General features: G+C 40.1%; 3 protein-coding genes across 4 annotated transcripts; 2 read left to right on the top strand and 1 right to left on the bottom strand.

The window, feature by feature from the left end:
- Positions 1-17,978: 17,978 nt before the first annotated feature.
- LOC131351568 (NACHT, LRR and PYD domains-containing protein 3-like) lies at positions 17,979-83,512 on the bottom strand. Its single transcript, XM_058386986.1, has 18 exons — positions 83,422-83,512; positions 75,455-75,565; positions 62,652-62,762; positions 61,490-61,600; positions 60,688-60,798; positions 57,902-57,968; positions 57,407-57,617; positions 55,377-57,138; positions 54,365-54,565; positions 53,883-54,050; positions 53,323-53,487; positions 53,044-53,220; positions 52,454-52,642; positions 35,381-35,551; positions 28,437-28,607; positions 25,723-25,893; positions 25,053-25,214; positions 17,979-18,130 (listed from the first exon to the last, which is right to left on the bottom strand). The coding sequence occupies exons 2-18, from the start codon at positions 75,487-75,489 to the stop codon at positions 18,106-18,108; spliced, it is 4,008 nt and encodes a 1,335-aa protein (XP_058242969.1). The 5' UTR covers positions 75,490-75,565; positions 83,422-83,512; the 3' UTR covers positions 17,979-18,105.
- On the top strand, positions 41,373-50,968 carry LOC131351826 (uncharacterized). The gene is made up of 4 exons (XM_058387451.1): positions 41,373-44,495; positions 44,574-44,618; positions 44,694-44,741; positions 44,833-50,968. The coding sequence occupies exons 1-4, from the start codon at positions 44,483-44,485 to the stop codon at positions 45,561-45,563; spliced, it is 837 nt and encodes a 278-aa protein (XP_058243434.1). The 5' UTR covers positions 41,373-44,482; the 3' UTR covers positions 45,564-50,968.
- A 5,359-nt stretch (positions 83,513-88,871) lies between the features above and the next one.
- On the top strand, positions 88,872-95,651 carry leo1 (LEO1 homolog, Paf1/RNA polymerase II complex component). Of its 2 annotated transcripts, none has more exons than XM_058387447.1 (12): positions 88,872-88,973; positions 90,565-90,877; positions 90,959-91,395; positions 91,697-91,801; positions 92,087-92,181; positions 92,258-92,406; positions 92,640-92,819; positions 93,042-93,176; positions 93,473-93,608; positions 94,736-94,925; positions 95,029-95,126; positions 95,414-95,651. In XM_058387447.1, the coding sequence occupies exons 1-12, from the start codon at positions 88,916-88,918 to the stop codon at positions 95,525-95,527; spliced, it is 2,010 nt and encodes a 669-aa protein (XP_058243430.1). In that variant the 5' UTR covers positions 88,872-88,915; the 3' UTR covers positions 95,528-95,651. The 2 variants fall into 2 exon arrangements, with proteins under 2 accessions (XP_058243430.1, XP_058243429.1); XM_058387446.1 differs by having other exon boundaries at positions 90,953-91,395.
- Positions 95,652-104,791: the final 9,140 nt, after the last annotated feature.

Genomic DNA, 104,791 nt, shown 5'->3' with positions numbered 1-104,791 from the left:
TTCTAGTGCTGAGAATTCCTTTATCAATAGACAGAACAGCTGAATGATGGAGTCTGTTCTGGTCCATTGTTCACCTAAGTCATGTCTGTATTTTAACTTAAATACTGCATTAGGTGAATAATAGAAAGTCATGACGTTCAGACTGTAATGTCTTAGCGCATTAAAAGTTTATATTTTATTTAGATCTATCTTTAGACTTATTTAATTTAAGGCTTTTGTACGTCTTGGGTATGGAATAATCCTTGCCGACAAATCCCATGTAGTTAATTACTTTATTTTTATATGTATATTGTACATTCCTGTATAGTGGGTTTCGGTTAAGTTATTAACTGAACTTTAGTTTTGTTTATTTCTTGTTAATTTATTTTGGGATGGACAACCAAGTGTCATCCACCAGCTGTAATTGTGTTGATTTTCTTTGTTTTAATTTGTATCTCTTGTGTTGGCAGGAACCACGGCTCTATGGTGCAGTGCTTCCTACACGGGTGTGGTGCTCCTTGGGAGGTGGTTGTGAGTGCACTAGGTGTGTGTGTATTAATAATAGAAATTGAATTGTTCTATCTTACTTGAGAACAAGAGCCTGTCCTTGTTTAACTGTCATTAAGAGATGCAGTTTTAGATGTTTGGGTGTGAAATGAATGAATGAATGATTGAATAAATGAACTTGGTTTTATTTTCTTACATTGTATTTTCTCGGGTTAAATAAAATATATTTTTGTATGGAACCCTACTGCTTCTGACCCTGTAGGACATTAAAGTATCACGAGAGCGGTTCTAGAGCATATTCGAGCGCACACTCTCGTGGTATTTTTTTTGTGTGTGTCTGTCAAAATCGCGTACAGTAAACTGCAATGGTGCTCAACTAAACCGATCAACATTTACTACACTCCAGTGGCAAAATTCGGGATAAAATCATTCGGGGCTCGAGCCCTAGCGATGCCCCTGGCTGACATCACCGAAAAGTTTTTCTTTTGCGGTCAGCTGAAATGTTTCTCAAGAATAAACAGACTGTAACACATAAATGTCATTTAGCTCCTGAATATAGCACAAACTGTGAACAAAAGTCTGTCTTATGTTAGATTTAGTTTTGTTGACGGGCGCTCAGTCTCTGCCTCACGGCGCCATCTTGACCCCATTGCCAGGTGTTTTTTATATTATTATACCAAAATTATATACAGATTTGCACAGGCATAAAACACTCGCAACAAGTACAAATGACCAAAAACACATTTAAAGAGTATCAAGTGAGAAATATAGAAGAGAAAGAAAAAGAAGAAAATAAAACAAAAAAGAACCTTTCAAGCCAGGGGTTAAAATTACAACAATTTAACGTGACGAAACGCTTCATAGGTCTTTCTTGCTTTTTTGCTCTTAATCTTGTCTAATGTGGTTCCATATTGTTTAATCTCTTTTATAAAATGATTAAAGTTTGGCTTAGCGTTAGTCCATTTTTTCACATGAATGTGATGCTTCCCAAGGAAAATAAAGAGTTGTATAATAAAACAAATCGTACTTTTGGAATTAACATCATTCTGTACAAAGAAAAAAACATCATACAAATAAATTTTTATACATGTTCCAAACAAGATAGAAATGAAATTAGAAACATCCACCCAAAACATTTGTGAGTATGCACAGTCAAAAGATGAGTGACAGATTCTTAGTTTGTTTTTAAAATATTTCTAATATATTTGTTACTACATCTATCTATTAATATCCCCAATAAATATAGCATCACAACAAAAACTGATCTGAAGATCAGCATCCACAGGAGAAAATCCAGGATTTCGTAACAAAGATATGACTTTGCCAGGAATTGCATCAAAAATAATAGAATATTCTTTTGGTCTCACAGGAATCATAAATTTATTGAGAAATTCAGAATATATTAAAAGTAGACCCTGTTCATTAAGCAACTAACTATAAACAGACCTTGAGATCCCTTCTGCTTTTGAGAGTAGAACACGTCCATATAGGGACAAATCTCTCATAAGCCACATATTGAACCTGTTACCAATTTTCTCAACAATAGGGTCAAAATTTAACCGGCTTCTCTGATTCAAATCTTTACACACCTTTATCCCAATGTATGTGACATTGTCTTTAATTGGAATCCCACAAATTTCTTTCAGGAGACAATCTTTAAGAGAGAATAATGTGGACTTATTCTTGTTCATCTTCAATCTAGAGATTTCAGAAAATTCTTCAGTACATTTAATAACTATCCATTTCATCACTATTTTTGACAAAAATTGTGGTATCATCTGCTAATTGGCTAATTGTTTAATTTCTTTACCAAACACTGAAATTCCATGAAAACCCGCTTTTTTGATATGAGCAGCCATGACCTGAGTAACCAGTATACAGAGAAAAGGTGATATAGGACATCCTTGTCTTATCCCATGGCCCATATCAAATCTCTGACAGGTACCGTAAGACAACTGGACTGAGCTGTTGGCACCATTATAAAGCGTACGAATTGCTTTTTGAAAAAATTTACCAAAACCAAAAAAGTAAATAACTTTGAACATAAATGAATGTTCAATTAGTGTCAAATGCTTTATAGAACTCAATAAATAATATAAAAGAATCATCTGAAATAAGGTGTCTATAATCAATTAAGTCCAAAATTAATCTTATATTATTTCCAATATAACGGCCTTTCAGAAAACCTGACTGCTCTTCATCAATTATTGAGTTTAAATTTTTCTCAAGTTTTGCAAAAATTAATGAAAAGATTTTAGTGTCATTATTTAACAAACTAATTGGTCTCCAATTTTCCAAGAGCAATTTGTCTTTGTTAGGTTTGGGTATAAGTGTAATTACCCCTTGTTTTAGTGATGTGGGCATTTCTCCCAAACCAGTTGCTTCTTCAAAGACTGCCAATAAAAAGGGTGCAAGGTCGTTACAAAAAGTTTCATAAAACTCCCGTCAGGCCATCATTTATAGGAGATGTACTTCCTTTAAGACTATTTATACAGTTAGTGATTTCCTGAATATTTCATTCTTTATCGCATAAATCTTTGTAATCTTTGTGATCTTATTAATATTGGTTGATAAATTTTTAAGAAAAAAGTCTGCATCATTTAGTAGATTATTTGAATTATACAATTTACTATAAAATTGATTAACAAAATGAGATATATCCTTGGGATTATCATTGGTCCATTTATTATTAATTTGTTTACAGAAGTTGTTTCTCTATTTCTTTTTTTTAAACCGAAGAAATATTTAGTATTTTTTTCTCCTGCTTCCATCCATTTTTGTCTTGACCTAACAAACGCACCCCTAGCTTTCTCTTCATAAATATCATCCAGCTCATCCTGCAGTGTAGCAAGTTCTAATAATTCAGTGCTTGAAATATTTTGGTTATTTTTACAGGTGATAGATATTATTTCATTAATTATTTTGTTTTCATTTTATTTCTTTTTCTTAGTAAATATTCATACAATATTGCATAGTCCCTTATTTCAAAGTTTCTTTGTTCCCATAACTTCCCATAAGTTTGAATCAAAGAAGCCTGTTGCCAATACTTAACAATTATATTCTTAATTTGGTCACAAAATTTATCATGTTTCAATAGACTATTATTTTACTTCCAATATCCTCTTTTAACTCTACCTGATTGACAAACTAATACATTAATTTTAATAAATATGCCTTTGTGATCTGTTAAAACTGATGTTTCAATAGTAACAAATTCAACTTTTTCTTTTATATGTTCTGAAATGAGCCAAAAATCAATACGTGATTGTTGAGACCTGTCCCTATTACTCCATGTATACGAAAGCAATTGTGGATTTTTACATCTCCATATGTCAATTATGTTCAGTCGTAAACAAACATTGTTTAATTCACATGCCGTATTGTCAGTTCAAGGTGGCCATCGATCTAGTTTTCCATCAAACACTGTATTAAAGTCACCACCCAAATCACTTCAGCAGTGGGAAAATTTGAATGTAAATGATTAATATGCCCTTCAATATCTTGAAAGATTAACTCATTTGTTTTTGTATTACTGGTGGCATATATATTTATTATAATAATTTTATCTTGGTTTATATCAATAAGTAGAGCGATCCAATGACCTTGATTATCTGCTTTGTGATTTAGAACTTTCCCTGAAAACCTGTCCTTTAAAATGGCGACACCTGCTGTTCTATTTGAGGCACCAAAAGAGAACCAAATGTCAGAACCCCATTGATTCTTCCAGAAAAGCATATCATATTTGCAGGCATGAGTTTCTTGAATGAAACAAAAATAAGCTTGTTTTCCTTTACAAAACAAAAACAGAGCTTTTCTTTTTAGCATGTTTCGTAGACCCCTGGCATTAACTTATAAAATACTTACTGACATGAACTTGAAAGAGAAATAAAAAAAAAAAAAACCTTGATAGAACATTGAATTGAACAATGAATATAAAGGAATGTAAGTGTTGAGAGTATAAAGGGTACTCTTATTTCCAACTTTTCATACACCAGTCACACTTCAGATTCAAATGCTGAGATCCTGTTTGCTTGATTGTAACAAAAACAAATTAAGTGACATTGTTATATAGTCCCAGTATCACAAAAAACAAAGTCAAGTAACATCCTATAAACAATAACATCCGTATAAGTTACATTAGAAATAGAAAAAAATAATAATATCCTAATTATGTATTACTGCAGCAAACAGATCTGTTGTATCAGATCGTACTATGATTCTAGACCAATGACATATAGAAGCATAATTAGTGTGATTATGTCAGCAATCACTCTCTTGTTATCGTCACTATTTATTATTATTATTATTATTATTATTATTATTATTAGTGTGATTGCATCAGCAATCACACTCTTATCGTCACTATTTATTATTATTATTATTATTATTATTATTATTATTGTTTCCTGGGTGCGCTACTAGTCCTAAATGGTAATAGCTAAAATTCTGGTTCCAACGCTAAAATGTTCATCATGTGTTTCTTAAGTGTGCTATTATTTTTCATGCTGATAAGTATTATAGTTTTTTTTTAGATGGATTTTTAAATGGATTTTTCAGGGACTTCAGACCGCTGCTGTGTGTGTGTGTGTGACATCAGCTAGAGTGAGGGAAGAAGGTTTTTTAAATTATTTGAGCTTGTCTTGCAATAGTTTAAGCAACATATTCGCAATCACACTCGCATTTTCTTCTGGAAATGCAGCATTCTAGTTTAATGTTTGATTTCTTTACCATCCACTATTGCCTTGACTCCCACATAGAAGGCCCTCTTGGCTTCTTTACATGCTTGCTCAATCTTAGGCCAGAGGAGACTACGAGTCTACGTAGCTCTATCTTTGACCGTGACAACTTCTTTGAAGAAAATCTTGTTTGAGAAATTCATTTCTCTTTGGTCCTTTACATGTACGGTCTTGAACTGTTCTGGAAGCAAATCTTATTATTATTATTGGCCTCGGTTTCTTTCCCTTGCCGCCATCTGCACTATGTCTTCCAACGCGATGAGCAATGTCCACATTGTTCCCCACGAAGTTACGCTCCTCCTCAACAACCACCGCTCTACAGATCTCAATCACCCGAGACTTGACATTATCCTCGGTACGTTCAGTCAGCCCCTCCAAACGAAGATTCCATCTCCGACACTATCGATCTTGATCATTCAATTTATCCTCCAACTCAGAGACCCGCTTCACAATCTCTTCATTTTTGTTTTTCAAGTCTTTGTTTTCTTTCCGAATGTCAAATATTTCAGAATGTACAACTTCCAGTGCTTCTTTCAAGAGGTTGATGCGGGTCGAGTTTTCTTTCACCATTACTTTTATTTCCTCGGACGACTGTTTGACTATTTGAATGATGCTGTGCTGTACCTGACTTAAGGTCAAGTCGTCTGATGCATCTCCCATTGCAAGCTTCATGGGCGGATGTGCTTTGGATGGTGTGTTTGGAAAAGAGTCACAGTCACCTCCTTTTTTGCTTCGGCAAGTGTAGGAGTGTGTGTCATCAATAAGTCTTTTTTTCATCATCTTTTGAACCTCCATGTCCATCACTTCAGGAACTGTCAAATTCATGGTAAATTAACTCAAACTCTTCTGTAGAATTAAGTAAACCCCAGAAATAGCAGTAAACAGCGCAAATTTATCCTAGAATCTCAGTAACACATAAGACTTGTGACTTATTTCTTATGTCAAAATTAGTAAGATATAGCCGAAGTTTATTTTACGTAGCCATATAAATACAACTAGCCATGCCGCCATCTTGAATCGACCACCCCATCGCCAGGTGAATCAGGTGTATCTAACCAGGAAATTACGTTGTATTTGTATTTATTGCAGCTTTTTGTTTTTGTTTGAGAGAGCGAGAGATAGTGGACAGTTTAATGTTTATATTTATGTACTGTATATTCAGTGCTCTTTCATATAAAGTCAGTTACAAATATCAAGGTTTATTTTGTATTAATACGCATAAGTACTCTGTCAAATGTCTCTCCGTCTTTTCAGCGTTTCAAACTAAAATGGCTCCGTGTGTGTGAGTGTGTGTGTGGAATCTAACCACTGCTGCTTTATTACTGCGTTTTTAGAGCGAGAGAGTGGACATGTGTCAGGAATTATTATACTGAATATTAATCTTATTCTCTCTGTAATAAACAGCTGTAATCTTTCCCCGTATGTAATAAAGCCCGCATGGAGCACAGGTCTGTTCACTTCCCTCAGGATAAGATGCTGCGTTACACCGCGATATCCGATAAACACAACAATAAACTGTGGAACACAGAAATGTTCTTCTTTTACTAAATAATCCTAACAGTCACAGATTACAGCTTTATATTCATGTACTCACTGTGATTTTATTCCACAAAGAACTTCATGTTTTTACTCTTCACTAAAACAACCTGCTGATTTTCATTTTACTTTTGTCACAAACACCAGGGACAAATGGAGTAGTTAAAACCCAGAAGGGGTATGTTTATTGTGGAATGCGGAAAGTGGGTGGAAAAGGAAAGAGAGGAATACTCAGCTTGGCACCCACGGCGACGGGAGGATTGAGGCAGATGGAGCCAAGATGAGATGCCCTCGCGGAGGAAGGAGGTAAGTGGCGATGGGGAACTGAACGGAGAGGGCAGGAATGACGGAGTTAAAGAGATACTTAGGTTATAGCTAATGCTACTACTAATGAGTCAGCGTCTTCGTGTGAGACCAGACGAAAAAGGGGTGAGAAAGTGGTGAATAAATAGGGGAGTGTGTGCACAGAGAACAAGGTGCAGGTGAACTCAGTTAAAATTCTGGTGAGTGAGTGTGCTGGCGAGAGGTGGGGTCCAGTGCGCCCATGACAACTTTGAACTGATATGAAGAGGAGAAAAGGAGGAGTTTCAACTACAACATGGATCTCACTCACACACACACACACACACACACAAAACAGATCTGAAGTGAAATACTGGGAGCATTTCTGATGTTCAACCATCAAAATCAGCTCATGCTTCATGCCATAGAGCTACTGACTGTTTAGCAGTGTGTGTTTGGGGTAGACAAAATACAAGCATACACTACAGATATTACACACACTGTATATTAATAGCATTATGCAGTAAATATTGTTTGTTATTTACACAATACTCTTCCTCCTGCTGCCTACACAGACTCTACAGCATAAACACCATTGTGATACTGTATCTATTAGCTAATCTCTCATGTTCCTACACAACACTGCTGACCTTATTGTGGGACCACATGAGACCATGAAAAGCCATTAGAGTTGCTTTTCTTTTAGGTGACAGAAAATTGGAGCAATGTATGTACAGCATCTCATTGGGCAATATTATAAATAACAAAATAAACCTAACCAAACATACGTCTGCAAACAAAAATGTAAAAAATAATCTGTTTACATTACAAGGATAATGCACACTTAAAATATTTACATAACTATGCAGAGCCATAGACTATCAAAGTGATGGGAAGAAAACTGGAAAAAGTGAACATAAAGTAAACAGATCACTGTCCAGAAATGGGCAGAATTTCTGCTCAGAATTTTTTTCATTTCTTTATTTTTAAACAAAAGATCTTTAAAATCTACTTTATTGTACAATGGTGTCAGAATGTCAATAATATGTAGAATAGAATGATTATAGTGTAGAAATAGTATAATAGTATAGTGTAAAATCACACTTCCTATACAGTAAACATACTGAAGGAGAGTTGAGTGAACACTGAGATGCATATTTTTCTCCTGTAGAGTTATTATGATAGATTTGACAGGTGAATATGTCTATGTTAATGATGCAGGTATATACAGTAAAACACATTTACAAGTAAGAAATGCTACTTTGTTTACTTTTGATTACTTTTGATTCTTTGAAATCACTCCATGAACTCAGATGGAACTTGTAGTTGGGAAGAATACTCCAAGTTGTACTCGAAACATGCCTTGTGTAAAATCTCGACACACTTCTAAATCCCAGACGTCGACTAATTATCTTAATTAGCAACAGGTGAGTAACATGAGTATAAAAAGAGTATCTTAGAGCAGCAGAGTCTCTCAGAAGTGAAGATGGACAGAGGTTCACCAATCTGCCAAAACCTTTTTGTGAAACAATTTTAGAATAATGTTCCTCAATGTAAACTTGCGAAAATTTGAATATCATCTTCAGTACAAAATATCATCAATAGTTCAGAGAATTTGGAGAAATCTCTGCAAGGGACAAGGGTAAAAATCAGTATTAGATGCCCGTGATCTTCTGGCTCTCAAGTGGCATTGCATTAAAAACAGTAATGGATTCTGTAATGGAAATCACTGCATGGGCTCAGAAACACCTCCAGAAATCACTGTCTGTGAACACAGCTTACTGTACCATCCACCAATGCAGGTTAAAGAGCTATCATGCAAAGAAGAAGCCATATGTGAACATGATCCAGATGTGGCCCCATCTTCTCTGAGCCAAAGCTCAATTAAAAAAGTACTTAGGCAAAGTGAAAAACAGTTCTGTGATCAGACAAATCCACCAGCTGGCTTGTTATCAGTGCTCCAGTGAAAAGCCTGCATCTCTGATGGTATGGGGTGCATTAGTGCCTATGGAATGGGAAGCTTAAAGACCTGGAAAGGAATCAGTGTTGTAAGTTATGTACAGGTTTTAGAGCAACATATACTTTCAGATGACATCTTTCTCAGGGAAGGCCTTACACGTTTCAGCAAGACAATGCTAAATCACATACTGCATCTACTATTCAACTCAATTCAATTCAATTTTATTTGTATAGCGCTTTTAACAAAGAGCATTGTCTCAAAGCAACTTTACATGGGAAACGACATAAAAAAACAACAAACAAACAGAGAGACAGTCCTAGATGTTATCCCAAGTGAGCAAGCCTGAGGTGACTGAGGCAACTGGGGCAAGGAAAAACTCCCTTAGATGGTATGAGGAAGAAACCTTGAGAGGAACCAGACTCAAAAGGGAACCCATCCTCATTTGGGTGACAATTGTGTGATGCAGATACAGCATGTGTACAGTGTTATGTAAATCAATAAGGAGGTTGTTGTCCATGGCTCCAATCCTCCTCCAATCCTCACAAGCAGAACCTGGCTGGAGCTGGTCCATCTCCGGATGCCACTGGAGCCGGCACAGTCTCTGTATGCCTCGGGATGGGTAGAAGAAGGGAAACAATGGAACAGCATTAGCGTAGCTGCTGTTAACAATATTAGCAGTACTAGCTGAATGTGCATTTAATCAGATGTACTAGAGCACAAGGTTATGGGATGTGTTAGATGTATGCCTGGCTAAAGAGATAAGTCTTTAGTCTACATTTAAACTGGGAGACTGTGTCTGAGCCCCGAACACTGTCAGGAAGACTATTCCAAAATTTTGGAGCTAAATACGAAAACGCTCTACCCCCTTTTGTGGACTTTGATATTCTGGGAACTACTAGAAGTCTGGAATTTTGCGATCTTAAAGATTGTGGTGGATTGTAACGTGTTAGAAGACTGGAGAGATAGGTGGGAGCTAAACCAATTAGAGCCTTGTATGTGAGTAGAGCTAGTTTATAGTCAATTCTAAACTTCACAGGTAGCCAGTGCAGGGATGATAATATTGGGGTTATATGATCAAATTTTCTTGATCTGGTAAGAACTCTGGCGGCTGCATTCTGGACTAACTGTAGCTTGTTTATTGAAGATGCAGGACAACCACCTAGTAATGCATTACAATAGTCCAGTCTGGAGGTCAGGAATGCATGAACTAGTTTTTCTGCATCAGATACAGATAAAATGTTCCTAAGCTTGGCAATATTTCTAAGATGGAAGAAGGCTGTTTTTGTGATATTGGAAATATGGTTTTCAAAGGATAAGTTGCTGTCTAATATTACACCCAGGTCTTTCACTGTTGAGCTAGTAGTAACAGTACATCCTCCTAGATGCAAGCTGAATTGTGAGAGCTTCTGTGTACTGGTTTTTGGGCCAATGAGTAATATCTCTGTCTTGTCAGAATTTAATAATAGGAAATTATCGGTCATCCAATCTCTAATATCTTTGACACACTCAGTTAGTCTAGACAAATTAGATATTTCATCTGGTTTTGATGAAATATATAACTGGGTATCATCGGCATAACAATGGAAACTAATCCCATGCCTTCTAATGATGTTACCCAATGGAAGCATGTATACTGAGAAAAGCAGAGGTCCTAAAACTGACCCTTGTGGGACCCCGTATTTCACTGGCACTACACTGGACAGTTCTCCATTTAAATCTACAAAGTGGTATGGATCAGACAGGTAGGATCTAAACCACTTTAATGCCTGTCCCTGCATACCTGTGTGATTTTGTAAGCGATCTATGAGAATATTATGATCTATAGTGTCGAATGCAGCACTAAGATCAAGCAGGACTAAAATCAAGATGCAGTCTTGGTCCGAAGGTAAAAGCCAGTCATTAGTGATTTTAACTAGTGCAGTTTCTGTACTATGATGGGGCCTAAAACCTGACTGAAATTCTTCAAGGATATCGTTTTCCTGTAGGAAGGAGCATAATTGAGCTGACACCTTTTCTAATATTTTAGATATAAACAGAAGGTTTGAAATCGGTCTGTAATTTGATATTTCATCAGGGTCCAGTTTTGGTTTCTTAAGAAGAGGCTTAATAACTGCTAACTTAAGAGATTTTGGGACATGACCTAGAAATGACAAAGAGTTAATAATATTAAGAAGAGGCTGGAATTGGATCTAGCAAACACGTTGTTGGTTTAGCCGTGGCGATAAGTTTAACTAGCTCTTCCTGCCCTATGCTGGTAAAGCATTGTAGCTTTAAGTGTGGAGCTATAGGGTGGTCTGGATCACCGGATACTGTCAATGGTTGAACATCCAATATTTTGTTCCTGATACTATCAATTTTTTAGTGAAGAAATTCATAAAGTCCTCACTACTAAACTGTGCTGAAATACTCTCTCCAGAAATATGATGCTTTGTTAGTTTAGCTACTGTACTAAATAAGAATCTGGGATTGTTCTGGTTTATTTCAATCAGATTGCTCAGATGCTCAGACCTAGCAGCTTTTAGAGCCTGTCTATAGTTGGACAGACTGTCTTTATACGCAATTCTAAAAACTTCTAATTTGGTTTTTCTCCACGTTGGCTCGAGGTTACGGGTTGCTCTCTTGAGGGCGTGAGTATGACTATTGCACCGTGGTGCAGGTGTTTTATCTCTGACCTTTTTTGGTCGGATGGGGGCAACAGTGTCTAGTGTGCTGGTAAAAATATTGTCTATGCTGTTGGTTACTTCATCTAGTGCATCTGCATTTAGGGGTCTAGTAAGAAGTTGAGACAGATCTGGCAGATTGTTTGTAAATCTGTCTTTACTACAACAGCATGGCTTCATAGTAGAAGAGTCTGACTGCTGAACTGGCCTGCCTGCAGTCCAGACCTTTCACCATTTCAAAACATTTGTGGTATCATGAAACTAAAAATATGACAAAGAAGGCCCATGTAAGGACGCACTCGAGGCAGGCGTAGTAGAATCCATATGCAGATCTTTATTCACAAAACGGCAGGCAAGAATCGGAATCGATATGGCTAAGCGAAAGGGTCAAAAACCGGAAAATCAAGAACTAGCGAACAGAAACCAAAACCGCAAAACCGAGACTCGTAGAAAACAGAAACAGGCAAAGATCATACACGTAGCAGGCAATCAGGAACAAACAAGGCTTGGTAAGTAATCCACTAGAGAGAACAATGCTTCGCAGGGAACAATAGGCAGCGTGCTGCTTAAATACCTGAGTAAGACAGGAAGTGAGTTTGCAAATGTCAATATTCGGGTGATGGCTCCCTCTGGTGCTCTGGTTCTGCAAGCATCGTTACAGAACCCCCCTCTCTAGGAACACCTCCAGGTGTTCGTCGACGCGGGCGCCCCCATGGACGAGGAGCAGGTCGATTCGGGAAGCTCAGATGGAATTCCTCAGTGAGCGAGGGGTCGAGAATATCCTGTGCATTAACCCAACAACGCTCCTCTGGGCCATAAGCCTCCCAATCCACCAGATACTGAAGGCGGCCACCTCGACGATGGGAATTCAGGATGGTGCGCACCTGGTAGGCAAGGGAGCCATCAATGTCCAGTGGTGGGGGAGGTTCAGTGATAGCGGGGCCGGTGGTTTGAGGCTCGTGGAAGGGCTTGAGTAAAGACACATGGAAGGTAGGCGAGATACGATACGATGCTGGAAGCTCGAGGCGGAAAGAAACTGGATTAACTTGGTGTAGAATTTTAAACGGGCCAATAAACTTGGGGCTTAACTTATGACAAGGAAGTTTTAGTTTTATATTCCTAGTAGAATAGCCACTTCTGACCCACTCGGTAACCTGGGTGGGGGCGCCGACGCCGGTTAGCTTGGAGCTCTTGTCGTTGGATCGCTCTCTGGAGACGAACATGGGCTCTTTCCCAGACCTCCTGACTACGTCTTGCCCAGTCTTCAACTGTGGGCACATCCGAGGGTTCCCCGGACCAAGGAAAGAGCGGAGGTTGATAGCCCAATACACATTGGAAGGGAGTTAAGCCGGTCGAGGAGTGGCGCAACGAGTTTTGGGCATACTCAGCCCAGGGGAGAAACTCACTCCAACGGTGTTGCTCATGGCTGCAGTATGTTCTTAGGAACCTCCCAATTTCTTGATTAAGCCGTTCCGCTTGGCCATTGGACTGGGGGTGATACCCTGAGCTGAGGCTGACATTGATCCCGAGTTGTTTGCAAAACTCCGACGACACACGAGATGTGAACTGTGGGCCGCGATCAGAAACAATGTCCTCGGGTAAACCATAGTGACGGAAGATGTTTTGGAAAATGGCTGTGGCTGTTTCCATGGCAGTAGGCAGACCTTTCATGGGGATTAACTTGCAGGACTTGGAAAAGCAGTCGATTACAACCATGACTGTGGTGAAACCTCGAGAGACAGGGAGGTCTGTGAGAAAGTCTACTGAGATGTGAGACCAGGGTCGGCGTGGAACTGGCAGTGGTTGAAGTAGACCTTCTGGTAGCTGACGGCTCGTTCGGGACTGTGCGCAGACCGAGCAGGAACGGATAAACTCCTCGACATCGTGGTTGAGCGATGGCCACCAGAATCTTTGTCGTACCAGCTGAATGGTTCTACGGGTGCCGGGGTGTCCTGAACTCAGGCTCTCATGGGTCCATCGTAACACTTGTTGGCGGAAACCTGTGGGTACATAAACTTTGGTCGGTGGACACGTTGGGGGAGGAGCCTCTGTTGATTGAGCCCGTTCAATTTCACTCATCAGGTCCCACTGCACAGGAGCTACTTGGACAGATGGTGGAAGGATAGGCTCGGGGCTGGATGGTGGCTCCAGGGTTTCATGGATTCGCGACAGGGCATCTGCTTTCCCATTCTTAGACCCGGGGCGGTAGGAGACTGAAAACTTGAATCGTGTAAAGAATAGCGCCCACCTAGCTTGCCGTGGGTTGAGACGCTTGGCTTCCCGAAGATAGGCCAGATTTCTGTGATCGGTAAGGACCAGGAACGGGTGGCGGGCCCCTTCGAGCCAGTGCCTCCACTCTTCCAGGGCAGCCTTTATCGATAGTAGTTCCCTACGTCATAATTCATTTCAGCCGGTGTGAGCTTTCGGGAGAAAAAGGCACAAGGATGCAGTTTTCCGGACTCTGGTTGACGTTGAGAAAGCACAGCCCCTATCCCACAGCTCGAAGCGTCCACCTCCACTACGAATGGCCGCTCAGGGTTAGGATGACGGAGTATCGGAGCGGAAGAAAAACTTTTCTTAAGTTTCTGAAAAGCAGCTCTGGCATGATCAGTCCACTTTAATTTCTTGGGCTTGTCTTTCAGCAGTGAAGTCATTGGGCTAGCAATGGTACTGTAGTTCCTGATGAATCTCCTGTAAAAGTTCGCAAATCCAAGGAAGCGTTGCAAACCCTTGATGGAGGTAGGTTCGGGCCAGGATGTAATGGCGGACACTTTCGATTGATCCATTTCTACTCCTTCATGCGAGATTACATATCCTAGAAATGTTACTGTGGAACGGTGAAACTCACATTTCTCCAGTTTCACATAGAGATTGTGGTTGGTGAGGCATTGGAGGACAGCACGAACATGAGAAATGTGTTGATCTAGGCTGGCGGAATATATGAGGATGTCATCTATGTAAGCAATGACGAATTTGTTTAGCATATCCCTGAACACTTCATTGATAAGTGACTGGAAGACGGCGGGGGCGTTCGTGAGTCCATATGGCATGACCAGATACTTGTAATGTCCATGTGTTGTGTGAAACGCTGTCTTCCATTCGTCGCCCTCCTTTATCTGGATGAGATTGTAGGCGCTGCGCAGGTCAAGCTTGGTGAAGATTTTGGCTCCTTGTAACTGTTCGAGGGCTGCGGGAACCAGGGGAAGAGGGTAAGGATACGGGACTGTGATAGCGTTCAGGCCTCGGAAGTCAATGCAGGGTCGAAGGCCGCCGTCCTTCTTTTCTACGAAGAAGAACCCTGCTGCCGCTGGTGAGGTAGACGGGCGGATGTATCCAGCTGCAAGTGCTTCCTCAATATATTCCTCCATAGCAAGCTTTTCAGGAAGTGACAGGGGGTAAATGCGATTCTTAGGTGGCGTGGTGTTCGGAAGAAGGTCAATGGCACAGTCCCAGGGTTGATGTGTGGGTAATCTGGCGGCCTTTTCTTTACTGAAGACCTCTTGGAAATCTTGGTATTCTTTAGGGAGTGTGATTTGGAGCGATGATTCGGGGCTTTCGATAGACGTGGAAAGGCATGGACGGGTTATCGGGCTGCAAAAACAGTTCTCTAGGCAGAAGGTAGACCACCTTTTTAATTCCCCCTCCTTCCATGAAATGTCCGGGTCATGAAGTTGAAGCCAGGGAAGGCCTAGGACCACAGGGTTTGATGGTGAGGAAATAACGAAAAATCTCAGTCTTTCTCTGTGAAATAATCCGATCTGAACCACCATGAGAGGTGTGTGGTGAGTAAGAAGGCCCTCCCCAATGGGTTGATCATTTATGGCAGTGACTTTTAACGGCGGAGCGCATGGGATAGTTGATAGACAGCAACCTGGTCAGTGAGCTCGGCCTATCAGGTTCACTGCTGATCCAGAGTCAACCAGCGCTGTGACGAAAAAACGAGCGTCATTGTGAAGGACGAAGGCAGGAAGAGAAACCTTCGAAACCAGCTTCACGACTTCTCTCTGGGATGTGGCAGGCTTCTCTGGGCATTGGAAGACTCTGTGACCTGGTTGTCCACAGTAGAAGCACAGCTGCATCTGCACACGGCGTTCACGCTCAACCTCAGAAACACGAGACCTCCCCAGTTGCATAGGCTCGGTGACTTCCTCCTTCTGGCTGTGGTATTCCATAGTGCCACGTGGTGAGGAACGAGGTGTGGGGGTGCGAGTACGATGCTGGCGCCGTAGGTTGTCAAGGCAAATAGCAGTGGATATGTACTGGGAGAGAGTAACATCAGTGTCTCTGCACGCCATTTCCGCCTTCAGCTCTCTAGTAAGTCCTTCCCGAAACACCGCTATTAATGCCGCCTCATTCCAGCCTGACTGAGCAGCAAGCGTGCGGAACTTAATAGCAAAATCAGCAGCTGTGTCCGTTCCTTGGCGTAATTCCAGTAATAGGACAGAAATGTCTTTACCTCCTGCCGGATACTCAAACACTTCCCTGATCAGATTCGCGAAGTAATCAGCTGAGGTCTTGACCTGAGGATCCGAATCCCACACAGCCGAAGCCCAATCCAGCGCCTTGCCCGTCAGCAGAGATAAAAGGAATGCGCATCTGACGCTATCGCTGCAGTATACCTCCGGCTGTTGAGAGAAAAAGTTGTCACACTGGCGCAGGAAACCCCGGCATCGATCCGCGGCACCATCAAACTTTTCTGGCAGCGCGAAGCGTGGAATTTCACTGCGCGGAGGCGGAACTGGAGCTGCGGCGGGAGATTGTCGTTGTCGTAGCAGCGCGTTGGTGGCTTTTAACGCCTCCACCTGGTCCTGGTAGAACCGGATCATATGTCTTTGGCGAACTAAGGTTGCACGAGGATCCGCTGGATTCTCTGAAGGCGAAGTATTCCGTAAGGACGCGCTCGAGGCAGGCGTAGTAGAATCCATATGCAGATCTTTATTCACAAAACGGCAGGCAAGAATCGGAATCGATATGGCTAAGCGAAAGGGTCAAAAACTGGAAAATCAAGAACTAGCGAACAGAAACCAAAACCGCAAAACCGAGACTCGTAGAAAACAGAAACAGGCAAAGATCATACACGTAGCAGGCAATCAGGAACAACAAACAAGGCTTGGTACGTAATCCACTAGAGAGAACAATGCTTCGCAGTGAACAATAGGCAGCGTGCTGCTTAAATACCCGAGTAAGACAGGAAGTGAGTTTGCAAATGTCAATATTCGGGTGATGGCTCCCTCTGGTGCTCTGGTTCTGCAAGCATCGTTACAGCCCAGGACCGTTGAGCAGCTAGAATCCTGTTTCAGACCCAAAAAGGACAACATTCCTCTCCCAAAACTCCAGCAGGTGGTGTCCTTAATTCCCAGATACAGACTGTTGTTAAAAGAAGAGGGGATGCTACATAGTGGTAAAAATGTCTCTGTCCCAACTTTTCAAAATGACCTTATTTTTCCTTAAAATTATATAATTCCTTAGTGTAAACATTGTTTTTTTGTGAATAAAATATGAGTTTATGAGATTTGCAAATCATTGCATTTTGTTTTCATTTATATTTTACACAGCGTTCCAACTTTTTTGAAATTGGGGTTGTATTACCAGCTGTATAGTTGGAAACTGTGGCAATTGCAAAAACTTATCTACCTTGTTAAACCTCTACATAACCAGCACAAATTTCTGCCACTCTGGGAGAATTTTTACATTTTCAGGTCATTTTCCTTCATACGGATTAGTGAGAAAACAGTGCAGCCGAGTGAATGGCCTTTATTTAACTTCGTTAATCCACGGACAAATATCATTGTTTGTGTGTTTTACAAACTCTCACAGGAGCTTTTATACAAAATGCATAATGATTATGAGGTCTGATTATATAATGAGCGATAAACCTGACAGGATACAGAGGCAGTATAATTTTTTGTAGAGATGAGAATATAATGATACTGCAGAAATCTACTGAGTAATAAAAATGAAGGTTCATACATATGCAGGTAAAAGTTATGGCTTATTTTCTTAGAAAACCTCTTTATCTAGAAATTTTATAATAATTTAAAACATTGCTGTAGTTCTTGGGTCATTTATCCTGTTGAAAAATTTATTTTAGTAACTGGTTTTAATTCTCATTTACATGTAGGCTGTAGAATGCTTACAGATGTTTACACAGATTGTTTCTGCAATGCACATTATACCAGATGCTTTGTTTTGACCATCTGATCTTTAATAATAACATCACTTATCTCGTAATTGGTTTTAATATAATATTATAATTAGAAGAGCTTCTTAATTCTAGATTTGCTTCTTTAGATGTTAACTCAGTTTTTTCTATATTCTCTATTTTGTTTAGACTGCAGTATAACAGAGGAAGGATACACTGCTCTGGCTGAAGCTCTGAAATCATCTCACCTGATAGAGCTGGATCTCAGAGGGAACGACCCTGGAGCATCAGGAGTGAAGCTGCTCACTGATGTACAAAAGAATCTAAGCTGCAAATTAAAGACACTGAAGTGATTCTAAAGTGACCACAATTAATTTAATAGCAAACATAAATTAATACTATGCAACAAACCTTCATAGTTTCTTTGGGAAAGAATGAGTTAAAATTAAGTATATAATTGACTGCAGTTAACAGTTTATTTATCATTTTTTCAGTGTGTTACATACAACAGGTCATTTCATTTAAATTTAAAGAAAAGTAATCACAAAATAAGTAAGAGCAGCCATACTGTTCTCATCAATATGTGTCATTATTCTGGAAACACCAAATAAAACATTTCCTTTCTGCAGGTTGTTGAAAAGTTCTGCTGCACAGGATGCCTGTATTTGACTAAATTCAGTTTTAACTACACACCATTTACTCCTAAAAGAGCTGGATCTGAGCAGGAAGAAACCAGGAGACTCTGGAGTGAAGCAGCTCTCTGCTCTAATGAAAGACTCAGACTGTAAATTTCAGAAAAAAGTAACTATTATTATTTATGCTTTACTATCAGTTGAGTTTTACTAACAAAAGTAAGTAGTGAGACCTGCCATTATTTATGCACCAAGCAGTGGCAATTGGTGCTAAAATTATTTTATTTTTATTTTTATTTATTTTAATTTATAAACAAATTTAGAATCAAACTGTTATTAATGCAGGACTGTAAATAACCATTTATCAGGTGATTAAGTATCATTACTGTACAAAAGGCCACACTTAAATGACATTGGCTCCCTCTGCCAGACATTTTATGCTACTGTGTTTGAATGTATATTGTATCATCCGTGAACCACGTGACTTATTCTTGTAATTTCATTGGTGCAAGTCAGCCAAACTAGCTATCACTTATATCATTTACATGTACCAAGGCTAATAAGTTTCGCAGAAGTTAGGTTGATCGTCGCTAGTATCTGGTCCAATTCTAATAGTTTTGTTCATATCGTGTGCGTACATATAAAAAGTAAGTAGCTAAATACTTCCTTAATCTTGTAGTTGTTAGATTTGATACCTGTGTTATTTTGCACTACTAAATGTTTGTTTATCCTCTAAAGTATCATTCAGTGAGCACAGAATCTCAACTGCAATATCAATATACAAACACACCAGTGCGGATTGGGACGAAGCCGAAAAACTGCAGTTCATTCATAAATGCTGTGTTCAATAATGATCATAAATGCCGGGATATAAAAAAGAAAAATCCATCATTTGAGTAGACTTATTAAAGAAATATTACACCATTAAATCACTTATCACATATTAATTTACATATAATTATTTAAACTTTCTGTACTAATATTTTACATTAAGTTGTTTCACTTCTTTAACCAATTTTTGTTTTATTTTACTTAATGACTGAAAATTCAGATGGTGAGTTCAAAATCTCCACCAAATTCAAGACTTTTAACCTCTAAGCTAAAGAAACCTTACAAAGGAAAACTCCGCTCTCAAACAAACAGAAGATGATTTACAAACACAAAGAGCAATGTGAGAGAAAACACAGAGGTCTGACAAATAAATGTACAGTGGTAGACTGTCAGGGTCAGCAAGGCCTTCTCTGCTGGCCTAAACAGCAGTGATCTGAATCACTGACTTTCATTTTAATATATTTAATATATTTTTCCATGAATGTGTATTAAATTATTCCGAATAGTCTATTGTCTACATTTCATAGCTTTTCTCTCGGTTGCGCTGCTTCCAGTAGTGTGTATTTATGATAAGTAGATGAGTATTTATCCAATCATATTTCAGCTAGTGGCTGACATCATGTGTTGCCCGGCTCTAAGACCTTCAGAATTAATAGTACAGGTGCTCCTAGCTTAAAATAAGTGGCAATGAAACTGTTTCATTAACCAATCAGATTTCGAGTTGGCATCACTGGGGCCATCTAGCAGGCATACGATTACGTCAGCAATTTCACGTCTTTTGATTGGATAATTGGAGTAGTCAGAGGCACAAACTAAATAAAAAAAAAAAATATATATATATATATATATATATATATATATATATATATATATATATATATACACTATATTGCCAAAAGTATTCGCTCATCCATCCAAATAATCAGAATCAGGTGTTCCAATCACTTCCATGGCCACAGGTGTATAAAATCAAGCACCTAGGCATGCAGACTGTTTTTACAAACATTTGTGAAAGAATGGGTCGCTCTCAGGAGCTCAGTGAATTCCAGCGTGGAACTGTGATAGGATGCCACCTGTGCAACAAATCCAGTCGTGAAATTTCCTCACTCCTAAATATTCCACAGTCAACTGTCAGCTGTATTATAAGAACGTGGAAGTGTTTGGGAATGACAGCAACTCAGCCACGAAGTGGTAGGCCACGTAAACTGACGGAGCGGGGTCAGCGGATGCTGAGGCGCATAGTGCGAAGAGGTCGCCAACTTTCTGCAGAGTCAATCGCTACAGACCTCCAAACTTCATGTGGCCTTCAGATTAGCTCAAGAACAGTGCGCAGAGAGCTTCATGGAATGGGTTTCCATGGCCGAGCAGCTGCATCCAAGCCATACATCACCAAGTGCAATGCAAAGCGTCGGATGCAGTGGTGTAAAGCACGCCGCCACTGGACTCTAGAGCAGTGGAGACGCGTTCTCTGGAGTGACGAATCGCGCTTCTCCATCTGGCAATCTGATGGACGAGTCTGGGTTTGGCGGTTGCCAGGAGAACGGTACTTGTCTGACTGCATTGTGCCAAGTGTAAAGTTTGGTGGAGGGGGGATTATGGTGTGGGGTTGTTTTTCAGGAGCTGGGCTTGGCCCCTTAGTTCCAGTGAAAGGAACTCTGAATGCTTCAGCATACCAAGACATTTTGGACAATTCCATGCTCCCAACTTTGTGGGAACAGTTTGGAGCTGGCCCCTTCCTCTTCCAACATGACTGTGCACCAGTGACCAAAGCAAGGTCCATAAAGACATGGATGACAGAGTCTGGTGTGGAGGAACTTGACTGGCCTGCACAGAGTCCTGACCTCAACCCGATAGAACACCTTTGGGATGAATTAGAGCGGAGACTGAGAGCCAGGCCTTCTCGTCCAACATCAGTGTGTGACCTCACAAATGCGCTTCTGGAAGAATGGTCAAAAATTCCCATAAACACACTCCTAAACCTTGTGGACAGCCTTCCCAGAAGAGTTGAAGCTGTTATAGCTGTAAAGGGTGGACTGACGTCATAATGAACCCTATGGATTAGGAATGGGATGTCACTTAAGTTCATATGCGAGTCAAGGCAGGTGAGCGAATACTTTTGGCAATATAGTGTATATAAAATGTCATAATGATGGTATAGAAGTGGATTAATTCAGGAAGGACACCAGTGAAGGCCTAGGTGTGAAATACACGGCCCATCATTGTAAATGTATTATGTAAAATTTGAACCTTCATCATATTTCACATATAAAATCCAATCCAGTCTATCAATATTAACAAATACAAAATTTAATGTATACTTCTTTGTTTGTGAGATATGCAGGCTTTGTTTTTGTTTATTTAGATTTTCTCTCAAATGTGATTTATCCCAATGACTTGAATCTTTTGTTTTTGTTTCCCAGAAAGATCCATTCAGATTCATTCACTGATTTGTTCAGTCATCCTTGTAGCTGTTGTTGTTGTTGTTGTTGTTATTGTTATTGTAATAAAATGTGCATTTACAAAAGTATTGGGGCTTAAAAGCTTTTCAACACATCAGTATTTTGTATAGAATAATAAAGATTTAGTTAGTCAGCTGATTAATGAGCAGGGTTTACTTTTACTCAGAATTCCTCAAAAACTCTAAGATTCCTGTGAAACTAAAAGACTCTGCTATTATCACTGACACAATCCCAAGTCAAAGTGTTTCACTGTTAGGAAATTCTGGAAGCTTCTCTCTTACTGTAGACCAGCAGCTTATCCCTTGCAGTGATCTGATATTTATTGGTGATGATAATATTTTAAAGGATAAATGCAGTAATAGAAATATTAGAAATGTTCTAGAGAGAAATGATCTGCCTGCTCCACAGTGTTCTGGTCGTCTAAATATTGTAGTGGAAATTTTAACAAGTAACATAGATGAATAAGTAACCCTTTAGGAACTTGTGTGTGTGTGGCAAGGAAGATGTTAACCAGGTGGCTGTCAGTACCAGGAGCGACTCTACTCGTGGAATGCAAGAACATCGTATATCTTGTCTTTCTATATGCTATAGCTCCTTTTATGGAAGTGAGATGTACCATTCTACAAGAGTTTCGTGCTGTTGGTCACGTATACATTTGGTTTAGGATGCACCTAAAAATTCTATATAAGGAGGACCCGTGAAAGAGGGCTTTGCCTCTCCGCTGTGTAATTTTATTGCACTGTGTTTGAGATGCCTTTTGTCACGTCAAAATAAAAATTCCTTTCTTATCTCTTTGCTTTAACTTGCACCATTGTGTCCGTGTGTAATTTGTTAATTATTTCAAGTCAGAGTGCAGACTTGCCACCACAATATGAAAACACTAAGTGAATAAAGTATGGTTAATAACAAATAAGTTCTTTATTAACAATAAAGTTAGGGAGGTGTCCTTTAAAATATTCCACAGAATTTTTACCCTGTTAAGGAATTATGTGAACGTTTCTAACTGGATATGGAGAACTCGTGTGAATTTTGTGGAGTAAAGAATCTGAGACTCGTCTTTTCCTTCACTGTGTTTATTAGAGAATATTTTGGACGGATGTTTCTAACTACATTTCCAGGTTGTTTGGAACAGAAACACAAACTGAACTGGAAGATGTCACATACCATCAATTCCAAAATACTACTGATTTTCTTACACAGCTTTTTATTTTGTTCAGTAAATCTCACATTCATATGAGGAAATGAGCTGAAGCTAAGCTAAATTCTGAACAATTTATAAAAGAAGTCAAACAATATGGTGCTAATTTAAATTACATTAAAAACAAAACAGCCAAAAAAAACAACTTATGAGTCACTGTGTCACTTTAATTTTCTCACTTAATATAATGTAAATGAAGTAAAGATGTAAAATGAGATTCTTTACTCCTGGTATAATTTGTTAAATTATGTGTATTATTACTTGTAGTGATCTCTAAATGTTCTAACAATTCAAAATAAATGTTTCAGCCTTTGTTTGTATCTAAACATGAGGAAGATGGCAGCATGCTGGACGGAATTGTGCCTTATAGCTGTCTTTAAACGGAGTGCAGCAGTGGTCCAGGGTCCTTTCACCCCTCTGGTAGGGCAGGTGATGTGCTGGTGAAGTTTAGCACTGTGCATTTGAGGGTGGTGCTGTTTAAAGTCCCCCACCACAATGAGCACAGTATTGTAGCGTCTCCAGGTCGGCTCACTTGCTCATGGGGTCAGTTGCATCCTTCTCAAAAACTCAATTAACCATTATGCAGCTCACAACTGAACTATTTCGCTTATAGTTATTTCATTTTGACTCAACCGACATCCTGTAACTCATGTTACTGTAACTCTAAAACTATCGTTGCTCTGCTCAGCTCGGGCCAACCCCCTCTGCGGTCGGGGGCGTGCGTCTTTTCTTCCCGGCACGACCTCTTCTATCGTCGCCCGACTCGACTCCGATCTTTCTTCGGGACAAGACTTTCACTTTCTTCTGAGACTTTACCGGCAGCTTCAATCGAAAGCTGAAGTCAAAGAACTTTTGTTTGCACCACCGAAACCTTTTTCGTTCCAGCAGAATCTCTTGCTTTCTCCGAGGACGTCGAATCTCCGAACCTCCTTGGTCCACTACATCAGGACTCTTATCAATGAACCAATGCAAGTAAAAGTTACTAATTATTTTAGATCCGCAATTTTAAGCTGAAGCCCCTTTATTAAGGCGAATCCTAATTACCCTGACGATTCTCACACAGTTGTAATCAAAACTCGACTTGAAAGTTGCCATATTTGTTCTCTTCTCTATTTCTTTATCTCTCTCTCTCTCTCTCTCGTTCTGATTTCCTCTGTATTCCCTTCCTTACTCTCTATCTCTCTTTGCCTCCTTATTCTCTCTCTATAGGTCTTATTCTGTCTTTTATGTTATGTGTGTCGTAGTTAGTATGTGTTGTGTGTTTCTGTTTTATTAAATGCATTTTATTCACGAGTGATTGTCTCTGTGCTTTGCTCACAGTTTCGGGGTCCCTGAACATTGCTCTTGCTACGTGCTAAATTACAGCTAGTACTTTATAAAGTAGTTATTCTTTCTTGGCCAGGAAGATAACTTTCCCTGGAATTAATACATAATTAAACTGTCTGTTTGCTGGATGAACAAATCAAATAATTGTGTTATTGATTCTCTGACAGTTAGTTCTAAAACCCCCATTTGAATATTTATAATTAATTATAACCAGTTATAATTACACTTAAATATTTCAATCATTTGCATGTACAGTCATGTACAGTCATTTGGTCTCATTTAGTTCACATAAGGAAGTGTCCTTGTCCACCTGAGGTGGAATATAAATTCCATTGACTGTGAAGCAGTACACACTGAGAGAGCTGTTTATCAGGTCAGTTATCACCAGTGAAGAAATGGATCAGCGTGTGGATTTATTAATATCTGTAAAATCAAACCAGAAAAATGTTCAACACTGTACCCTGTGTCATTTCTCTTATCCATTTATTTGATCACATTTAGTTTAACTGAATAAACACAAGAAATATGAGATAAAAGTAGAATAATCATGAATGATCAGATTAGTGCAGTGGTTTTTCTGTAGAACAGAAACAGATCAGGTCAAAGTTCACTTCTGTTAAATCTGATCCACAAGAAGTTATTAACATGCAGTGATGAGTTACTGTTGGGGTTTAATTCTGATCCTATATTCTGAGGTTATATTCTATGTGTTTCTGTCAATACGATTACCAACATGCTGCTGATTTGATCATTTACATTACTCTCACACTGCACTCTAACACTCTGTGTGTTCAGGTTACTTACATTAGCTCTCCTCCTGAACGATTCAGTATCTCCTCCAGATCACTGACTGAATTTCCCAGTTTATTCCAGCTCAGATTCAGCTCTTTCAGATGTGAGGAGTTTATCTTCAGAGCCTCAGTCAGAGCAGCACAGCCTCTATCTGTTATTCTGCAGTTTATTAACCTGCAGAGAGAAAAGATTTTAGTTTCTTTACTTCACAGAACTAAATGATGAAGGCATGTGTGTAAAATGAGAAGCATAAATATAATAGTAAAGTATTTATCTACATTGTTATTGTGTATTAGAAAAGATGTGTGTATGGTCTGTGAAAAACAACTCTAAAGTGTAATCCTGCATCATTACAAAGATTATTTAAGTTTCATCACATCACTGAGTTCAAATAAATCTCACACTTGATTCACTTCCTACTGAAATCCACTTCCCAGTAGAGCAAAGCACCTCACTGCTATAACTACTGTATACCTCTCACTACTTGTTCCTAATCCCACATCCTCCTCATCACCAGAGTTCAAATAAATCTTTATTTAATCTTTATTACTGATAATAAATCTAATCTAGAGAGCAAGTTAGACACGTTAGTTAGACATTACTAGCTAGGACTGGGAAGAGCTTTGTTCTGGTTAGTGATTTTTATTAGAAAGCTGTTTCATCACATCACTGAGTTACTCACAGCAGTTTCTCCAGTTTACACTCGTGTTTCTTCAGTAGATCACAGAGCTTCTTCACTCCTGAGTCTCCCAGTTCACAATAACTCAGATCCAGCTCTCTGATGTGTGATGGATTTGTACAGAGAGCTGAAGACAAATCAGCACAGGATTTCCCTCTTACACTGTCCCATAGTCTGCAGAAAAGGAAACAGAGTTTAGTCCAACATTAGAGAAAGAAAGGATGTAGAAATGACTGAAGTAAGAACACTAACACATTTCTAATCTCTGCTATTGTTGCTAGCTGCTGTTGAGTTTATTTGTTAGATGTAAGTATGAAGGCTGTGAGGCAGAAGTAAATAGAAATGAAATGTAAAATTGGTGTCAGTCACTGCAGAGAGGTGATTATCAGTTCAGTTAATGTATGATACTGATAGAAGACTTGTTGGCTTGTGGTTAGTTTTCTGGTTTAAACATGAGTGTAGATTTGATATAAACACTGGGTGGGGTGAAATGTGAAAGGGTATGCTCCTCAGTTCCAGTCTGCCTGGTTTAGACTCTGTCTGTTCCTGAAGCTGACTTCTGCTCTGTTCCTGCCTGCTTTGTCTCTGCCTTGATTCTGTTACTGATTCTGGATTATTGGACTGGATTCTGTTACTGATTCTGGATTATTGGACTGGATTCTGTTACTGATTCTGGACTATTGGACTGGATTCTGTTACTGATTCTGCCCAGCCTGCTTTACCTTGGTTTTCGGTTGTTCTATGGTTGTTATCTCTGATCTCTGCCATTTCCAGTGCTTGCCTTTATTAAAGACTCTTATTTTGAACTTTGACTGTGTTCTGCATTTGGCTATGATGTAGGAATGAAGATGGTGATTAAAGTAATATAAGTTTGGATTCTGTCATTTACACACAGCTCAGAAACCAGAATAAAGCTGTGATAAAATATTACTGATGTTCCCTAAAACTCTTTCTGATAACAGATTTCTTGTGATTGAGGTGATTCACTCTGTAACTGGGATGCAGTCCGTTACTCGTGTATCACTCCTCTCCACACCTGGAAGGTAAGAGTGCTCTGGGTTCAACAACTAGGTCTAGAAGCGAAGTGACTTAAGGCCCTTGTACTAATAACTGCAGATCAGAGTCTCTGAGTAAAACAACTTTAGAGAATCGAGTGGAAGAACAAATATCATTTCATTTTATTATCAGTGAATTTTCTATAGAAATGAAATGGTGTATAAAGTAAATTACTATTAGAATATAAGAATAAACAAACAAGAGTGAAGGAGTGTCAACTGTATGGATAAACAACTTAAGAAAATAAATCCCACACTCCAACAGGAATTAAAGAAATGAAGTTGTTATTGAAAATTCACAGAACTAAACATATCAGAATTCAGTCACAAAGTACTGAGTCAAATAAAATAAAAATCTAATAGTAATCAATTGGAGCTAAGCCAAGTTCATTCAAGTCCTCATCATAGTCATTAGTATAAACTGGGACCAGACACTTATAGGTATGTACGTAGACCACACTGAACAGTACTACTAAGGTAAACAAATAAATAAACAAACAAACAAAAACAGAGAGAAAAAAACATTGCAGGCCTGAGTGATGCCTGTGAGCGTTGTGGTGTGAAGCTACCTCACCCCTACTGCTAAACTGAGATAAACAAAAACTGTCCTCACAGTCACTACACAGTCCTGATACCACAATCAAACCCTGGACGATCCGTAAAGGTTAACTGGACATATACTCGGTGATCCACCAACAAATATGACCCTTTCTCCTTGCCTCTAAAGCACAAAATATTCAGCTTGTTCCTCCCTTGTGCTTTCTCACACCAGTAATATCTGACACAAGTCCCGCCCCCCAACCAATCACAATATCAGAAACAAACTAAACAGATAATTTCCTTTCCTCAAACAAAACTGAAGCCATATAATTCTCAGAACAACATTGACAATTTCAAAGTCAAGTGCTTTTACATACCTAAGAAAAAATTCATACACACACAAAAAAAAAAAAAAAACAACAACACAATGTTGTGATGTTCCCTCATGTCCAAATGGTCTACACTCTGTAAATGTGGTGATGTGGTCAGAAGAACACGCTGCTTGACCTTGTGTAATAATCTAATAAAAAGTCCATGTGACATTTTGTCCTGTGTTTCGTTGTTCCTCACGCTCCTCTACAATAATTACAACTTAATGCTCCTGTTTACGTGATCAGTTCAGACTCTTAGACACAGAAAAACAGAAGAGAACATCTTCCTTATTCAGAGGAGGAAGTGTAGAGCTGATTAAGTTGAAATGTTTATTACACTCACATGTGTAATGTACTGATTATGTGTCAGTCACTGCAGATAGGTGATTATCAGTTCAGTACAGAGACAATGTATGTTACTGTTAGAAGTCTTGTTGTCTTGTGCTTTGTTTTCTGGTTTAAACCCCGATATAAAGCACTGAGAATGAAATGAAATCCACTTCCCAGTAGAGCAAAGCACCTCACTGCTATAACTACTGTATACCTCTCACTACTTGTTCCTAATCCCACATCTCCTCATCACCAGAGTTCAAATAAATCTTTATTTAATCTTTATTACTGATAATAAATCTAATCTAGAGAGCAAGTTAGACACGTTAGTTAGACATTACTAGCTAGGACTGGGAAGAGCTTTGTTCTGGTTAGTGATTTTTATTAGAAAGCTGTTTCATCACATCACTGAGTTACTCACCGCAGTTTCTCCAGTTTACACTCGTGTTTCTTCAGTAGATCACAGAGCTTCTTCACTCCTGAGTCTCCCAGTTCACACTCTCTCAGATCCAGCTCTCTGATGTGTGATGGATTTGTACAGAGAGCTGAAGACAAATCAGCACAGGATTTCCCTCTTACACTCCTCCATAGTCTGCAGAAAAGGAAACAGAGTTTAGTCCAACATTAGAGAAAGAAAGGATGTAGAAATGACTGAAGTAAGAACATTAACACATTTCTAAACTCTGCTATTGTTGCTAGCTGCTGTGGTGTTTATTTGTTATTTGTTAGATCTGCTTATCTAGCTTTTTATCTCCCTAACCCTCCATTTCTCCCTTTACTCATCTATCTATCTATCTATCTATCTATCTATCTATCTATCTATCTATCTATCTATCTATCTATCTATCTATCTATCTATCTATCTTTTTTTATTGTTAATATATGAACATTACAGAACCAACAGTACACAAAACTTCTTTAGCTAGTCACATTATAAGTTATAGTCTTTTAGGAAAGGATAATCGTTTACATTAAATCTCTTACATAATTGCTAATCCAAATGAATAAAACAATAACTAAATATTAGCTAAATTTACATAGATTGATATGCACATGTGTACAATAAAAAAAATAAAAATAAATATAGTTGCAAGCAACAATCAGGCCCAAGCAATGGCGCCATTGCCACCCAGGTGCACCAGACACATCGGGCACAATGGGTACATGCATTTAAAGGGGAAATACCAAAAGGACAAAAGTGACAATTTGGGTCTAATGAAAGTGATCACAGCAATGTCCACTCATGGTAAAAAAAAACTGACTCTCCCTCTAAACTATATAAGGAAAAAAGTGACAGTTTGGGTGTAATGAAACAGATCATAGCGATGTCCAGTGATGTCAAAAAGGACAATGACTCTCCCTCTAATCTACAGTATCTCACAAAAGTGATTACACCTCTCACATTTCAACAACCATTTTATTATATGTTCTCAAGGGACAATACTATAGCAAAGAAAATTGGATATATTTTAGAGTAGTCAATGTGCAGCTTGTATAGCAGTACAGATTTACTGTCCTTTAATAATAATTCAACATGAAGACTTTATTGTCTAAATAACTGGCAACGAAAATGAGTACACCCTAAGTGAACATGTCAAAGCTGTGTCCAAAGTGTCAATATTTTATGTGAGCAGCATTGTTATCTAGCACAGCCTCAATCCTCCTGGCCATGGAATTCATCAGAGCCACACATGTTGTTGCTGGGATCCTCTTCCACTCCTCCATAATGATATAACAGAGCTGCTGGATGTTAGACACATGGTACTTCTCCCCCTTCTTCGTGAGGATGCCCCACAGGTGCTCAATAGGGTTCAGGTCTGGAGACATACTTGGCCACTCCATCACCTTCACTTTCAGCTTCCTCAGCATGGTAGTTGTCATCTTGGCGGTGTGTTTGGGCTCGTTATCATGGTGGAAAATTGCTGTTTGGCCCAGTTTTTGAAGGGAGGCCATCATGTTCTGCTTCAGAATGCTGGAATCTATGTCTCCCTCAATGAACCGCAGCCCCCCAGTACCAGCAGCTCACATGCAGCCCCAGACCATGATGCTACCATCACCATGCTTAACTGTAGGCAAGAGACAATTTTCTTGGTACTCCTCACCAGGGCATCACCACACATGCTGGACACCATCTGACCCCAACAAGTTTATCTTGGTCTCATCAGACCACAGGACATGGTTCCAGTAATTCATGTTCTTGGACAAGTTGTCTTCAGCAAACTGTTTGTGGGCTTTCTTGTGAGCCAGCTTCAGAAGAGGCTTTCTTCTGGGATGACAGCCATGGAAACCAACTTGTTGCAGTGTGCGGCGTATGGTCTGAGCACTGACGAGCTGACCTCTCGCTTCTGCAACCTCTGAAGCAATGCTGGCCGCACTTATGCATTTATTTTTCAAAGGCAGCTTCTGCACCTGACGCATAGCACGAGGACTCAACTTCATTGATTGACCCTTGCGAGGTCTGTTCCGAGTGGAACCTGTCTTGGAAAACCCTCTGTAATGACCCTGGCCACTGTACTGTAACTCAGTTTCAGGGTGTTACACATCATCTTGTAGCCTAACCCATCTTTGTGGAGAGTAACAATTCTAATTCTCAAATCCTCTGAGAGTTCTTTACCATGAGGTGCCATGTTGATCATCCAGTGGTCAGTATGAGTGAATTGTTCTCAAAGCACCATATTTTAAATGCTCTATAAGATACACAAATTTGTATGGTCCTATCAAGCTGACAAACACATGAACATGATTAATAGGACATGTGACTTTGCACTGTTAAATGATATACAGCTTTTATCACTTAGGGTGTACTCACTTTTGTTGCCAGCTATTTTGACAATAATGGCTGTATGTTGAGTTATTTTCAGAGGACAGTAAATCTATACTGCTATACAAGCTGCACATTGACTACTCTAAAATATTTCCAAGTTTCATTTTCATAGTATTGTCCCTTGAGAAGATATAATAAAATGTTCGTATGTATAGTAACTGTATATTACTATATCAGTTTTATATATATATATATATATATATATATATATATATATATATATACATATATATATATATACACAGTATATATCTATGTAGAGTCACCCAGAAAAATGTCTACACATTTCAGGAAAAGAAAAATTTGTATAAATATTTTATTACTAAATATATTGCTATACGTTATAGATTGATTTATATGATGATATTATGATAATATTATGATAATATTATTAATATTATACTAATATAATTTACATTATTATTGTTCTTTTCCTAAAGTGTATATACATTTTTGGTTGACTCTGTATATATAAATTGTGAACATGAAGCCATATTTTAAAAAAATAATAATAATAATAATAATAAAGGGGAAAGAGCCTCTAGTGGACATAGTCTAGTACTGCAGGAGTCAGGCCAAAACCATGTCTAGTCAATGGACTGAGAAATGTAAAAATTTGTTGTGAGCCATTTGAGCATCACAAAATCATGAAACTAAGCAGAATTACTCACAACCAGTTGTTCTTTCTATGTAAAATGTTTTGAAACATTAGGCCTTTCCACTGTTAAGATATAAGAACATTAATTTTCTTCTATTATGTCCTCACAATAGCAACAACATTCACAATATCACAAATTCCTTCACAGTTTCACATCAGCCATGTCCTGACATTATTCTGACCGATTTTCAACCAAATCAGGTGAAAGGAAGGGAAAACATTAGAGATTTCTAAAAGTGACACACTTCCTGCTGCCAGTTGGTGGCGCTATGACTGACACTCACAGTAGTCATGTCCCTGTGATCAGCTTTCTTCTCTTAACATAAAGTTGAGGTTTGATGTACATCATTCAATATACACCGAAGTTATTAGCCACTTCCTGTTTCCTTTTTTTCGCCATAAGTTTAAGGGCTCCTCACGGCTGAACCGTTTGAGATATCAGAAATCCCTCATCAATTTTAGATCCTCAATGTCTTCAGATCATATTGGACCCTGTTTGGTCAAAATCATACAAATCCCCTAGGAGGAGTATATCAAATTCTAATGGGTGCATTTTTCAAACATCCCAAAATAACTGACTTCCTGTTAAGCAGATCCCATGACAGGTGGATGAACGTCATTTTGCTCAATGAGATCTAAATGTATACCGGCTCTCATGCATATGTGCGAAAGTGAATATGAGCTGTGCAGCTATATTTCTGACAAAGTTCCAGGGGGCGCTGTGACAGCCCTGTGCCACGCCCGGGGACCAGCCACACTGGACTTTCTCATAAACATTTACACTCTCTATGGGAAATATTTTGGAACATTAGGCCTTTCCACTCGTAAGATATGAGAAGATTCATTTTCTTCTATTATGTTCTCATGTAAATCATCGCCATAGTAACACAATTCAAGGTATCAAAAATGCCTTCACAGTTTCACATCAGCCATGTCTTGTCATTATTCTGACTGATTTTGAACCAAATCAGGTGAAAGTAAGGGACAAAATATTAGAGATTTCAAAAAGTGACACACTTCCTGCTGCCAGTTGGTGGCGCTATGACCGAGACTCACAGTTGTCATATCAGTGTGATCAGCTTTCAATGCTTAACATAATCCTAAGGTTTCATGTAGATCACTTAATGTACACAGAAGTTATTAGCCACTTCCTGTTTTTTTTTTTATTCGCCATAAGTTTAAGGTCTTCTCACGGCTGAACCGTTTGAGATCAAAAATCCCTCATCAATTTTGCATTATCAATGTCTTGAGATCATATTAGCCTGGGTTTGGTGGCGGTTGTATCAATGTCTTGAGATCATTTTAGCCTGGGTTTGGTGGCGGTTGTATCAATGTCTTGAGATCATATTAGCCTGGGTTTGGTGGCGGTTGTATCAATGTCTTGAGATCATATTAGCCTGGGTTTGGTGGCGGTTGTATCAATTCCCTAGGAGGAGTATTTCAAATTCCATTGGGTGCGTTTTGCAAACAACTCAAAATAACTGACTTCCTGTGGATTAGACTTAATGACATGCAGTGTGAAAATTGTTCAGTTCAGTGAGATCTAATTGTGTACCAAGTTTTACATTGATACGTGCAAGTGTGTATCAGCTATGCAGCAAGATTTTCCAGGGGGCACTGTGACGGGTGTGTGCCACGCCCATGGCCGAGCCACGGTGACGTCCTAATGGCCGCAGATTCCAACCTGTCTGCTGATTTTCAAGAGTTTTTGAGCACATTAAGACCCCCAAAAGTGCCCGGATGATTGAAAAAAGAAAATTAAAAATAATAAAAAATTTAAGAAATTAAAAAAAAAAAAGAAATATAGTTGCAAGCAATGATGATTGGGCCCAAGCAACACCACCGAGGCGCACCAGACACAGTGGGCACAGTGGGAGCTAGTGCTTGGGCCCTAACAATAATTATAATAAATAAAAAAGTAATATTAAAAATAATAAATGATTAGACAAAAAAATCACAATAATAAAATAAAATAAAATAAAATAAGATAAAACACTAGGGGATTACATAGAGCATAGGTTATATTCAGTTAACAGATTATCAAGTTTTTGTGCCTGGGGGCTTTTAATAAATTTCAGGCAAGTTATGAACAAAAGGATATCATTTTTCAGTCCTATCCACACTGGGGGTGATCTGGAAAATCTGCATTTGTGTATGTAATATTTAGTAATTAGCATGAAATTATTAACAATAAATTATATATTTTTGTTGCCCATTATTAAACCCTGCTGAATTCCTTGGAAGGAGAAAGAGTCCACATGTATGTGTTTTGATCTTAACCACTGATTTAGTGACTTCCATATTTTCTTGACTGTCTTACACTCATAAAACAAATGTTCAGTGGTTCCTAACATGGTGTTACATATATAGCATGTATTGACTGTCAGTTTAAATCTTTTTCTAAGCAGTTTGTTGGATGGATAGATGCCATTGAACACTTTAAAATGTACTTCTTTATATTTTGGGGGAATTGGACATTTTAAATACTTGGTTCTGATATATGACAAATCACATTTGGGAAGGTCTTTAAACATGAGAGTAGTTCTTGTCAAACAGAGATAAAGAATATTGGTCAAAGTATTTCTAAGAAAAATATTATTGCATTCTCTGTCTCTACACCATTAATGTACAATTTTGGAAGCCTAGGGTTCGGAGTATTTTCCCAGTCATTTGTAATTAGATGGAAAAGTGCACCTTTGAGTTAGTCTGGTGTAATCTTTTAGAGAGAGATCAACATTGTATGTACTAATAAAATCTTCATGATGTAACAGCTTCCCATTTCCATCGAGCAGGTGCACAATCCACCATATTTTTTTTCCATAAATTCCTCCATAAATATTGATTTCCTTCTCCACAGTACAAGTCTATTATTCCAAAGTGGAAAATTGTGAGGGCTGAAATTATGTTTGAAAATGATTTTCCAGTATAATAAGATCTGTTTGTGGAAAGCCGAGAGTTTAACAGGCAGCTTGGATATATCGAAGTCACATTTCAATAGAAATTCAATACCACCTAGAGTATCAAACACCATAGTGGGCAGGGAGAACCATGGTTGGTTGCCTTTCCTCAAACAAAACTGAAGCCATTTAATTCTCAGAACAATATTGACAATTTCAAAGTCAAGTGCTTTTACATACCTAAGAAAAAATTCATACACACAAAAAAGAAACAAAAAAACAACAACACAATGTTGTGATGTTCCCTCATGTCCAAATGGTCTACACTCTGTAAATGTGGTGATGTGGTCAGAAGAACACGCTGCTTGACCTTGTGTAATAATCTAATAAAAAGTCCATGTGACATTTTGTCCTGTGTTTCGTTGTTCCTCACGCTCCTCTACAATAATTACAACTTAATGCTCCTGTTTACGTGATCAGTTCAGACTCTTAGACACAGAAAAACAGAAGAGAACATCTTCCTTATTCAGAGGAGGAAGTGTAGAGCTGATTAAGTTGAAATGTTTATTACACTCACATGTGTAATGTACTGATTATGTGTCAGTCACTGCAGATAGGTGATTATCAGTTCAGTACAGAGACAATGTATGTTACTGTTAGAAGACTTGTTGTCTTGTGCTTTGTTTTCTGGTTTAAACCCCGATATAAAGCACTGAGAATGAAATGAAATCCACTTCCCAGTAGAGCAAAGCACCTCACTGCTATAACTACTGTATACCTCTCACTACTTGTTCCTAATCCCACATCCTCCTCATCACCAGAGTTCAAATAAATCTTTATTTAATCTTTATTACTGATAATAAATCTAATCTAGAGAGCAAGTTAGACACGTTAGTTAGACATTACTAGCTAGGACTGGGAAGAGCTTTGTTCTGGTTAGTGATTTTTATTAGAAAGCTGTTTCATCACATCACTGAGTTACTCACCGCAGTTTCTCCAGTTTACACTCGTGTTTCTTCAGTAGATCACAGAGCTTCTCCACTCCTGAGTCTCCCAGTTCACACCATCTCAGATCCAGCTCTCTGATGTGTGATGGATTTGTACAGAGAGCTGAAGACAAATCAGCACAGGATTTCCCTCTTACACTCCTCCATAGTCTGTAGAAAAGGAAACAGAGTTTAGTCCAACATTAGAGAAAGAAAGGATGTAGAAATGACTGAAGTAAGAACACTAACACATTTCTAATCTCTGCTATTGTTGCTAGCTGCTGTGGTGTTTATTTGTTATTTGTTAGAACCAACAGTAAACGAAACTTCTTTAGCTAGTCACATTATAAGTTGTAGTCTTTCAGGAAAGCTAGATAAACTTTTACATTAAATCTTACATAACTGCTAATCCAAATGAAAAAAACAACTAAATATAAGCAAAATGTAAATAGACCGATATGCACATGTGTATAATAAAAAAAAAAACAATAATTATAATAAATAAAGAAGTAATATTAAAAATAATAAATGATTAGACAGATAAAAAATCACTATAAATAACTAATTAAAATAAAATAAAATAAAATAAAATAAAATAAAATAAAATAAAATAAAATAAAATAAAAAACACTGGGGGATTACATAGAGCATAGGTTATATTCAGTTAACAGATTATCAAGTTTTTGTGCCTGAGGGCTTTTAATAAATTTCAGGCAAGTTATGAACAAAAGGATATCATTTTTCAGTCCTATCCACACTGGGGGTGATCTGGAAAATCTGCATTTGTGTATGTAATATTTAGTAATTAGTATGAAATTATTAACAATAAATTATATATTTTTGTTGCCCATTATTAAACCCTGCTGAATTCCTTGGAAGGAGAAAGAGTCCACATGTATGTGTTTTGATCTTAACCACTGATTTAGTGACTTCCATATTTTCTTGACTGTCTTACACTCATAAAACAAATGTTCAGTGGTTCCTAACATGGTGTTACATATATAGCATGTATTGACTGTCAGTTTAAATCTTTTTCTAAGCAGTTTGTTGGATGGATAGATGCCATTGAACACTTTAAAATGTACTTCTTTATATTTTGGGGGAATTGGACATTTTTAATACTTGGTTCTGATATATGACAAATCACATTTGGGAAAAAATTGTAGCGTCTCCACGTCGGATTACTTGCTCATGGGGTCAGTTGCATCCTTCTCAAAACTCAATTAACCATTATGCAGCTCACAACTGGGCCTCACTACTTATAGTTGCTTCATTATACCTCAGCCGACATGCTGTAACTCATGGGAGCCAGGCTCCGGGATGTCTGATGGCTGTGAATAACCCCTGACCCCCCCAAAGTTCTGACTGAAGACACACACACACACACCTAAAGCAGCTGGAAACGCTCATCCTGACCCCCCCCCACACACACACATAAGGAGAGTTCCTTTATTCAAGTTTCAATAAAACAATAGTAAAACCCTACCTGACCCATGTCTAACACACCTGTATATGTATTCCCCTTTTGCCTTTATATTTTTATTATTGAATTGCCACTCATGTCCTGTCTGTTCTGTGTTTTTCATGAAACAGAACATGTTTTATAAGATAAGATTATATGTTTAATTGCCTATATCCAGTTTCCTCTCCTCTCATACTGTCTCTTTCCAGTCTACTATTAAAATGATCCTCTTTTACTTTTATAAGCAATAGTGTATGCCGTGTGGTCATTCAAGTACATAATATGAGCCTACTATATGTTAATATAAACTTTATCTATTCCCCGACTTCACCATAAAGTATGCAAATGAGTGCCCGAGCGGAGACAAAGAAACTTTTTCCCTCCAAAAGTTTCAGGTATTGGATTGGTCACTCTGAAAAACTGGGCACGACCAAGGGATCAATAAAACCCTAAGCACCCATCTATCGTGGCCCGGCTCAGCTCCAATTTTTCTCCAGGACAAGACTTTCACTTTCTTCTGAGACTTTACCGGCAGCTTCAATCAAAGAACTTTTGTTTGCATCACCGAAACCTTTTTCGTCTCCAGCGGAATCTCTTGCTTTCTCCGAGGACTTCGAATCTCCGAACCTCCTTGATCCACTACATCAGGACTCTTATCAACGAACCAATGCAAGTAAAAGTTACTAATTATTTTAGATCCGCAATTTTAAGCTGAAGCCCCTTTATTAAGGCGAATCCTAATTACCCTGACGATTCTCACACAGTTGTAATCAAAACTCGACTTGAAAGTTGCCATATATGTTCTCTTCTCTATTTCTTTATCTCTCTCTCTCTCTCTCGTTCTGATTTCCTCCGTATTCCCTTCCTTACTCTCTATCTCTCTTTGCCTCCTTATTCTCTCTCTATAGGTCTTATTCTGTCTTTTATGTTATGTGTGTCGTAGTTAGTATGTGTTGTGTGTTTCTGTTTTATTAAATGCATTTTATTCACGAGTGATTGTCTCTGTGCTTTGCTCACAGTTTCGGGGTCCCTGAACATTGCTCTTGCTACGTGCTAAATTACAGCTAGTACTTTATAAAGTAGTTATTCTTTCTTGGCCAGGAAGATAACTTTTCCTGGAATTAATACATAATTATACGGTCTGTTTGCTGGACGAACAAATCAAATAATTGTGTTATTGATTCTCTGACAGTTAGTTCTAAAACCCCCATTTGAATATTTATAATTAATTATAACCAGTTATAATTACACTTAAATATTTCAATTTTGAGCATGGTTAGTTGCCCTTCCTTAAAAAAGACTGAAGCCATTTATTTTTCAGAACACCATTGACAATTTCAAAGTCAAGTGCTTTTAATCCTCCTTCTTCATACCGTTTCAACAGGTCACTCTTTCTGGTGTAATGATGTTTATTTTTCCAATTAAAGTTAAAAATTAGCTGGTTTATTTCTTTAATCATTTTAGGTGATAGGGCTAATAAGTGTGCAGGGTAGATAATCCTGGATAGAAGTTCAATTTTTGTGAGAATCGTCCTTCCAAACACTGTAATATCTCTTTGTAACCAGCTGTTTAGAATTCCTTTACATTTGCTCACAACCTTCTGGACGTTATTTCTCTCGTTTGTTTCAGAGCAATTGCTTAACCAAATTCGAAGGTATTTAACCTCTATCTAAACGGGTTTGTTATAAAGAGATGTTGAAGGACAATCTTTTATGCACATTCACATTTATCTAGATTTAATTTTAATCCTGATGCCTTGGAGAAGCACTCTGTTGTTTGTATGGCTAAAGGTATTTGTTCTCTATTTCTTAAAAACAAGGTTGTGTCATCAGCTAGCTGACTAATGACTACCTGATGACTATTTACAGTTGTTCCTTCAATCTTCGAATTTTTAACAAGAATTGACAATAATTCTGTGACTAAGATTAATAAGAGAGGTGATAGACTGCATCCTTGTCCAATTCCTCTCTTAATTTTGAATCTGGGGCACATACCTTCAGGGAAATACTACTATTAATATCGGTATATAGCATAACAATGATGTCTAAGAATTTTCTACCAAATCTAAAGTGTTTTAGAGTTTCAAAAATAAAATCATGTTCTACTGAATCAAAAGCTTTGTAAAAGTTCAAGAAAAGCATAAAACCCTCATCCTGAATCAAGTGGGGATAATCAATAAGGTCTAAAGCCAAGCGGATATTATCATGAAAGGATCTTCCTTTGAGAAATCCTGATTGTGTTAAGCTTATAATCTTTCCTAGATCTAATTTTAATCTTGAAGTTAAGACTAAGGTTAAAATTCTGTAATCAATATTCAGTAGAGTTATAGGTCTGAGTTTATTTAACAGTCTTTTATCTTTTCCTGGCTTAGGTAACAGTGTGATTATACCTTGCTTCATTGTTGTCATGAGTTCTTTCTTTACTATGCATTCCTGAAGTGCATGGAAGAGTTGAAATTTAATTTCTTCCCAAAAACATTTATAAAAATTAGTCATAAGTCCATCTGGGCCAGGTGACTTGTTGGATGCCATTTTTTAATACATCTGTCAAATTCTTCTATTCTTAGGTCTTCTTCACAACAATTTTAAAAAGAATCATCAACATGGAGAATTAAGTTTTCCAAATTTAAAAAAATATATATGTATATATATATATATATATATATATATATATATATATATATACAGTATCTCACAAAAGTGAGTACACCCCTGACATTTGTGTAAATATTTTATTATATCTTTTCATGTGACAACACTGAAGAAATGACCCTCTGCTCCAATGTAGAGTAGTGAGTGTCCAGCCTGTATAACAGTATAAATTTGCTGTCCCCTCAAAATAACTCAACACACAGACATTAATGTCTAAACCATTGGGAACAAAAGTGACTACACCCCAAAGTGGAAATGTCCAAATTGGGCCAAATTAGCCATTTCCCCTCCCCGGTGTCATGTGACTCATTAGTGTTACAAGGTCTCAGGTGTGAATAGGGAGCAAGTGTGTTAAATTTGGTGTTATCGCTCTCACACTCTCTCATACTGGTCACTGGAAGTTCAACATGGCACCTCATGGCAAAGAACTCTCTGAGGATCTGAAAAAAGAATTGTTGCTCTACATAAAGATGGCCTGGGCTATAAGAAGATTGCCAAGACCCTGAAACTGAGCTGCAGCACGGTGGGAAAGACCATACAGCGGTTTTACAGGACAGGTTCCACTCAGAACAGGCCTTGCTATGGTCCACCAAAGAAGTTGAGTGCACATGCTCAGTGTCATATCCGGAGGTTGTCTTTGGGAAATAGACGTATGAGTGCTGCCAGCATTGAGGTTTAAGGGGTGGGGGGTCAGCCTGTCAGTGCTCAGACCATACACACACACAATCAAATTGGTCTGCATGGCTGTCGTCCCGGAAGGAAGCCTCTACTAAAGATGATGCACAAGAAAGCTCGCATACAGTTTGCTGAAAACAAGCAGACTAAGAACATGGATTACTAGAACCATGTCCTGTGGTCCGATGAGACCAAGATAAGCTTATTTGGTTCAGATGGTGTCAAGCGTGTGTGGCGGCAACCAGGTGAGGATTACAAAGACAAGTGTGCCTTGTCTACAGTCAAGCATGGTGGTGGGAGTGTCATGGTCTGGGCCTGCATGAGTGCTGCCGGCACTGGGTTGCTACAGTTCACTGAGGGAACCATGAATGCCAACATGTACTGTGACATACTGAAGCAGAGCATGATCCCCTCCCTTCAGAGACTGGGCCGCAGGGCAGTATTCCAACATGATAAAGACCCCAAACACACCTCCAAGACCACCACTGCCTTGCTAAAGAAGCTCGGGGTAAAGGTGATGGACTGGCCAAGCATGTCTCCAGACCTAAACCCTATTGAGCATCTGTGGGGCATTCTAAAACGCAAGGTGGGGGAGTGCAAGGTCTCTAACATCCACCAGCTCTGTGATGTCGTCATGGAGGAGTGGAAGAAGACTCCAGTGGACTCCAGTCCAACCTGTGAAGCTCTGGTGAACTCCATGCCCAAGAGGGTTAAGGCAGTGCTGGAAAATAATGGTAGCCACACAAAATATTGACACTTTGATCCCAATTTGGAGATTTCCACTTTCCAACGGTTTAGACATTAATGTCTGTGTGTTGAGTTATTTTGAGGGGACAGCAAATTTACACTGTTATACAGGCTGGACACTCACTACTTTACATTGTAGCAGAGTGTCATTTTTTCAGTGTTGTCACATGAAAAGATATAATAAAATATTTACACAAATGTCAGGGGTGTACTCACTTTTGTGAGAACTGTATATACAGAATCAGATTTTTAATAAGAAGAGGTATAGAGGTTTTGATAGAACTGGAAGGTTTCTTTTCTTATTATATCTTGGTTAGTGCATTCTTTTCCATTTATAATAAGACTGCAGATTTTTTTTCTTGTCTGTGTTTTCCTAAGTTGCTGAAGTAGGCAGTATTTTTTTTCTCCTTCCTCTATTCACTTTGCTCTGGACCTTACATAAGCACCATGTGCCTTTTTGGTGTATAACTCATCCAGTTGAGGTTGTAAGTAATTTATTTTTGTTTTGTCTTCTGTATTCCACTCTGTCTTTTGATAGAGCCTTAATAGTTCTCTCACTAAATTTGCTTCATATGCCTTTCTTTGATCATTTAACATTCTACTAAAAGTGATTGAAAGTTTTCTTATTTCAATTTTCAAATATTCCATTTTTTTATTGAAGTTAGCAGCTTGTTGTCTTTTTTGATAGTCTAAATCATTTTTTTTTACCTGATTGCAGTAGTCCTCATTATGTAGTAGACTTGCATTAAACTTCCAGTACCCTTTGGATTTGTTAGAATTATCTTTTTTAGCTAACTTTAAATAGATTAGACAATGATCACTGAATGGTCCATTGGAAATCCTTGTTCCTCTAGTATGTTCTAAACTCAGGGTTGATCCTAACCACAGGTCAATTCTAGATTTTGCTCTACCATTAGGTTTGAACCAGGTGAACCGTTGATCATTTCCATTGAATACTCTCCATATATCCATTAGGACATGATCACTGATAAAGCTCTCAAAGCTTGTTGTGATGTTGTGAGGTTCTTGCTGGCCATCTATCCATTACTTCATTTGGAACCATATTAAAGTCACCACCCACTACAACATACTCAGTAGAGTAGTTCCTTTTCAGTTCCTCTACAGTTACTGTTATTTGGTGCAATAACGCTTTGTTTTTAACATCATTATTATAACCATAAACATTTACTAAAATAAAAGGCACATTTTCAATATCCAGTACCACTGCTAGCCAGTGTCCTTCATTATCTGCTCTCACAGTTAGAAGTTTACCTGGGCATCTATTGAGGCCAATAGCCACCCCTGCTGCCCGATTTGTACCTTGACTAAAAATGATTTTATCTCCCCATTGCTGAGACCAATATTTGACATCTGATATATCAGAATGTGTCTCTCCTGGACACACAGTTTGCTTTTGTGATTTACAAAATAAAAAATACTGCTTTATGCTTGATTAGGGTTGCAAAGGGACGGAAGAATTCCACGGAATTTACAGAAATGTACGGGAATTTATGGGAATTTTTGTGAATTAATGGGAATTTATTTAAATTATTTAGAAATTTGGGGAAATTTATATAAACTGTATATACACACATAAATATAAACATTTAGTTTGGTCAGAAGCTGATAAGCAAGCAAAATAATGCATGAATGAGATTTTTGACTTTGATTTAATTGTAAGTAAAACTTACAATTAATTCTTTCATTGAACAACACAAAAGCATAAATATTGAATGCAAAAAAAACAAACATATTTCCTCATGTTTGCTGTAAAATGAAAGCAAGCCTCACTCTTTCCCATTCCAAAAAAGTCCCATTCAAATCTGTAATCGTCAGGTTCATATGCAGAACTGTGGCTTCAATATTCTTGTGTTGGTCAGAGCCTGGAGAATTAGGAGGAATTCCCCCCTTAAGTGAATGAGGGGGATTCTGTATGTGTGTCTGTGTGTGTGTGTGTGTGTGTGTGTGTGTAAAGTTTGAGGTCCTAGGGTCTTTTTTCTTTTGACATCATTGAACTGTGGTGAAATAAAGTCCAGTTGGTTTTCCAGTTTAAAAAACAAACAAACCTTTAATTTGGGACTCGTTTCTCTATCGTTCAGAAACTTTCTTCTGCCTAACTCACCATCTTACTGGAAGCCCATTTACTCATCTATCTGTCAGGCATGCATTCCCAGATCCACGACGCCACTTCCTGTTTCCTCCATTTTATGCTGGTCAGCCCTATATAATCCAGCGGGCTGCACATGCTCCTTGTCAGATGGTCTCTTCAGCCTGCCTTGTGAGAGAGTAGTACTAACCACTTTTCGTCAAAGTGTATTTTGACAGGTCTTGGTGAAAGGTCGTCCAATCAGAACACACCACGTCATGAAGTCCCGCCCCCCTTTCATCCAATCAGAACGCATTGTGATAGGAAGTCCCGCCTCCTTGTGACCAATGAGATTCTTCTATTTTTTTTTATTATTCTTCTTCCCAATTTTTTGAATATCCGTTCACGCGCACAAGGGTTCCGTTCGCGCGCTTCAGGGTGTGTGCAAAAGTTTTCGGACAGTGCGCGAGGCTGGCCGCGGGAATGCGAGGCCGAAAGTTTTCGGACAGTGCGCGAGGGTGCGTTTCATGCGGCTGTGTCTTTAACTTATGTTGTGATTTTAAACATTTTATTAATAACCTTTATTTTTTTTATTTGTGAAATGTAAACGGTTATATGCAAAAAGAGGATTAATGGCGTATCACGGGAGTTCTATTATCAACGAAACCCTTATATCGATTTATCAAGATTCTGGCAAAGAGGGTCCGTGGAAAAGCAGCGCGTGTCTTCGTTGTACTCAGGCACCGCCATCGGATCCGTTGTGCAAGGAATGGCCTTTGGATTCCGGGGGCCGATGGGGTTATGTGTTTAGATACAAAATAGGGGAATTGCACCTTTATCAGTTGAACTGTGGAGAGACGGTCCCGAGGCGTCCGGCTTCGTTATCCTCTAACGACTGGGGTGTGTTAAAGAAGGTCTTCCTTGAGAATTTTAGTGATAGGAAGTCCCACCCCCCTTTGGACCGCCCCGTGCAAATGTCAGGCTGAAAGTTTTCGGACGGTGCGCAAAGCCGGCCGTGCCCTCTCCCCCCCTTCACCCCCTTGGCGCACGAGATGGGGTTTCAGGCAGCTGTGCCTTGAACTTATGGTGTGATTTTAAATCTTTTATTAATAACCTTTATTTTTTATTTGTGAAACGTAAACGGTTATATGCAAAACAAAAATATTTTTAAATCATGCATCACATTTTATTATATCCTCATACTCTCTTTTGCAACCTGAAAATTATATTTTAATTTAAGTACCAGGATTCATTCTGATTCTCGCGGCCGCAGACCGCGTGTTGGTGTCGGATGGTACTCTTCTACCTTCTGAAATGATGATATGAAGTGATAGATGTATATGGTCAAGAACTTGTGGCAGGTGTGTTGGGGGAAAAATGCTCAAGAACTTTTGGGTATATAAGAAAGGAAACGCTCCGACATTTTCCAGGAAGAAATCCAAGGGATCAACATTTTCCAGGAAGAAATCCAGGGGGTCAACATGATGGTTCATGGTAACACATGTTGAAATTATAAGGCATTTCTTTTCTCTTAAAAAACATTGTTTCAATAAAAACTTTATGTATTCTCAGCTATAAAAGTTCAAGCCGACGTTCACAGGGTACCCGACTTTCAGGGTAAGCTTTTTCTATTCATTTCTCTTTAATTTTAACTCTTCTGTACTTTTTTAAATGTTTTTCCCTTTAATAAAGTTACCGCGGAAGAACTAGAGGGTATTAGCCTCAGTCAGACTGAACCAGGTACCATATCTCTCTCTCTCTCTCTCTGTGTATTTTGCCATCTGTTATATATAGCTCTGGTAAAAAACTTTTTTTTTCCTACGCGCGGCAGATTTTACACGCGGCATAAATCCTGATGAGTTTTACAGGGAGCCGGGGAACGACAGCCTCGTGGAGGATCTGGATTTAATTCTAACAGGGGCTTCACCTGTGAGGACATCGCCAGCGATCTCACGAGATCGACGTGTTCAGCACGCTCCTCCGAGAAGCGGAGACCCCGTGATCGAAATATTACCGACTCCGACACCGCGAGTCGCAAGCGTGATGCCCATCTTAAAAGCCTGCGACACGCCCCGGCGAGCGAAGGGACTGAAATTCGTCAGTAAGAGCCCGTCGATAGTGAAGAGGTTGTTTACAGGTATGTCTTTTTTTATCTTGGATATTTTATATATAAAACCTGAAACGTTTTTCAACTATCTGTTTTCCGGTAAATATGTGGTTGAGTATTTTGATATTCTGGATGATTGGAGAGCGTTGATCAGGTGGAGATACGGCGAGCGTTGCGTTCAGTCTCCGGGTAAAAGGAGTAACGTCTTCATAGTGGCGTTCACAACAGCGTACACGCGTCTCAAGATGTATGACTACATGGAAAGGTTGAGGGAGAGGGTTCTGTACACCGACACAGACAGTCTGATTTATGTGGTGAAGGAGGGGGAGATGCCTTTAGAATTGGGAAATTACCTAGGCGAGCTGACCGACGAATTGGACGGGGATAGCATACAAGAGCTTGTGTCCACGGGGCCCAAGACCTTACGCCTATCAAAGGATAAAAAAAAGTGGTGATGCACGTCAAAGGCATCACGCAGACCCTAGAATGCTGTGAGAGGGTCAACTTTGACAGCGTCAGAGATCTGGTGGAGGATTACTTAAGGATCTCTGGGGAAGCGGGGGTTATCGAGATTCCTCAGCAGGGGATAACTCGTGATAAAAAGGGCTTCTCGTTAAAAAACTCGTCATTTCAGAAAAAGCTTCGGGTTGTATGCGACAACAGACAACTCTTTCCAGACAATACTACTCTACTGTTCGGATATTAACCGAATATAATTTATAGAGGGGCAAATAAATAAAATGTCGCATCTCGATGTTATAGAAAAAACAGATTTCGAACACAGGTTCGTCTGTCCTTTCTCTTGTATGATAGCGGGCCCTAGTGGGTGTGGGAAAACCTATTTTGTGAAAAGTGTATTGGAAAATTGTGAGAGTGTCATGAACGTAGTCCCCGAAAACATTGTGTGGCTCTACACTTCTTACCAGCCTATGTACGATGAATTGCAAAAGATGAATAAAAAGATTAAATTTGTCAAAGGGCTTCCTGATTCTTTCGAAGATGAAAGCCTGTTTCCTCACGACTTAAACCATTTGATCATTCTGGACGACGTCATCTTTCAAGCGTCTGAGCATCCTGAAGTGGTTAAAATTTTCACTCAGTACAGACATCACAGAAACATGAGCGTCATGATGCTGACTCAGAACGTGTTTCAGCGAGGTAAGCACAACCGTACCATCAGTCTGAACTGTAATTATCTGGTAATGTTTAAAAGCCCTCGGGATAAACTACAGGCGAGCGTATTAGCCCATCAGATCTTTCCCTCACAAAACGGTTATTTCCTGGAAAGCCTCGAAGATGCTACAAGAGGTCCTCACGACTATTTAATCGTCGATCCTCACCCCGACGTACCCAGATCGCTACAGGCTGAGGACTGGGCTGCTTCCTCATCAGAGATCTCTTTAAACCTTCTCAAGGGTAACATCCCCTTAACCCCTTCGCAATACAAAAAACTCAAAAAGTGAAGAAAAATTATCAGGCTGTTGGCGGATGAAAAAACCTGTTTAAAGAGCAAACGCAGGGTTCTGAAGAAACAGACGGGCGGGTTTCTTTTACCTTTGCTCTTGACCATCATACCCCTGATCAGGAATCTTATCAGAGGACTCTCTAGTAGACAGTAAAAAAAAAAAAAAAAAAGACTTTGAAGAAAGCTCAGAAAATATTTCTCGTCTCTCCCCGTCGATTAAACGGTATGACACGACCTACGGTCAGAGAAACGCCCAAAGACGATTTGGACGGTAAAATGAGGGAGGTATTAAACGAACAAGGGTTGAGTTCTTATGAAAAAATAAAAAAATACGACGCTTTGCTGCGGAGATATTTGACATTGCTGAAGCAGGATCAACGAGACGAGCGTAGGGTTACTCTGACGTTATGGGGGAGAAACGTGGATGGAGAGGAGGAGGAGGAGGAGGGGGATGCACTTTCCTATAAGAAAGAAAATCACCCCCTCCCACAGGTTGGTCGCAATTTTTAAATACTCTATCGGAGCTGAACATCCCTTTATCTTGGGTGAATAACCCACATTCTCATGATCAATACCGCTCCCTGAAGGAGGGATTAAAAACACATCGTGAAAGGACCTCGGAGAAGAAGAATCCGTCGTCATCCCCGCCTTGGATCACGCCCTCGGAGCCTCGCACTTCTAAGAAGCTCAGGAGCAGAAAACGAATCATTCTGTCCCCTCGGTGGATCGAGTATTTACAATAATAATAGACAGAGACAATTATTTCATCAATAAAGAGGTTTATTAGACAAATCATTATGTGTACGGTCTTTCATTTTCACAACTTGTTTTCATAAGTCGATAAAGAACAACAACGCTGCCCCCCTCTTTTATTTTTAACCCCACATTTTTTCACAAAATCACGCACCATAATATCATTTTTTACAACGTCCTCCTCGTACAGAGACAATACTTGTTCGAAAGATAAGCCTCTGGCTCGGTGGTAAAGATAATAGATGCAGTGCTGACTGCATATGGTAGACAGTCGATGTTGCAATTGTCCCGTGTGATACTTGATGTTTTCAGAGCATTTTTCCAAAAACTCCAGGATGGTCGAGGGGAAGTACAAGAATTCAGGAGATGATCCGTAAGAGTTGAGAAAGGTAGCTTCCCCATCTTTTTCCAGGGTTAAAGCCAGCCAGTGTTCCCCGGGCATGTGAGAAGGATGTGTGTTGACCACGAAATACGTGGGGCGTGTGAAGGAAGCGCTCAGAGAGGGTAAGTGGTCGGAAGCCCACACGCCGCAAAACACTTTTCCTGGAAGACGACGTAAAAGACTTTCCAACTGAAGATTATCCATGATTTCTTAACGTTTTAGTAATAATCCACCAGCACTTGCTTTTTAGTGTCTATTTCTAGAATAGAATCGTAACAAGCGTAGACGATAAGAGTGGTCGTGTTCGGTAGAGGCACTCTGAATCTCATCTCCAGTCTCAAATTACCGTTTGATACGACCAACAACGCGTCGTTATCGTCGGCGGGGTTGAGATTAAAAGCGAGTGTAGCCGGTGTTAAAATCCTCGCAATTAATACACAGAGGTAAATGTGGGAAATTTCTGAAACTTATACTTGTCTTATACCTAATCATTAATTACGTTTGATTTTAATCAGTAAGGAAAGGTTAATGCTATTTTTAATTCTAATTTTAATGATGATACTTACTTTCATTGTTAATCACCGATATGTTGCCTGTCTAATTAGCGTCTCTAATTTATTGATTATTTGATAATAATCATAGTTATTTGATTATTTGGTTATTTAATAATTCTTTCACTGTTAAGCACCTGCCATAATCATTAGCGGGTAAGCTTATGATAAATAGATAAAATTAGCATAAACTTAAACGTAGAAGTTATAGGACAAAAAAAATATATAAAATCATAAAAATAGAGATGAGCAAAACTGGCTGAATCATCGTTAGTGGGTTATTATTCTCACACTTTCTGGCTTTGGCGTAAACATCACAAGGACATAGGCTAGCACATCGTACCATATCACAGTGTTGGCTCCATTGAGACTGAAAAAACATGTTGACGAAGTTCAGAATCCTTGGGCTTAAGGGCAAGAACACCATAACAGTCTTATTTGACCCAATTCTGACTAGAGTGTTTATTTAAGAAAAATTAAAGTTAAAACTACGTTTATATAATGTACAGGCGTTATATCACATCTTATTACCTTATGAAAATAAAAAGCATCTTACCTTAGCAAGTGGAAAGTTGGTAAAACTCCTTGTGGCATAAGTAAGAACTAAACAATAGGCACCGAGACGGGAGGGGGTTTGGAGAAGATGTTATTGAAGCACCAGCAAAATGCTATTGCAGTGGCGGATGTTAATGTAAACATAGGGACACAACACACCGAATACGTGTAATGGAAAAGCACAGACTTTAATAGAAAGGATTTAGGAATTTAAATTAAATTAAATTAAATTAAAGTAAACTGACTACTCCTAACCTAAATAAATCATTAATAAACAAACTCAAATGTAAACCAACCTAAACTGCACGCAGAGCTATTTTGCCCTTTTATTTTTACCTTATTAGCAGTATTACTTGGGTAACCTGATGTAAATTAAGGATAGTGCTCGCGGCCTAAATAGTGGGAATACATAGAATGGTGTAAATGTAAATGTGATAATAAAAATAGTGGTAAAGTCCTCAGATTTCTAATAAATGTCAGACAGTCACCTTCAACTACACAGGAACAACCACAACGAATACATGGAACATGTGGGTGAATGTTGAATTAAAGGTGTAAAGGGTATAATGACATAAATGTGTTTTTTTGGGCTAAATAAGGTTCAATAGAAGTTAGATAGAACAACAATATGTGTCAATATTAAAACTTGTGACCCATAGAGTGTATGAAGGCCACAGAAAGGTGGGGCTGTTTTTCAGGGGGAATAATGGGTAAACGTCAAAACAATCCATAGAAACATAGAATCCAGCATGGTTAGGCAGCTGGGCTAAAGGTATATATACTAGCAGATTTGTGAAGGGGGGTGTGCTTGACTGCATCGATTCATGAATCCGTGTATTTGAGTGCCAGTTTCGGTGATATTTTTCTAAATAAAACTTTTTGCTTTTTCTCATCCAAGCCTGGAGGAGTACTTTATTTCTTTGTTTTCTGCAAATTTCTAATTGGAACTACACAACTATTGGATTATATTGGTAACTGGAGAAGGCTCTAGGACCACCCTGTGGTGTCCACCTGGAGAGAGGCTCTGGGTTCCGACATAAATCTTTAAGATGTCTCCTGGTAGACATGAACATGTTGTAAAACTGTCTGACGGATTGTTGGTTGTTAAATTGCGGCTGGAAAGCCTTGGAGGGGATCTGTCAGCCATCCTGACACAGAGCCAAGTATTCCACATCGTTATGTACAAAGTTAAAAGGGGACAGGTCTCTTCTCCCCGTGAAGGCTTCGTGATGCACCATACCTAAAACCACATATTTAGGAGTGGTTCCGAGAAATAGAGTCTCCTGGTTGCATATCCTAGAGTTTGCCGGTACAGAGTATGTTTTCACAATGACGCGTGAGAGGGGTTAGAGAGCGTTGGCTTTCATCAGGCCCGCGGCGTGCCCCAGCCGCACGGCGGGGGCTACGGTTGTTTTTTTCACAAAAAGAGACGCTCCCAGCACGTTTAGTCGGAATCCGGAGTCACACGCTCCCATGAGACAGAACGCGTCATCCCCATCTTAAAACGGCAGTGAAAGCTGTCGCGAGGACTGAGGGGTCGCGGGAGGGGTTGGTGGTAAAGGAACAGCGTAACTGTCCTCCGGAGATGAAGGAGGATCGGGCATCTCTTCCTCTACATCTTCTGACACCTTCGGTATGAGCCAGGTAGGCCTGATTCTCTTAAGCACGCGCTCACAGCCGAGGTCCATTTTTCTCTTTCTATCTCTCTTTCACTCTTCTCCTTCCTTTGTTCAAGTCTTCTTTTATACTAAAGTACTCTTGGGGTTTTTCACATACCCCTTCTCTCTCCACACTGTAACTAGCCCTGTAGAACCAGCGCGCGGTGCCTGAAGCTCTACTCAACCAGCCAAGAACTTGACTTTTCGCTCTGAAACCTCCAAGGTACTGGGAAAATTCTCCGGGAGAGAGAACCTCCCACTGCCTCTCCAATTTCCTTCATCCTCATCAAAATTCTCAAGGAAGACCTTCTTTAACACACCCCAGTCGTTAGAGGATAACGAAGCCGGACGCCTCAGGACCGTCTCCCCACAGTTCAACTGATAAAGCTGCAATTCCCCTATTTCGTATCTAAACACATAACCCCATCGGCCCCCGGAATCTGAAGGCCATTCCTCGCACAACGGATCCGACGGCAGTGCCTGAGTACGACGAAGACACGCGATGCTTTTCCATGGACCCTCTTTGTCAGAATCTTGAAAAATCGATATAAGGGTCTCGTTGATAATAGAACTCCCGTGATACGCCATTAATCCTCTTTTTGCATATAACCGTTTCACAAATAAAAAAAATAAAGGTTATTAATAAAATGTTTAAAATCACACCATAAGTTCAAAACACAGCCGCATGAAACGCACCCTCGCGCACTGTCCGAAAACTTTCGGCCTCGCATTCCCGTGGCCGGCCTCGCGCACTGTCCAAAAACTTTTGCACACACCCTGAAGCGCGCGAACGGAACCCTGGTGCGCATGAACGGATATTCAAAAAATTGGGAGGGGGAATCGGGGCGGGATATCCGGAAAATAGAAGAATCTCATTGGTCCAAAGGGGGCGGGACTTCCTATCACAATGCGGTCTGATTGGATGAAAGGGGGCGGGACTTCATGACGTGGCGCATTCAGATTAGACGACCTTTCACCTAGAACTGTCAAAATACACTTTGACGAAAGGTGGTTAGTACTACTCTCTCTTGTGCTCCTGATTAGTCCTCCTGCCTTTTCTTCAGTTCCAGTCTGCCTGGTTTAGACTCTGTCTGTTCCTGAAGCTGACTTCTGATCTGTTCCTGCCTGCTTTGTCTCTGCCTTGATTCTGTTACTGATTCTGGATTATTGGACTGGATTCTGTTACTGATTCTGGATTATTGGACTGGATTCTGTTACAGATTCTGGATTATTGGACTGGATTCTGTTACTGATTCTGGATTATTGGACTGGATTCTGTTACAGATTCTGGATTATTGGACTGGATTCTGTTACTGATTCTGGATTATTGGACTGGATTCTGTTACAGATTCTGGATTATTGGACTGGATTCTGTTACAGATTCTGGATTATTGGACTGGATTCTGTTACTGATTCTGGATTATTGGACTGGATTCTGTTACAGATTCTGGATTATTGGACTGGATTCTGTTACTGATTCTGGATTATTGGACTGGATTCTGTTACTGATTCTGGATTATTGGACTGGATTCTGTTACTGATTCTGGATTATTGGACTGGATTCTGTTACTGATTCTGTCCAGCCTGCTTTACCCTGGTTTTCGGTTATTCTGTGGTTGTTATCTGAGAACTCTGCCATTTCCAGTGCTTGCCTTTATTAAAGACTCTTATTTTGAACTTTGACTGTGTTCTGCATTTGGGTCCTCACCTGCCTACCCTGACACTATCTCTCTAAACCAGGGGTCTCCAACTGTTTCTTCCTCTGAGAGCTTGTGTTATATTATTAGTAATATTTATTTACACAGCTTATTACCATAAACTAAACCAGCTGAATCTGCTATTTTTGTTTGAACTTGTCAATATGGAACATCATATTTTGTAATAAATTATTTTAAATTGACATAAACAGCATGTTAACTGTTGAGTCGAGTTAATTGATTTAACACAGAAAGCTGTTTCATCACATCACTGAGTTACTCACAGCAGTTTCTCCAGTTTACACTCGTGTTTCTTCAGTAGATCACAGAGCTTCTTCACTCCTGAGTCTCCCAGTTCACACTCACTCAGATCCAGCTCTCTGATGTGTGATGGATTTGTACAGAGAGCTGAAGACAAATCAGCACAGGATTTCCCTCTTACACTCCTCCATAGTCTGCAGAGGGAGATAGAGCTTTATGAAAAATGAAATATAAATGTATAATGTGTGTGTTCTGTTTAAGTCTGAGAAAAAATATAAATTCATAATGAAATCTAATTCAATAAACTGTACAGAGTTTTAAAGGAATATTATCTAAACCCACTGCAAATACCTAATACACAGTAGTGTTATAATAACAGATACCACTAATAATACAATTATAATAATAATAATAATTATTATTATTATTATTATTATTATTATTATTATTTAAATATTATGTATATGCACATATTAATAAATATTTGGAAAGTATTTCTAAATTAGTTATAAAGGACTGAAGAATATTAAACTGCTTAAAGATTATTAGTGTTATAATAAAACTGGACTATTTGTAGATTGATAGCTTTAAAATGTAAAGGTTCATTTCTCACTTTAGTGTCTGGAGTTTACATTTAGGATTCTTCAGGAAATCACACAGATTTCTCAGTCCAGACTCTCCTGGTTTATTCCTGTTCAGATTCAGATCTCTCAGGTGTGAAGGGTTTAAAACCAGAGCAGAAATCACATGTGAACAGTCATCTTCTGTCATACTGTCTCCTTTATACAACCTGGAGAGAGAGAGAGAGAGAGAGAGAGAGAGAGATAATCACACCTGATAATTACACTAATGCAGGAAAACAGAGATCTGTGTGTTTCTAGCTGTTTCTTACCTAAGTTTCTGCAGTCTGTAATGTGGATCCTGCAGCAGAGCTGAAAGCTGCTTCACTTTGACGTCTTCAGGTGTTTTGTTGTTCAGATCCAGCTCCGTGTGCAGTAAGGGGTTTTTACTGAACATTTCAGTGTAGGCTTCCTCTGCATCAGGACTTTTCCACAACCTGTAGAGAAAAATGATATGGAGACGTTAATAACTGTGTACTGAGAGCAATAAGGAGCTGATGGTGATGTGCTTTAGCTTCAGTTTCAGCTTCAGTTTCTGTTTTCAGTGAGTTTCCTTATCCTTTATCCAGCTATATCTGTTACAGAATCAGTGCACATTCATCCTCATGTCTTAATAAAATGGATAATTATCAGTCTTTACTGTTACTATTTATAACTGTTCATGAAAAAACTCTATCCAGAAATGTTTCCTGATTCATCAGAAAACTGAACATTACAATGTGACATAGTGACATCAGATCATTCAAATTAAACCATTAAGCAGAATGAAGTCATTTTCAAAACCTCAAATACTAAAGTGGTAGAAAGATAAAGTTCTTTCATTTTTCCTCACCTCAGTGTGTTCAGTGTACAGTCTGGATCCTGTAGTAAATCAGTGAGCAGCTTCACTCCTGATGCTCCAGGGTCGTTCCCTCTGAGATCCAGCTCTATCAGGTGAGATGATTTCAGAGCTTCAGCCAGAGCAGTGTATCCTTCCTCTGTTATACTGCAGTCTGAAAGTCTGAACAAAGGACAAAATCATTGTACCAGTAGAGATGTATCACTGTATTTTTAGTGGTGGCTACAAGAACATATGTCTACTCAAGAATCAGATCACATTTATCAGTTAATCAATAGCAATTTATAAAGTAAAAATATACTGGATACTTAGATTGTTGTTTATAAATCCATATATTTTCTTTAGCTTTTCTAAAAAATACTTTTAGTTAAAATCCTGCTTAAATTTCCATGTACAGGTGTTATACCCCTATACAGATCAGAAAATAAACATGTCATTATCAATCTGTAATTATTTTCCTCTTTATTCTCTGTGTATTAGTTTCATAGGAGAGATGAACTGACCTGAGTTTCTCCAGTTTACAGTTTGGACTCTTCAGTCCAGCACAAAGCAGCTTCACTCCTGAGTCCTCCAGAGGATTACTGCTCAGATCCACCTCAGTCAGCTTGGAGGATTCTGAGCTGAGAACTGTGTGTAAAGCCGAGCAGCTTCTCTCTGTCAGGTTACACTCACTGAGACTGAAAGGAGAACATTTCAGAGGAACTCAGAAAACATTCAACCCTTTGTGAACACAGACATAAAAATAAGATAGAAACTCAGTGATATACAGTTTATTCACAGAATTACCAAAATGACCAGTGTTATGAGTGTGATAAGAGGTTGGGTCAGTATTACTGATGCACTGTAATATGTATAATATAACTGACTTCATCAGTGTTTATTATTAATCAATCAGGGAACATTTTATTTCACTCTCTTTCATCTGGATGCTGCCACGTGTCGTTAATGATGAACACCAAATGTTTTATGAGTAAACTGTATATTTAATAGATACAATGAGGGAGGATTGGACCATGAGTCTCTAGGAAAGTATTAACCTGGCAGAACTAAGTGCTCTTTCTCTCTTCCTCTCTCTCTTACACACACACAAACACACACACACACAAACAAACAAACAAAAACAAATAAAACACACGTAAAGTTGTTTTATTGGGTTATTTGTAGTGTAAAATGACACTCTAGTTCCTCTTGACATTGAATATTCATATCTCTGCTATTTCCCATTCATCTGTTCATTAGTGCTACAAAATAAACTACATCACATGGTATCACCTGGTATCAGATGTTGGTATCAGACAATGTTTTCTGAATACATGTAGAAGTGCACAGTATCAGACTGACACCTGACACCAGTACCAGTAACAATGCCTCTGTATTTAGGATGAATAAATTATCCAGAGTATTTAGGAATATTGTTGTAAAATCCAATCAGAACAGCTCCTTTAATTCCTAAAAACTGAGTTTAACAGAGAAACAGGTTTTACTTACAGAACTGTTGTAGCTTGCTGGACGACTGGTAACAGTCTCTTAAAGCATTCATCTGATCTTATAAACTTCTGTAGGTCAAACACTTCCAGATCCTCCTCTGAGGTCAGCAACACAAAGACCAGAGCAGACCACTGAGCAGGTGAGACTTCAGCTTCAGAGAGACGACCTGAGTTTGTGTAGCTTTGGATCTCTTTCACCAGTGAATCATCATTTAACTCGTTCAGACAGTAGAACAGATTGATTGATCTCTCTGGAGATGGATTTTGATCAAATTTTAACTTGATGTATTTAACTATGTCCTTTCGGCAGTCAGAGCTGCTTCCTGTGTGTGTCAGTAGACCTCGAATGAGCTTCTGATTAGACTCCACTGAGAGGCCCAGAAGGAAGCGGAGGAAAAGATCTAAGTGTCCATTGTCACTCTGTAAGGCCTGGTCCACTGCACCCTTGAGGAAGTCGGACATTTCTGATGTGGTGAAAAGACCAGACAGATCAGTGGTTTGTTCTTTTGTTTGTTTTTTATCATTGAAGCAGAGAAACGCATATAATGCAGCCAAAAACTCCTGAACACTCAGATGTACAAAGCTGAAGATCTTCCCCAGGTGGAGTCCAGACTCTGCTCTGAAGATTTGGGTACACACTCCTGAGTACACTGCCACTTCTCTGACATCAATTCCACAATCTCTCAGGTCTTCCTCATAGAACATCAGGTTTCCTTTATCCAGCTGTTGGAAAGCCAGTTTTCCCAAAGCCAGGATACTCTCTCTGATCTTCTGTGGATCAGGGTCATATTTCTGACTGTACTTTTGCTCCTTGTGTTTGATCTGAAAGATCAGGAAGTGTGTGAACATTTGAGTCAGAGTCTTGGGGATCTCTCCACTCTCTGCTTCACCCAACATTCTCTCTAGAACAGTAGCTGAGATCCAGCAGAAGACTGGGATGTGGCACATGATGTAGAGGCTTCTTGAAGACTTCATGTGTGTGATGATTTTATTCGCCAGGATCTCATCACTGAGCCTCTTCCTGAAGTACTCCTCTTTCTGAGGATCACTGAACCCTCGTACCTCCGTTACCTGGTCTACACACTCAGGAGGGATCTGACTGGCTGCTCCTGGTCGAGTGGTTATCCAGAGGAGAGCAGAGGGAAGCAGATTCCCCTTGATGAGGTTTGTTAGCAGAACATCCAGTGAGGCTGACTCTGTCACATCACTCAACATCTCATTGTTCTGGAAATTTAGAGGAAGTCGACACTCATCCAGACCATCAAAGATGAACAGGACTTTGTAGTCATTACTGTCTATTACTTCCAGGTCCTTAATTTCTGGGAAAAACTGATGAATAAGGCTCATCAGAGTGAAGTTTTCCTGCTTCACCAAATTCAGCTCTCTAAAGGGAAGTGGAAACAGGAAGATGATGTTCTGATTTGCTTTTCCTTCAGTCCAGTCCAGAATGAACTTCTGCACAGAGACTGTTTTTCCAATTCCAGCTACTCCTTTAGTCAGTACACTTCTGATGGACTTGTCTTTAAAGAGCTCATTACATTTGATGGGTGTCTCCTCTGTGGCTGGTCTCCTGGACACTGTCTCAATCTGTCTCACCTCATGTTCATTATTGACGTCTCCACTCCGACTCTCTGTGATGTAGAGCTCTGTGTAGATCTGATTCAGAAGTGTAGATGTCCCATGCTGTGAGATTCCTTCATTAATTCTTTTACATTTATTTAGAAGTCCAGATTTGAGCTTTCTCTGATACACAGAGGCCATCTCTAACAAACAGAACAATGTCATGGTCATAATTTTAATGTATGAACAATATACTCAATGTGAAATTTAATACAGGTCAAAAACTGGATTATATTCCTAATAAATACATCAGAAAGATGTAAAAGAACCAGAACACTAGGATTATCCTGAGTCATGTGTTTGTTGTAAAACTGTATTCATTAGGATTATAATCAGTAGGATAATATGGACCAGTGGTCCAGTGTGTTTCCATTAAAGTGATAAAATGTTGTAATAATCAGAAGCTCTTACTGATCTGCAGTGTGTGAGCGAGATCTTTCTGCTCCATGTTCTTCAGGATGTACAGTGTGATCTTCAGCACACCCTCTCTAACACAGTGCAGATCCTCTTCCTCCACCTCCTCCTCCCCCCTCTCAGAGCATGCTGGGTTATCAGCACTAAGTAGCTTCTTGAATCTGTTCAGCTCCTTCTTCAATACAGTGATGAATTTGTGCTCCAGCTCCTGATTAAAAAATATAATAAAATAAAATGGCAAAAACTCTTGAGTTCTGAATTGTGATTGGTCAGAAGGAATCAGGATAGAGGCATTTCCACTTTGATGTAGAAGCCATGATTTACCACAGTTTTGTTGATTACTCATAAATGTCTGTAGACCTATAAACAACTTCTAATTTATTTTTTTGTAAAAATGTACTATAACTAATATGTAACTAATTAATCAAGGAAAGTAAATGTACCTAATGTATTATTTAAGTACAATCTTCAACAACATACACATATACACACCTTGAATATGGACTCCATTTTATTTATATGGAATTTCTTCTTCTTTTTTGATCTTTTTTTTGAGGTTCTGTGGATGACCAAAACATCAGAAATTTTTTTTTACTTATTTTTAGAATCTCACATTATATAGCTCAGATTCACTCAGCTGTTCTTGCTGTTCATATATAATATAAAAAAAATATTAGAATCTAGTAAATACAACATTATCACACTTGGGACTCATTTCTAATCATTTGGGGAGATGAAATTAAAAAGCATGTGGTTAACATTCTCTTGTTTCACTAACATGTGAATGAACAGGTTTAAAGCAAGTAGTAAAAGTGCTAGCTCAGTGGTTAATATGTTGAACTACTGCTCAGAATGTTGTGATTTCAAATCTCAGGTCCAACAAGCTGCCCCCTGCTGGGTCCTTGAGGAATGCTCTTAACCCTAGGGTGACTATATATCAGTTTTCAAAAAAGAGGACAGTGGGGCAGGAGATAGACGGACACCCACTGTGGGTGGAAGAATCAGGATGGGGTTGGAAGGGTGTAAATACTTGACAAATTCGTTCACAACCATGAAACTATGTTACTAAACTTTAATACATAAAGTATTTACATCCTTTCCATTCAACTTTTGACCCTCAGCAATAGAATAATAACAAACAAATAAAAAATTGTTTAGCATTTAACACCTTTTTCATGACACTGTTTCTATTCTTTTCAAGGCCATAGGTTAAAGTAAAAAATAATTAAGTTGAAATTTTAAAAAAATAATAATAAAAAAATCCACTATTTCAGTCTAAAATAATTTCAGTCCTCCTGAAGTTCTCTGGTATACTTTCCCAAAGAACGAATCTTTGCCAATAGTCCCTGATTACCAATCAAGTAGGCATGAAAGTCTTTGCAAGGCATGTGTTGAAAGTTGTGTGCACAAAAGCCCCTTCAGTGACTCAACAGACAAGTGATTCCTTTCGTTTGTCCACTGGCTTTGCATCAGTGAAAAAACTCTCTCGACATTTGCATTGTGAGAAGGAATAGCAAATAAAAACTGTGCAATCTTCAGTAACTCTGAATGAAAATCTATGCTTTTGGACCTTTCAAAATATTTTGTCCACTTCTTGTGTGCTTGCAGATCACTGAAATCTCCATCATTGTTACACCTTTCTGTGAATTTCTTCAGGTTGGTGACCTGATCAAAGCGCTTTGCATCATCAATTAGCACCCCCTTTCCTCCCAGGTATTTGGTACAAGCTTCTATGTCATTCCAGTCAGGCGTCTCATTCAAATCCATCCACATGAACCAGGAGAACTCCTCCATGGGTGCCATGCATTTCTCAAGATACTCCAGGCATGAAGTGTACAGACCCTGTATTTGAGCACAAAAATGGTCACACCTCTTACCAAGTCCATCCTTGTGCCTTGTGCCAGTAGTCCCTTGACTTTAAGGGACATAAGGTAATTGGTCTTGCATTCAAGAAGCATGGTGCAGACTTTGTTCAAATGTTCTTCACTTTCACAACTAAATTGCTCTCCCTTTCCATCCCCTGAGACTACTGAGCATTTACTAAGATTGTCTAGATATTTTGTGTACGATCCCTGCCTGTTCTATTGTAACTACGTCTTTTGATCTTGTGATTCGGTTTTGGTTTCTAAGTGTTTGCTTTCCGGCTTTTGACCCTTTTTGCTTCCCATATCTACTATGAGTATTTGCCTGCTTTCATTAATAAAATTCTGCAAATGGATTCAGACCAACTCGACGTGTGTGTGTCCTTACAAATAAACACCACAATAAGGTATGTCTTCCAGTGCTTTCAGAGCTATGTCGACCGAATGTGGCGCTATCACAACGTTAACAATTGCTTCAGTCTTCGTACGAGTGCTTGAAAATTTTTGCGCTGTCTCGGAATCAGAGAAAGCCTTTTTTAACAAGGCAGTCCATTGATCTATTATGATGCTTCGTGGTGTGGAATGCAAAAACTTCCTCTGCAGCAGTAATTTACCTGAAGAGCTCTCTGCTTTAGCTGCGATTTTGTGTTTTGCAGCGCTTATGTGGGCTTCTAGGTTGCTAGCACCTTTATTTGACACTGACACGTACGGGCTACCTTTGCAGGTCATGCATTCTGCTTCAAACGGATCCCGACCGAGACAAAAACATGGGAATTTTCTTTGTAAATCATCTGTGAATTTGGGTTTGGGCATATTTTACACTATTCGGGAGCCATCTCTCTCTTGGCTGTTGCCGTGATGCTGCGGGATTGAGACGCACTGGCCAATGTTTGCATTGTACATGACCGAGCAATGTTGGCATGCAACAAGGTGTGGCCTAAAGAGAAAGGTAAAAGTAATGCAAAAACATACAATTAATGAGTACTGTAGAAAGCAAAAGCTGAATCAGGGACATTTTAGGAGATTTAGAAATCCCGGCCGGAAATCCCGGCTGCATTTTTAGTCCCAAAAAGAGGACATGTCTGGGAAAAAGAGGATGTATGGTCACCCTACTTAACCCTCAGCTGCTCAGATGTATAAATGAAATACATGTAAGTTGCTCTGGATAAGAGCGTCTGCCAAGTGCTATAAACATGTAAGTGTAAAATGTCCTACAACCAGACATGAGGGGACACATTTTGTCTTATTAACCTATCAGGATGTATCTCCTCTGCAGGTGATTTGATTCAGCATTATTACTGCACTGGGTGGTAAAGGGAAGTTTTTTTAATTATAACATAGACATTAATTTTCATAGCCATTAATTTTCATGAGTCTAACAAGATATTTAAAAACAAGACAAAGACAATACATTACCTTTTTTTAGAGACTGTTCCATCTTTAAAGTCGATAGATAGTGGCTTTGACTGGTCACTCTTAAAGGACACACAGCTGGGTACAGGAGAATTGGGCCTTTTCTCAGTTCTACTAAAGAGTAGAGAGAAATGTCTTTCAATAAGTTCAGTTTCTAAATGATGTAATTACACCAATCCCACAGAGAAAAAAATGTTTTGGCATTTTTTGTAGTAAAATCTCAGGATGCCTTCTAAATCTCTTACACTGTTAAACTTCCCCAGAAAATTAAAGTTTTATGTACCTTTCCCTTGGTGCTGAAAACACCAACAAGCCATTTGGGTTTCTGCATTAATTACTCTCATTTATAGACAATTCTCTGTCTATACTCTCTTTAGTCTCAGTTTGACTAACCCAATAAAAACACATACAGTAGTAGTTCCCAAGACTTTATCAAAGCGTACTAAGTAATTACAGTGCTGGCTGGAAAAATTGAGTCTATGTTCTGACGTCTCCAAAAGCTATTTTGGGTGTTTACATTAAGGAGAGGAATGTATCAAGATGTTTTACAGGATTTTATAGGGTTTTACCGACTGTTGGGGCAACAGAACATGACCATAAACTTCCTAAATTTAATTCAACTGTGATGCTGGGGTAAGGAGATCAGCAGATATTTCTAAAGGCAAACAAGGCTTTTACACATAATATTAAGTAATTAAATAACTTATTACTAAACACAGATCCCCTGCAAGATGTAAATTCAGAATAAAACTGGATTATCAAAACTATTAACAAGAGTACAGTGATTCAGAGGAAGAGATAATACCTTTTCTGAGAGATTGTTCCATCTTTAAAGTCGATAGATAGTGGCTTTGACTGGTCACTCTTAAAGGACACACAGCTGGGTACAGGAGAATTAGGCCTTCTCTCAGTTCCACTAAAGAGCAGAGAGAAATGTCTTTCAGCATTTTTATCATGTAAGTCTAACAATTTAAAATACATTGTGAATTTTTCACAATGTTAAAAATACACAATACAGCCAAAAGTATATGGACACATGACCATCACAGCCTTATGTGTTCTTCCTTAAACTGCTGTCACAGCCTCAGAAGCACACAGTTAAATGTCTCCATGTGCTGTAATATTCCAACCTTCTTTCATTGGAAATAAGAGTCCAAGCCCATGGCAATGCCCCTGAGCACAAAGCAGCACCATGGTGGCATGCTGTGGAGAAGAAGGTTGGAATGGAAGGATTCGACTGTCCTGCACAGAGCCCTGACTCTAACTCAACCCCACTGAGCACCTTTAGGATGAACTGGAACTGGAGTCTCCTCAATATCACAACATCAGAGTCTGATCTCACTAATGCTCTTGTAGCTGACTGATCACAAATCCCCACAGCCACAATCCAACATCCAGTGGAAAACCTTCCAGAAATGCGGAGCTAATTATTAACAGCAAAGTGGGAATAAGTCTAGAATGATATGTCCAACAAGTAAATATGAGTGTGATGGTTAGGGAGTGACAAATGTTTGACCGTTAAACCAAGTATGAGAAAGCTTAACCTGGACATCCTTGAGAATGTCTGAGAAGATATTAACAAACAGATTTTCTCTACTTTATATCAAAACACTTCACTTCCGTGCTGTGAGGTTAGCCTAGGCTCTTCTCTATTACTAATACTCCCTCTCCAGGTGATTTTATTCAGTATTTTGACAGCACTAAGTGATGTACAGAGATTATTAGAACTTTTTAAATGCTAACATAGCCTTTAATAGTTAATATTAATTAATATTTTACATTAAACAATAATATTTCATATTTTACACATTTGTATTAGTAGAATCATTCATATTATTACAAACCACAGCTCTGATGCAAAACATGAAGATGATGATGGAATTTTAAATTCAGTATAAAATTGGAATTTTCATGAGTCTAACAACTAACAAGATCATTTAAAAAACAAGACAAAGACACTACATTACCTTTTTTCAGAGACTGTTCCATCTTTAAAGTCAATAGATAGCGGCTTTGACTGGTCACTCTTAAAGGACACACAGCTGGGTACAGGAGAATTGGGCCTTTTTTCAGTTCCACTAAAAAGAAGAATGAAATGTCTTTCAATAAGTTCAGTTTCTAAATTATGTAATTACACCAATCCCACAGAGAGAGAAATGTTTTTTTATAGTAAAATTGTAGGATGCCTTCAGAAAATGAAAGTTTTCTGTACCTTTCCCTTGGTGCTGTAAACACCAACAAGCCATTTGGGTTTTTGCATTTAATTACTCTGTTATAGACAACCTCAGTTTTACTAAACCAATAAAAACACATACAGTAGTAGTTACCAGGTCTTTATCAAAGCATACTGAGTAATTACAGTGCTGGCTGGAAAAGTGAATCTGTGTTCTACTGTCTCCAAAAGCTAATTGAAATGTTTACATTAAGGAGAGGAAGTGGGTGGTACAAGTGGATTCAACACTGTATCAAGATATTTTACAGGATTTTATAGGATTTTACCGACTGTTGGAGCAACAAAAAACACGACCATAAACTTCCTAAATTGAATTCAACTGTGATGCTGGGGTAAGAAGATCAGCAGACATTTCTAAAGGCAAACAAGGCTTTTACACATAATTTTAAGTAATGAAATAACTTATTATTAAACACAGATCCCCTGCAAGATGTGAATTCAAAATAAAACCCCGTTCCGTGTCCGACAAGTCATTACAGGATACTTTGCCAGACATGAATGATCCGTAAGCAGCCACCATCGCACCAGCACATGCTCCTCGCAGTGAGTTACCACGCTTTGCTCTACCAGAAAAGTTTGATGGTTCTGCTGACCGATGCTGAGGGTTTCTGCGTCAATGCAATAACTTCTTCATGCAACAACCAGAAGCGTACAGCAGCGAGACCACCAGGTGTGCCTTTATGTTATCTCTTCTCATGGGCAAATCGTTGGATTGAGCTTTGGCTGTGTGGGACTCGAATCCCCAATCTTTGAAGTTCCAATCTTCTGCAAACTATTTTGCTAATCTGATCAAGGAAGTGTTTGAGTACCCAGCTGGGGGCAAGGACATTTCCGTACAGTTGCTGCGCCAGGGGAGAGACACGGCTGCGAATTATGCGATAAAATTCTGCACGCTGGCAGCTCAATTGGGGTGGTACTGCACTAATGGCAGTGTTTCGCGAAGGACTCAACGTAGACCTGAAAGCTGACATGGCCTGCAGAGAAACCGTTACCCTATCGCAGTATATCTCCACCGCCATCCGCCTCGATAACCTGCGTTTCCAACATCAACCTCCAGCTGCCACTCCAGCAGCAGGTTTCTTTTTTGTTGAAAAGAAAGATGGAGGCCTCAGACCTTGTATTGATTATCAGGGGTTGAACTCTATCACTGTGCCCTACCCATACTCTTTACCCTTAGTGCCAGCAACTCTTGAATAGCTCCAAGGGGCCAAAGTTTTCACCAAGCTTGATCTATGAAGCACCTATAATTTAATAAGGATACGAGAGGGGGATGAGTGGAAGATGGCATTCACATGGACACTGTGAGTACCTCGTATGCCATATGTCACCAACGCTCCGGCAGTGTTTCAATCCCTCATAAACGAGGTGTTCCGGGACATGCTTCACCGCTTTGTCATAGCATAGATTGACGATATCCTTATCTACCCCCCCAACCAAGAACAGCACATCACCCATGATCGAGCTGTCCTCCGTCGTCTTGCAGAACATAATCTCTTTGTTAAACTGGAGAAATGCGAGTTCCACCATCTCTCCATGACTTTTCAAGGGTACATGATATCTCAGAACGGAGTAGAGATGGATCAAGCCAATGTTTCTGCGATCACTTCCTGGCCTGAACTTACTAACATCAAGGGATTGCAGCAATTCTTGGGCTTCACTAACTTCTACCGCAGATTCATCCGCAACTACAGCACCATCGCCAGTCCTCTTACCTCGCTGCTCAAGGGGAAGCCACAAGCACTAAGGTGGACTGATCAGGCCAGGAGAGCATTCCAGAGCCTGAAACAAAGTTTCTCCTCCGCCCCCATCCTCTATCGTCCAAGACCTGACCTACCCTTCACAGTGGAGGTGGATGCCTCCAGTAGTGGAATAGGTGCAGTCCTGTCTCAACATCAGGCAAGTTCTGGAAAATTGCACCCATGTGCATTCTTTTCCTGGACGCTCACACCGGCGAGGTGAATTATGATGTGGGCAACCGCGAGTTACTGTCCATGAAAGCCACTCTGGAGAAATGGAGACACTGGTTGGAGGGAGCCAGCCACCTGTTCTTGATTCTCACAGACCACCGTAATCTAGCGTATCTCCGTGAGGCCAAATGCCTCAACCCCCATCAAGCCAGGAGGGCGCTGTTCTTCTCCCGATTCAATTTCTCAGTCTCATATCATCCCGGCTCAAAGAATGGTAAGGCTGACGCCTTCTCAAGAATTCACGAGACCACAGAACCTCCGTCATACCCTGAGCCCATCCTTCTTCCATCTGTCCTTATAGCCCCGATCCAATGGGACATTCTAAGGGAGATTGAACAGGCCCACACTGCTGAAGCTCCTCCTCCAAACTGTCCACCTACAAAGGTTTATGTCCCCACTACACTTCATCAACGAGTGTTACAGTGGACGCACGAAAGCCCAAGCACCAGTCACCCAGGCATCCAGAGAACAGTTCAGTTGCTGCACCAAAGGTTCTGGTGGCCATCCCTCCACCGACATATAGAGGATTTTGTCCAGTCCTGTACTGTCTCCGCCCAATCTCGAAAAAGCTGTAATCTCCCGGAAGGCCTGCCGGAACCCTTACTGATTCTTCAACGATCCTGGTCCCATATATCCATAGACTTTCTGACAGATCTTCCAGAATCTCAAGGGTTCACCACAGTGATGGTCATAATCGTTCGGTTTTCCAAAGCCTGCAAGCTGGTCCCTATATGAAGGGCCTAGTCACGTCCATGGAAACCACTCAAGCAGTGTTCCAGCATGTATTCAGAAACTTTGGCCTCCCAGAAGACATAGTGTCTGATCGAGGCACAGAATTCACCTCCAGGGTGTGGCTAGACCTCTGCAAGCTACTTGGCATCAACATCAGCCAAAGTTCAGGTTAGCACCCACAGTCCAACGGCCCAGCTGAACATCTCAACCAGGAGCTGGGGAGGTTCCTGAGAGCATATTGCAGCAGAGAACAATAACGGTGGAGTGAGTTCCTCCCTTGGGCTGAATATGCTCAGAACTCCCTACACCACTCCTCTGTAGGCTTAACACCGTTCCAATGCATGCTGGGCTATCAACCCCCATTGTTCCCCTGGTCAGGGGAACCCTCCAACGTTCCTAGTGTAGAAGACTGGTTGAGGAGGAGCCAAGAAGTCTGGGAGAGGGCTCACATTCGACTTCAGAGAGCCGTCAGGAGACAAGAAATCCAAGCTAATCGTCGGCGATGCCCTCACCTAGCATATCAGATGGGCCAAAAGGTTTGGCTGTTAACCTGATATTTGAAATTGAACCTACCCTGTACAAAACTCAGCCCCAAGTTCACTGGCCCATTTAGAATCATTTGCCAAATTAACCCAGTCACTTACCGCCTAGAACTACCAACCTCCTATCACCCACATTCCACATCTCTCTAGCCCTACCACGAATCCCAGAACTCCAGCTCCACAGCCGAAGAACAGTACTGGGTGGACTGGGAGGGGTACAGTCTGGAGAAATGCTGCTGAGTAAATGCAACAGATATCGTGGATCCTGCGCTCATGGAAGAATTCCAACCGAACTTCCTCTACAGACCCGCTCCTCAACCAAGAGGGTGCCCGCATTGTAGAACACCTGGTGTTCCTAGAGGGGGGGTTCTGTCACAGTACACACAGGTCCAGAACACCAGAGGGAGCCCTCGCCTGAATACTAACTGTTTCCCACTCACTTCCGGTTCTAGGGCTTTTAAGCAGCATGCTCCCTCTGCTATATGCGAAGTATCATTTCCATGAGTCACGTACCAAGTCTTGTTATATTCTTTGTTCTGATTGCTAGTGTATGATCCTTGCCTGTTTCCTTGATTCTACGAGTTTCGGTTTCGGTTTCGGTTTTGACACACAGTGTTTGCTTTTCCGGTTTTGACCTTTTGCCTTGTTATTCCCGTTTACGACTTTGCCTGCTGATTTAATAAAGATCTGCAAATGGATTCCAATGTCCAACGAGTCATTACAGTTTATCATGTAAGTCTAACAATTTAAAATACATTCTGAATTTTTCACAATGTTAAAAATACACTATACAGCCAAAAGTATGTGGACCCCTGACAATCACAGCCTTATGTTGTTCTTCCTTAAACTGCTGTCACAGCCTCTGAAGCACACAGCTGAATGTCTCCACGTGCTGTAACATTACAATTTCCTTTCATTGTAAATGAAGAGTCCAAGCCCATGGCAATGCCCCTGAGCACAAAGCAGCATCATGGTGACATTGAGATGAACTGGAACTGGAGTGTCTTCAATATCACAACATCAGAGTCTGATCTCACTAATGCTCTTGTAGCTGAATGATCACAAATCCCCACAGCCACAATCCAACATCTAGTGGAAAAACTTCCAGAAAAGCGGAGCTAATTATTAAGAGCAAAGCAGGAATATGTCTAGAAATATAGTTGCACACAACGATGATCGGACCCAAGCAACGGCGCCATTGCCACCCAGGTGCACCAGACAAAGTGGGTAGAGTGGGTACATGCATTTAAAGGGGAAATACCAAAAGGACAGGAGTGACAATTTGGGTCTAATGATGGCACTGATGGCAAAAAGACAACTGCCTCTCCCTCTAAACTATATAAGGGCAAAAGTAACAGTTTGGGTGTAATGAAACAGATCATAGCAATGCCCAGTGATGTCAAAAGGGACAATGACTCTCCCTCTAAACTATATTTCTATATCAGTTTATATATATATATAGAGAGAGAGACTCACCCAGAAAAATGTATACACATTTCAGAAAAATAAAAATATTTTATTACTAAATTTATTGATATATGTTATAGATTGATATATATCATGATATTCTGATAATAATATGGTAATTGTAATAATATTACAGTAATATAATATACATCATACTATTTTTCTTTTCCTGAAGTCTATATATATATTTTTGGTTGACTCTGTATATATACTTCTCACAAAAAGTTAAGGATATTTGGCTTTTTGGTGAAATGTATGGAAAATGTAAAAAGTTCACGCTACAGTGATATTATATCATGAAAGTAGGGCATTTAAGTAGAAGCATGCAATGGTGATTTCCTCATCTCAAACAATTTATTGAAAGAAAAGACAACAACAGTGGTGGGTATACCACAACAAAAAATGTCAGTATCTCAATAATTTTTCATGTGCCCTTGACCATCAATTACAGCTTGACAATGACGTCTCATGCTGTTCATGAGTCGACTTATTGTCTGCTGAGGCATGGCATTCCACTCTTCTTGAAGGGCGGCCCTCAGGTCATTGAGGTTCTGGGGTGCATGGTTACGAGCCTCTACATGGCAACTCAGCTGATCCCATAGGTTTTCTATGGGATTCAGGTCTGGAAAAAGTGCAGGTCACTCCATTTGAGCTCATGCAAGATGATGACACCTGTGCCTGGTGGTGTGGTCAGGTACCCTTGTTGTCTAGCACGCAGACCACACTGATGTAAACGGTTTTGAATGGTCTGATGTCACACTTGGGTGCCTCTCACCTCCTTTAAATGTGCCTGGAGTTGAGTGGCATTCATCACCTGGTTCCGCAGGGCACTGTTCACAATGAAGCGGTCATCGACGTGGGATGTGGCCAAAGGATGTCCACTTCTTTGCCTTTCTGTGACTCTTCCAGTCTCTCTATATCTCTGTCGCAACCTGCTGATGACACTCTGTGACACTCTAAGCTTAGTGACCACTTCCCTCTGAGAACATCTTGTTTGAAGCCTCGCAATGGCGAGGTACTGTTGATCAATCGTTAGGTGTCGTCTTGGTCTCATGATGTCAAAATGTAAACAGCATGTAGGACTGTTTAAATATCAATTCTAATTGAACCAGAAAATGTATTGGCTGATTCATGGATCAAACACCAGTTGTGAATTTGCCTTTAAGCACCTTGTTAGAGAACAGCAAGTTCTGCAAAAAGTACTGAAACATTGAACAGTTGGACATGTGCATTCAAAAGTGTAGAGAAGGTCAAATTAAGTTCACCTGTAAAGGTTATAGTGCATTTTAGGTGCATCCTGAAATTTCACCAGAAAGCCGAATATCCTTATCTTTTTGTGAGTAGTGTATAAATTGTGAACATGAAGCCATATTTAAAAAAAGAAATAAATAAATAAAGGGGAAAGAGCTTCATCCAGCTAGTGGGCATAGTCTAGTACTGCAGGAGTCAGGCCAAAACCTGATTCAAACTTCCAGCACCACAGCTGGAAGTGGCAGCCTTTCCAGCAGCTCTGTGCGTGCCTTACTATTTATTATTTATTTACTATTTTCTTCCGTGTTTTTTTTTTTCTTTTTCTTTTGTGTGTGCATCTGATTATCTATCCTATGGATATGGATTTTCACAAGCCAAAACTCGTTTATTCGAGACACCAACTTCTTGCTCTGAAAAAGTCCCCCGCCGGCGTGGTTCCCCATTTATCTGATGAGGTGAGGAGGCGGTATTCCGTCTGCAGAGCCGGAGCTAAGCTAAAGGCTAATCAGCTAGCAAAGAAGTGGCAATATAAGCCTTCGGTACCTTCTGTAATCATGGGAAACGTGAACTCACTACCGAACAAGATCGACAGGCTGCACAAAACCTACAGAGAGTGTAGTTTATTGTGCTTCTGTGAAACATGGTTAACGTCTAGCATTCTGGATGCTAACGTGGAGCTACCCGGCTTTAATAAACACTCCGGTTTATATAGAACTCTCAATAAACTGAGATTTGCACAGGACTCATAAACATGCAGTTTTTGCACATAACAGGTTTTGCACATCAGCTAGGTCTGTAACCTTAAACACTTGTTTTGAAGCACTGCTAGTGCTTGGGCCCTAATAATCCTTAGAAGAACAAGAGGGCCCTTTGCACTGCTAGTGCTTGGGCCCTAATAATCCTTAGAACAAGAGGGTCCTTCGCACTGCTAGTGCTTGGGCCCTAATGATATGTCCAACAAGTACATATGAGTGTGATGGTCAGGGGATGACAAATGTTGAACTGTTAAACCAAGTATGAGAAAGTTTAACCTGGACATCCTTGAGTATGTCTGAGAAGTTGTTAACAAATTCAACAAGTTATTAACAAGTTATTCTCTCCACCTTATATCAAAACACTTCATTTCCGTGCTGTGAGGTTAGCCTAGGCTCTTCTCTATTACTAATACTTCTTCTCCAGGTGATTTTATTTGGCATTTTGACAGCACTAAGTGATGTACAGAGATTATTAGAAGTTTTAAAATGCCAACATAGGCTTTAATAGTTAATATTAAATAATATTTGATATTAAATAATAATATTTAATATTTTATACAATATTTGTATTAGTAGAATCATTCATATTATTACAAACCACAGCTCTGATGCAAAACATGATGATGATTGTACCGGAGGCAGGTGTAGCAGAATCCATAAGCAGATCTTATTAGCTCCACAATTAGAGGCGTCCACCTCCACTACGAATGGCAGTTCAGGGGCAGGATGGCAGAGTATCGGGGCAGAAGAAAAGTTTTTCTTGAGTTTCAGAAAGGCTGCTCGGGCCTGATCTGTCCACTTTAACTTCTGGGGTTTGTTCTTTAGCAGTGACGTCAGTGGGCTAGCGATGGTACTGTAATTACGAATGAACCTTCTGTAAAAATTCGCAAAACCAAGAAAGCGTTGCAACCCCTTGACGGAGGTAGGTTTAGGCCAGGACATAATGATGGACACTTTATTTTGATCCATTTCCACCCCTTCCTGTGAGATCACATATCCCAAGAATGTTACAGAAGAGCGATGAAATTCACACTTTTCTAGTTTCACATAGAGGTTATGGTTAGTGAGGCATTGGAGGACAGTACGAACATGGGCGATGTGTTGTTCTAGGCTGGCGGAGTAAATGAGGATGTCATCAATGTACGCAATGACAAATTGATTCAGCATGTCTCTGAACACCTCATTTATAAGTGACTGGAAGACAGCGGGGGCATTCGTGAGTCCATAAGGCATGACCGGATACTCATAGTGTCCATGTGTTGTGTGAAAAGCCGTCTTCCATTCATCACCCTCCTTAATCCGGATGAGATTGTAGGTGCTTTGTAAATCCAGCTTGGTGAAGACCCTCACTCCCCGTAACTGTACGTGGCTGCAGGAACCAGGGGAAGTGGATATGGGTACGGCACGGTGACCGCGTTCAGGCCTCTGTAGTCTATGCGGAGTCGAAGGCCCCCGTCCTTTATTTCCACAAAGAAAAACCCCGCTGCAGCTGGTGATGTAGACGGGCAGATGTATCCGGCTGCGAGGGCTTCCTCAATGTATTCCTCCATAGCAAGCTTTTCAGGGAGTGACAGGGGGTAGATGCAGTTCTTGGGCGGCACAGTGTTTGGAAGAAGGTCGATGGCACAGTCCCAGGGTTGATGTAGGGGTAATTTGGTGGCTTTCTCTTTACTGAAGGCCTCTTTGAAATCCAGATATTCCTGAGGAAGCGTGACTTGGAGAGAAGACTCTGGGCTTTTGATGGACGTTGATAGGCATGAACGGGTTAACTGGTAGCAAAAACAGTTCGTATGACACAGAGTGGACCACTAACTTAGTTCCCCTTTTTTCCATGAAATGATCGGGTCACGATGAAAAAGTCCAATCTGAAACTCCATGAGAGGTGTTTGGTGAGTGAGGAGGCCCTGCATGGAATGGTAGACAGGCCAAGTTCATGTACAAGATTGCTGTCGATGAGGTTCACTGCTGGAGTCAATCAGCGCTGTGACAGAAAAACGAGAGTTATTATGAATTATGTAGGCAGGAAGTGAAACTTTAGAGGCCAACCTCACGATTTCTACCTGAGAGGTGGTAGGCTTTTCCGGGCATTGGAAAACTCTGTGACCTGGTTGTCCGCAGTAGAAACATAGTTGAAGCTGCACGCGGCGCTCGCGATCCCCCTCTGAAACACACAATCTTCTGAGTTGCATCGGCTCGGCAGCTTCCTCCCTAGGACTGTGGTACTCCATTGAGGGGCGTGGTAATGAACGCGGTGTGGAGGCAGGAAATTGATGCTGGCGTCTTAGATTATCCAGAATGGCATAGATATATACTGGGACAATGTAACGTTAGTGTCTCTGCACGCCATTTCGGCTTTCAATTCCCGGGTGAGCCCCTCACGAAACACCGCCACTAATGCTGTTTCATTCCACCCAGACTGAGCTGCAAGTGTGCGGAACTTGATTGCAAAATCTGCTGCAGTATCAGAGCCCTGGCGTAATTCCAACAGCTGTACGGAAATGTCCTTTCCCCCCGCCGGATACTCAAAAACTTCCTTGATGAGTTTCGCAAAGTAATTCACCGAAGTCTTAACTTGGGGATCTGAATCCCATACAGCCGCAGCCCAGTCCAGTGCTTTTCCCATCAACAGCGATAGCATGAAGGCGCATCGGACGGTCTCGCTGCCGTAGACCTCTGGCTGCTGCACGAAGAAATTATCGCATTGGCGCAGAAAACCCCGGAAGCGATTAGTGGCACCATCAAACTTTTCGGGTAGTGCGAAGCGTGGTAACTCACTGCGCGGGGGTGGTGCTGGAGCTGTAGCGGCTGCGGGAGGCTGTTGCTGTAGCAAGGCATTGGTGCCTTCAAGCTCTGCTACTTGGTCTTGGTAAAGTCAGATCATGTGTCCTTGGCGTACAGTAGTAGCACGAAGATCCACTGGATTCACAGGCGGCGAAGTATCCTGTAAGGATGCACCGGATGCAGGTGTAGCAGAATCCATAAGCAGATCTTTATTATAACAGAATCGGCAGGCAAGTATCGGTATCAGTATGGTCAGGCAAAAAGGGTCAAAAAGTTGGGAAACAAAACACTGAGCAAACAAAACCAAAATCGCAAAACCGAACAATCGTAGAACTAGGTTCAGGCAGGGATCATACACGTAGTAGACACAATATCAAATACAAGGCTTGGTACACAATCTGAAAGAATGATACTTCGCAGTGAACACCTAGGTAGAGCTGTTTAAATACCTGAGTGAGACTGGAAGCAAATTAGAGAATGTCAAAACTCAGGTGATGGCGCCCTCTGGTGATCTGGTTCCGCAGGCACTGTTACAATGATGATGATGATGATGATGATGATGAAATTTTAAATTCAGTATAAAATTGGAATTTTTATAAGTCAAACAACTAACAAGATCATTTAAAAAAAATATTCTCAAATCACAGTAACATTAAGTCCTTTAAGGGCCACGGAAAACTTTTACATGTTCAATTTATCGGTGTTACGTATTCTATTAATTTACATCAATGACCTAAACTGCGCAAATAAAAAATTATGTTTATAGGAACTCAGGTTGAACTGAAACTTTTCAACTGTAAGCAACTTTGTTTTGTGGAGTATCTGTACTGTAATAACATGTTGACATACCAGGTCAAAAAAGTCACCATCATGATTTCATATTTAACTCTCCAAGCACTAAATAAAAATAATAATTAATTATAAATCCTTAATTTGCTTAATCATGCTTAGTTGGTTAGCTGCTGCTACAGTGCATCTGAAAAGTATTCACAATTACAGCCTCAAGTCTTTTTGAGTATGAGGCTACAAGCTTGGCACACCTATTTCTTCTTACTTTACTCTCAAGCTCCATCAGTTTGGATGGGGAGCATTGGTGCACATCCATTTTCAGATCTCTCCAGATGTTCAATCAGGTTCAAGTCTGGGCTCTGGCTGGGCCACTCAAGGACATTCATTTACATTTTATATTTATGGCATTCGCAGAGCGACTTACAAAACTTACATTTACAGAGTTGTCCTGTAGCCACTTTGTTATCTTGGTTGTGTGCTTAGGGTCATTGTCCTGCTGGAAGATGAATCGTCACACTCAGTCTAAGGTCCAGAGCACTCTGAAGCAGGTGTTCATCAAGGATGTCTCTGTACATTACAGCATTCATCTTTCCCTCAATCCTGACTAGTCTCCCAGGTCCTGCCACTGAAAAACCTCCCCACAGCATGATGCTGCCACCACCATGCTTTACTGTAGAAACGGTATTGGGCAGGTGATGAGCGGTGCCTGGTTTCCTCCAGACATGATGCTTGCCATTCAGGCCAAAGAGTTCGATCTTTGTTTTATCAGACCAGAGAATTTTGTTTCAGATGCCTTTTGGCAAACTCCAGATGGGCTGTCATGTGCCTTTTACTGAGGAGTGGCTTCCATCTGGTAACTCTACAGGCCTGATTGGTGGAGTGCTGCAGGGATGGTTGTTCTTCTTGAAGGTTCTCCTCTCTCCACAGAGAAATGCTGGAGCTCTTTCAGAATGACCATAGGGTTCTTGGTCACCTCCCTGACTAAGGCCCTTCTCCCCCGATTGCTCGGTTTGGCTGGGCAGCCCACTCTAGGAAGAGTCCTGTTGGATCCAAACTTCTTCCATTTACGGATGACTGAGGCCACTCATTGGGATCTTCAATGCTGCAGAAGTTTTTCTGTACCCTTCCCCAGATCTGTGCCTCAATACAATCCTGTCTCAGAGGTCTACAGACAATTCCTTGGACTTCATGGCTTAGTTTGTGCTCTGACATGCACTGTTAACTGTGAGACTTCATAAAGACACGTGTGTGCCTTTCCAAATCATGTCCAATCAACTGAATTTACCACAGGTGGACTCCAGTCAAGCTGTAGAAACATCTCAAGGATGATCAATTTTGAATGTAATAACAAAGGCTGTGAATACTTATGTACATGTGATTTTTTTGTTTTTATTTTTAAGAAATTTGCAAAGATTTCAAACTTCTTTTACATTATCACTATGTGGTATTGTTTGTAAAATTGTGGAAAAAAGTGGAAAAAAGTGGAGTGGTGCGAATACTTTGTGGATGCACTGTATGCTGACAGACAGGATTAACCAATCAGGACTACACAAGTAAAGTGGATCTGGGCTTATATGATAAATTGTTATCTTCTCCTATTACTGACATGTTACTTTAATCATTTCTGTGAAAATGTAATAAAGATTCTATGGCAATGTTATTAAAAGGGTATGATATGTTGACAATGATTACTGCATTGATTAAATAAGAAATGCGCATTGTCACAGCTCCTACTGAGATTTCATCAAATTAATTCCTGAGAGCACTAATGCCAAAACATTTCTGAATATTTCTTTGTCAGTTCAGCTGCAGCAGTAAGGGGTTCATTTTCATCACTGTTCCAAGACTGAGAAAAGTGATCCCATTCATACAGCACAGTGTGTGTAGAATATAGCCAGTCAACAGGACAGCTTTGATGACAGAACATGTAAAACACTATTGATTGTTTGATAAATTATTTAGAAATCAGTCACACTCCTTCCCTGACTTCCTGTTTTATTATGTGAACATATGGAATAAAATCTTGATTCATATCATTTCATGGGCTCTTTAAGGACATTGTACAACACAAAACACGTCCAATACAAGTTTTTCCTCTCACCACCAGCAGAGGTCTCTGTTGCTCTTTTTTTGCAGTTGCTAGTGTTTCTTATGGTGTGTATGTAAATATCCTCTTTAATTTAGAACAGTCAAAAGTGCAAAGATTCTGGGAACTGAAATATTATAGTACATTTTTGTATTGTGAATGCTTACCTTTTCATCATTCCCTGATCTTCCTGAAGACTCATTTTAGAGGTTCTGATTTTCTCACATTTCCCTGACAAAGAAAAGTCAGATTTCCTTCAGTAGGAACTTAGCTTGATCCTGGAAAGAAACAAACAGGTAATATAAAATAACCTTTCTGGTTTGTACAGTATCATGTAATTAAATTTTTTTTTTCTCTATAGCCTCCACTTTAGCAACAAGGGAACGTAAATGATATCTGAGTTTTAAAACAGGTAATCTTATGTAAACGGAAAAGAAAAACTTAACCACCACACAGTAACCTGGAATCTTTCCTTTTAATCAAAAGCCCTGAGGAATCAGTTACTGAGCTCTAGAGGGAAATAATTCAGTTCAGTTCTTTGTTAAACTTACATCCCGAATTCCGGAAATATTGGGACATTTTTTAAATATAAAATGAATAAAATGAAATCTAAAAGAATTTAAGAGCCAATATTTTATTCACAGTAGGACACAGATCACATAACAAATGTTTAAACTGAGAAATTTTACACTTTTATGTACAAAATGAGCTCATTTTAAATTTGATGCCGGCTACAAGTCTCAAAATAGTTGGGCGGGGGCATGTTTACCATGGTGTAGCATATCCTCTTCTTTTCAAAATAGTTTGAAAATGTCTGGGCATTGAGTTTATGACTTTCTGGAGTTTTGGTGTTGGAATTTGGTCCCATTCTTGCCTGATATAGGTTTCCAGCTGCTAAAGAGTTCATGGTCGTCTATGGTGTATTTTTTTGTTTAATGATGCACCAAATGTTCTCTATATGTGAAAGATCTGGACTACAGACAGGTCAGTTCAGCACCTGGACTCTTCTACTACGAAGCCATGCTGTTGTAATAGCTGCAGTATGTGGTTTTGCATTGTCCTGCTGAAATACACAAGGCCTTCCCTGAAAAAGACGTTGTCTGGAGGGAAGCATATGTTGCTCTAAAACTTTATATACCTTTCAGCATTCATAGTGCCTTCCAAAACATACAAGCTGCCTGTACCGTATGGAGTTATGCACCCCCATACCACCAGAGATGCTGGCGTTTGAACTGAACACTGATAACACTCTTTAGCTCAAAGGACACAGCGTCCATGATTTCCAACAAGAATGTCAAATTTGGACTCGACTGACCATAGAACACTTTTCCACTTTGAAACAGTCCATTTTAAGTGAGCCTTGGCCCACAGAACACACCGGCACTTTTGGACCATGTTCACATATGGCTTCCTTTTTGCATGATAGAGCTTTAGTTGGCTACTACATATCTGCATATGGCACAGCAGATTGTGTCAACAACAGTGGTTTCTGAAAGTATTCCTGGGACCATTTAGTAAGTTAGGAATGTCGAAGAGTGATGCAGTGTCGTCTGAGGGCCCAAAGAACTTTGTTGGATGCCCGTGGTCTTCAAGACCTCAGATGACACTGCATCACTCATTCTCTGAATATTTAGATTGTTATGCCCTATAGATGATGAGATTTACAAAGCCTTTGCAATTTGATGTTGAAGAACATTATTTTTAAAGTATTCCACAATCTTTTTACACACTCTTTCAAAGATTGGAGTGCCTCTGCCAGGGGTGTCACTAGGGCTCAAGCCCCGAATGATTTTAATCTAGCCTCAAATGTTTTATCCCGAATTATGTCTAGGAGTTTAGGTGAAATGTGATAGGAATCAAGTAAATGTTGATCGCTTTAGTTGAGCACTGTCGGCGTTTACATTATGTGATTTTGACTGACATCTCTCCCTGCTCGCACACACACACACACACTCACACACACACACGGTGTGTTCGATTTGAAGCGTCAAAATACCACGAAAGTGTGCGCTGGAATATGCTCTAGAACCGCTCTTGCGATACACCAATCAGTCTGCACAGCACCGCTTCAAGTGGAACACACCTATATACACACCATGTCACTAAAATATCTTACCGTCTTTGAGCATGACAGCAATTTAAAAAATTTAACTTTTTGGCAGAACATGAAGAAAGGTACTGTTTATCTTTTTCGAAACCATCCCAACAAAACACACACTCAGGTGCAAATAACATATTTTACAAACCATAAACATAAAATTACATTTTACCCTGTGGTCCTGTTCATTTTTTGGTCACAATTTGTCGGTCAAACCAGAGCAAAAACGAGAACCATAACAGTTTAACACAATTATTATTTCACTGTCAAATTGCTATGTTCTGTTTTTTTTTTTCATATGCAACCAGCACCGTTTTGTTCTATTATTCTCAATCATTTCAACAAGTTGAATATTAAATGTTATTTTTCAGATAATAGCCTTACAATCTAGCCATGAGGGTCACAGTCCAGTGAATTCTGTGCCGGTCCCAAGCCCGGATAAATAGAGAGGGTTGCGTCAGGAAGGGCATCCGGCGTAAAACATTGCCAAATTTAACCATGCGAATCGTCAGTACTCTAAATTTCATACTGGTTTGGTCGAGGCCCGGGTTAACAACGACCGCCATCGGCGCCGTTGACCTACAGGGCGCTGGTGGAAATTGGGCTACTGTTGGTCGAAGAAGTACAGGAGGAAAGAGAGTGCGTAGACAGAGAGAGAAGAGGAAAGGTAAGAGTGTAGGACTGAGAATAGGAACTCTGAATGTTGGTACTGTGACAGGGAAAGGTAGAGAGCTGGCTGATATGATGGAGAGAAGGAAGGTGGATATACTGTGTGTACAGGAGACCAGGTGGAAGGGTAGCAAGGCTCGTAGTATAGGAGCAGGATTCAAGCTGTTTTATTATGGGGTGGATAGTAAGAGAAATGGGGTAGGTGTGGTCCTGAAGGAGGAGTTTGTGAGGAAGAGTGGGAGAGTGAGAAGAGTGTCAGACAGGGTGAGGAGTCTGAAGTTAGAGGTTGAAGGGGTGATGTTGAATGTTGTTAGTGGTTATGGCCCACAGGTAGGTTGTGAGTTAGAGGAGAAAGAGAGATTCTGGAGTGAATTAGATGAGGTGAGGGAGAATATTCCCACAGGGGAGAGAGTGGTGATAGGAACAGATTTTAATGGACATGTTAGTGAGGGGAACACAGGTGATGAGGAGGTGATGGGCAAGTTTGGAGTTAAGGAAAGGAACCTTGAAGGACAGATGGTAGTGGACTTTGCTAGGAGGATGGACATGTCTGTCGTTAACACTTATTTTCAGAAGAGGGAGGAGCATAGAGTGACCTACAAGAGTGGAGGTAGGAGCACACAGGTAGACTACATCCTATGTAGAAGAGGCAATCTGAAAGAGATTAGTGACTGTAAAGTGGTAGTGGGAGAGAGTGTAGCCAGACAGCATAGGATGGTGGTGTGTAGGATGAATTTGACAGTCTGTAAGCAGAGGTCAAAGATAGAGATGGAGAAGAAAACCAAGTGGTGGAAGATGAAAAAGAAGGAATGTTGTGAGGAATTTAGACAGAAGTTGAGGCAGGCTCTGGGTGGTCAGGTAGTGCTGCCAGATGACTGGGAAACTACAGCAGAAGTGATCAGGGAGACAGGAATAAAGGTGCTGGGTGTGTCATCTGGAAGGAGGAAAGAAGATAAGGAGACTTGGTGGTGGAATGAGGAAGTTCAGGATAGTATTCAGAGGAAGAGGTTAGCCAAGAAGAAGTAGGACATGGACAGGGCTGAAGAGAATAGACAGGAATACAAGGAGTTACAGCACAGAGTGAAGAGGGAGGTGTCTAAGGCCAAGCAGAAGGCGTATGATGAGTTGTACACTAGATTAGACACTAGAGATGGAGAGAAGGACTTGTACAGGTTAGCTAGGCAGAGGGATTGAGATGGGAAGGATGTGCAGCAAGTTAGAGTTATTAAGGATAGAGATGGAAAGATGCTTACAAGTGAGGAGAGTGTACAGAGGAGATGGAAGGAGAACTTTGAAGAGCTGATGAATGAGGAAAATGAGAGGGAACAAAGAGTAGAAGGGGTGAACTCTGTGGAACAGGAAGTAGATAAGATTAGAAAGAATGAATTCAGGACGAAGTCTGGTCCTGATGACATCCCGGTGGAGGTCTGGAAGTGTCTAGGAGAGGCAGCAGTGGAATTTTTAACTAGTCTGTTTAACAGGGTTTTAGAGAGTGAGAAGATGCCTGAGGAATGGAGAAGAAGTGTATTAGTGCCGATCTTTAAGAATAAGGGTGATGTGCAGAGTTGCAGCAACTATAGGGGGATAAAGTTGATGAGCCATACAATGAAGCTATGGGAAAGAGTAGTGGAAGCTAGGTTAAGGAAGGTAGTGGAAATGTATGAGCAGCAGTATGGCTTCATGCCCACAAAGAGCACAACAGATGCAATTTTTGCTCTGAGAATGTTGATGGAGAAGTATAGGGATGGTCAGAGAGAGTTGCACTGTGTGTTTGTAGACTTGGAAAAGCGTAGGACAGGGTGTCAAGAGAAGAGCTGTGGTACTGTATGAGGAAGTCAGGAGTAGCAGAGAAGTATGTCAGAGTGGTGCAGGACATGCATGAGAGGAGCAGGACAGTGGTGAGGTGTGCTGTAGGTCAGACAGAGGAGTTCAGAGTGGAGGTGAGACTGCATCAGGGATCGGCTCTGAGCCCCTTCCTGTTTGCTATGGTGATGGACCAGTTGTCAGAGGAGGTCAGACAGGAGTCTCCTTGAACAATGATGTTTGCAGATGACATTGTGATCTGTAGTGAGAGCAGGGAGCAGGTGGAGGAAAACCTGGAGAGGTGGAGGTTTGCGCTGGAGAGAAGAGGAATGAAATTCAGTTGTAGTAAGACTGAGTACATGTGTGTGAATGACAGGGAGGGAAGTGGAACAGTAAGATTACAGGGTGAAGAGGTGAAGAAGGTACAGGAGTTTAAGTACTTGGGGTCAACAGTCCAGAGTAATGGACAGTGTGGGAAAGAGGTAAAGAAGCGAGTGCAGGCAGGTTGGAATGGGTGGAGAAAGGTGTCAGGAGTTCTGTGTGATAGAAAAATTTCAGTGAGAATCAAGGGGAAGGTGTACAGGACAGTGGTGAGACCGGCCATGCTGTATGGTTTAGAGACAGTATCACTGAGACAGAGACAGGAGTCAGAGCTGGAGGTAGCAGAGCTGAAGATGTTGAGGTTCTCTTTGGGAGTGACACGGTTGGACAGGATTAGGGACGAGTACATCAGAGGGACAGCTCATGTTGGACGTTTGGGGGACAAAGTTAGAGAGGCCAGGTTAAGATGGTTTGGACATGTCCAGAGGAGGGAGAGTGAGTATATTGGTAGGAGAATGTTGGACATGGAGCTGCCAGGCAGGAGGAAAAGAGGAAGGCCAAAGAGGAGGTATATGGATGGAATAAATGAGGATATGAAGCTAGTGGGTGCAAGTGTTGAGGATGCAGAAGATAGGGATAGGTGGCGACCTCTGAAGGGAAAAGCCGAAAGAAGAAGAAGAAGATTCAGATAATAGCCTTACATTTAATATTTAATGTTAACACAGCTGATAAATGTCAGCTAACAAATGTATGTTGTTTCAAAAAGAAGGCCCTGTCTCTGATTCTGAAAACCCCTGACATATAGGACCCTTCTGAATATTGCCCGGAATATCATTCCATACTCAAGACATACAAAAGCCTTCTCAGCACTATAAACACTATGGTAACTGACCGTTTTGCTCAAGTCCATGTTCATGTCAAATCATGTTACAGACCTGATGTCGATTAACTTCATTAGTTGCTAGATGTTCTCCCAGCTAAATCTTTTCAAAATATCTTACTTTTTCAGCCCTTTGTTGCCCCCGCTGCCAACTTTTTTGAGACCTGTAGCCGGCATCAAATTTGAAATGAGATCATTTGGTAGATAAAAGTGTCAAATTTCTCAGTTTAAACATTTGTTATGTTCTCTGTGTTCTATTGTGAATAAAATGTTATCTCCTGTGATTTGAAAGTCTTTTAGTTTTCATTTTAATCAAATTTTTAAAAAAAAAATAAAAATAAAAAAAACATCCCAACATTTCCAGAAACCAGGTTATACATAATACACTATTATAGTTATTAATAACTGACACTAAATTAACATGTTAATCTAAAATCACATCAAATCAGGTAATTGCATATAATTTCTGTATGAAAATTTGTGAGGAGTTGCATCTGGTATTAATAGGAAATGTGTTTATGTACTGTATATTCAGTGCCCCTTTATATAATATCAAGTACAAATATCAAGGTTTATATTTAATAAATAGCAAATACTCTATCGATATATGTGTGTGTGTATGTATCTATGCTAAAAAGTTATTTTACTTCCGCCATATTTATTACAGAGCTCTAATCCTCTTCAGGAAATTAAAGCACAGTTCTCCTGTGGTTTATAAAGCAGGTGTAGGCTACACTCAGATATTTATCTGACTTATGATGTAAATTACTTTATTATTCAGGACAGAATCGTTAAAAATCATTCTTGCTTGTGGTGTATGAGATGTTCCGATCTGAAACTAACGGTTTAGAGTCTTGTAATGTGGCAGGAAAAAGTACAAATATTGAGTGTGATGAAGTTATTTCTTCAAGCAAAAACAACTTTGGGGACTTTGGGGGGTTTTGGGAAGTGTGTCATAAAACAATTCACATTCCTGTGTACCTCTCCCTCTTCAAGGAGGCAATAGTGGAACTATCTTCTGGATCTCACCAAGAATTTACATTCTTTTACCCTTCAGGTTCTAATCTCAATGAATACTGAAAAATTATGATGATATACTTACTGTATGATGTTATTGATGTTTAATGTCACTCTAAAGGTCATGGTGCAATTGGTGAAAAAGGTCTAATTTCCAAATCAGAGTATACTAAAGTTTACACATAATCTGTACTCCTGCTCGAAATATGTCCTTATGGCCTTATTTAACCTGCTCTCAGGTCACGAGACAACAGTCCGAACTATGTCCTTTACAACCCATTTGTGACCCATCTGGGTCCCAAAACTAAAAGTCAGATGTGTCCCTATGACCCGACCAAAACCAGGCCTTCTGTGGACTCACAGATTTTACGACCCTTTGTCTCTCTTGGGTATATAAGGTGCATTGGCAAAAGACTCAGGGAAGCATCTGCATTCAGAACTTCCCACACTATTATTGTGTGTCTCTATTCCCAGGTATGACTTTAACTCTGTAACTTGTGTTTTTCATACTATGCTGCTCCTTTTAATTGTTACTGTGTTTGGTATTTTTCTAACTGAATAGGCTGATTTAAGTGGAACCTGCCTGGCAAAATAAAATTGTTAATTTTGACTTATTCTGAGCCTATGGAAAATCATTATTATACACCTCTTTAATCTTAGATTGTGAACTTAAATCGGAATGGAGAAAGCCTAGGTTTATGTTGGAATGGAGTATCCTCGACTTAAACTTGAATGGAGAAACCCAGGTTTAAGTTTAAATAGAGTTATGTTCAATCAATTCAGTTTCCTATCTCCTTAATAAATTTAGAATAGTCAATCTTCTAAATCGTGATCAGATTATACGTATATTAATTATTGATTGGAGTCAGATTATCATTATAAACAGAGTTCAAAGAATGAAGCCAAATTCTAACAAATGAAGCAAACTCTTCTAGAAGCGCAAAGGGCACGAGATCCCTTCACCCATGCCGCTGGATTCCGGTGTCCTTACAGTCTCTCCGACATTTCAGCATTTCAATCTAAAATGGCGCCGTGTGTGGAATCTAACCACTGCTGCTTTATTACTGCTTTATTAGAGAGAGAGTGAGAGAGAGAGTGGACATGTGTCAGGAATTATTATACTGAATATTAATCTTATTCTCTCTGTAATAAACAGCTGTAATCTTTCCCCGTATGTAATAAAGCCCGCATGGAGCACAGGTCTGTTCACTTCCCTCAGGATAAGATGCTGCGTTACACCGCGATATCCGATAAACACAACAATAAACTGTGGAACACAGAAATGTTCTTCTTTTACTAAATAATCCTAACAGTCACAGATTACAGCTTTATATTCATGTACTCACTGTGATTTTATTCCACAAAGAACTTCATGTTTTTACTCTTCACTAAAACAACCTGCTGACTTTCACTTTCACTTCTAACTGATACGCAGAGGAAAAGGAGGAGTTTCAACCAGGGGCGTTTCTAGGATTTGGAAAACATCAGGGGCGGAGCCCGAAACATCGGGGGGTAATTAGGGAGAGGGGGTAAGCAAGGATAACACGTTTTGTAAGGGCATTTATATGTAAAATTGTTTAATAATAAACACAAATGAACACAAACAGTATGAAACTTTAGAAAATTTCATTCAGTCTTTTTTCTGACTCCTCCCATCATTTCAGAGTCTTGCTACTAAAAAAGGAGTTCATTAAAGTCACTCCATTTTCTCTCTCACAGGTATACCATGCAATATTATCTCTTATACAGCTTGTGTGTGAAGCAGTGTCGTGTAGATCCTTTATTATTATTATTATTATTATTATTATTATTATTATTATTATTATTATTATTATCATTATTTAACTCATCTCATCTCTCCTGCTGCTTGTATCTTGTCTACTTCATGCTCTTGGTGACTTTTTTATCCTAGTTCTTTGAGGGTGCAGTATGTGGTTTTTCATTGTCCTGCTGAAATACACAAGGCCTTCCCTGAAAAAGAGAGAGTATCTCCGAGACTGGACTTGAGTAAAACGGTCAGTTACCATACGAGTATTTCTAGTGCTGAGAATTCCTTTATCAATAGACAGAACAGCTGAATGATGGAGTCTGTTCTGGTCCATTGTTCACCTAAGTCATGTCTGTATTTTAACTTAAGTACTGCATTAGGTGAATAATAGTTTTTTTTTGTACGTCTTGGGTATGGAATAATATTCTAAAGGGTCCTATATGTCAGGGGTTTTCAGAATCAGAGACAGTGGGCCTCCTTTTTCACACAACACACATTTGTTAGCCGACTTTTATCAACTGTGTTAACATTAAATATTAGAAATTAGACTTTTATCTCAATAATAAGATTAAGTGTTTTTTTTACCGTTCGTGGATTCTTTAGCTAAAATTCCCTAAACCGTTTCCTATTCATTTTCAATGTTAGTGCTAAACCACTACGGCTGCGGTATATTTTCGGCCGCTGACCCACTGCTGGCGCCATTCTGTGCTTCTGCGCATGCGCGCGCCGTCATAGTACAGTCACTGATCGACCGCTGTCCAGTTCATTCAGCAGTGTCCACTCCTCGGTTACAGGTATGTTACTTTACACCTATGTTACTGTACTTTAAAATTACATTAGCTTGTGTTTGTTTTTTGTTTTTTTTACAGTTAATGCCCAAATTAGCTTCTCTGCCTGAAGAATCATCGCCGTATCAGTCACTGTTCGTGAATAATTAATGTAATCGCTTAACTATAACTCACGAGCTTGACTTGAATATGTGTTTGTGTTTTTCATGCTAAAACATATCGATTATGATTTTTTTCTCTTCCGTGTATGTATGTTATCTCTCGTTATTTAGCTCTTTATCGTCTTTATTGTCTGGTGAATGAATGAACGGTGGTGTTTTTACTTCTGTTTTTGTTTGTTTCTTCTTGTTTTTTTTTTCATTCTAATACGCTGATAAGCGAGACAGTTTGTTTATTTCTGTTTAACGAATTATTATTATTATTGTTATTATTATTATTATTTTGTAGTGTTTATCAGTTTACATCTATTGCAGTATTTTTAAATGACGTTAATTTTGTCCTATTGGGAGTGATTGCCCTATTGGTTGCTTTCATGGTCAAATTATTAATGATAATGATTAATATTTTGTGCTTTTGTATTTAATGACTGTAAAAAAAAAAACACAGTTTTGTATTTCAAGTTCTAGAAAACATATAGAATGCTTTTAATGCTAATGAGGTTACACTCTCTATGTTAATGAGTGTCTGACACTTAAGTGTCTGAAACTCTTTGTCTGTGATGGTTCTGATGGCCCACTGCCCTTCACACTTTAGTCAATCAGTCACTCCTAGGTGATAAACCACTAGGTGTGAAGGACTGGTCTGAGAACAGTTGTTAAATGCCTGATAATTAAATCATGCGATTAAGCTTGGACCGGGGAGGTCAGGGTGCATAAAGAAAGTCCTTTAATGTTTTTTGTAGTGATTATTGTAAAATTTTGTTTTAAAACAGACATACCAACATCTAACAGTTTTCTATGTTTTCTGTCTTACAGATCACCATGCACAAAAAAGCTGTGTTTTTCCCAGGATGCGTTAAGGTTGTGTTCGGTAAGGGACCAATCGGATATCTCCTTCAGGAGCCAACCAAGGAGACCAGGCTGATCAAAGACAACCCGTCTCTGCAGGACAAGTCGGCACCGAAGGAGGAGGAGCTTGTCAGACGAAACGCTCTTGCTGTGGTCCGTCAGAGAGACAGTGATGCCTCTGATAAAAGAGAAGTTTTTGGCGAATACATCCTGCAGTTTGGAAAGTACATGGGGAAGTCTTTCTGGTGGCTGCTTGAAAATGACATTGGTTACACAATCTACCTGATGAAGAACCTTCAGCAGGAGGAGGCTGCAGGGGTCTTTATGGCCGAGGGACCCAGCAAGAGCAGTCTGTTAACCCTTGTTAATTATGCCCACAGCTTTGAAGAAATCCAGTCTCTTCTTAGCTACGTGTCCAAAAATCCGGGTGTGCCGACAGCATCAGCAGAGGGTGACCAGCTGGTTGGTTTCGGCACTCGTGCCAAGAGTACATGGCGGGAGATTTGGGACAGCGGGGCTGATGGGTATGCTTCGTTTATAATGGGGGCAACTTGTGTCTCAGGGACACGGATGTACAGACTGTAGCAATACCTCCGGAACCAGATGAAGTCAGCCCATCCGCTGATAATTGCTTTGGGAAGTTTGATCAGCGGTCTCTATAATGGCCGATCTAGAAAAGCTGATCAGATGACGCAATATTTATTTTGTGCGCTGCTAAAATGGCTTCACCGGTCTAGCAATTCTACCTAGTGTGTGAAAAAGACAATACATTAGCAATCTGCAACCTGTGTAACAACCAAATTCCACGAGGCAGGAATCACGAACCTCATCAGACATTTGAAGGTTAGTCACATAAAAGAATATGAAAGTTGGCTAGCGCTGAGAGAGAGCGGGAGAGTTCAGCAACTGAAGCACCACTCACTCAGCTGACTGAGATCTCTCTCCGCACGCACACACACACAGGCCAAAGTACCACAAGAGTGTGCTGGAATATGCTCTAGAACCGCTCTCACGATACTTTAATGTCCTACATCTGTCGGTCTGTCTAGCGCCACTTTCACACCACGTGACTAAAACACCTTACACCCCTTGAGTGCGACGCCAATTAAAAAAAAACACAACAATCTTATTATTAAGATAAAAGTCTAACTTTTAATTTTAATCAGTTGATAACAAATGTATGTTGTGTCAAAAAGGAGGATTCTGATTCTGAAAACCCCTGACATATAGGACCCTTTTGAATATTATTCCATACCCAATATGTACAAAAGTCTTAAATTAAATAATCCTAAAGATAGATCTAAATAAAATATAAACTGTTAAAGCACTAAGACATTACAGTCTGAACATCATGACTTTCTATTATTCACCTAATGCAGTATTTAAGTTAAAATACAGACATGACTTAGGTAAACAATGGAAAGCAAAAATAAATTAAATTCTTCAGATATATTTTGTATATATTTTCAGATATATTTTGTATATATTTTGTATTTATATTTTGTACATATTTTCAGATATATTTTGTATATATTTTGTCTTTATTTTAATGTGTATTAAGTAAATTAGTGTTTAAAGTATGCAATATGTATATATGTTCAGTGTGTGTTTTTTCACAATTGCTTTTCGTGTTGATTGCTTTTTAGTGTTTAAAATGTCAAAGAAATAAATTGATTGATAAACACAGATTTCTTTGGTTTTGTGTGTCTCTACTTACAGAATTCATTATATATTAAATGTGTGTTTACATAAACTCTTATGAACTGCATGCTGTCTTCGTGCTTATAATTCACAAAGACGTATGCAGCATTTTTCGTAGTATTGCAGCAATTTTTTCACTCAGTTAAAAAGGGGTTTGAACCCCATTCCTGACAAACATTTTAATAAATTTAAATTGTTCGTAACATGAATTTAGCACCTGGGACAGCAGCAGAAAAGCTTCAGTTTGATTGGCTGGCACTGAATGTCAGCTTTACACATTCTCGTGTGCCACCTCGTGTTTTTCAATCTGAATTTTAGGTTTTTTTTAACCTGGATTCTAATACCTGAATTTTTTTCAACCTAAATTTGTGAGTTTTAAAAATAATGAAGATTGTATTTTTTGTAAATACTGTAAGGATTTTTTTCATTCAGATCAAATTGCAAAGCAGAAAAAATTTAAACTTTTGTGACTAGTTTTTGTTCAGTTCATGTGATTCAATATGTTATTTTGCTTTCAGGAATTTTGGCACTATTATACTTCCATAGAATACTTTCAAGTCATCATTGAGTTAATAGAGATTGTTCAGATCTTATTTGCACCAGTTATTTCTTTGGCAACTATAGCAAAGATTGCGTTGCTTATTAACCAGAATTCGAGTAATGTGAAACGGTTATTTCCTAAGAACCATATAACACCAAAGTGACATTATTTGATAAATATTCCAGGACAGATTAAAGATTTAGGTCCAATGCTGAGGCACATGTGTAATCTAGCCATGGGGGTCACAGTACAGTGACTTCTGTGCTGGTCTCAAGCCCGGATAAATAGAGAAGGTTGCATCAGGAAGGGCATCCGGTGTAAAACACTGGCAAATTTAACCATGCGAAACGTCAGTACTCTGAATTTCATACCGGATCAGTCGAGGAAATGAGGATATGAAGCTAGTGGGTTGAGGACGCAGAAGATAGGGATAGGTGGAGAGAGATGATTCACTGTGGAGACCCCTGAAGAAGGTATCAAGGCAGGATACACCCTGGACGGAGTGCCAACCCATCACAGGTCTCTGTCTCTCTGTCTGTCTGTCTGTCTGTCTGTCTGTCTGTCTGTCTATCTATCTATCTATCTATCCACTCTCTACACCCCCCCCCCCTTCTTTAAATAGGTTGAGACAGTGGTAGGTGAAATGCTTAATCTCTCCATCCATTCTGAAAAACTGTAAATAAGTTTAAAAATATATGAATAGATATTTAATAACATATTATTAACACTGAATGAGTTTGTTTGTGTGTTTCGACACTCAGCTGTTTCTGTACTTCCACGGCGTTTCCTTTTATTAATTATTATGTCTTAAAAACGAGTTTGACCTCCATTAATAATATAAAACCTATAAAAATATAAAAGTGAAAAATGCTGAGGCTATATTAAATGTCAAAATAATATTTTTAAAGAAATATATATATTTTTTTCTAAATAAATGTTCGTCACGAACCGGAAGTTGGACAGGACTTTTATTTGAGTAGTGAAGCGACGGGAGCCCGGAAGTTGATTTTTTTTTATTTACTCTCCTGTGAGAAGATGGCGGACATGGGCGAGCTGTTCGGCAGTGATGGAGACAGTGATAACGAACAGCGAGGTAAACTTTTATTCCACTTCTCCTCCTTTATTCAGATGAACTCTGGGGTTTGAGCTGTTTATCCGCACCGGTTTGGGGTTTTTTCTCGGCTTTAGTGATGAATGTAGTGAGTTGTGTGTGAGAGATTAGCGCGCGGACATTACTACAATAAAACATCCATAAAATTACTTTATATCCTTTTTACGAGTTCCTTCTTCATCAGAGGGAAAGCTGGACATTTCACCATTAAACCACCCCCACCGTGTGTTTCTGAGCCACACTCAAACCTTAAAGAATTATTTCCATTTATTTCCACGCCGCTTGTTGTTTAATCCTGCATTCTGATTGGTCAGAAGGTTTGATGACGTCAAACTAAGCCCCTACATGATACTGATCACAGGTTTATGTTCACGCGCGCTGTGGGATTTATAAAGTTGTTTTTTATGTAAGGAGATGTTTGTAGGAGTCTCCAGTGTTCTTTTTAACACGTCGGAGGTAAAGCTGTGAATCTTCAGGAGAGAGGAGTTTACACTCAGAGTGACCTTTATAAACTAAACTGAATGAAATACTGTGTGGTGTTTAATACAGGACAAATGTCATTGTTGATAATCTGCTGTGGTACAAGAGGAAGAAAACACTCAGGGACATGCTGCTGTACACCACTACATTACCCACATCCTGCTAACTCTCTCTCTGCCTCTCTCTCTCTCTCTGCCTCTCTCTCTCTCTCTGCCTCTCTCTCTCTCTCTGCCTCTCTCTCTGCCTCTCTCTCTCTCTGCCTCTCTCTCTCTCTGCCTCTCTCTCTCTCTCTCTGCCTCTCTCTCTCTCTCTGCCTCTCTCTCTCTCTCTGCCTCTCTCTCTCTCTGCCTCTCTCTCTCTCTCTGCCTCTCTCTCTCTCTCTGCCTCTCTCTCTCTCTCTGCCTCTCTCTCTGCCTCTCTCTCTGCCTCTCTCTCTGCCTCTCTCTCTCTCTCTGCCTCTCTCTCTGCCTCTCTCTCTATCTCTGCCTCTCTCTGCCTCTCTCTCTCTCTCTCTCTCTCTGCCTCTCTCTCTCTCTGCCTCTCTCTCTCTCTGCCTCTCTCTCTCTCTGCCTCTCTCTATCTCTCTCTCTCTCTCTCTCTCTCTCTCTATCTGCCTCTCTCTCTCTCGCTCTCTCTCTCTCACACGCTCTCTGTCTGTCTGTGTCTGCCTGTCTCTCTCTCTGCCTCTCTCTCTCTCTGCCTCTCTCTCTCTCTCTCTATCTGCCTCTCTCTCTCTCTCTCTCTCTCTCTCTCTCTGTCTGCCTCTCTCTCTCTCTCTCTCTCTCTCTCTCTCTCTCTCTCTCTCTCTCTCTCTCTCTCTCTCTCTCTCTCTCTCTCTCTCTCTCTCTCTCTCTCTCTCTCTCTCTCTCTCTCTCTATCTGCCTCTCTCTCTCTCTCTCTCTATCTGCCTCTCTCTCTCTCGCTCTCTCTCTCTTTCTCTCTCTCTCTCGCTCTCTCTCACATGCTCTCTGTCTGTCTGTGTCTGCCTGTCTCTCTCTCTGCCTCTCTCTGTCTGTCTGTCTGTTCCTCTCTCTGCCTCTTTCGCTCTCTCTCTGTCTGTCTGCCTTCCTATCTCTCTCTCTCTCTCTCTCAGATTCCGGTTCCGGCTCAGGTTCTGGTTCTGACTCGGAGCAGGAGCGTCCTCGCTCAGTCAGTAACGCCTCAGGCAGTGGGAGCGACAGGGATCAGGACGACGATGATGATGATGATGAAGATGGTCATGATGGCGGAAAGCCGAGCAACAAAGAGCTGTTTGGAGACGACAGTGAAGACGAGCAGGGCAGCGACAACCAATCAGAACACTCAGGGAACGACAACCAATCGGACGTCAGCGAGCACTCGGAGGCGGAGCAACACAGCGGCTCAGAGGGACATCACGAGGAGGAAGATGATGATGAAGCTCACAGGTGAGAAATCCTCAACATCACGTTACAGCGTCCTCACTGCATATTTACAGCTGTGTCATGTTCAATACTGACCAGTCACAGGTCAGATCCAGGGAGCCCCGCCTCTGGACCAGGAAGCCCAGCCTCTGGACCAGGGAGCCCCGCCTCCGGTGCAGGGAGCCCCGCCTCCGGTGCAGGGAGCCCCGCCTCCGGTGCAGGGAGCCCCGCCTCCGGTGCAGGGAGCCCCGTCTCTGGTGCAGGGAGCCCCGTCTCTGGTGCAGGGAGCCCCGTCTCTGGTGCAGGGAGCCCCGTCTCTGGTGCAGGAAGTCACCGCTCTGGGAGAGGAAGCGTCACGCCGATGTCGGACCACTCAGATGGAGAGGGGTCAGTGAGAGATGCTCTCTCAGGAGATGAGAAGTGGGGGGGTGAGGGGAAAAGGGGCAGCCCACAGTCTGACCAATCAGAGGACGAGGAGAAGCAGCGCAACTCGGACGAAGAGCGGGATCACTCCGACGACGAGGGGCGGGAACACAAGTCTGGTGGGTGGAGCCAAAACATCATGTCTATATTAAGGATTTACATACAGAAAAATAATTCTTTCTTTCTTATCTGCTGTTTCTGTTCTTTCTTTGTCTCTCTGTCCTTCTTTAATTTTTCTTTGCACTCTCCCCACCTTTCTTTCTCTCTCTCTCTCTCTGTCTGTCTGTCTTCTCCCCCTCTGTCTCCCCCCATTATTTATCTCTTTTTTCCCCAAATCTCTGTGTGTCTCTCTCTCTCTTTCTCTCTCCCTCTCCCTCTCTCCCTCACTCTTCTTTCTCCCCAAACCCCCACCCCCCTCAGGTTCAGCTAAAGGCAGTGACAGTGAGGATGACTTTGTGGGACTGAAGAAGAAGAAGAAAATAGCGTCTGATTCAGACTCGGACAGTGACGTGGGGACACAGAGAGGTAAAGATCTCCATCCTTCTTCTCCTTCTTCTTACTGTTACTAGTGCACTCCTCTGTGTTGTCATGGTAACCTCTTGTCCATCCCACTCTCATCCTGGTTCCTGACAACAATCAAAACTCTGCATTTGAATTTAATCCACTGTTCGTTAGATCCTTTGTCCGGTCGTATCACCCAGACATCCGGTCTGATCACATCATCCCCTCTTTAGTCACATGACATGCTGCCGTGGATCCTGATTGGTGCGTGTTTGGTGTTGAGGTTCCTGTGTGTGGTTGTGTGTTCAGGTAAGAAGACTGCAGCAGACGATCTGTTTGGAGAAGCAGATGACATCTCATCAGACAGCGATAATGAGAAACCGCCCACACCTGGACAACCTCTGGTGAGACACCTTCACACACACCACACACACCTGAAAGTGATGACAGGTGATGAAGATGATGATGATGTTGGTGCAGGATAATGAGGAGGGTATGGAAGGAGAGCAGCAGGAGGAGGAGCCGCTTCCTGAGACCCGGATAGAGGTGGAGATCCCTAAAGTCAGCACAGATCTGGGAAGTGACCTCTACTTCGTCAAACTGCCCAACTTCCTGAGTGTGGAGCCGAGGTGTGTGTGTGTGTGCGTGTGTGTGTGTGTTTTAATCTTTTTGTGTCAAAATTACATAGAATTTACACACAGTCTCTCTCTCCCTCCTTCTGTCTCTGTCGCTCTCTCTCTCTCTCTCTCTCTCCCTCCCTCCTTCTGTCTCTGTGTGTGTCTCTCTCTCTCCCTCTCTCCTTCTGTCTGTGTCTTTTTCTCTCTCTCTCTCTCTCTCTCTCTCTCTCTCTCTCTCTCTCCAGGCCGTTTGATCCTCAGTATTATGAGGATGAGTTTGAGGATGAGGAGATGTTGGATGAAGAAGGCAGGACCAGGCTGAAGCTGAAGGTGGAGAACACTATCAGGTGGCGCAGTCGCCGTGACGACGAGGGGAACGATATCCGCGAGAGCAACGCACGTATCGTCAAATGGTCAGACGGCAGGTACGAGGTTTCGCTTCTGTTTAGAACTCCATATGCAATGGGTCTGCTTATACCAACAACCAGACATACCCTGAGTAATCGCCCACGTTGTCATGGCAACTGTTTACATCATCAGTCAATCCTGATCATTACTGCAATTTGTTTTTATTTTATTGTTAATAACATTAATAATAATGTGTTACCCTGTCTCTCTGTCTCTCTGTCTCTCTCTCGTGTGTGTAGCATGTCCCTACACCTGGGTAATGAGGTGTTTGATGTGTATAAAGCTCCTCTACAGGGAGACCACAATCACCTGTTCATCAGACAGGGGACAGGACTCCAGGGTCAAGCCGTGTTCAAAACCAAGCTCACTTTCAGGTAGGGGTCAGTACCGAGAGTCAGGTAGGGGTCACTCCTGAGAGTCAGGGGTCAGTACAGAGAGTCTCCTCTCACACCGGAGACTCCTTCCTTAATGTCACTCTAAATAAATAATCCTCTTATTACTTCACTACATCAGTGATTGTTTATAAACCTGTAATAAAGTGGAGAGTGTGCTGTACACAGCCCTGTTACTATGGCAACGATATCAGAACAAATGTGTTGGATTAATCATCACCTTCTGACCAATCAGAGAGCAGAATCAAATTAAAAGCTGTGTGTGTGTGTGTGTGTAGACCTCACTCGACAGACAGTGCCACTCACAGGAAGATGACCCTCTCTCTGGCTGATCGATGCTCCAAAACACAAAAGATCAGAATTTTGCCCATGGCTGGACGAGATCCAGAGTCTCAGAGGAACGAGATGATAAAGGTCTCTCGCTCACACACACACACACACACACATACACTCTCTCTCATATATATTCTCACACACACACACTCTCTGATATACTCTGTCTCATATATATATATATATATACATACACACACACACTCTCTCTCTCTCTTATATACGCACACATATATATATATATACATACACACACACACACACACACACACACACACATACACATACACGCACCTGGACCCGAACACACACGCTCAGGAATGAACTCTCTACCTTTTTCGGAGTGCCAACCCATCTTACACTCTCACACACACCACACACACTTACACTCTCCCTCACACATGCACCTGTACCCGAACACACACTCAGGAATGCATGCTCTCCCTCTCTCTCTCTCTCTCTCTCTCTCTCTCTCTCTCTCTCACTCTCTCTCTCTCTCGTTTACAGAAACACACTCAGTAGGTGCGTTTACTTGGACACTTGTAATCCGATGGTAACAGGACTAGAAGCACAATCAGATTAAAAAAGTGTCATGTAAACACGTCAATCGGATGGAATTTGCCACATCCAATTAAAATTTCAATCAGATGGTAAGGGGTGGTTTAAACCATTTTTAGTCCGATCGAGAGGACATGGAAACACTTAATCAGATGGAATATGTTCCTGGACAGTTCTGCGCATGTGCAATGATCTATGACGTACAGACTTTGATATGAATGACGTACGATGTACGGACGTTTTCGTGGACTGTGCATATGTCAAAAGATCTAATCCGATTCTAATCATGTGTCATGTGAACGCGCATAACAATCTGATTACTTTATACCGCGTTCATGTAAACGCTGCGATCGGATTTGTCAATCTGATTGAATTCAGTCCGATCTGATTAAAAGGTGTCCATGTAAACGCACCTAGCGAGATGCAGTACACTGTTAATAAGGTAAAGAGTAATATGAAGAGAACACTGTTCTGCAGGAAAAGGGGGGTGGGGCCAGCCAAGAGACTGATTAGAATGGGAGTTGTTCTGAGCGATCTGATTGGTCGTTTCTGTTTGGTTCATTAGAGAAGATTGAGCGCTTTGAGACGTTACTGTTTATGGTTTATCTGTTGTTTGTGTATTAAACTTGGGTGTGTGTGTGTGTGTGTAGAAAGAGGAGGAGAGGTTGCGGGCGTCTATCCGGCGTGAGTCCCAGCAGAGGAGGATGAGGGAGAAGCAGCACCAGCGCGGCCTGAGCGCCGGATACCTGGAGCCTGATCGCTATGACGACGAGGAAGAGGGAGACGAAGCCATCAGCCTCGCTGCCATCAAGAGCAAATACAAAGGAGGAGGACTGAGAGGTGACACAAACACATACCCCTTATAGCCACCAGTTTAGCATCATGGAGTAAAAGCATTAGCATGGTGCAGTGATTATAACAAGCTCTGTGTGTGTGTGTTCAGAGGAGAGAGCGAGGATCTACTCGTCTGACAGTGATGAAGGCTCTGATGATGATAAAGCACAACGCCTCATGAAGGCCAAGAAACTCGACAGTGATGAGGTGAGGGGAGTGTGTGTGTGAGAGAGAGCTAAAGAGAGAGCTAAAGATTCCTGAGAGTGTGTGTGGCATACCTGTGTGAGAGAGAAAGAGAGACAAATATACAAGAGAGAGTGAGTACCCCTCTCTCTCTCTCTCTCTGTGTGTGTGTGTGAGAGTGAGAGTACATGTATCTGTATGTATCTGGCCAGCAGGTGGTGGTGTTGGACAGTTTTATTCCCTACACACACACACACACACACACACACACACACACACCTGCAGTAATAATCCCCTGGTGTGTTTCTCAGGAAGGAGAGAACTCGGGGAAGAGGAAGGCCGAGGACAATGACGACTCGTCCACCAAGAAAGCCAAGAAGTACGTCATCAGTGATGAAGAGGAGGAGGAAGAGGAGGAAGACTAGTCCATCACTTATTCTCTTATCCTTTATTCTTTTATCCTTTATTCTGTGTTTCTGTCCTTCTTTGATGGGGGGGGGTGTTTTATAGAGCTGCTTCAGTGGGAAATAAAGAAACAGTTGACCTTGAGTAACTCTGCTGTGTGTTTGTCTCACACACACACACACACACACACACACACACACACACACACACTCCTCTCCCTGTAGGAGAGATCCTCATCAGTCTCCTCCTTCATCATTGTGTTTCTGCTGGAGTTCTCACATCTTCACCACATCTGTCTCTCTCTCTCTGTCTCTGTGTCGGACTCTCTCTGTCTCTGTCTATCTCTCTCTCTGTCTCTGTGTCAGACTCTCTCTGTCTCTGTTTTCTCTCTCTCTCTGTCTGTCTCTGTGTCGGACTCTCTCTGTCTCTGTCTATCTCTCTCTCTGTCTCTGTGTCGGACTCTCTGTCTCTGTTTTCTCTCTCTCTCTGTCTGTCTGTGTCGGACTCTCTCTGTCTCTGTTTTCTCACTCTCTCTGTCTGTCTGTGTCGGACTCTCTCTGTCTCTGTCTATCTCTCTCTCTGTCTCTGTGTTGGACTCTCTCTGTCTCTGTCTGTCTCTCTCTGTGTCGGACTCTCTCTGTCTCTGTCTATCTCTCTCTCTGTCTCTGTGTCGGACTCTCTCTGTCTCTGTCTATCTCTCTCTCTGTCTCTGTGTCAGACTCTCTCTGTCTCTGTTTTCTCTCTCTCTCTCTCTCTGTCTCTGTGTCGGACTCTCTCTGTCTCTGTTTTCTCTCTCTCTCTCTCTGTCTCTGTGTCGGACTCTCTCTGTCTCTGTTTTCTCTCTCTCTGTCTCTGTGTCGGACTCTCTCTGTCTCTGTGTCGGAGTCTCTGTGTCTCAGACTCTCTGTCTCTGTCTTTCTCTCTCTGCCTCGGTCTTTCTCTCTCTGTCTCGGTCTTGGACTCTCTCTGTCTGTCTTTCTCTCTATCTCTGTCTCTGTGTCAGACTCTCTCTGTCTCTGTCTTTCTCTCTATCTCTGTCTCTGTGTCGGACTCTCTCTGTCTCTGTCTCTCTCTCTATCTCTGTCTCTGTGTCGGACTCTCTGTCTCTGTCTCTCTCTCTGTCTGTGTCGGACTCTCTCTGTCTCTGTCTCTCTGTCTCTGTGTCGGACTCTGTCTCTGTTTTCTCTCTCTCTCTCTCTGTCTCTGTGTCTCAGACTCTCTGTCTCTTTCTCTCTCTGTCTCGGTCTTTCTCTCTCTGTCTCGGTCTTGGACTCTCTCTGTCTGTCTCTCTCTCTGTCTGTGTCGGACTCTCTCTGTCTGTGTCGGACTCTCTCTGTCTGTGTCGGACTCTCTCTGTCTGTGTCGGACTCTCTCTATCTCTGTCTCTGTGTCGGACTCTCTCTGTCTCTGTCTTTCTCGCTTGCTCTCTGTCTCTGTTTCGGACTCTCTGTCTCAGTCTTGGACTATCTCTGTCTTTTTCTCTCTCTCTCTCTCTCTGTGTTTTGGTCTTGGACTCTCTGTCTGTCTCTCTGATGATGTCTTAAATTCATCGTCATAACTTTCATCAATGACATCATCAAAACAAACAGAACTAAAATAGTGTGTGTGTGTGGAGTGGTTACACAACAAGCCCTATTATTTGTTCCACAGCAGTTTCTCTGATCTCTGTCCTGACCTCCTCTCACAGCTCTCTCACACACACACACACACACTGCTTTCTGAATAATGATTAGAGATTAAAGTGATGAATGATGAGTTGTGTGTGTGTGTGTGTGTAAGCTGTGAGAGCAGTGAGTGGTTATTCCACACTGGTTTTCATATTATTTGTGTGTGATGTAATACTGTAAAACACGTTTTTGTGTGTGTGTCCCTAGTTCATCCCCACGCTGTCTGTCTCTCTGCAGTGTAATTATGTAACTGTTCTACACAGGAGCTCTGATGTATGCTGCTCTCTGATTGGTCAGATGTTGATTAGTTTTCTATAACAGCAGCTCTGACACTAGTGTGGGTTTCTACGGTAATGGCGTATTCACAGGGACGTGTGTAACATGTTTATAGACATTCCATAGACAGACAGACAGACAGATAGATTCTTGTGTTAGAGTAGTTTAAAATATTTGAAAGTGGATGATGTTCCTGTAAGGAGTCTCCAGTCCCAGCAGCTTGTTTGAGTTGTGAAGTGTGTATATTGTGCTATAATCAGACAGTTAGCTCATGTCCAGGACATGTGGAGAAGCGGTCAGTGCAGTGGGGTCGCTCTGGGACACTGAGCATGGTGTGAGAGCTGAGTGTTTTATTGGCTGGCGTGACGCAGATGAGCCGCCGCGCTATTTTAGTGCAGCGCTCGTGGTTTCTGTGACCTTCTCCGAGGGAGAGCTGGTATTAGCCGAGCACTGAGCGGTGTCCTGGGCTTCAGAGTTCAGTGAAGGAATAAAACTGGAGTCAAAGTGGAAATCTACAGCACTTGTTTTGCTTCTGTGTGAAGTTCTGAAGTTTCTCTGTATGAACACAGCTAGGTCCAAACTTTATCACCTTCACTATAACTCCACTTCTGATCACTGTGGGTGGAGTCAGGAGGCGGGGTCATACCAAACTGTTCTGTCTCACTGTCTCTCTCTCTCTCTGTCTCTGTCTGTCTGTTTCTCTGTCTCTCTCTGTCTCTGTCTAACTCCACTTCTGTTCATTGTGGGAGGCGGAGTCATATCTGTTCTGAGGACAAAAATGTATTCCACTTGTCCAGTATGGGAGCTTTATTATGATCCTTATGCCAACATAACAACTTTGTTGCTATATTTAGTGGCTTTTTAGACTCTTTTAATGAAAAAAAATTAAAAACAAATCCTTTAACTTTTTGACCACTGTCTCAAGAACCAATCACTGATCAGCACTGTCTCAAGAACCAATCACTGATCAGAACTGTCCCTAACAACCAATCACCGATCAGAACTGTCCCTAACAACCAATCACCGATCAGAACTGTCCCTAACAACCAATTACTAATCAGCACTGTCTCCAACAACCAATCACTGATCAGCAAATCTCCAACAACCAATCACTGATCAGCACTGTCTCAAGAACCAATCACTGATCAGCACTGTCTCAAGAACCAATCACTGATCAGCACTGTCTCAAGAACCAATCACTGATCAGCACTGTCTCAAGAACCAATCACTGATCAGCACTGTCTCAAGAACCAATCACTGATCAGCACTGTCTCAAGAACCAATCACTGATCAGCACTGTCTCATCAACCAATCACTGATCAGCACTGTCTCATCAACCAATCACTGATCAGCGCTGTCTCAAGAACCAATCACTGATCAGCACTGTTTCCGACAACCAATCACTGATCAGCACTGTCTCAAGAACCAATCACTGATCAGCACTGTCTCATCAACCAATCACTGATCAGCACTGTCTCAAGAACCAATCACTGATCAGCACTGTTTCCGACAACCAATCACTGATCAGCACTGTCTCAAGAACCAATCACTGATCAGCACTGTCTCATCAACCAATCACTGATCAGAACTGTCCCTAACAACCAATCACCGATCAGAACTGTCCCTAACAACCAATTACTAATCAGCACTGTCTCCAACAACCAATCACTGATCAGCAAATCTCCAACAACCAATCACTGATCAGCACTGTCTCAAGAACCAATCACTGATCAGCACTGTCTCAAGAACCAATCACTGATCAGCACTGTCTCCAACAACCAATCACCGATCAGAACTGTCCCTAACAACCAATTACTAATCAGCACTGTCTCCAACAACCAATCACTGATCAGCAAATCTCCAACAACCAATCACTGATCAGCACTGTCTCAAGAACCAATCACTGATCAGCACTGTCTCAAGAACCAATCACTGATCAGCACTGTCTCAAGAACCAATCACTGATCAGCACTGTCTCAAGAACCAATCACTGATCAGCACTGTCTCAAGAACCAATCACTGATCAGCACTGTCTCAAGAACCAATCACTGATCAGCACTGTCTCATCAACCAATCACTGATCAGCACTGTCTCAAGAACCAATCACTGATCAGCACTGTCTCAAGAACCAATCACTGATCAGCACTGTCTCCAACAACTAATTACTGATCAAAACTGTCCCTAACAACCAATCACTGATCAGAACTGTCCCTAACAACCAATTACTGATCAGAACTGTCCCTAACAACCAATCACTGATCAGAACTGTCCCTAACAACCAATTACTGATCAGCACTGTCTCCAACAACCAATCACTGATCAGAACTGAGTTTATGACATCATCATAAAGTTTAGTTGATGTTTATGGACGACAGAAAGTCCGTCCCACTGCAGCCTAAACCACACCGCAGAAGTGGGCGGGGTTTCAGGCAAAAATTTACATATGTATATTTTCTATTAGTGGCACGATACATTAGCTGTGTGTAATTTATCAGAGCTAATAGATCTATCAGAGCCACTGTCCTGCTGATGGACTCCACACTGAGAGAGGGGGAGAGAGAGGAGTGTGTGGAGAGACGCCATGAAGAAAGAGGGAGGAGGAGGGATGATGAACCACTGCAGTCTTTCACTTCTGCTTGAGTCAGGGGCTGCCAGGCTGCGACACACACACACACACACACACACACACACACACACACTTACATAAGCAGACTGCAGACAGAGAGGATGGGGAAGACTGAGGGAAGAACTGAGGAACATTATGTTCCTGGGGACTGCAGCAGAAGCTCTGAGGTTCAGCATGTGATTAGAAAAGATCTGTAAAGTTCACCAGAGAACATCCTTCACATCATTTACTCTGAATAACTCTATTAATGAATAATTCATTACTTCATCATCTCTGTACTGTCTCTGCAACTGATAAATACACAACTAATAACATTAATAACACTAATAACACATCTAATAACACATCTAATAACACTAATACAACTATCACATCTAATAACACATCTAATAACACTAACACAACTAATATCACATCTAATAACACATCTAATAACACTAATACAACTAATAACACATCTAATAACATCTAATAACACATCTACCAACACTAATAACACAACTAATAACACATTTAATAACACATCTACTAACACTAATAACACAACTAATAACACATATAATAACACATCTACTAACACTAATAAAACAACTAATATCACATCTAATAACACAACTAATAACACATCTAATAACACTAACACAACTAATATCACATCTAATAACACATCTAATAACACTAATACAACTAATAACACATCTAATAACATCTAATAACACATCTACCAACACTAATAACACAACTAATAACACATTTAATAACACATCTACTAACACTAATAACACAACTAATAACACATATAATAACACATCTACTAACACTAATAAAACAACTAATATCACATCTAATAACACAACTAATAACACATCTAATAACACTAATAACACATCTAATAACAGAACTAATAACACTAAACACAACAAATAACACAACTAATAACACATCTAATAATGCAACTAATAACACTAATACAACTAATAACACATCTAATAACATCTAATAACACATCTACTAACACTAATAACAACTAATAACACATCTAATAACACATCTAATAATGCAACTAATAACACTAATACAACTAATAACACATCTAATAACATCTAATAACACATCTACTAACACTAATAACACAACTAATAACACATTTAATAACACATCTACTAACACTAATAACACAACTAATAACACATATAACACATCTAATAACACTAATAAAACAACTAATATCACATCTAATAACACAACTAATAACACATCTAATAACACTAATAACACATCTAATAACAGAACTAATAACACTAATAACACAACTAATAACACAACTAATAACACATATAACACATCTAATAACACTAATAAAACAACTAATATCACATCTAATAACACAACTAATAACACATCTAATAACACTAATAACACATCTAATAACAGAACTAATAACACTAATAACACAACTAATAACACAACTAATAACACAACAAATAACACAACTAATAACACAACAAATAACACAACTAATAACACATCTAATAATGCAACTAATAACACTAATAACAGAACTAATAACACTAATAACACATTTAATAACACATCTAACACTAATAACACAACTAATAACACAACTAATCACACTAATGACACAACTAATAACACAACTAATAACACATCTAATAACACATCTAATAACACATCTAATAAAGTTAATCATACTAATAACACATCTAATCATACTAATAACACATCTAATCATACTAATAACACATCTAATAACACATCTAATAACAAAGTTAATCATACTAATAACACATCTAATAACACATCTAATAACACTAATAACACATCTAATCATACTAATAACACATCTAATCATACTAATAATACATCTAATAACACATCTAATAACAAAGTTAATCATACTAATAACACATCTAATAACACATCTAATAACACTAATAACACATCTAATAACACATCTAATAACACTAATAAGACAACTAATAACACATCTAATAACAAAGTTAATCACACTAATAACACAGTTAATAACACATCTAATAACACTAATAAAACAACTAAAACACAACTAATAACACATCTAATAACCCAACTAATAACACTAATAACACATCTAATAACACTAATAAGACAACTAATAACACATCTAATAACAAAGTTAATCACACTAATAACACAGTTAATAACACATCTAATAACACTAATAAAACAACTAAAACACAACTAATAACACATCTAATAACCCAACTAATAACACTAATAACACATCTAATAACACACCTAATAACACTAATAACAAAGTTAATAACACATCTAATAACACTAATAACACAACTAAAACACAACTAATAACACATCTAATAACCCAACTAATAACACTAATAACACATCTAATAACCCAACTAATAACACTAATAACACATCTAATAACACACCTAATAACACTAATAACACAGTTAATAACACATCTAATAACACTAATAACACAACTAAAACACAACTAATAACACATCTAATAACCCAACTAATAAAACTAATAACACATCTAATAACACTAATAACACACCTAATAACACTAATAACACATCTATTAACAGAACTCTAACATTAAAAACACTAATTACAAAGCTTACTACACAACTCTAACATTAATAACACAACAAATGACACAACTTTAACAATAATAATACAATAAAAAAATACATAATTACACAACTTATAACATGAATAACACAAGTAATTACACATCTCCAACACTAATAACACAAATGATTACACAATAACACATCTCTATTATTAATAACACAACTAATTACACAATTTTAACAACTCTAACACTAATAACTCTATCATTAATAACACGACACTAACACTGAGCTCCCTTGTAAAAAACCCTTGTGTTGATTTCCCACACTGACTCCGTGCCCCTCAGTGGGATTATTGTTCATCTCTGTACTGTTCTGTAATAATGGGAAGCTCTTCCTGTAATATAGATCGGAATGTCTGGAATAAAGTCATTTCCTCTTCAGAAGAGTTTTTGGGATTTTTTAAACATTTCCGGAGTTCTGTAGAAGCGTCTCTAAAGTTCTGTTCATAAAGAGACAAAAACCCTGCAGAGATCCAAGTTCATCTCCTCCTGCTGCTGAAACCTTGCTTAAGTGAAGGGGTAAGAGAACAAAAACCATGAAGCACATCTACCCCTCCACTGGGGCATCAGCAACTCCATTTTTACTCTGAAATTTGATGCTTCTAATCTAATGGCTCTAATCTAACACCCATAATCTGATCTCTCTGACTTGATGCCTCTAATCTCATACCCATAAACTCTGATATTGCTGATCTGATCTCCTACACATAATCTGATATTGATGTGACATATCTAATCTCACACCCATAATCTGATATCACTGATCTGATACTAATAATCTCACACCCATAATCTGATATTGATGTGACATATCTAATCTCACACCCATAATCTGATATCACTGATCTGATACTAATAATCTCACACCCATAATCTGATATTGATGTGACATATCTAATCTCACACCCATAATCTGATATCACTGATCTGATACTTATAATCTCACACCCCTTATCTGATTTCACTGATCTGATACTTATAATCTCACACCCCTTATCTGATTTCACTGGTCTGATACTTATAATCTCATACCCATAATCTGATATTGACGTGTCATATCTAATCTTCTTCTTCTTCTTCTTTCGGCTTTTCCCTTCAGGGGTCTCCACAGTGAATAATCTCTCTCCACCTATCCCTATCTTCTGCATCCTCAACACTTGCACCCACTAGCTTCATCTCCTCATTTATTCCATCCATATACCTCCTCTTTGGCCTTCCTCTTTGCCTCCTTCCTGGCAGCTCCATGTCCAACATTCTCCTACCAATATACTCACTGTCCCTCCTCTGGACATGTCCAAACCATCTTAATCTGGCCTCTCTAACTTTGTCCCCCAAACGTCCAACATGAGCTGCCCCTCTGATGTACTCGTTCCTAATCCTGTCCAACCGTGTCACTCCCAAAGAGAACCTCAACATCTTCAGCTCTGCTACCTCCAGCTCTGACTCCTGTCTCTGTCTCAGTGATACTGTCTCTAAACCATACAGCATGGCCGGTCTCACCACTGTCCTGTACACCTTCCCCTTGATTCTCACTGAAATGTTTCTATCACATAGGACTCCTGACACCTTTCTCCACCCATTCCAACCTGCCTGCACTCGCTTCTTTACCTCTTTCCCACACTGTCCATTACTCTGGACTGTTGACCCCAAGTACTTAAACTCCTGTACCTTCTTCACCTCTTCACCCTGAAATCTTTCTGTTCCACTTCCCTCCCTGTCATTCACACACATGTACTCAGTCTTACTACGACTGACTTTCATTCCTCTTCTCTCCAGCGCAAACCTCCACCTCTCCAGGTTTTCCTCCACCTGCTCCCTGCTCTCACTGCAGATCACAATGTCATCTGCAAACATCATTGTCCAAGGAGACTCCTGTCTGACCTCCTCTGACAACTGGTCCATCACCATAGCAAACAGGAAGGGGCTCAGAGCCGATCCCTGATGCAGTCCCACCTCCACTCTGAACTCCTCTGTCTGACCTACAGCACACCTCACCACTGTCCTGCTCCTCTCATACATGTCCTGCACCACTCTGACATACTTCTCTGCT

The sequence above is a fragment of the Hemibagrus wyckioides genome, linkage group LG04 (assembly GCF_019097595.1).
Source record: "Hemibagrus wyckioides isolate EC202008001 linkage group LG04, SWU_Hwy_1.0, whole genome shotgun sequence".
NCBI lineage: Eukaryota > Metazoa > Chordata > Actinopteri > Siluriformes > Bagridae > Hemibagrus > Hemibagrus wyckioides.
The sequence above is the reverse complement of the archived record's forward strand: the minus strand, read 5'-3'. Positions and strand labels throughout refer to the sequence as shown.

Excerpts from the sequence above, each read along its gene's own strand:
- LOC131351826 (XM_058387451.1), top strand. Across the intron at positions 44,619-44,693 it reads CAGGGTACCCGACTTTCAGG|TTACCGCGGAAGAACTAGAG; the intron begins GTAAGCTTTTTC and ends CCTTTAATAAAG. Across the intron at positions 44,742-44,832 it reads CCTCAGTCAGACTGAACCAG|ATTTTACACGCGGCATAAAT; the intron begins GTACCATATCTC and ends TACGCGCGGCAG.
- LOC131351568 (XM_058386986.1), bottom strand. The coding sequence starts at position 75,489 with ATGAGTCTTCAGGAAGATCAGGGAATGATGAAAAG. Across the intron at positions 54,566-55,376 it reads CAGCAAGCTACAACAGTTCT|TCTCAGTGAGTGTAACCTGA; the intron begins GTAAGTAAAACC and ends TTCTCCTTTCAG. Across the intron at positions 28,608-35,380 it reads TGTAAACTGGAGAAACTGCG|ACTATGGAGGAGTGTAAGAG; the intron begins GTGAGTAACTCA and ends CCTTTTCTGCAG.
- leo1 (XM_058387446.1), top strand. The coding sequence starts at position 88,916 with ATGGCGGACATGGGCGAGCTGTTCGGCAGTGATGGAGACAGTGATAAC. Across the intron at positions 91,396-91,696 it reads GGGGCGGGAACACAAGTCTG|GTTCAGCTAAAGGCAGTGAC; the intron begins GTGGGTGGAGCC and ends CACCCCCCTCAG. Across the intron at positions 95,127-95,413 it reads AGAAACTCGACAGTGATGAG|GAAGGAGAGAACTCGGGGAA; the intron begins GTGAGGGGAGTG and ends TGTGTTTCTCAG.